General features: G+C 39.1%; 1 protein-coding gene, 1 long non-coding RNA gene and 1 pseudogene across 2 annotated transcripts; all 3 read right to left on the bottom strand.

Annotated features, from left to right (window-relative positions):
• Positions 1–26,552: 26,552 nt before the first annotated feature.
• On the bottom strand, positions 26,553–26,949 carry LOC118487556. Its single transcript, XR_004881891.1, has 3 exons — positions 26,872–26,949; positions 26,744–26,788; positions 26,553–26,658 (listed from the first exon to the last, which is right to left on the bottom strand). It is a non-coding gene; the product is annotated as an uncharacterized LOC118487556 (long non-coding RNA).
• A 22,649-nt stretch (positions 26,950–49,598) lies between these two features.
• On the bottom strand, positions 49,599–53,654 carry LOC110897897 (alpha-soluble NSF attachment protein). The gene is given in 8 exon segments (XM_022144633.2): positions 49,599–49,676; positions 49,757–49,791; positions 49,794–49,803; positions 49,889–50,038; positions 51,231–51,386; positions 52,885–52,964; positions 53,267–53,303; positions 53,649–53,654. Coding segments are annotated over 8 exon segments (552 nt in total).
• A 5,269-nt stretch (positions 53,655–58,923) lies between these two features.
• On the bottom strand, positions 58,924–103,047 carry LOC110897916 (annotated as a pseudogene).
• Positions 103,048–144,179: the final 41,132 nt, after the last annotated feature.

The raw sequence follows: 144,179 nt of genomic DNA, 5'->3' as shown, positions 1-144,179 counted from the left end.
CTTATGTTTCCTTTCACTTCTAATCAGTTCAGGCATTTCATCAAACACCTGGTGAGCAAACAATATGGTTCAGCTTCTCCTTCATAATTGGCATTCGCAACCAAACTAAGTTGGCGTAGGAGAATAAGATTTATGAACTCCAAACACCTAATCTACTGATTTTTCATTATGAGACACCTATTTATTATAATTTAGGGTATTCTACTGTAAAAAGCATGTATAAACAGCAATATATAAACATAATGATAAGCTCTAATTTACAAAATGAAACTGAATCAACTAAAAAAATGTGAAGTTACAATTTTTTATATAACCAAAAGCTCGTGATATCGCTCAAACAAGACGAGGCTTTAGTGTCATCAGAGTCAGCTTCGTATTGGTGGTGATTTAGGTGTTTGTATATTGCTGCTACACTCGATCTGTCATTAGAAATCTTAAATGACGCTGCTACACTCGATGTGTTGATGTGAAGTCGGAGATAAGCCCGGCGTTGTCTCAACGGCGGTCACGGTCCGTGACTAGAAACCCTACCGATGGTGATTTAGGTGTTTATAGTGGTGGTGGTGTGGCTGGTTCTGCTCAGAGGCGTGAGAGAGAATGGATGTTCAAGAAGAGAGATAGATGGAATTGAATTTTGAATGTGGAGCCAGAATAATGTAGGTTATATATGTATACGGTTTGAATTTTGAATCTAGAGCCAAAATTTTGAATATGGGCAGTGGATTGCAGAAGTTTGAATTTATAACATAGGTTGAATTTTGGATATAGGCAGTGGTTTGATGGCAGAGATTTGAATTTGAAATGTATTTTAAATTAACCTTTATGATGTAATAATGACATAAGAAAAGCCTAGTTGTTGGATAGCCTCTATGACTGCCAAGTAAGCTTTTCTTATGTCACTGCATTTTCTCATTTTATAGAAAGTATAGATTATTATTATTATTAACATGGGCCAGATCTGCTAAAGCCCATGCATTATGAAGTATCAGGTCATAGGTTAAAAGTTGTGTCTATTGACGAAGCGGTTGGAGATCCAAACATCACGCCGCTTGGTATATGTATATACATATTGTGTCGAACAAACTTGGAAGATCTGAATGATCATCATCATCATCAACCAGTTTGTGTTAATCTTGTTTGTCTTATTTCATCCACTTTCAAAATCTTCCGGTTTATACTTTCGATTGTTGGTTTGTTTGTTAACTTCAACACTGTTAGTCTATGCTTATGTAAGTTCGGGTAAAAAGTGACCGACTTAGAAAGCTAGGGTAAAAAGTGACCGGGTCACAAACTTAGGGTTTTTTTTTGAGTTAGTTTTTTAATCCTAATTTGAGTCAAAATAGGTTTCTTGTTTAGGTTATATATAACGGAATTTATGTAACCAGATGTAAACGATTATTAACAATAAGAACGAGTTTTTGATTCAATACCGAGCACAAGGGAGATCGATCAAGAAGGCAGTGATCAAGATCTACGATCACGACAGTCCGGCAAGGAAGATTCAGTTGACGAAGGATCGCCGATTGAGAGAAACTTGCTAGGGGATTTCTGGTGATCATGTAAAAGGCGACTATCGACTATCGAGACTTGACGCAAGATAAAAATTCACAGGTGATATCTTTTTTTTTTTAAGAAGCGATCTAAAAAAGGGGTGGGGAACAAAAGAACGTGTTACCTGCAAACAATTTTCTTTGAGAGTTGACTGTTATGTGATTAGAATTCAAAGGAATGTTGGTTTGTTGAAGCAATGAAAAGGAAAAAATACAAGGCTGTTCGTTTTTTTTTTTTTTTTTTTTTTTTTGTGTTAGTTGCCATTAAAAAAAAAACAACAGAAGCTATTTAGGAGAGTTTTTTTTTTTAAATTGCTTCAAGTCCTAGTACCCCTCTTACTTACAACAGGCGAAACCGAAGGATGGGTGATAACGTGAATCGGGTTCCTCCTGCTAAGGAGCATCTGCCTAGTCTTCCATGTCCAATGCTTTCGAGTACGAATTACGCTGTTTGGGCTATGAAGATGAAGTATATCTTCAAGGTTTATAAGGTTTGGGAGGTTATTGATCCAGGAACGACAGTAGATGAGAACAAGGAATCAATTGCAACTACCTTGCTATTCCAAGCATTACCCGAAGAGCTAACTTTGCAAATCGGTAACAGTGATTCAGCAAAAGAGATGTGGGAAACCATTAAGTCCCGCAATCAAGGAGGTGATCGAGTAAAAGAAGCGAGACTTCAAACCTTGATGTCTGAGTTTGAAGCCTTAAAAATGAAGGAACCTAGCACTGTTGCTGACTTCGCAGGAAAGATTTCAGGGATGGCTTCTAGATCTGCTTCTCTTGGAACAGTGATTGAAGAAGAGAAACTGGTTAAAAGGTTTCTACATGGCTTATCGAAAAGGTTTATTCATATGGTTGCTTCTCTCGAGCAATCTCTTAACCTTAAGACAGTTGGATTCGATGATGTCGTGGGTCGTCTTATAGCATACGAGGAACGGGTCAAACTTGAAGAAAATGATCAACCAACTAAAGGTGATCAATTACTTCTTACTTATGAAGAGTGGGTGGCAAAGAAGAAAAAGGAAAAGGGTTATGGGAGGGGTAAAACGGGAGTCGAAACTAGTCAAGGTGGTCGAGGTCGGGGGCGTGGTAAATCTGGGGGGCGGGGAAAGGGCAAGGAACCGGAACAAAAACAACAAAAGGACCGTTCTAAATTGAAGTGTTTTCGTTGTGGTGGTTTAGATCACTTCTCTTCAGATTGTCCCACACGTAAGAAAACCGAAGAAAGCAACCTCGCACAACAAGATGGTCCTGTACTCTACATGGCAAGTCACCAGAAGGAACTCATGTTATTGAATGAAGAACGGGTCGATCCGAGGAAGTTTGCATCTATTCCACATGAAGATGATACATGGTTCTTGGATAATGGGGCCAGTAATCATATGTCGGGTAACCTCGAGTGGTTTACTAACCTCGACCGTCACACGGTTGGCAAAGTAAAGTTTGGGGATGGATTGTGCGTTGAAATCAAAGGCCGAGGAATGATCATCTTGGAAGGAAAATATGGGGAACAAAGGGCGTTGCACAATGTTTATTATATTCCATCACTAAAAATAATATAATAAGCATCGGTTAACTTAATGAGATTGGGTACAAAATCACGATTCAACATGGCGTACTTTGATGTTCGAAGAGGATGGAACATTGTTGATGAAGGTACCTCGTTCACCGAATCGTATTTATAAAATTAACTTAAAAGTTGTGTCCCCAGTGTGTTTACAGGTTAAGCTAGACGACGAGGTTTGGATTTGGCAAGCTCGTCTTGGGCACCTTAACTTTGAAGCACTCAAATCTTTATCCAAGCATGCAATCGGGTTGCCTACAATATCACATCCCATGCAAATATGTGATTCTTGCATAATGGGTAAGCAAACACGAGCCGCCTTCCAAAAGAAGAGTTTTTCCGTGTGACCGACTCGTTGCAATTATTATACGCGGATGTTTGTGGTCCAATCACACCGAAGACGAATGCGGGAAATCAATACATACTCCTTGTAGTCGATGATTTTAGTCGCTACATGTGGGTAACATTGATAAAAACAAAGGATCACGTGCCGGGTGTTCTAATCGAGTTGATTACAAGGATTGAGAATGATTTTAGCAAGAAAGTTAAAGCACTACGAACTGACAGCGGGGGTGAGTTTACGTCACATGTCTTGGGTGATTTTTGCAAACATAAAGGAATTACGCGTTAGTTTAACGCTCCTTACACCCCGCAACAAAACGGGGTGGTCGAAAGGAGAAATCAGACGATTTTGGGCACCACACGAAGTATGTTGAAGGTGAAGGGGCTGCCACAAATTTTTTGGGGTGAGGCGGTACATCACTCGATTTATCATTTGAACCGATCACCGACGAAGGCTTTAGAAAACTCGATTACTTCATCTGAAAAGTTGAAGGGTAGAAAACCAGACCTCTCCTACTTAAAGGTGTCACAACCCCGAAATCCACCATGCGGGGTATCACCGCTTGGAGGCGTGACATGGCCAGGATCGAGCCACCAATCATATTGAACAACGTAACTAAGTAAATAAAACCAACCATAATACAATTGGTGACCAAAAGGACGTAACCAACTTTAAGTTAACAGCGGAAGCGTAAAACGTAAAATCAAAACATAAGTGCCATAGTTCATAAGTTTAAAGTCCAAAACATAGGTTTAATAAGTTCATAAGGATTAAATGTTTAGCCCGGGACATAACAATCCATATTCCACAACAACCTCCTCCTCGTGCAAGCTCCATAAGCATCTAACGACCTGTAAGGCATGTAACAACGAGTCAACAGCAAAGTTGAGTGAGTTCACGGTTGGTTGTTTAGTTTTAAGTTGTTTCTGAAAACATGGTTTGTCTTTCGTTGGCTTAATTTCCATGGGGGTTACCCCAAAGTTGAAAGTATGATTAACCAGTTCCTTCTTTATTACCCAAACCATATCCATAATCAGTGGGGGCTTCCCCATGTGAACCACTAGACCGTACCATATCGACTTCTAACGAAAATAAGTTGTGCCCTACATCAATGTCTATCATCACTGACAGTTTGCCATAGTCCATTAGTACACGCCCGTCCGACTGGCACAGTGTGAGGTTTGTTAAACCTAATAGCGCTATTAACTAATGACCCGCTCGCCATTGGCCTCGGCGATCAAGTCGATATAAAATGAGGGACTTAATGATAGAGTTTTGTCTAGTAAGTTTTTAAGGTTGTTGTCCTACCCAAGGAGGACGAACGTACGTATTCTACCCAAGGAGAATACGCATGATTAGTATTGGCATCCTACCCAAGGAGGATGGCGGTACATATCCTACCCAAGGAGGATATGTAGGTTCCGTTTTAATTCTTTAACCCATTCCCAAACCACCGGGAATGCCATGCCTTAGAAAGTGTGTGAACTCACCTCGGTTTGTTCGGTTAGATTAATTACTCTAATAATAAGGAAATCAAGCACGTCCTAATAAGGTACAGATAACAATCAGTTTCTCGTGCACGCATAACACGTATCCTACGTACGGTTTATTTACTCATTACTTCTATCAAATGCCACACAATTCAAATGTCAAGTTATATTGTTAAGTTACATTATTATACCCTAAAATAATATAGCTATCTCACAAAATAAACAAGTATCCACACAAGTGTCCTAATATAATATATATATATATATATATATATATATATATATATATATATATATATATATATATATATATATATATATATATATATATATTCTAAATATATATTTATCCATTTTAATTGTAAAAATCAACCTCCGATACTTTGTATTCTGTTACAAAAAAATATGGCGAAGTTTATATTTGAAACCCAAGTTATAAAATATACTTGTAACGCTTGTTTAGAAAAATATTTTCTAAGTGTTGGAGTTTTTAGAAAATTTCGCCAGAGTTTCCTTTGTAACCGGAGGTGTCCATGCTTATTAGCAATTTATTTTCTTTTGTAAAATCATCACCAATCATCAACAAATCATTCAACACTTACCATATGTCAAAAATATGAAATTTACACTATGTTATGAACTTGAAACTTTGTAAAAATTTGTAGTAACTTACTAGTGTACTTAGTAAGTTTAGCTACCCCTTTAAAGTGTGGTTATTTATTTAAAAATATCATTCTGGAAGGATTTATATCTTCACAACTTGTATGAAGATTTTCTAAAAATATTTCTTCTAGTATTTTTCTTGTTAACAATACGTTTCTAGATTTTATTTAACACTTAAAACATCTTTATTTCAAGTTCATGTTTAACATAAAGGATGATCATTACAAATTTCTCAAGATCTATCCTTACACTTGCTAGATCATGTGTTTAATAATCATCTAGCAAGCTTCAAATGGTGATCTACACCATAAACACAAGAAATCAACAAACAAACTCAATACATACACTAGAACAACTTGATCTTCATGTTTTAGAGCTTTATGTTCATGTTCATGTTTATGCTTACGTTTCTTTATGATGTTTAGTTTACCAAGTTACTTCATACTTTAACCACTAAAATTTTGAGTAAAAACAAGATCAATGGAACTTACTACTAGCACTATGGCTAGGGAAGAACAAGATGCAAGATGATGAAGAAAAGAAGTGTTATGATGTTTGGGGACCATAACTAGCTCAAAAATAATAAAACAATGCTTTTAGCAATATTTTGACGTTTCGGGTAATGTCCGGTTGTTCGGTTAGATACCGGTTCGTTAAAGCGCTTAGTTATTCCGGTTAGCGTCCTATATATATCTTTTTGTAACATTTTTAATTCCCAACACTTGGGAAAGCATACAGGATTATTTACTCAATTTTCTACATGAGACTAGTATGTTTACAAGCACATGTAAGTATGATGCAGTAATCAGAAAGCAGTTAAGTAATTCAGCACAGTCATCAAGCACTTTAATTAACATTAATTGATCGTACGGATACATGTAATTATGAGGGTTGTCACATTCTCCCCCTGTTAAGAGAATTTCGTCCCGAAATTTAGCACGTGGTTACTGAGGAAGCTAGTTGAGTTGCGTGGTTTCCTGGTTTTCCTGGGGTGTCACATCATTCCCCCGTTGGTTTGGAATTTCGTCCTGAAATTCTGCAGTAGCTTCAGTGTCAGTAGTGGTTGCACTTTTCTTAAATAGCTAGGGGTACTTGAGTTTCATTTGGTCTTCTCGTTCCCAGGTATACTCTGGGCCATGGCGGGAATTCCAACGAACTCGAACAAGAGGTATTCTGGTATGCTTGAGGACCTTAACATCTCGGTCAGTAATCTCTAGTAATCTTTACTGGTTCCTCGACGAATCGCAGCTGGTCGTCGATAGTGAGCTCCTTTAAGGGAACTATGAGGGTCTCATCTGACATACACTTTTTCAGATTTTACACGTGGAATACGTTGTGAACTCCGCTGAGTTCTGCCGGTAGATTCAGCCTGTAAGCGACTTTGCCAATTTTCTCAATGATTTCGAACGGTCCGACATAACGCGGATTGATTTTGGCTTGTTTCCCAAAACGAACTACACCTTTCCAAGGTGAGACTTTAAGTAGCACTCGATCTCCAACCTGGAACTCGAGTGGTTTCCTTCGCTTATCAGCATAGTTTTTCTGACGGTCACGAGCTGCCGCCATTCGTTGTCGTATCTGAGCAATCCTTTCAGTTGTATCCACTACAAGTTCTGGGCCTGTGATTTGGCTGTCACCAACTTCTGCCCAACAGAGAGGTGATCAGCACTTCCGTCCATACAATGCCTCGAACGGAGCGGCCTGGATACTGGTGTGGTAACTATTGTTATACGAAAACTCCACTAACGGGAGGTGTTTTTCCCAGCCATTACCAAAATCAATTACACATGCCCTAAGCATGTCTTTAAGAGTTTGGATAGTGCGTTCAGATTGCCCATCCGTCTGTGGATGATATGCCGTGCTCATGTCTAATCGAGAACCAAAGGACTTGTGCATGGCTTGCCACAATTCAGAGGTAAAACGTGAGTCACGATCAGAAATGATGGAGGTTGGCACTCCATGCCTTGACACTACTTCCTTTAGATAGATGTCTGCTAGGGTAGAAAACTTATCCGTTTCTTTGATAGCCAGGAAATGTGCAAACTTAGTCAGTTGATCCACGATCACCCAAATGGTATCATTTCCGCGTTGAGATCTAGGCAGGCCAGTAACGAAATCCATGGAAATTTGCTCCCATTTCCATTTTGGGATCTCTGGTTGTTGGAGTGGGCCTGATGGTTTCTGGTATTCGACCTTGACTCTAGCACAAGTCAAGCATTTACTGACGTAGGTTGCTATGTTGGCTTGCGTACCAGGCCACCAGTATGTAGTCTTCAGGTCGTGGTACATCTTATCCGAACCAGGATGTACTGAATAACGAGACTTATGTGCTTCATCCATCACAAGCTCGCGTAAGTCTCCATAAAGTGGAACCCAGATGTGTCCATTAACATAGTAGGCGTCGTCTTCCTTTTGTTCTAACCGTTTCCTTGATCCTCGCAGGGACTCAGCCCTGATGTTTTCTGCTTTCAATGCTTCAACCTGAGCATCACGAATTTGAGCGGGAAGGTTAGAGTGAATGGTAAGCTGTAACGCACGTACTCGCTTAGGTATAGTATCCTTTCGACTAAGGGCGTCGGCCACAACATTGGCTTTGCCCGGGTAATACTTGATAGCGCATTCATAATCGTTCAAGAGCTCGACCCATCGGCGTTGTCACATGTTTAACTCCTTTTGCTTGAAGATATGCTCGAGACTCCGGTGATCGGTGTAAATGCTGCACTTGGTACCGTACAGGTAATATCTCCATATCTTAAGTGCGAAAACAACTGTTCCCAATTCCATGTCGTGCGTAGTGTAGTTCCTTTCGTGAACTTTAAGTTGGCGCGATGCGTAGGCAATGACCTTGTCACGTTGCATCAACACGCAACCAAGTCCTTGGATGGAAGCGTCGCAATAAACCACAAAATCATTTGTGCCCTCCGGCAATGAGAGGATAGGCGCGCTACAAAGTCTGTCTTTTAAGTGCTAAAAAGCGGATTCTTGTGCATCACCCCAACGGTAGGTGACACCCTTCTGAGTCAGTGAAGTGAGAGGTTGCGCAATCTTTGAGAAATCCTTGATAAACCTTTTGTAATACCCTGCCAAACCTAAGAATTGGTGTACGGGGTGTAGGCCAGTTCTTGATTGAGTCAACCTTGGATGGATCAACATGAATCCAATCCTCGTTTACCACATGGCCTAGAAAGTGGACTTCGCGAAGCCAAAAGTCACATTTTGAAAACTTGGCATACAACTGCTCTTTATGAAGAAGTTCTAGGATAAGCCGCAGATGCTGCTCGTGTTCCTCCTGACTCTTAGAATATATCAGAATGTCGTCGATGAAAACAATAACGAACTTATCCAGGTAAGCTTTGCACACTCTGTTCATGAGATCCATGAAGACTGCAGGTGCATTCGTCAATCCTAAAGGCATAACCAGAAACTCGTAATGCCCATAACGAGTCCTGAATGCTGTTTTAGGGACGTCCTCATCTCGGACACTCAGTTGATGGTAACCTGACCTCAGGTCAATCTGGGAATAGAAACTCGACCCTTGCAATTGGTCGAATAAGTCATCAATGCGTGGAAGAGGATAACGATTCTTCATGGTTACCTTGTTGAGTTCGCGGTAGTCAATACACATTCTGAAGGTACCGTCTTTCTTCGTTACGAATAACACTGGAGCTCCCCAAGGCGAAGAGCTAGGACGTATGAAACCCTTTTCTAAGAGTTCTTGTAGTTGCGTGGACAGTTCTTCAAGTTCTGATGGAGCTAGACGATAAGGTGCTCGAGCTATGGGCGCTGCTCCAGGAGCTAGCTCGATTTGAAACTCAACTTGATGAGGCGGAAGACCAGGTAACTCCTCCGGAAATACCTCAGGAAAGTCGCGCACAATAGGTATGTCTTCTATCTTCCTTTCTTCTGAGGAGGTATCAGAAACGAGGGCTAGAATAGCAGTGTGGCCCTTTCGCAAACACTTCTGGGCCTTAAGGAAAGAGATGATGCCCACAACAGCACCACTCATGTCGCCAAGAATTACGAGAGGTTCTTTACCAGAACGAGGGATGCGAACAATCTTCTCCTTGCAAAGAATTTCCGCTTGCTGACGAGATAACCAATCCATCCCAATAACAACGTCGAAACTACCCAGAACAATAGGAATAAGACCGATAGAGAAGGTCTGACCAGCTAGGACGAGGTTACAGCCTGTAACTATGTGTGGCTTCAAGATTTTTACCATTTGCTAATTCTACCGTGTGTTTGGTGTTCAGAAGTGTTGGAGTGCGATTAAGCATTTGGCTAACTTTTAAGGACACATAACTAGTATCGGCACCTGAATCAAATAAAACAGTAACAAAGAAGTCATCTAGAAGAAACTTACCCATCACCACGTTGGGATCGTTCCTTGCATCTCCCTGACCAATCACAAAGGCACGACCTCGGGCGCCATTGCCATTATTATTACCCCCGTTGTTGCCTCCATTGTTGTTCCCGTTTCCTTGGTTGTTGCTGTTCTGATTCTGGTTCAGATGAGGACAGTTCTTTTTAAAGTGGCCTTCAGCACCACACTGAAAGCATCCTTTATTGCCCTGCTGCTGCTGGTGGTGGTTCTGTGGAGCTTGTTGTCACACCCCCAAATTACCACCTAGGGTATGTCCCTATTGGAAGTGTAACGATCCAACAAAGAGCCACCAATCATATCAAACACGACTTATAATGTATTGAAATACCCAATTGAAATAAATGTATCGTCTGAAAAGTTAAACCAAAACCAAAGTACTGAGCGGAAGCATAAATGTATAAATGTATGGAAACCAAATCAATGTAATTGTTTATCATGACCATAACTACTCCAGCAGCATCAGACGGCAAGTTCCCAAGTTCCTTCAATAATTACCTACAAGCATGTAAACAAGTGTGTCAGACTACGCTGGTGAGTTCAAGGTTTGTGTTTGTTTACCAAGTTGTGTTACCAGTCATGTGAGTAAAACAGTTTACAAGACGATATGTTGTTTGTCGTTATGATAGTTGATGTTTCGATGTTGTTATTACTCGATTACCGAATGGCCATATGATATGTGATTGCCAACCCCAATGCCTCTATCAAAGCATTGGTCATGTTTTAAGGTAATTAGTTCACGCCCGTTCTCCTCGAACGTCGTGAGGGTGCCAAACCTAATAGCGCTATCAACTAATAACCCCCGTTGCCCTACAAGCAACGACCCGGTAGATGTAGTGGTCTTACAGTGATAGAAAACTGAGTATGATAACCAACATCCCATTACACATGCATTCCCCCTCGGAACGTTACCCGTTATCCCTTCCCTGGGATCCATGCTTGAGAAAAAGCAATGAACTCACCTTGGGTTTGCTCGGTTAGATTAATTACACGTATAATAGAATTGATCAAACACGTCCTACCAAAGTTTACCAACACAATCAGTTCCATACTCACATTGCACCACATATGTTGTTATACATTACACACATCACGTTCATGAAATATTTACACCCCTCAAGCAAGTTATAACAGTTAACCACATTATACATCATCCATGTTAACATAGTTTATTGTAGCACATACAAGCTCACTTTGTATATCCAAGTACCACTGCAAATTCCTTAGTATATATGTGTGACCCAAGACTAATGAAATGGTCCAAGATAATAATCTAATGCACACAAGGATGTGGGCTCAGCGGGTGGCCCAGAGTCACGCAGCCCAGCTGCATTCGTGTTGGCTGAACAGCCCAACAAGCCCCTCGGTTCAACACTTGAGTGTTGCATCTTATGAGTTGTAACAGTTTGCATATCCTAATAAATTTCCTAGTTCCTCATGACTCTAATGCACTGCCTAACACAAATTGCACATAATATGAGTTTTTCATGCATTCAATTCATTATCAAAACCTTTGAAGATAACACTCAACTATGAAACTGATGATAAAAAGTTGCCACCTCCATTATCTTTACCAAATAGATAATGCATATATTGTTTATTAATTTCTAAAAATCAGTTTTGAATATCTCATTACCCATTGGACCGTTAAAATCAGTTTTGAAACTGAATAATATTGTTTATTATCATAATTAACATTAATGTTAGTTCCCACTTTAAGTCTTGACAGCCTACTAACTTCGGCCCACAACCGCCCACAATTTCCTTTCGGTCCAATGAGGTTTCAACCACAACCACCCACTATCACATTAGTGTTTTAACTATATTATTCCTCAAGTCAAGATTTCACATGGATTAATTATTACCTAATGATTCATGGCAATATAGCATCACGTTCATACATGTTTTCTTAATGCATACATGTTTCACAAATCATGTGATTGGACCGAACTCTAAGGCTTACATGCTTTCATGTTATTTGACCAATTTGTTTAATAGCCTGCAAGTATACTAATGTGATCACATGCAACTTAACACATCACATGCAAGAACTTACACTACCATAATGGCCGACCACTAGCAATTGTTTCTTGATTTTATTGGACCACCCTATATAAAGTCACACAAATCTTGATATATAATTCGGCCACTTTGTATAACATCACAGTTAATAAGAACGCATACATATCATCATCAAATATATTATCGAATATAAATATCAACCAGCAAGAATTACTAACCAAGATCTCGATCAACCAATGCTACTATCTCGATCAAAGGGGGGTTCTCCTATCGACGCAGTTCAGGTGAGGAAGAATAGGGAAGAATAGGGTTTTATAATGTGATAATAATACGTATTCATAAAGGATACTAGTTTGGGAGGCGGTGGTTCATTAAGCCGAACATGGGCTCAAGCCCAAGTAAAAATAATCAAATGTGCTAATGGGCTGTTATGATAAACAAGGATCACTTAAACATATCGATACATATAATACTACCTCGGCAATAAGGAACATTATACAAATAATCAATGAAAGCTAATCACAAACAGTTAGCTAACGTACCTAAAGATACAATAAGTGATGCTTCGAAAATAATAGGCTTTGACGAATGGCTACTGTCGTTGATAAATTAGAGGAGTTTAGGGTTCGTTTTAGTTCTTAACCGATCTATTTATAATGATGTGTATTATGTGTACTTGTTACCCATAGTATAAGGTGTGGCCCGATGCACTAATATACGGTTACCGAATCATACAAACGCAGAACGTGTAACGCTTAAAGAGGAGTAATGAGGAGTTGAGACCACAAGGTTAAACGATACTAACCTGAAATGTTCGGGTTGTCACATCATCCCCAACTTGAAAGAAATTTCGTCCCGAAATTTGACAGGCGTCAAGTGTGCGAGAAACGAAGTGAGAAATCAGGATTGTTGCGGGTTCTGCTCGGTTGTGACATCATCCCCAACTTGAAGAGGAATCTCGCCTCGAGATTCACCAGTTTTGCTCGACTCGAGTTTGTCTTTAGGAAAAAGGTGAGGATACTTGAGCTCCATTTGATCCTCGCGCTCCCACGTGAACTCCGGTCCACGTCTTGAGTTCCAACGAACTCTAACGATGGGAATACGACTGTGTTTACGCACTTTGACCTCACGGTCCATGATCTCGATGGGTTCTTCAACAAACTGCAACTTGTCGTCGACTTTTAACTCTTGAAAAGGTACCGCTAGTGGGTCATCAGCATAACACTTCTTTAACTGAGATACATGAAATACGTCGTGAACATTACCCAGCTCAGTAGGTAACTCCAACCTATAGGCCACCTTACCGATACGCTCAAGAACTTTAAACGGCCCAACATAACGTGGGTTCAGCTTGCCACGCTTCCCAAAGCGTACAACCCCTTTCCACGGCGAGACTTTCAGCATGACGCGGTCGTTCACTTCAAATACTACCTCTTTGGCACGCTTGTCTGCATAGGCCTTCTGGCGGTCACGAGCAGCTGCCATACGCTCTCTGATTTTTACGATCATATCTGAAGTTTCGAGTACCATCTCAGGACCTGTAATTTGACTATCACCCACCTCAGCCCAGCAGAGAGGTGAACGACACTTCCTCCCATACAATGCCTCAAATGGTGCCGCTTTGATACTGGTGTGGTAGCTGTTATTGTAGGAGAACTCTACCAACGGCAAGTGCTTCTCCCATCCTTTCCCAAAATCAATAACACATGCCCGCAGCATATCCTCTAGTGTCTGAATAGTGCGCTCACTCTGACCATCCGTTTGTGGATGATAGGCCGTGCTCATATCGAGACGTGAGCCAAATGACTTATGCATGGCCTGCCATAACTCTGAAGTAAAACGGGGATCTCGATCAGAAATAATAGAAGTCGGCACCCCGTGCCTAGAAACCACCTCTTTAAGGTACACTGCTGCGAGCTGCGAATACTTATCTGTCTCCTTGATTGCTAGGAAATGTGCTGACTTTGTGAGACGGTCGACAATCACCCATATAGTATCGTTCCCTGCCTGAGTTCTAGGTAACCCCGTAACAAAATCCATAGCGATCTGTTCCCATTTCCACATAGGTATCTCCGACTGCTGAAGTGGTCCCGAAGGCTTCTGGTACTCTGCCTTGACCCTAGCACAGGTCAAACACTTACTCACGTAGGTGGCAATAATAGCTTTCATGTTCGGCCACCAATACAAAACCTTGAGGTCCTGGTACATCTTATCAGACCCTGGATGAATAGAATATCGTGACTTGTGTGCTTCGTCCATCACAAGTTCTCGAAGATCACCAAATGAAGGAACCCATATCCGTTCCATGAAGTAGTAGATATTGTCGGACCGTTGCTCGAACTTCTTCTTGTGTAGCCCTCGTAATCCTTCGGCTTCGATATTTTCTTCCTTTAACGCTTCAATCTGAGCTGAACGAATCTGGGCAGGTAAATCAGAGTGAATAGTAAGCTATAGGGCACGAACACGCTTCTGCTTCGGTTCCTTGCGACTAAGAGCATCAGCTACAACATTAGCTTTACCCGGATGATACTTGATAGCACACTCATAATCATTGAAAAGCTCGACCCAACGACGTTGCCGCATATTCAATTCCTTCTGGTCGAAGATATGTTGAAGACTCCTGTGATCGGTATAGATGGTACACTTGGTACCATACAGGTAATGCCTCCAAATCTTCAACGCAAAGACTACGGCTCCTAACTCCAGGTCGTGTGTCGTATAGTTCTTCTCGTGTACCTTCAACTGTCGAGAAGCATAAGCTATCACCTTGTCTCGCTGCATCAACACACAGCCGAGACCCTGAATAGACGCATCGCAATAAACCACAAAATCTTCAGTACCCTCTGGTAGCGATAAAATCGGCGCGCTGCACAACTTCTGCTTTAAGAGCTGAAATGCTTCTTCCTGGTTCGATCCCCAAGAATAAACAACTTTCTTTTGAGTCAGGGCGGTGAGGGGTTGAGCAATCTTAGAAAAATCCCGGATAAACCGACGATAATATCCCGCAAGACCAAGAAATTGACGCACCTCCGAAGGATTCTTTGGTGCCGCCCAATTTCGAATAGCATCGATCTTAGCAGGATCCACATGAATACCCATTTCGTTAACGATGTGCCCGAGAAAGTGTACTTCCCGAATCCAGAAGTCACACTTAGAAAACTTTGCGTACAACTGCTCCTTCCTCAGGAGTTCCAAAATAAGGCGAAGATGGCGCTCGTGGTCTTCCTTGTTCTTGGAGTAGATCAATATGTCGTCAATGAAAACGATAACGAAGTCGTCAAGGTAAGGTTTGCACACGCGGTTCATGAGATCCATGAAGACCGCTGGTGCGTTGGTCATCCCAAATGGCATAACCAGAAATTCATAGTGGCCATACCGCGTTCGAAAAGCTGTTCGAGGCACATCCTCCTCTCTAACCCGTACCTGATGATATCCTGACCTCAAGTCAATCTTGGAATAGAAACTTGACCCTTGCAGCTGGTCAAACAAATCGTCAATGCGTGGCAGAGGATAACGATTCTTGATCGTCACCTTGTTGAGCTCGCGATAGTCGATACACATACGAAAAGACCCGTCCTTCTTCTTCACAAATAATACAGGGGCTCCCCAAGGAGAAGAGCTAGGACGAATGAAACCCCTGTCTAGTAACTCTTGAAGCTGGTTCGATAATTCTTGCAACTCTCCTGGTGCAAGACGGTATGGAGCACGAGCAATCGGTGCTGCTCCTGGCTGGAGTTCAATCTGAAATTCCACCTGACGATGTGGAGGTAAACCAGGGAGCTCTTCAGGAAAGACATCAGGAAACTCTCGAACAACCGGAAGGTCTTCGAGTTTCCTCTCGTCAGTCTGAGAGTCAGTAATAAGGGCCAAAAGGGAAGGATAGCCCTTACGTAGACAACTTAGAGCCTTCATGGCTGAGATAATACCTACTGTAGCACCGCTACGATGACCCTGAACAGATAAAGATTCACCACTAGCAAGGGGAATACGAACGACTTTTTCCTTGCAGAGAATTTCCGCCTGATATTTGGATAACCAATCCATTCCCACAACTACGTCGAAGCTTCCGAGAGTGACAGGGAGTAGGTCAATGTCAAATACTTGACCCAAGAGATCTAATTTGCACCCCATGAGGACATGAGACGCTTCAATAGTTTTACCATTTGCTATTTCCACTACATGCTTAACAACAAGAGGTGTAGGACTCAACCCTAGACGACTACCGAACCCCGTAGACACATAACTCCAATCGGCGCCCGAATCAAATAATATAGAAGCATAAACACCATTAACAGAGAACGTACCAGTAACTACATTGCCGTCGTTCCGAGCTTCACCAGCTCCAATAGTAAATCCATGCCCACGCGCCACGTTGCCCCCATTGTTCCCACCATTGCTCCCTGCGTTGTTACCACCTGTATTCTGTTTCAATTGTGGGCAATCCCGCTTCATATGCCCCTCAGCCCCACACTGATAACATCCTTTTCTAGACCCCTGACTCTGCTGAGATTGCTGCCCCTGCTGTCTCTGATTCGGCTGAGTCTGCTGCTGCTGCTGTTTTGGCTGAGGAGCCCTGCAATCCTTGGCCTCATGGCCTACCTTGTCGCACCTGCGACAAACTCGATCACACTGCCCATAATGATGGAACCCACATTTGCTACACTGAGGCTTCTTTCCCACATAAGATCTCTGATTTTGGTTCACTGAGGATGATTGGCTAAAGCTGCGAGTACTGCCAGTGTCTGTCTTCTTTTGGGGCTGAATCGAGTGGGACGCCTTGTCCATATCACCCCACTTGCGCTTACTATCAGTGACAGGAGTAGTGGCTGTGGTGGTGGCAGCAGTAGCTTTAGAAACACGCGGTGGTAGTGAGTTGCTTTCCACCTCCTGATCAATAATCTTGTGAGTCAACCAGACAATCTGGGTCAAGTTATTGAGGTTTGCAGCAGTAACCAAACCCTTCACTCGTGGAGGTAACCCCTTGATGAATAACTCGATCCTTCGTGACATAGGTCGAGACAAATTCGGACACAAGTCAGCCAACTCATACGACCGCTTCACGTACGCTTCAACCTCAGATCCCACCAGTTTCAGATCGTAATACTCGTTCTCTAGCTTCTGTATCTCATCACGAGGACAGTATTCCTCCCTCATTAATTCCTTGAAGTCGTCCCAAGTAGTAGCGTTTGCTGCATCAATACCCAGCAGCTGAACCTGGGCATTCCACCAGGTTAAGGCACCATCCTCAAGCGTGCCTGTCGCATACTTCACGCGGTCCCCCACGGGACAGTTGCACATAGCGAACACTGACTCAGCTTTCTCGAACCACCTCAATAGTCCCACAGCCCCTTCCGTCCCGCTGAAGGTCTGTGGCTTACAATCCATAAACATCTTGAACGTACAGGCAGGCTGGTTGTTCGGGTGCGCTGAGTGAAAGAAGATACAACACATGAGTAAGAGTTGTGTGCACGATACAGGATTAAAAGTATTTGGTACAGTTCATACCAGCTTGGTAGGCTGCCAGAGCCTCAGCCACACGTGTGTTTATCAGATTTGTTAACTCAGCCTGAGTCATGTTGATGCTACCACGCCCGTGTCCTCGTCCACTCATGTTTCTATATATGGAAATGAACTAATTTAGGAGTCGATAATGAGGAAGGTGTTCAGGTTTATCACGTTAAGAACGATTAATTACCATGTTAATACACAAACAGGGAAGAACCCCTCTTACACTCGTTAAGCCTCATTGGGATTTGCATGCACCACGCGTTATTATTATGTGTGCACCCATGATAATAAGGCGGTTTGCATGCTCCTCTCGATGCTTCTTAACTTATGTTTGAAGTTTCTCCCACCCCAATCAACACAAAACAAGCACTACCAACAAGATTAGGATTTACTAGATGTAAGTGTTATGTTACACTATCAATGTGTCATGATGCCTACCATGTCGTATCGTACATGCTATAAATATAGTTACGTTTACTAGGCATATAAAGCATAAGCTAACGAGGAACGAACCTTGCAGTCTGAAGCTGAGTGTCATGGTCATCGTTTGGATCAATTCGGTTATAGTCTGGTTTTATGAAAACGTTTTAAAACCGAGTTCTCTATAACCAGTGGCTCTGATACCAAACTGTCACACCCCCAAATTACCACCTAGGGTATGTCCCTATTGGAAGTGTAACGATCCAACAAAGAGCCACCAATCATATCAAACACGAGTTATAATGTATTGAAATACCCAATTGAAATAAATGTATCGTTTGAAAAGTTAAACCAAAACCAAAGTACTGAGCGGAAGCATAAATGTATAAATGTATCGAAACCAAATCAATGTAATTGTTTATCATGACCATAACTACTCCAGCAGCATCAGACGGCAAGTTCCCAAGTTCCTTCAATAATTACCTACAAGCATGTAAACAAGTGTGTCAGACTACGCTGGTGAGTTCAAGGTTTGTGTTTGTTTACCAAGTTGTGTTACCAGTCATGTGAGTAAAACAGTTTACAAGACGATATGTTGTTTGTCGTTATGATAGTTGATGTTTCGATGTTGTTATTACTCGATTACCGAATGGCCATATGATATGTGATTGCCAACCCCAATGCCTCTATCAAAGCATTGGTCATGTTTTAAGGTAACTAGTTCACACCCGTTCTCCTCGAACGTCGTGAGGGTGCCAAACCTAATAGCGCTATCAACTAATAACCCCCGTTGCCCTACAAGCAACGACCCGGTAGATGTAGTGGTCTTACAATGATAGAAAACTGAGTATGATAACCAACATCCCATTACACATGCATTCCCCCTCGGAACGTTACCCGTTATCCCTTCCCTGGGATCCATGCTTGAGAAAAAGCAATGAACTCACCTTGGGTTTGCTCGGTTAGATTAATTACTCGTATAATAGAATTGATCAAACACGTCCTACCAAAGTTTACCAACACAATCAGTTCCATACTCACATTGCACCACATATGTTGTTATACATTACACACATCACGTTCATGAAATATTTACACCCCTCAAGCAAGTTATAACAGTTAACCACATTATACATCATCCATGTTAACATAGTTTATTGTAGCACATACAAGCTCACTTTGTATATCCAAGTACCACTGCAAATTCCTTAGTATATATGTGTGACCCAAGACTAATGAAATGGTCCAAGATAATAATCTAATGCACACAAGGATGTGGGCTCAGCGGGTGGCCCAGAGTCACGCAGCCCAGCTGCATTCGTGTTGGCTGAACAGCCCAACAAGCCCCTCGGTTCAACACTTGAGTGTTGCATCTTATGAGTTGTAACAGTTTGCATATCCTAATAAATTTCCTAGTTCCCCATGACTCTAATGCACTGCCTAACACAAATTGCACATAATATGAGTTTTTCATGCATTCAATTCATTATCAAAACCTTTGAAGATAACACTCAACTATGAAACTGATGATAAAAAGTTGCCACCTCCATTATCTCTACCAAATAGATAATGCATATATTGTTTATTAATTTCTAAAAATCAGTTTTGAATATCTCATTACCCATTGGACCGTTAAAATCAGTTTTGAAACTGAATAATATTGTTTATTATCATAATTAACATTAATGTTAGTTCCCACTTTAAGTCTTGACAGCCTACTAACTTCGGCCCACAACCGCCCACAATTTCCTTTCGGTCCAATGTGGTTTCAACCACAACCACCCACTATCACATTAGTGTTTTAACTATATTATTCCTCAAGTCAAGATTTCACATGGATTAATTATTACCTAATGATTCATGGCAATATAGCATCACGTTCATACATGTTTTCTTAATGCATACATGTTTCACAAATCATGTGATTGGACCGAACTCTAAGGCTTACATGCTTTCATGTTATTTGACCAATTTGTTTAATAGCCTGCAAGTATACTCATGTGATCACATGCAACTTAACACATCACATGCAAGAACTTACACTACCATAATGGCCGACCACTAGCAATTGTTTCTTGATTTTATTGGACCACCCTATATAAAGTCACACAAATCTTGATATATAATTCGGCCACTTTGTATAACATCACAGTTAATAAGAACGCATACATATCATCATCAAATATATTATCGAATATAAATATCAACCAGCAAGAATTACTAACCAAGATCTCGATCAACCAATGCTACTATCTCGATCAAAGGGGGGTTCTCCTATCGACGCAGTTCAGGTGAGGAAGAATAGGGAAGAATAGGGTTTTATAATGTGATAATAATACGTATTCATAAAGGATACTAGTTTGGGAGGCGGCGGTGTCCATGCTTATTAGCATATCATTTTCTTTTGTAAAATCATCACCAATCATCAACAAATCATTCAACACTTACCATATGTCCAAAATATGAAATTTACACTATGTTATGAACTTGAAACTTTGTAGTAACTTACTAGTGTACTTAGTAAGTTTAGCTACCCCTTTAAAGTGTGGATATTTATATAAAAATATCATTCTGGAAGGATTTAGATCTTCACAACTTGTATGAAGATTTTCTAAAAAATATTTCTTCTTGTATTTTTCTTGTTAACAATACGTTTCTAGATTTTATTAAACACTTAAAACATCTTTATTTCAAGTTCATGTTTAACATAAAGGATGATCATTACAAATTTCTCAAGATCTATCTTTACACTTGCTAGATCATGTGTTTAATAATCATCTAGCAAGCTTCATATGGTGATCTACACCATAAACACAAGAAATCAACAAACGAACTCAATACATACACTTGAACAACTTGATCTTCATGTTTTAGAGCTTTATGTTCATGTTTATGCTTATGTTTCTTTATGATCTTTAGTTTACCAAGTTACTTTATACTTTAACCACTAAAATTGTGAGTAAAAATAAGATCAATGGAACTTACTACTAGCACTATGGCTAGGGAAGAACAAGATGCAAGTTGATGAAGAAAAGAAGTGTTATGATGTTTGGGGACCATAACTAGCTCAAAAATAATAAAACAATGCATTTAGCAATATTTTGATGTTTCGGGTAATGTCCGGTTGTTCGGTTAGATACCGGTTCGTTAAAGCGCTGAGTTATTCCGTTTAGCGTCCTATATATATCTTTTTGTAACATTTTTAATTCCCAACACTTGGGAAAGCATACAGGATTATTTAGTCAATTTTCTGCACGAGACTAGTATGTTTACAAGCACATGTAAGTATGATGCAGTAATCAGAAAGCAGTTAAGTAATTCAGCACAGTCATCAAGCACTTTAATTAACATTAATTGATCGTACTGATACATGTAATTATGAGGGTTGTCACATTCTCCCCCTGTTAAGAGAATTTCGTTCCGAAATTTAGCACGTGGTTACTGAGGAAGCTAGTTGAGTTGCGTGGTTTCCTGGTTTTCCTGGGGTGTCACATCATTCCCCCGTTGGTTTGGAATTTCGTCCTGAAATTCTGCAGTAGCTTCAGTGTCAGTAGTGGTTGCACTTTTCTTAAACAGCTAAGGGTACTTGAGTTTCATTTGGTCTTCTCGTTCCCAGGTATACTCTGGGCCACGGCGGGAATTCCAACGAACTTGAACAAGAGGTATTCTGGTATGCTTGAGGACCTTAACATCTCGGTCAGTAATCTCTACTGGTTCCTCGACGAATCGCAGCTGGTCGTCGATAGTGAGCTCCTTTAAGGGAACTATGAGGGTCTCATCTGACAGACACTTTTTCAGATTTGACAAGTGGAATACGTTGTGAACTCCGCTGAGTTCTGTCGGTAGATTCAGCCTGTAAGCGACTTTGCCAATTTTCTCAATGATTTCGAACGGTCTGACATAACGCGGATTGATTTTGCCTTGTTTGCCAAAACGAACTACACCTTTCCAAGGTGAGACTTTAAGTAGCACTCGATCTCCAACCTGGAACTCGAGTGGTTTCCTTCGCTTATCAGCATAGCTTTTCTGACGGTCACGAGCTGCCGCCATTCGTTGTCGTATCTGAGCAATCCTTTCAGTTGTATCCACTACAAGTTCTGGGCCTGTGATTTGGCTGTCACCAACTTCTGCCCAACAGAGAGATGATCGACACTTCCGTCCATACAATGCCTCGAACGGAGCGGCCTGGATACTGGTGTGGTAACTATTGTTATACGAAAACTCCACTAACGGGAGGTGTTTTTCCCAGCCATTACCAAAATCAATTACACATGCCCTAAGCATGTCTTTAAGAGTTTGGATAGTGCGTTCAGATTGCCCATCCGTCTGTGGATGATATGCCGTGCTCATGTCTAATCGAGAACCAAAGGACTTGTGCATGGCTTGCCACAATTCAGAGGTAAAACGTGAGTCACGATCAGAAATGATGGAGGTTGGCACTCCGTGCCTTGACACTACTTCCTTTAGATAGATGTCTGCTAGGGTAGAAAACTTATCCATTTCTTTGATAGCCAGGAAATGTGCAAACTTAGTCAGTCGATCCACGATCACCCAAATGGTATCATTTCCGCGTTGAGATCTAGGCAGGCCAGTAACGAAATCCATGGAAACTTGCGCGCATTTCCATTTTGGGATCTCTGGTTGTTGGAGTGGGCCTGATGGTTTCTTGTATTCGACCTTGACTCTAGCACAAGTCAAGCATTTACTGACATAGGTTGCTATTTTAGCTTTCATACCAGGCCACCAGTATGTAGTCTTTAGGTCGTGGTACATCTTATCCGAACCAGGATGTACTGAATGACGAGACTTATTTGCTTCATCCATCACAAGCTCGCGTAAGTCTCCATAAAGTGGAACCCATATGTGTCCGTTAACATAGTAGGCGCCGTCTTCCTTTTGTTCTAACTGTTTCCTTGATCCTCGCACGGACTCAGCCCTGATGTTTTCTGCTATCAATGCTTCAACCTGGGCATCACGAATTTGAGCGGAAAGGTTAGAGTGAATGGTAAGCTGTAACGCACGTACTCGCTTAGGTGTAGTATCCTTTCGACTAAGGGCGTCGGCCACAACATTGGCTTTTCCCGGGTGATACTTGATAGCGCATTCATAATCGTTCAAGAGCTCGACCCATCGGCTTGTCGCATGTTTAACTCCTTTTGCTTGAAGATATGCTCGAGACTCCTGTGATCGGTGTAAATGGTGCACTTGGTACCGTACAGGTAATGTCTCCACATCTTAAGTGCGAAAACAACTGCTCCCAATTCCAAGTCGTGCGTAGTGTAGTTCCTTTCGTGAACTTTAAGTTGGCGCGATGCGTAGGCAATGACCTTGTCACGTTGCATCAACACGCAACCAAGTCCTTGGATGGAAGCGTCGCAAAAAACCACAAATTCATCTGTGCCTTCCGGCAATGAGAGGATAGGCGCGCTACAAAGTTTGTCTTTTAAGTCCTATCAGAGAAGATGAATCGTTTCTCTTTCCTTTCAAACCTCCATACAATAACCTTAGCCATTTTTAAAGTTTTTGGTGTTTTGGACAATATGTGGTGTTTAGTCAATGTTTTTGGCGTGTTTGAGCTTGTGTTCTCATGGTCTTCTTTTATATTGACTTTTTTCCCGCGCATGACAGGTAATTATGTCGTTTTTAAAAAGATAAATAAAGTATTTTGCTTTCAATATAATAAATGTTAGTAATTATGTTTTCCGTCGTTTCATTTTACTGTTTTTTGCAGTTACCGTGTTTTGTTTTTCAGACTCAACTGTTTTTATGGTATAACACGTCTAATCTAGACGGCTGTAATTATGGCGTTTTGTTTTCCAATGGCGGTTAGATAATGATTGGACTTTTTTTTGTTTTATATTCTTTGCACATTGTTTCTCGCTTTTTTTTATAATGGCATCATGGCATTTTACAAGCATTTGCTCATTTTGGCATTTTATTATATATTTCATTATAGTATTAATGTACTTTTGTTGTTTATTAACTGAAATTACAAAACAAACAACAGATAAAGAAAATTAAATAAAAAAAACAAAGTAGAAGCAATTTATGATTTAAATATTCAGTTTCATCAGTCTCTTTTATCTTTTGAAACTACAAGAACTATGACAAATAAATGGCGTTTTGGGTTTGGCTTGGTTTATTTTCTTTATTCATGTGTTGAAGTGTCTTTGTGGATGTTGGAGATATAGATCAACCCTTTGTGGGTGGATGCTATCTGCCCGTCGTCTTCCTTATAATCATCGAGGCCAAAGTAGCATTTACACTAGTATAGGTCTCTTCTAATCATCCAAACCTTCTTCAAGAACAAAGATGACAGAATGACATACGGGTGTCATCAGTCCCTCTTTTTTGAATTTTGTCCATCTCATGCAGCAAAACCTTAGTACACTCATGTAACAAATCATTAAGCGAAACTTCATGCAGAACATTACTGAGTATCAAAGAAAAGATGTTTGCCATCGTTGTATATTTTGTCGTTTTAAATTGAGTTGTATTTTTTTAGGAACCACTATGTTTTTTGTGTGTTTTTTTGGTGTGATAAACGGAAGGTGGTGAGACGTTTCTATTTAAAGAATTTTTTTGGCGCGTAGTTTAGGCGGGATATTATTTTTATAACAAAAAATGTAATTATCATTTATCCGGACGTAAGGTTTGGCGTTATATATTATGGCGTTTAATATTTTGTGGCGTCTTTGTAGCAGAGAGCTTAAATAAAAACACAGGAAAAAGTACGCAGTGATAAAATTGACATTTTGTATTTATTTGGGGTTTTATTTTTCCATGGCGTTTTATGTGAGAAATGAGGTTTTACCTTTTTTACCCTTAATGAAGCGCGTTCATCTAAGGCGCTGGCCACGCTAGAACCTTTTCTTGGCCTACAAGCCACCAGCTCCACCTCAAAGATAAGAGTTGCACTGCACATTATGAAGTCCATCAATAACAATATAGTCAACTGTGCTAATAATCAAAACTAGCTACCTATGGTTAACATGGAATAACAACTACAAAATATTAGACACATAACCAATCTGAAAATTGAGCTTGAACTCGGCTTGGCTCAGTTTTTAAGTTAGAAGTTAACATAGCAGAAGTGATTCTTATTGGCAGCAGCTCAACAAACATAACTTGTACAAAAAAAAACGCAAGTTAGATAATGTTACATCATAACCCCAAGATGGGGATCCCTTCCTCTCTATCACATCACTTGCATCCTTCAGCTCCTTAAAGACAGGTAAAGGTGATGCGGGCCCAAGTGTGGAGGAGCGGGCTATTTTGTATTTGGAGGCCGAAGATCGTGTAACAAAAGGGGCTTCACTAAAATGGTTCTGACTTGGGCTACAGGGGTTCGTTTTGGGCGTGCGACCAGGCGAAATGAACGTGAGAACGAGCTCCATCTTGCTGCAAACGCCTACGTCGGTTTGGGTCATCGTCCGGGCCAAAAAAGGCTTATTTCCATGAGTTATTTTATGTTTTGTGTTTTTAGTGGGTTTTTTTGACTTTTATTTTGTTCTAGTTTTTTGCCCAAGTGTGTTTTAGGCCCATTTTCGAATTTCGGTCTCTATTTATATGTTGCTAAAGCTAATGAAAAGTTCAGACTTGAATTTTGACACAATCAGTTTTTTCACTTCAAATTCCGTGCCTTTTGGGTGGAATCTTGGGGGTTGGGGAAGAACACACGGGTATTCTCTGAATCAACGTGTTTGATCTTTGTTTCCGTATCACGCGCTACATCAAAAGGTCTCGGGCGGGCTCCATTTTCATCCCTGCAAAATTATGATCCAACGCATATGATTAGAATCCGTTTTACAATTTTCATATGCTAAAACTATAACAATCACGTGGGCAATTTGATCTAGTCATCTTTGCCATTCTAATTGCAATTACAAGTGATGAATTGATTCTGGGTTGACTAGTCATTTTAAGAGGAATTGTAGTGCGACACATGGCGCAAGTATGCTTCCCCTCACCAACCCATTTCTCAAAGCACTTCAAGCAGAAGTTGTGATCACAGGGCGTCTGCAAGGGATCCCAATATTTCTCTTCAGACTCACGCAAAAATTAATCATTGACCTCACTCGGAGGCCATCTGATATTGATTAATAGCATAGAAATAGTGTCTTCACAACAGATTTTGTGTGGTCAGTTTATGCATGTTTGCAATAAATTTGCTGTATACTTCTAGTATGAATTATACAATTTGATATGATTCATGATTACAGATTCACTAAAACAAGATTCCGAAGATCAATATATTAAAGATGAATATTAGACGAGGGTTCGATCAACTTGAGAAACTCTTTTTTGCCATATTTAACATTATTAGTTTATTTAATTAACTGATCAACACCTATTAAAACCATATTAAAGGTAGAGGTAAAAAAGTGCTTATTGGCAGAGCTTTTTCCTGAGGTGACAATGGACGAACAGTGCGATAAGTATGATTAGAGCGTTTTTCCCACCGCCAAAATCGCTGATATTGCATAGGTACTCCCAATTCCTTAGCAACTTCCTCCTGTAAAATTTTCAGATCTTCAGATTTATAAAATACCACATTACAAAATGCTACTTGAATTATGTATGATAATAACAAAAGATTGTACCTGGAATAGAGCAAAAGAGGGCTGATTTTGCATACGAACTTTATCAAGATCCACTAGATCAAAATATATATGTTTCCCAATCTGTTTATGAAGATCCCCATCACAAGCAACCTAGTTTCATCATATTTCAAGTTAATTAAAGATTTTGTGAATCTAAAATAGTAATCCAAAAGAGAGCAACGATGGGAACTAAAACCTTTATGTTTGTATACAGATGTGCCTCTTCTTTCTTCAATCTTATCTGGAAGATAAAATACTCAATGTGATTTTGAGTATGATTACAAAATTTAATATGAATACCAAATTATAAACTAAAATTCTTACTCTAAGGTGCTCTGCCATATCTGTCTCATCCACCTTACAGAGTATTTTAGCCTTCTCACTTTCACGTATACACAAGCATACATGCATTTGAATTCTTTGTATAATCACTGCCACGTCACCTGTGAGCCTCTACGAGCACGCCACACAGTCGCGCTGTTTTGGCTCACTTAGGTGCGCCGCGCACGTCACCTCAGTGCGCATGCACCATGCGCGCAACCGCGCTCCTTCGTGTACTCGCGCGCATGACTACCACGTCATGCGCCACTCCGCGCGGACCCACCAGGGTCATGCGCATGCATCCCACGTTACAACCACCTGGTCCTTGCAGCCCTTGCTTCACCACGCGCACGCAGTCAAAAATACAAAGGCGGCTCGCGGCGATGCGAAGTGCAAAGTACGCCATCAAAGCGCCACATTGCGCCTCATCGCCCACGCCACGCGCGCGCACGCGCGCGCGCGCGCGCGTGTGCGAGTGCGAGTTAGGGTGCTCCGCACCCTTCGCGAGTACACTAGTGAATGCTTCCATGAAACAATAAGGATGGAGAGTTCCCACTTAAATACCATTTTAAGTTTCATCTCTCATCCGATGTGGGACAAGGTGCCTCTTTCCCACATTTTCAGCATTCAAGTTTCAAACACCAAACTTTGAGCATTGATATCTCATTCATCTTATCTCCGTTTTGGATGTGGTTTAGTCCGTTGCGAAGCCCTTCCAACGTAGAACACAAACCCACAAATAAATATATAAAACCCTCTCATTTTATTATATTTATTTGTTGTCCAAAATAGGAAAAATCATTTTCCTATACAAAATTTCCAACTATCCCCCACATGAATAGAAATCGATCTATCAAGTTTCAATGATACACGTTCAACAGTTGAGCATTGCAAGATAGGTAGGTGTAACCTTTGAACCTACTTTTGTGAAGCATACTTAGCCTCCTAGGGTCTTGTAGACGCGGTGTCGTTGAACAATCCCCCATTTACGTAGGCGACAATATACATTCACACAATACTCTCCCTAATCGAGTCAAGACCTCATGGTTGTGTCCGTTCATGGTCATGGATCACGTTCCTGGTTCTGCGAGAGCTCTAGGATTTGCGCCTCCCCACAAATCCATTCGAAGCGACCCCACTACTCTCTGACATAGGTGATTCCTCTGAATCATTAAAAGCATCATGGTTAATTTGGATTTCCTCAAAATCCTTAACCTCAATCATGCTTAACCTTTCCTTCATGTCACTGATTGGAATGGACTAGGAAGTATACAACTCCCTTTATTGATTTTGGGGCACCCCCCACAGTGACTCCCTTTGGGTTTATGATTAAGTTATTGAACCTAGATCTGGGATCTCCAGTCAACTAGGTTAGGTTTCCCTCATATTCCCTTCATCTATGGGCTTTAGTCCCATTCCTCTTGACAACCTATACACCTTATCTATGCTTAAGCTTTTTGTTAACGGGTCCGCAATGTTCTCATTGGACCTCACATAGTCAACTGAGATAACACCCGTTGAGATAAGTTGTCGTACCGTGTTGTGTCTACGTCGAATGTTCCTTGATCTACCATTGTACATCATGCTTTGTGCTCTAGCAAGAGCAGACTGATTCTCACAATGTATGCAGATCGCCGTCAACGGCTTTGGCCATCTTGGAACATCTTCCAAAAATTGACATAGCCACTCCGCCTCTTCCCCGCTTTTATCTAAAGCGACGAATTCGGATTCCATCGTAGATCTAGCTATAACCGTTTGCTTGGAAGACTTCCAAGCTATAGCTACGCCATCAAGTGTAAACACATATCCACTTGTCGATCTATGATCTTTTATATCCGATATCCAGTTCGCGTCAGTGTATCCTTCGATCACTGCTGGATCACGGGTATAATGCAATCCATAGTCTCTCGTGTATCTTATGTGTCTGAGCACCCTTGTGATAGCTTTCTAATGATCCTCGCTCGGATTACTGGTGTATCTACATAGCCTGCTCACAGCATATGCTAAGTCGGGTCTAGTACATGTCATTAGATACATTAGACTACCAATGATCCTTGAGTACTATAACTGAGAAACACTCTCGCCTCTATTCTTCCTTAGGCGTTGGGTATTATCAATTAGACTTCGAGCTATACTCGTATCGTCCGAATTGAATTTCCCAAGGATCTTGTCCACGTAGTTAGATTGACTCAACACAAGACCATTTTGGGTTCTAGTGATTTTTACTCCAAGAATCACATCCGCGAGACCCATGTCTTTCATGTCAAACCTCGCTTTCAACATGTCTTTCGTTAAGTTGACCATGTTATCATTACTCCCAATGATAAGCATATCATCTACGTAAAGACATAAAATCACATAACCTCTTGGTGTGTCTTTAAAATAAACACACTTGTCGCACTCATTTATTTTGAAACCATTGTCAATCATGACATGATCAAACTTTTGGTGCCATTGTTTTGGAGCTTGCTTCAAGCCATACAAAGACTTGACCAATTTACATACTTTACCCTTGTTTCCAGGGGCGGAAAAACCCTCGGGTTGTTCCATATAAATTTCTTCTTCTAAATCGCCATTTAGAAATGCGGTCTTTACATCCATTTGGTGAACTTCCAAATTTCTTAGAGCCGCAATTGCAAGAACCAAACGAATCGAGGTTATTCGCGTTACAGGCGAGTAAGTATCAAAGTAGTCTAGACCCTCCTTTAGTCAAAATCCTTTGATCACTAACCTTGCCTTGCATTTATCAATACTTCTGTTGGCTTTCATCTTCCTTTTGAATATCCAACGATATCCAAGTGGTTTACAACCAGGTGGAAGATCTACTAACTCCCAAGTATGATTTTGCAATATAGAATCAATTTCATTCTTAATTGCTTTTGCCATTGAGGTCCTTCCGCGGAGGTAACCGCCTCGCGATAGGTATTGGGCTCACCCTCAACCATATAGCTCATGAAGTCTGGACCAAAAGATTTTTCCACCCTTTGTCGTTTACTTCGTCTAAGCTCACCCTCATCGACCTTAGGTGATTCATGAGTTTCATCTAACCTAGTAGATGAACTTGGTCCTGCTTCATCTAACCATGTAGACGAACTTGGACCGGCTTCATCAACCGCTCTTGATGAAGGCGCATGTGTTTGTCCTAACATAGGAAACACATTCTCAAAATATAATACGATATTAGGATTTGCCTCCATGATAGTGTGTTTGTGTACATCGGGATTCTTGGATTCATATACAAGAAAACGATGCGCACTACCTTTATGTGCATATCCAATGAAAATGCAATCAAGAGTTTTGGGTCCTATCCTAAGAGCCTTAGGAGGTGGTACAATCACCTTAGCTAGGCACCCCCACACTTTCAAGTATTTGTACGATGGCTTCCTTTTTCTCCATAACTCATATGGAGTTTCGTCCCTATTTTTCAAGGGTATCTTGTTCAAAAGATAGTTTGCTGAGAGAATGGCGTCCCCCCACATTTCTCGGTTCACTCCCGAGCTTATCAACATGGCGTTCATCATTTCTTTCAATGTGCGGTTCTTTCGTTCCGCAACACCATTTGATTGTGGAGAATAAGGAGGTGTACACTCATGTACAATGCCACCTTTTGCGCATAAATCCGCAAAAGGTGCAACATATTCACCTCCTCGATCGCTTCTCAAAGCTTTTATCTTCTTTTTAAGTTGATTCTCAACTTCATTTTTGTACAAGATAAACTTCTCTATTGCTTCGTCTTTACTCTTAAGTAAATACACGTAGCAATATTTCGTACAATCATCAATAAACGTGATGAAGTACTTATTTCCTCCACGCGTGGGAACCGCTTTTAAATCACACACATCGGTATGAATTAAATCATGGGGTTCGGTTATTCGTTCAACCGATTTAAACGATGATCTCGTAAGTTTGGATTCAACACATGTCTCACATTTTTTATTCGAATCGATATGGAATGTTGGTATCAAGTTTAATTTAATTAAACGTTGTAATGAATTAAAATTTACATGTCCTAGTCTACCATGCCAAACATTAGAAGACTCAACCATGTAACTAGAAGTAGAACTTTCATTCAAACTTTTGTTTTGGTTTACAACCATTACATTCATTTTAAACATTCCATTAAGGGCATAGCCCTTTCCAACAAACATTCCACGTCTAGACAAGAAAAAATTGTCCGATTCAAACACTAGACGAAATCCAAACTTGTTGAGCATCCATCCCGACACGAGATTCTTCCGTATCTCTCTGGGACATAAAGCATATTTGTCAAGGTAAGCTCCTTGCTCGAAGTCATCTTCAAGATGACCGTGCCTTCCCCCTTGATGCTAGCGGTAGCTTTATTTCCCATATCAAGCTTTTCTTCACCCGACGCTTCCTTGAATGTAGAGAAAAGAGCCTTGTCTCCACAAACATGGCGGGTTGCACCCGTGTCAACAAACCATCCTTTTGGGTTTTCACCCATTGCGTTGACTTCTTCAATCATAGCCACTACCTCGGTTATCATTGCTATTAGAGGCATACCATCCTCATCAACCATGTGCGCACGCTCACGCTTAGGTTTCTTGCATTGGTTAGCACGGTGCCCCGTCTCGTTACAATTGTAACAAGTACCTTGGAAAGGCGCAGACTTCTTTTTCACAGCCCCCTTTTTCGGTCCAAGGTTGTTAACCTTTGCTTTCCCTTTGTCCTTTTTACCCTTGCCCTTCTTGCCCTTTGAGGACTCCCCAACTTCCACCATGTTCGCTTTAGCCGCAGCTTGCAAAATGGTGCCTTTTTGGGCCACCCTGTTGTCCTCTTCTATACGAAGACGGACGACAAGTTCCTCAATCGTCATTTCCTTCCGCTTGTGTTTAAGATAATTCTTAAAATCCAACCAAGCAGGAGGTAATTTCTCAACCATGGCTGCCACTTGAAACGTCTTGCTAAGTACCATACCCTCAGCGTGGATGTCATGAATTATAATCTGTAACTCTTGGACTTGGTTCATAACAGTCTTGTTATCAACCATCTTGAAGTCCAAGAAACAGGCGACAACAAATTTCTTTGTTCCCGCATCCTCCGTTTTGTACTTTTTATCCAAGGACTCCCATAATTCTTTGCATATCTTGATATTATAGACACATTATACAATGCATCCGAGAGACCGTTGAGAACATAGCCTCGACATATAAAGTCCGAGTGCTTCCACGCCTCTACCGCGCTCAGAGCCTGAGCATCGGTCTCCCCTTCCGCAGGTTGGGGAACGGTCTCCATCAAGAACCTCGCAAGGTTCATGGTCGTTCAGCATGATTCGCCACTGTGGACGCTCCCACAGTGTTGGCAGGGGTACCGACAACAACGTTGACGTTAGTATTTTCAGTCGACATTCTGAAAAATTCCACAAAACCAAGTTAATAAAACTGTTAGAATAATAAATGTGCTGATTTATTATTTTACTAACAAAATCAATGAGTAACAAAATCAGCCTCGTAGCTTCTAAGTCCAACTTTGAAGACTACAAGAGAAGATCTTAGAACCGAAAGACGAAGAAGGAGTAGAAGAATAGAGTTCTGTTTTGACAAAGTCGCTACTTTGAATCAAAACAGAGAAAAAAATATGTTTGTAAAACACAACTGTATGAATTCAAAACTGGTTCGAATTCACAGTAGAATATGTTTGTGATTCTACACAAACGGTGTTTTAAAAATCTGTTTTAAGATTGTAGGAACCCGTTTGTGTAAAATAAATAAAATTCCTTTTTATTAACTTGAATTACAGAAATAACAGAATGAAAACTAAAACAATACAATTACAACTGAGAGAAAAAGAAAAACAAGAACAAAGATCTCCAACAGAAAAACTGTTCTTGGCTGAGGATCGTGTTAGACACGGGTCCCTTAAAACAAATTTCGTGTCTCCCAGGAGAACACGTTTGTTTCCAGGATACAACAGCCGCAAGCAGTTGCACTGCCGGTCTTGACTCCAACCCGAAGGTGTACCTCGAACTCTTGAAGAAGATGAAGATTTCTGTGAGAGAGGAAGACGATAGCTTTGTGTGTTTCGGTGTGTTTTCCTGCAAACGCATTAACTTTGTCAGTTTCGAATGCTGAAACGTAACTGCCAGTGTAACTGCACTGGCATTAACTGCTGCTGGATGCTTTTGCGCGCGCGCAAGACACACCGGTGCGCGCGCCGGTCTACACCCGCATGCGCGGTGCGTCCACTTGGCTCACTGCCATGCGCGCGTGCGCCATACTCACTCAGGTCCATGCGCGCATGCGCACGTGTGCCAAGTCACCTGTGAGCCTCTACGAGCACGCCACACAGTCGCGCCGTTTTGGCTCACTTAGGTGTGCCGCGCACGTCACCTCAGTGCGCATGCACCATGCGCGCAACCGCGCGCCTTCGTGTACTCGCGCGAATGACTGCCACGTCATGCGCCACTGCGCGCGGACCCACCAGGGTCATGCGCATGCATCCCACGTTACAACCACCTGGTCCTTGCAGCCCTTGCTTCACCACGCGCACGCAGTCAAAAATACAAAGGCGGCTCGTGGCGATGCGAAGTGCAAAGTGCGCCATCAAAGCGCCACATTGCGCCTCATCGCCCACGCCACGCGCGTGCGTGTGCGAGTTAGGGTGCTCCGCACCCTTCTCGAGTACACTAGTGAGTGCTTCCATGAAACAATAAGGATGGAGAGTTCCCACTTAAATACCCATTTAAGTTTCATCTCTCATCCGATGGGGGACAAGGTGCCACTTTCCAACATTTTCAGCATTCAAGTTTCAAACACCAAACTTTGAGCATCGATATCTCATTCATCTTAGCTCCGTTTTGGACGTGGTTTAGTTCGTTGCGAAGTCCTTCCAACGTAGAACACAAACCCACCAATAAATATATAAAACCCTCTCATTTTATTATATTTATTTTTAGTTCAAAATAGGAAAAAATCATTTTCCTATACAAAATTTCCAACAATGTGAAGCCACTAAAGCAACCAAAGGCTGAAAAGAAAGAATACAATGAGGTATTGTTCATAACCCTGATGGGTTACTTCTAATATATTTTTCATTTGTATTTATGTTCTCGATTGAAACCAGATCTGTGGCGCGATGGTGGAGCTTTTCAAGGGTGGGGGTGGAGATTCTGACGATCTAGGGCTTAAACAAGCTTTCTACAGAAATCCAGCAACGACGTGAGAACCAACACCCAAAGAATCGTTTTTTTTTATTCATGTATTCTTGAGTTCATCATTTTTATCTAGATTTTCCTATGATTTTGATGTTCATAATCATTTATCTATTACATATTTGTACAGGTATGATGTCAAGTTATGAATTAATCATCGATTAGGAAAAAGAAGTAGAACTTCTTATGCCAAACAAGGAATTATACGAGGAAAAAGAGCACTTATCACTGGTGGAACTTTCATTGTGTCCTTGTTAATAATATTTTTATGAATTGTATGTCATATTGTCATGAGTTTTAGTGTTTGACCGCTTACGCCTATGTACAGGGTACATAAAACTGTTACTCCTTTGGTGAACTGCTTATGCCTATAGGTTTTTTTATTAGTTATCTCTTATAGTACTATATTTGTGTAATCTATTTTATAATCATATATGAATTTTTTTTATCATCTTAACAGGCGTAGCTTTGTTTTCCGGTCGTTTCTTGCTTTGGATATTGCAAGCCATTGGTTGCCAATGTACATGTCTGTACACATCATTTTCATTTCTTTATGTCATCTGATTGTGAGCTGGGGCTCAAGTCTTCATCAGCTGTGCAAAATGTGTTCTTGAACAATTTCGACTTGTATATACATATACAAGTTTAGGCTCAAGTACATTTGAGCTAAGCAAGCGAGCTAATCTTAAGCACAATTGGTAAATGTTTGATAGTGGAATCTAGCATAACCTTAAGCCTGTTCCTGTTTGATGTTATTATTTTAGGTAGCAACTTTAATGGGAGTGTCCATGAATTGGGGATTCACAAGATTCAAAGGAGTCGGCTGGAAATGGGTTGGTGTTATTTCAAAGGATTCTACTTGGGCTCCAAGCGCGCGATAGATCAAACTTCTTCAACGAAAAGATCAGCGAAAAGATGCAGTAAGGTTGCAAGTTACTTTAACTAATAATAACTTTTCACATTTAAGATCATGTTTCTTTAAGTAGATAACATATAACAAACACACAGATCTGTTTCTATATAGGCTGTGTGAGGTACTTTACATTCAAGAAGGTTAATCATCACACGATGAAGAGATGCCTTTCACACTTAAGAAGGTAAATTATCATACCTAATCTGTCGAGCCAACAGAGCTTTAGCTGGCTGATACAGAGCCACCGCACCTCGTTTAAGATGGTGAACCCGGCCCTGAACATAAAGTGTCATGTCGCCAAATTTCACCGTTTTTGCCTCATAATTACTGTGATAGTAGTCTTCCAACCACTGTTTTTGTTTACACGGTATGCAAATCTGAACTTTATCAAAATTCTATGGTCATATGAATGGATTTTTATGGTTTTGTTTTGTTTTTGTTAGTTGGTGAATACGGGGAAAGGAAAGGGCACAAGTCAGTCTTCTTTTCACATGGACGGTGTGTCCGATTCTGCTATAAGATTAAAGCAAGTAGCGGATTTGATAAAACTTTCATGTATTCAGGTGATATATTATGTACATTTTATGCAGAATTCGATTTCGATTGATGGAACGTCACACTTTTCAGGAGATCATGTCAATGAGCCTTTCATGTGAGTTGATTAAGTTGTTTAATTTTTTTTTATTTGCATTACTCTCTATTTTCTGATTTTATTAACATTTAAAATCACATTTGGGATTTCGTCCTTTAGGAAATGTCATGGTTGGCTAATGATTTTGCTCAAGTTTGTTTTTGCTGATACAAATGAAAGTCAAGTAGTCAACCCTTTTATGTATAGTTCTTCCGTACTGGATAATGAAGATCAAGATAATCAAGTCCATCCGATTCGGCTTCGGGCCGGTAGCTTTTATTATTTGTTTTAGTTTGTTAATGGGTCGAACAAGTTTATTTGTTTATGTTTGTGTCTAGAATTTGGGCCGGAGGCCACATGTTATGTATTGGGTCAAAGACTAGAAGTCCATTAGGTTTAACGAATTGGGTTTGGGCTGTGCAAGTGATGAAACGGTGCGTGTATACCTGTAACCGCATGTACAGTTATTTTGGCAAGCGACGTATCTCTTCAGCGAAGAGTCACAACCGTTGAAGACGCACCTGTTCGTTTCATATATATGCACGGTTCCATTCCAGATTTCATGTACTGCAAGTTTCGTTATAAAAGTTCAGTTTGTGTATTGTTCTACATTGCAAGTTTTCGATTATTCAAAGTTCAAGATTGTTCAGTTTGATTACGGTTAGTTTACTATCATTCTGCAAATTATCGGTTAGTTTAATTCATCATGAAGTATTGTGATTATTGTGGTTTGTTTGAGAATGATTGTGTATGTGGTCACAACTCGATCCGTTCCGACTGGTCCTGGGTTTCCGATGACGATGATACCAACATTGTGATCATGATGGGAACCGGGTATGTGGAGACAAGGGAAAATCGGTTGAAACCGATTACGGTGAAGATGTTGTTCGTAGTGGAAAGTGCGGCCGGGCGGCGGAAGAGATGGATGAGTACGCGCAGGGGAAGCCAACCATACGAACCGGGAAGTCACCGGTAAAGAAGTTTCCAAAGAAAATGGTTCCAAAGGGGTTCGTGAAGAAGTCCGGTAAGAAGGCAAATGCACCGGTGGGAAGGCCAAGGAATCGGGGAATCCGTTGCTTCCAGTGCAAGCAATTTGGTCATATCGCCTCGATTTGCCCAAGTAAGTATATTAATTTATCGCCATTACCGATTGAAAGCGATTATGTGGTTAAGGATACGTGTGGCGGTAAATGGGATTCGATATGGGTTGTTGATCCTACATTCAAAACACACATGACGGGAAACCGGAATGTGTTCAAATGTTTCAACAGGCACTTTAGGGTAGTGACAAACGAGAGTAGGAAGGATTTCTCGTTTGTGCATGGTATTGGAGAAGTTAGAGTCCCGATGGATGGCAAAGACAAAACGATCCCATGTGTAAGTTACACAACTGTTGAGGACGCACCTGTTCGTTTCATATATATGCACGGTTCCATTCCAGATTTCATGTACTGCAAGTTTCGTTATAAAAGTTCAGTTTGTGTATTGTTCTACATTGCAAGTTTTCGATTATTCAAAGTTCAAGATTGTTCAGTTTGATTACGGTTAGTTTACTATCATTCTGCAAATTATCGGTTAGTTTAATTCATCATGAAGTATTGTGATTATTGTGGTTTGTTTGAGAATGATTGTGTATGCGGTCATAACTCGATCCGTTCCGACTGGTCCTGGGTTTCCGATGACCATGATACCAACATATGAAACATATTATTATACAGGAGCGCTGTGACAACTCGAGTTTTCGACCTTCACTTTCACATTAAATGCACGTTGACTTTGACTGTTTAGTTGCTTAATTGTTGACTTGTAATGTACACATTGTGACATGATGAAACGTATTTGCATGATTATGTGTTTGGTTGCATAACATGAAACTTGTTGAAAAACTTAAACTATTGAAGCCCATTATCAACTCGACGAATCAGAAGTTTGATCCGTCAACTTAATCTCGACGAAACAGGAAATCTGTTTCGTCAACATCATCTCGACGAAACAAGTGTTTCGCCGGCCCATCCATTTCGCCAAGCCCATTAAGGGCCCATTACGTCAATACGTGTATAATAACGTGAACCGTCTTATATTTTACACCTTTGGCAAATCAGAAAAACCCTAGAACTCCTTTGTGTGTGTGTGACGGCAACTCGGTATCCCCAAGCTCACTCTAGCGATCTAAACCATCCTCTTCGATATCTCGGTTAGTGTGTGTGTTTGTTTAATCGGCTTCTTGATTTGTTGATTTCTTTATACATATTATGCATACTTGATTCTTGATAGGATGTGAATTCATATGTAGGACAATGTTAATTTGTTATGCATGATTAATCGATTACGTAACATGGTGCGAATTATGATGTTCATTTAGAATACTACCAAACGAGTTGAATTGATATGAATATGTTTTGATGGAACTGGATTTAGGGATGTGCATATCGAGTTAATGTTCATGAACCTATCTACGTTTAGATAGCTAGCGAATTATGTGTTGGTTAGATGATGATTGAACGTTTCTGTTTGATGATGATATGTAACGGTTGTGGTTGTATGATTAGGGTTTCTGTGAAACGTAACTGATGTTCGACGTAACTGACATGTGGATGAAACAGAAATCTCGGCGAAACAGAGTGTGTTTCGCCAAGGGAAGTCGACGAGACAAAGTCTAGTTTCGTCAAAGGGTAGTTGACGAAACAGAGTATGTTTCGTCAACCTGTGTTTCGCCAACTTGTATACTCTACACAGTAACCTGACCTAACTCTGTTAGAAGCTAACTGAAGTATTTAACTGCTGTAAAGTATAAACCAGTACTCGTATGATTACGAATACGTGCTATGTGATACTTGGTGAATTCTGATGCGATGTCTATTATGAACATACTTACGTGCCAACTTCATGAACATGAACTGATTATGTATACGTGCTAACCTTAGGACTTGACTGATTAAGTGTGAACAAGTAAATAATCTTACCGAGCAAACCAAGGTGAGTTCACTACATTTCTCAAGCATGCGTCCCGGTGGTTTGGGACAACTAGTAAACGTTTGGAAAAGGGAATCTTCGGTAAACAATGAAACTGGGTCTTGGTTATTGTACATGGGATCGATAATTACCAATGCTTGGTTAGGGGCATTGGGGGCTGGAGACACTCCAGGTTATTGAGGAACACACTTCCCAGATACATATGGGCACACTCCCTAGGGTATCTCAACAAGTTATAAACAGCATCAAATCACAACGTTGAATTGACCTAACGTATATCTGGTAACAAAACACGTTAACTAAACTTTGAACTCACCAGCGTCGTTTGACACACACTTGTCTGCATGCTTGCAAGTCGTTAGAATACGAGACATGGACTTGCTATCTGGGAGTGCTGGAGTGGTCATGGATCAAGGCTCTTGGATTAACTTACATTTGATACGTTGGTTTTGAGTATTATTAAGAAACGATTGTTAAACGATTTATTACATGCTTCCGCTATACAACTCTTTGGGAACTAATATTATGTTTGACATTTTATATTGATAATTAATGACATGTCTTATTTAAATATTTATCATTGGTTCAATGTGATTGGTGGCTCAGACTCTGATGTGTAACACGCCTCGCGGAGTTTCCGCGGGTGGTATTTTGGGGGTGTTACCGTTTGGTATCAGAGCCACTGGTTATAGTGAACTAGGTTTTAAAATGTTTTATAAAACCTGACTATAACCAAATACCTTCGAAGAATCGATCATGACACTCAGCTCCAGATCGCAAGGTTCGTCTTCTGTTTAGTTTATGCATTACATCCTTAGTAGTCACACACTCATAGCTTGTATGACACGATATACTTGGTACTAGGGTGACTTGATAGTGTGACACTACTCTTCGACTCGTGTGAATAGTAAACCTATGACACCATTCGTTGTGTAATGTGAACGGGGGAAACTTCGAGCGTAAGCTAAGAAGCACTGAGATAAGCATGCAAATTGCCTTATTATAATGGGCGCACACTTAATAATAACGTGGGGTGCATGCAAGTCCCAGTGAGGCTTATCGAGCGTGAGGAGGGTTCTGCCTTATTATGTGTCAACCTGGTAGTACGTAGATACCAACATGATACTTGATTTCCATCTCGTTTCGATTTCCTGAATCGGTTCATCTCTATATATATAGAATCATGAGTGGACGAGGACACGGACGTGGCAACATTAACATGACTCAGGCTGAGTTGACAGACTTAATCAACACCCGTGTGGCTGAGGCTTTAGCAGCCTATCAAGCTGGTACGGAATGTACCAAGTACTTTTCCTCTTATATCGCGTACACGTCTTTTCACACCTATAATGTGTTTCCTTTCGTCGTTTAGGTCAGCAAGTGCAACCTCAACCCAACCAGCCTGCGTGTACGTTCAAAATGTTTATGGACTGTAAACCACAGACCTTCACCGGGACTGAAGGGGCTGTGGGACTTCTGAGATGGTTTGAGAAAGCAGAGTCCGTGTTCGCTATCTGTAACTGTCCCGCTGGGGACAGGGTGAAATATGTTGCGGGTACCTTGGCGGATGGTACCCTAACGTGGTGGAATGCCCAAGTGCAGTTGTTGGGCATCGAGGCAGCGAATGCCACAACTTGGGATGATTTTAAAGAACTTATCAGAGAGAAGTATTGTCCTCGGGATGAGGTCCAGAAGTTGGAAAACGAGTACTATGACCTGAAGATGGTTGCATCTGAGGTCGAAGCGTATGTGAAGCGATCGTATGAATTGGCCGACATGTGCCTGAACTTGTCCCGGCCTATGTCTCGAAGGATTGATTTATTCATCAAGGGGTTGCCTCCGCGTGTGAAGAGTTTGGTCACTGTAGCCCATCTCAATGATTTGACACAGATTGTTCGATGGACCCACAAGATTGTGGATCAAGAGGTAGAGAGTGGCTCGTTACCGCCGCGTGTTTCAACAACAACTGCTGCTGCACCCACTGCCACTGCGTCCGCTAACGATAACAAAAGGAAGTGGAGTGACTATGATAAAGCATCTAGTGCAGGCCAGACTCAGAAAAGGCCAGACAACAATAACAATCGCAGCATCAGCCAGTCGTCTTCTGTCAATCAAGGCCAGGAAGGTGGCCAAAGTCAGGGTTCGTATGCAGGGAGGAAGCCACGATGTAACAAATGTGGCTATCATCATTTCGGGCAGTGTGGACGGACATGTAACAGGTGTGGTAAGGCGGGCCACGAGGCCGAAGATTGTAGGGCCCCACAGCCCAAACATCAGCAGCAACAGAACCAGCAGAACCAGAGACAGCAGGGACAACCACGCCAGCAGAATCAGGGCTTCAGAAAGGGGTGCTATCAATGTGGGGATGAGGGTCACTTTAAGCGGGATTGCCCTCAACTAAACCAGAACGCTAACGACAACAACCGCCCGAATAACAACAATGCTGGGAACAACAACAACAATGGCAACAATGGGTAGTAAAACAATGTCTTTTTTCATTCAAACATTTTTGTCACACCCCCAAAATACCACATGCGGAAACCCCCGCGAGGCGTGTGACGTACCAGGATACAAGCCACCAATCACATTAAACTCATAAATATATTTAAATGGAACTTTCATTCATTAACAAAATGGGTTACAAACGTTACATATCATTCATTGTGTACAGCGGAAGCAAAACTCATTTGTTAAGTGTTTAGTAAACCATGTGTACATAAATCATTTAGCTTGGGTTGGGATTTCATGTATCACGACCCATGACCATTCCAGCATCCCAGATAGCAAGTCCCAATAATATAAACCTACAAACCTGCAAGCATGCAAACAAGTGTGTCAGACGACGCTGGTGAGTTCAAAGTTTTGTTAACGCGTTTAGTTACCAGATGTGTGTTTAAAACCGTTCGACGTTTTGTTTTGATGTTGTTATTAACTCGATTACCGTAAGTGGCTACAAGATGTATTTGCCCAACTCCAATGTCTCTATCAAAACATTGGTCATGCTTTAAGGAAATTAGTTCACGCCCGACCACCCTGGTACGGTGTGAGGGTGCCAAACCTAATAGCGCTATCAACTAATAACTTCGTTGCCTCCTCGGCAACTATCGGTAGATGTAAGGGGTCTTATGTGATAGAAACTGACTAATAATAACAAACATCCCAATGAACTAGCATTCCTCCCTGGAACGTTACCCAATATCCCTCCCCGGGATGCATGCTTGGAAAAGAGCAGTGAACTCACCTTCGGTTTGCTCGGTATGATTAGTTACTTGTTTATCAATTGAGTACACACGTCCTATCATGGTTACCGACACAATCAGTTTCAGGTGCACATAAGCCACACGTTTCATGTACGAATAATTCATGTATCCCTTACTCACATAAATACACCATGTAGCACACACATGTGTATTCATGCCATGACAGTTAATCAGTATCACTATGTAATCATTTAGCATATAATCAGTTCACAAGTAGATTCGTATCATAATTTCATGCTTACAGGACATATAATCCTCCATTCCCATGAACCAATTATCTATTTGAACTACATACGAACACATAGACCAAACAATATACATAAAAAGGTTACAGCCCAATAAAGTGCATCAAAAACAGCGGCCCATTCAAAATTAAGTCCAATATTGAATTGTTTACATTGTTCGATGTAGTGCGGCCAAATCAAATGTGTTTGAGTGATGCATTAATTATATCTTCTCCAATAGCCAGATTTGCATGTGAATGTGAAGTGAATTGGAAAAGTTGTCAGCCATTCCTATTCTTGGTTCAATAAAAAAAATCAATTGTTGTCATCACATGTGATATGACTGATATCCCATGTGTATCATCTAAACATATAGAAGAGGTCCAATTAAAATCAAGTATTCATCAGTTAATTAAAAGGGTGCGGCCCTAGTGTTAAATAAAGGTATATGTTTTCTAAAATGGTGGCCCAATCACAAGAGGTTAATCCGATTTATACACAGTGGCCCTAGTTGATTTAATTATGACTGCATGTGTTAAAGTGAGGTCCAATTAAAAATTGTTGACACATTAACTTTTAAATCTTTCTTCGGCGAACTAACCCCCCCGGACCGAAACTCCTCGGCGTAGTTTTCGTCGGAGTTGCAGGTGACGAAACTTCACCAATTTTCATCGTGTTGGGTTTTCGTCGGAACCAAACGCTGCTAAACAGACAGTTCCCAAGGTTTCCTCCTATGACTACCCATTACTCATATATTCATTAGTTACAAATCAAGGACAGGTTTCATTACTTACACATATACACAATCAACGCAACATTGACAGCAATCATAATCCATTTATGTGAAATCAATTATCTAAACATGAACCCTAATAATCAGTTACGTACATACCATAACACACATACAATAACAGTTCATCCAACAACAATCATTCAATCAATCCGATTTACATTTGATTATCATTTAAAATATGCGTTTCCCTGTAGTCCGATCCAAGCTTACACATAAACAACCAATCAACTATGATCAACCAAAATCATAACAAGTATTATCACACTTACCAGAAAATTGTAGAGGACGAATTAAGACGAGAAGGGGAGTGCTTCGAAGAGAGGGGCCGATCGGAAATCGATAGGCTACTGTCGCCGATTACGTGAGATTAAAAAGAACTTTAGGGTTTGCCAAGGAGGTTTGTGAGGTATACGTGCATATATCTACTCGCCTGCAATGGGTAAGAGGTTGGGCTCGGTTTTGGGCTCAAAGATTTAGCCAACACACAACCATTTATTCATAATATTTAAGTGTAATTAAACAAGTTTAATAGGTTCACGGAACGTAGACCTAATGACGACATATAGTAGAACATGGATGATAGCGATACCAGTAAAATGTCATGAGATTAAACGAAGCTAACCTTGAAAGTTCAGGTTGTCACATCATCCCCAACTTGAAAGAAATTTCGTCCCGAAATTTGGCAAGCAATCCACCCCAGCACGGAGTTAGATCAGGGTGACTGTGGATTTTTCCCCAGATGCCACATCATCCCCAACTTGAAAGGGAATTTCGTCTCGAAATTCACCAATGATGCCAATGATGTGAGGAGTTGATACTACCGCCTGAATAATTGAGGGTACTAGAGCATTGTTAGATCCTTGCGTTCTCACGTGAACTCCGGTTCATGTCTTGAGTTCCAACGAACTCCGCGATTGAAAATCAGTTATGCTAACGAATCTTGATGTCCTAGTCCATGATTTCAGTAAATTCCTCAACAACTGCAACTTGTCATTAACCTCAGACTCTACTAAGGGTATCACAAATGTTTCATCGCACAACACTGCCCTAGATTCGAGAAATAAATGATATCATGCACGTTACTCAATTCGTCGGGTAACTCAAGGTTGTGAGTCGTGTCACTGTTCCAGAAATCTGTATTGTCAGTTAGGCCTGCTACGTTTTCCATAGCGCACCTCACCCTCCTAGGGTGAGATTTTCGACTATGATACGTTCGCCTACAGCGAACTCCCAGTGTTTCCTAAGCTTATCAAGGTTCCTGGCGATCACGTGTTGTCGCCATACAATTTCCAACACCGAGTGCAAGTCCAGGACCCGTGATTAGATTGTCATCCACCTCAGTCCAACAAAACGGTTGGCATTATCATCCACGCAATGCCTCAAACGGAGCTGCATGCATACTAAAACGGTAACGGCTGCTGTAGAGCTCACTCAAAGACAAGTGTCCTTCATAAATGTTTACGTCCATCACGCACATGCTCGCCGCATGTCTTCGTGTGTCAGGATGGTTCATTACTCTGTCCGGTTGACCTACGGTGATAAGTAATGCTCATGTCTAGATGTGAGCCAAGGGTGTTGTGTATTGCCTATCATAAATCAGGTATAGCTCAAAATCAAAGGTAACAGAAGTTGGCACCTCGTGCCTAAAACCGCCTCTCTCAGAGGAATTTTCACAAGCTGTGAAGACTCGTCAGTTTCCCTGATTGCAAGATAGTATGCTGGTTACGTGAGACCATCAACGATCACCCAGGTGATACTGTTTCCGTTCTGAGTTTTAGGTCGACCAGTGACAAAATCCGTGGCAGTCTGTTCCAATTCCCCAAATGGGTGTTTCCGATTACTGACACAAACCAGAAGGTTTCGGATGTTCCACCTTGGCCTTCGCACAAGCCAAAACGTCGTTCGCATGCTTTGTTGTGTAGGCCTTTAAGTTCAGTTGCCAGTATAAGATCCTTCGATCCTAGTATATCCCATCAAAATTCAGATAACTAGAATATCGAGACTGATGTTCTTTGCTCAACACCAGTTCCCTATGATTGCCATATAGTGGGACCCATATTCGTTCCATGAAGTAGTGGATGTCTCCAACTTGCCAAAAGTTGCTCTTCCATGCCCCGCATGGATCCAGCTTGAAAATTTCTTCCTTCAGTACTTTGGGTTGAACAGGGCAAATCTGATCGTGTAAGCTAGAGTCGATGGTGAGCTACAAACTCATACACGTTTAGGTTCCGTAGTCATAGTCATTCAAAGGTTCCATCCAACGATGCCATCACCTGTTTAGCTCTCTTCAAAACCTGGGTACACGGGAGGCTCTTGTGATCGATCTAGGTAGTGCATCTGGTATCGTCCAAGGAATGCCTCCAACTTAAATCTAAAGACCATGGTTTCCACCGCAAGTTGTGTGTCGTGCAATTCCTCTTTGTAACTCCATTACGTAAGTTATCACCCCCCTCGTGTTGCATCGGTGTGTAACTGGGACTCTGATTCGGAGCATCATGGTATACCGCTAGATCACCCGTACCCTTAGGTAACGACGATGCTCGGTGCATTGTTGAGTTGGGTTTCCTAAGAGTTGAAAAGATGCACGCCTGTTCTGTCACTCACAAGTACACGACACCCTGTTGTGCTAAAGAGGTTAAAACTGCGCAATCTTCAAAAATCCTGCGATAAATATGCGGTAGTATCCAGCGAAACCAAGGAATTGCTGTATCCCCACAGGGATTTTTTATGTCGATCAGTTCCTACCAAAACAGCCTTAGCGAGATCTACGCGCATTCCCACTTCGTTGATTATATGAGCAAAAATGTACCGCTCGAATCTAGAAGCTACATTTATCAAGACTTCGCGCGGTGTGGCTCCTCCTTTAGGGGCTCTCAAATAAGATACAAAGCTGCACATGATGTTCCTTTCCCCTGGAAATGATTCAACATGCAAACAATAAGCATGGTTGATTCATGTGATCCATATGACTGCTGGTGTGTTGACTAACTCCATGATCATGGTGCGCCAAGTCGCAATGGCCGCATTGCATTCGATATGTCATTCTAAGAACATTCTCCCCTTGGACTTCCCCCTGATAATAGCTTGCTCGTTAATCAATCCTAGAATGGAAACGTGTCCCACGCACCCGGTCAATAGGTTGTCAATACATAGTCGAGTCAAACGGTTCTTAACTATCACCTTGTTAAGTTCTCGATAATCAGTACACACACGAAAAGGCTTGTCTTCATAGATATAACTGGGGCTCCCCAAGGCGAAATGTTATGCAGTGTGAGTAATTAGGGTTGTCCCTAGCGCGAGATCAAATTGAGATTCTACCTAACAGTTATGGAAGTAAGCCTGAAAGTTCCTCGGGTAGCACATCGCGAGGAATCGCGAACAATTGGTGGATCCTTGATCCCCACCTCCTTAGCCTTAATGTCAGTAACGGTTGTTAACGTAGCGGAGTAATCCCTCCGTAGACACTTCCGGGTCTTCATATCTGAAACGTTGCTAACCCATGCACCACTTTGTCGCTTTAGAATAGATAACGATTTTTCCACTAGGGTGAAAGATACGCGAAATTCTCTACTCACAGGGCATATTTACGCGGTCTCTGGTTAGCCATTCCATACTAACTATTGCCTCAAAACCATCAAGAATAGTAGAAGGAAGGTCGATGTCGAATACTTATCCCACAAGGTCGAGTTTTCGTCCCAACGAACATATGAGGGTTCATTTGTCTTGCCATCAACCGATCCCACCACAGTTTCGGTTTCAAGAAGCATCAGAGTTAGTCATAACAGAGACGAAGCGATTAGCTCTCACACTAGCTACCATGTTGCTATACTCCTGGCGTTGCTGACGCCAATCCTATATGTCCTTCCATAGGCATCGTTTCTAGTGTTGTTTTCGTTCCCAGGATTTCCAGTACTGTCGTCGTTCCCTTGGTTGTTGACATTTTGACTTAATGACAGCCCATCCTTGCCGAAGTTACCTTTGTTTCCATACTGTAAGCTACGATTACGAGTTCCTTGATGTTGTCGTGACTGTTGCCTCTACTGCCGTTGCGTAAAATAGAGCCCTACGATATTTCACCATCAGGGTCCATCTCTTCACATTTCCTTGCCACGTCCTAAGGTGTTGTCCATTGTGCTGGTAGTCACACATTCCACACTATAATATGTTGTCATCGTTTATGTCCCGATTGATTTGTAAGGGTCGACTCCCATGTGTCGCCGTCTAGGGTTAAAGATTCAATTGGAGCCAAATTGCTGATGTTTGTTGCTGGTAATCCGGGTTGTCCTACTACTGAGGTTGGTGCGACACTACGCTCCTCCACTTGTCCGTCGATGTTGCAAGTTGTTTGAGTGATACGCGGTATGTTACGAGAGTGTTGCAGAAGTGATCGCACTCCGAGATCTATGGCGTCAATACGTTGAGTTCCAGCAAACGAAGATAAGTGAGAAGAGTATATACCAATCATTCAACGATGCGGCATCCAACTCAGGGATGTTCGTGCAAGCACCTAACGTTCTACACAGTTCGCTAGGCGTTCAGATGGGTGTTCAGGTAATACTCGATGGCATCGAGATTCGTAATGATTCAGAGAGAAGTGAAAAGGTTAATTCGAGTAGGAGACAATAACTACTATGACTCCTATAGACTTGTTACGTTTCACACTGATCAAATAACAGAGCGGAACCCCTTTTTCACTTGTTAAGCCTCACTGGGACTCGCATGCACCCCACATTATTATTATCTGTGCACCCACAATAATATTGTGATTTACATGCTCGTCACAGTTCCTCCCAACTCATGTCAAATGGTCCTTCAAACTCAGGTATCAAACAGGGACTGTCAAAACATCAAGGTTACAAGAATCCCAGGGCTACAATCATAATGTAAACAAGCAGTTCATGTAATTATGCTATAGTGACGAGTGTGTGTCCGTACGCTACATCATAAACCGGTGTACACTAGTCATGTAATGTATGCATCAAGTGACACTACAAAAAAAATGCCATCTAGTGGCATGCAAAAAGTGTCACAGAAAAACAAGAAAGTGCCACTAAAGAACCTTGTGAAAATGTGCGGCACATAAAAAAAGTGCCACAAGAAGCGCTGACGCTAAAGCCTTTTAGTGGCACTATTTCAATGTGTCGCACAAAGTTTTTAGGCTTTTAGTGGCACTTTTTTATCTGCCAGTACAAACTTTTGAGCTTTTAGTGGCACATATTTTTTGCCACAAAAATCACATCAAATTAAATGCCATTGACGTTTATCATATTAATTTTAATTAATTACAATTATCATTTATTTACATTAAAAAATAAAAACAAAATTGTAAAATGTAGAAATCATAAAATAATCACTTCAATTAACAGTTCAATCAATCTTCCAAATATTCGAAATGTCTAATAAGTGTCGATCTAAGTCTAATAATCAAACATATAACCCAAATAAACTAACAAGTGTATGAATAAAAACTCAAAACTTCATTGTGTTCATGAATCTCTTTCACAATCTTCATGCGAGTTACATAATCATCGTGTTAACGTTTTGTTAGTAGTCATACTTCCACTTCATAGTTCCCAGCACTTACTACTTATTGTCATTACATCATCAGCCGACTGACTATACTCAACCTGAAATTTCACAATTCATGTTAAATTGATTAGATCTGATAACCATAGCTATCAAAGATGTAAGAGCAGTTAATAAAAGGAAAACTTACTTCTTTTGACATCACTTTAAGCTCTTCGTTGTCGGAATTGCCATCACCTAACAACAAGAGAGTTCATGATCAGAATGTTTACCCTTCAGTTTATAATGAGTCGAGTTGAGTTATCTTCTGTCTTAGACAGGTCAATTGATGAACTAAAACATTGCTAAAAATATGGAGAAAGAAGCATACTTACAAATTATTTTTCTGGTCAGTGGTTTCTGGAGGAATCTCTCCGGTCAGAGAGTTGTTCTTTATATATCTGCATGAAGAATGATTAAAATGAACACAGAATTCATAAATCAGAATATCATCGAAACATATTAAAATTTAAGATTTGAAAAATCACCACATACAGTTCTTATAAGTTTGGCAAACTACCAAAGTAAGATGGTAAAGAACCAGTCAGCATATTGCCCCCTAGATGTCTGCAATTTGACCAACACATATAGTCAACAAACACTATTATCTTTTTAGGATGCAAATAGAAGTAAAATTGCAACTTACATAATTGTCAATTTTTCAAGGTTACTCATATCGGGGATCGACCCGTTTAAGGAGTTCCCATTTAACCACCTGATAAAATCAAAGTATCAAACCACTAGTTCAGGGTTAAAAACTTAAAATGGTAAAAAGAATGTAATCTCGAATTCTTGTTCGTTGAGACTTGCAACTCGGTCAACTCTTCCAAGTCTTTGATCGCTGACGGAATTTCACCTTCTAAATTCGATCCCGATAATACGCTGTTTAATCATATTAGTGTATATGATATATCTATAACTTAACATATACAATAACAAATGAACTCACAGTTTGGTGATTATTGGAGGATTACTTCCGCTGAAAGTCACCCATTCCCACTGAACCGGAACACATGGATCACCTTCTTCAATCAAATCCCCATTCGCAAGCATTGACCGAAACATTCCAAGAACATTCACTAACGAAATCAAATGAACTTCCCGCCAAACGGTTCACGAATTGTTCGCTGAACGTTCGATTCATTTGCAGCATTAGTATCTATCTTGTGTGATATATGACCACAATAAAGTTATTATTACCAGTTAAGTCATGCTGTCAAACTCCTTGACAGCATCAGTGAACTTTGCAACATCTTCTTCGTCCATAGCAGCAGCCATATCCTGTCATAAGACGGAAAAAAAAAACCTTAAACCTGTTACATGTTTGTCCCAGAACAACAAACAAGTTTTCAGTAACATACCGCGAGCAATTTCTATTCGCGTGTTCCTGAAAACGGGGGTCCAATTCCTGCATTAACAATTGACATTTTCAGTCAACAGATCAAAATTTTGTAATGAACAATTAAGACATTTGGAAAAAAGTCAAAGTTGACCTGGTAACGCTCCAATGCATTTGTGATTGCAACATCGCCTTTACAGAGTTGGCAAATGCCAGCATTCAGTAGATGCCCTCTAACACCGTATTTTAGCAAGTTATTATTGAGCGACTGTCGTGCTATCTCATCGTAAATCTCTATAGCTTTCTGATACATGGAGACAAATTGTGAGGTTATATTATATATACTATTAACTATAAATATGCTATTTTGTCAACATCAAAAACTTTAGCCCCTCTACTTTAATAATAAAAAAATTTAGTCCCTCAACAGGTCCGTCCCTGAGAGCTTGGGTACCCTGTTCGAGCTTGAAAAAAATGTGCCCTTAGGCGTTAACGAAATTGGGTATTGGGCTCACTAAAGGTCTAGACCTAATGCCAAAGGGGTTAATAACTAATCTAAACTATAAGAATAGTTTTGTAAGGGGGCCTATGTTCGTGTTTGTATGGGTGTACCTATGCAGTTAATACGGAAAAATATCGGTTATCGGTCAAACCGATATATGAGATATCGTTTATCGCGGTGAGATATCGGTGAGATATCGGTAAATTCTAATATCATGCATAAATATATATATTTATATTTATATTTATATTCATATCTAGAGCCTATATATATACTAGAAGTCTAATATCATGCATAAATATATATATTTATATATATACAAGAGGTGGTAGAAAGTCTAGGTGTGGGAATGAAAGTCTCAAAAGGTGGTAAATACTTTGTCCCACATTGGTTTGGGAACAAAGTGAGTGGGTATTTAGAAGGTAAAGCATTTACTACTCCGTTGTAGCTTTATGACATGTTTTACCACAAGCCCTACCCGCGCGCAGGGGGGGGGGGATGCAAAAAATGGGTTTCTGAGCTGGAATTTGGTTGAACTGTTGCGTGCCCGCACATCCTGCGGACACGAATGCAGCTCCGAAACCCTGTCCGCGTGATATCGGCGATACAACTGTATATGGCCGATATCGGAAACCGATATTTATTTTGGGGAGGGGCCGATAACCGAGTGTATCGGCATAGGGGTGTACTCTATTAAAAAAATATTTTACATATACATATCGGTCGGGTTTTTTCATAAAAAACGTGCCCCTCGAAATATCGGGCCCTGGCCGGTGGTCCTCCCCGCCCACCCCCAGGGTCGGCCATGCCCCTCAACTATAGTGATGACATGTTTAACCCCTTAACTAAAACAACTTTAGCTCCTCAACTTAAATAATAAACAACTTTAGCCCCTTAACTAAAACATCAAACTTCAACCCTTGCGATTTGTTTATTTTTATCTAAGTAATTCAATTAAAAATATAAGAGGATCCATACAGATAAAAGGTATGACTTGCTGTTCCAGTTGAGCTGAAAATTGTGCGATTTTCTGTTTGCACTGGTTTGCAGAAGTTGTCACTTCTTCACCTTGGAAAAGATCGGCTGCTTTATCATAGAAAGCTATGGCTTGCTCCAAATTTTGCTCCTGTTCGTATAATTCAGCAATTTCCTGCAAAGAGTGATGACAATTTACTAGTTACCTTTACTTTCAGATTTTTAAACTTCTTGATATTTAGATACAACACTAGCATTAAGCCACCGTGTTGCGGCGAGGTGTAAAACCGTGAAAAAAGTAATGTTGAAACATTTTATCGAATCCGTGTGTTGAAGGGGGTATCGGACCACGCTTTGCGGCGAGATTATTAAACAGAACGAAAAGCAGACATAAAAAAAAAACTATGCATGCCTGTTGCGGCGTGTTAACACGCAAAAATTAGACCGAAACGTAAAACATGAAAAATAATATCTAAGTCGACTTAGAACCCGCGTGTTGTGACGGGACCTTTAAACTGGGAAAATAGACATAAAAAGGTTGAGCCACGTAAAAACATGGAACCAGCGTGTTAACTCGTAAAATTTAGACCAAAACGTTAAACGGAAAATTTGTAATAGATGAAAAGCATAAGGGTTAAAAAGAAAAAAATGGAAAAATTAAAAACGAATAAACTAAGCACATTATACAAGCTCTAATACATAAGAAAGTTGATATTTAATATATATAATGTATAAACCATAGTAACCTAATTCGCGGTTCGCTCCGGTTCGGGTACGCGGTTCGGGTTCGCGATTCGCTAGATAGGATGAATTCGGTACGGAGAGGGGTAGGTTCATTTCGGTACGATCCGGTACGATGAACCATTGAGTCTGGTTCAGAATACACAAATTAAAACACAAACTACAAATCCAAAGAACCAAAATCCAATATTCATATTACTAAATAGAAAACAAAAACATATAGTTCTAAAAACACACATTAGCTGTCAAACAATATTAGCTGTTTCAATTTTTTTATTTGATTTATTGAAAACCCGTTATTAGTGGTCAAACAATATAACCCTAACCTTATCATTATTTCCACGAATAAGAAAAAACAAAACTAAAAACCCTAGAAATGCTTTTAACAGCCGCACACACATACTATCTCTTTTTATTCACTAAACAACACAAAAAACCCTAACATTTCTACCAGCCGCTTCTTTTTCACATTACCAGCCCACTACACCTCTTCTTCTTCTTTGTTTCAATCAGACACAAACAACAATCAAATTTGAATTGCAGACCATGATCAACGAGCAAATTGAACCATATACGTACCAAATTGAACCTGGTACGCCAAGAATTATAATCAAATTCGCCGTTCCTGATCAAATTGGAGCACTGTACCTGATCGATTTGGACCGCCGTACCTGATCGAATTGGATCGCCGTACCATGGCGTTTTGGATCGCTAGCGACTGGCGATTGGGTACACCACGATCCAATACGTGGATCGTGGCTACCCTAGCGATTTAGGTAACTATGGTATAAACTATGCTGGCTAAACCTAAAGAAAAGGAATAATCAATAAATCATATGAACTGACTTATATTTTGAAATTGAGAGGGTTTAAATCATGAGAAAAGTTGATTTATAGTAACATGATAGCGCGCCTGCATATATATGATGTACCTTGCAATATCTGGTGGACATGCTGAGTCTTCCAACTTCCATGAACTAATTCAATGCTTGCTCTAGGTGAGCTATGCACTCTACACAAATTCAACAAGAAAAAAATGTATAAGTTTGTGAGAGCAAGAGTGTCAAAATATTATTAAGTCAAGAACAAAACATTGACCAAAACAAATATGGCAGAAAGACGATAATAGCCTTTGAATTACCTGAGCTGCGTAAAGTAGAGCAAGAGTGTCTTCTGGACTGTTAGAATAGTGTTTCGGGTAGTTCACGAGAAGGCAAACTTGCAACTCCATTAAAATGTAAACACGAAAACAAAATAAAGTTTGTGAGTTTTGAGATCAGTAGTTAATGTAACCTTAGAAAGAAAAAGAGTTACGTGTTGATGTGCTTTTTTTGTAGTGATTTATGAAACCCTGTTAATCTCTTAACATCACACACTTAGTTAGATAGTTAGAATACATTATTACATAGCGGTTATGAACTTCAAGGACCAAAGTTGTCAAAGATACAAGATGGTAACCACCACCCTTACCGAAAGGGTGTGTCCCTTCTCTCACAACTATTCCGATCGGTACAAGGCAAAAGAAAGGTAAGAGGCACCGGTTGGATTGAACGGACAGGAAACAACATACCTCTTCAAGGATTAATCACAACCACACATTCAAGAGACGTGTCTATTCACAAAGAGACACAACTCTTCACTCATACCCGTTGAAAACTATAAATAGGATCGTATGTTTTCATTTGTAATCACTTACTCTCATTCGATTATATACACACTCAAGTTATTATTTATGCAAGTTTGTTTAAACACGCTCGTTCTATAGATCAAGATCCATTTCGGGCCAACAAATTGGTATCAGAGCATCAGGCTCTAGGCGTGGGAATCGCAAGGCATCGCAGGGAATTCGCGATCAGGTTTCAATTTCGTTTTTCAATTCGCAAGTTCAATTCAGAATTTTTGATTTCGGTTCTAGGGTAATCGGTTGAACCGAAGGGTTGGTTAGGAATCTAGGGTTTGTTTGATTCCGGGGTTTAGTGCGAATTAGATTGTTTAGTTGTTTGATTGTTACACGATTCGGGTAATCGTGGGTTTGAGATCTATTGAAACCAAGAAAGTAAGAACATAGTAAAAGTGAAGATTGTTCAACAAGAAGACATGTCAGGAACATCCAGACAAAATCCAATAATAATACAGAAAGAAGGAAATTCTCTTTCCCAGTTTCAGTGTCCAGTGTCCAATTCTGAAACCAACAAACTATACGGTTTGGGCTATTCGTATCAAGACGATCCTTGAAGCGAATGGTTTGTGGGAAACGATCGAACCGGCAGAAAATGCAACGGTAGACACTAAGAAAGACAAGTCTGCAATTGCATATCTGTTTCAAGCAATACCAGAAGATGTCGTATTGCAAGTTGCAAGTTGTAAAACTGCAAAGGAAATTTGGGATAATCTAAAGGTTAGACACATTGGTGTTGATCGGGTACAAAAGGCGCGTATGCACACGCTATTATCAGAATTTGAATTATTGCAAATGAAGGATGACGACACTATTGATTCATTTACCGCAAAGATTAATAGTATCGTCACCCGAGCAACTGATGTAGGAATGACATTGAGTCAACCGACTCTAGTACGCAAACTCCTAAATGGCGTACCGGATAAGTTTACTCAAATCGTTGCCTCCATGGAACAATACTCCGATCTAGAAACTATGACGCTAGAAGAAGCGGTCGGAAGGTTAAAGACGTATGAAGAACGACTCAGGTTAAAGAAAGGAAATCAAGGAGAAAGCCAAGATAGGCTTATGTTCACACATCATGATAACACCAGAGGAAGACAATCTGGAAACCGCGGTCGTGGTAGATTTAACCAAACGCGTGGAAATTGGCGAAACAACAGAAATAGGCAAAGTCCCAGAAACGAAGGATCTACATCTAGATCTAGAAATGGAAATTCTAGAAATTGGAGGAAGTTTGCAAGAACCGACCTAAGTAAGATCCAATGTTTTAAGTGTCAGAAGTTCGGACACTTCAAGAAAGACTGTCCTGAGAAAGATGTTGTACAAGAACATTCAAATCTCGTCGAGGAAGACGAAGCACCCGTATTGCTAATGGCAATACAAGAAGAAAACGTTGTTCAAGAAAGGGTTCTACTAAACGAAGAACGTATAGAACCAACAAGTTACGCCTCAGAAGATGAAAGTCTATGGTACTTAGATAACGGGGCCAGCAACCACATGATAGGAATGCGAAACCACTTCAGAGAATTAGATGAAACGGTGACAGGGCAAGTACGGTTCGGCGACGGGTTGCACGTAGAAATTGAAGGCAAAGGTTCAATACTACTGGAATGTCTAAACCAAGAACAAAAGATTGTTTCACAAGTATACTACATTCCAAGTCTGAAAAGCAACATATTGAGCCTCAGACAACTTACAGAAACCGGTTGCAAAGTGGTTATGGACAGAGATCGACTGACTATCCGAGATCGAAATAGAAAGCTACTAATGCGAGTCAAGAAAATGAAGAACAGGCTGTACAAAGTCAAGCTGAAGACTGGAAAACCAATCTGCCTACTCTCAAAGACCGAAGACATAGCATGGTTATGGCACGCAAGGTTAGGCCATTTACACTTCGATGCTATTAAGGAAATGACTCGTAAGAACTTGGTACATGGAGTTCCCCAAATAAGTCATGCTAGTCAAATCTGTCACGCATGCTTATTAGGAAAGCATAGTAGGGCACCATTTCCAAATCAGGCGAAGTTCAGATCTTTAAAACCTCTGGACTTAGTCTATGGAGACTTGTGTGGTCCTATATCCCCACCAACACATGCTGGGAAGAAGTATATATTCTTACTTGTAGACGACTGTACTCACTACATGTGGGCATATTTACTAACTTCCAAGGATCAAGCATTCGAAACTTTTAAGGAGTTCAAAGAAAAGGTGGAAAAGGAAGCACAGACCAAGTTAAAAATGCTAAGGACGGATAGAGGAGGTGAATTCACATCGGCTGAATTCAATAAGTATTGCAAAACCAATGGCATAGCAAGACAGCTCACATCACCGTATTCCCCACAGCAAAATGGAGTAGTAGAAAGGCGAAACAGGACGATGTTATCCACTACTCGCAGTATGCTGAAGGCAATGAACATGCCACAGAACTTTTGGGGTGAAGCAATACGACACACGATATATGTACTAAACAAAGTTCAAACTAAAGCCCTGGTGAACAAGACACCATATGAAGCATTGAAAGGAAGAAAGCCAAATCTGGAACACTTGAAGGTCTTTGGCTGTACTGCTTACGCTAAGGTACTACCACTTCAACAAAAGAAGTTAGATGACAGAAGTGCACCTATGGTTTACCTTGGAATAGAAGAAGGATCAAAGGCATACAGATTATATGATCCTGCAAAGAACAAGATATGTGTCAGTAGAGATGTAAAGTTCATGGAAGGTCAACCATGGAACTGGAATAGTTATATGGAAACGATAGATTCAGGGAATCCCGAATGGACAAACTTTGTCATTCAAGAAGATGACAACCCACCAGAGTTAGAGGAAAATGAACCAAGTAGTCCTGGCAGTAGCGGGCCACATCATGATGCTTCAGGAGTAGATCAGACAGAAGAACAAGACTCCTATATAACCCCGCCAGCACATTCGTACAATCAGAACTCAGCAGGAAGTTCAAGCAGTTTATCAAGTGGAGGTCCATCTACCTCTGAAAGTACAACAGAGAGTATTAGTGACACTCCAGTAAGACTGAGAAGTCTCGAAGACCTGTATGAAGAGACAGAAGAAATTCAAGTAGATCCACAGGAATTACTACTTGCTGAAGAAGAACCAAGGAATTACAAGGAAGCATCTAGTGACAGAAACTGGATTGAAGCAATGAAGGCCGAGTTAGACTCGATAAACAAGAATAACACTTGGAAATTGACAGAGTTGCCAAGAGATCACAAGGCAATAGGTTTAAAGTGGGTATTCAAGACTAAGAAAGATGCAAACGGAAAAGTGGTCAGACACAAGGCAAGGCTGGTTGCAAAAGGATATGTTCAGCAACACGGAATAGACTTTGACGAAGTCTTTGCACCAGTAGCACGTATGGAGACAGTTCGACTAATGTTAGCTTTAGCAGCATATCAAGATTGGGAGGTACATCATTTAGATGTGAAATCTGCATTCTTACACGGAGACCTCAAAGAGGAAGTCTATGTATCACAACCAGAAGGATTTGTAAAGCCAGGAAATGAAGGAAAGGTTTACAGACTATCTAAAGCTCTGTATGGATTGAGACAAGCATCAAGAGCTTGGAATACGAAGTTAGATCAGACCCTAAAGTCACTCAACTTCAAGAAATGCACTTTAGACAACACAATCAATACAAGGACAAGTGAAACTTCTACCCTAATAGTTGGAGTCTATGTCGATGATTTGATAGTAACTGGAACATCAAAAAAGGAAATAGATGTCTTCAAATCTCAGATGAAGAACAAATTTGATATGAGCGATCTAGGATTGCTAGCATACTATCTGGGAATAGAAGTAATTCAAGCAGGAGGTGAGATAGGCATCAAGCAAACAGGATATATCAACAAGATACTCAAAGATGCCGATATTTTACCCTGCAATGACACAAAGACTCCTATGACTCCAGGAACTCAATTAACAAAAACTGAAGAAGGAGATCTAGTAGATGCAACACATTACAGAAGCCCCTGATAGGTTCTCTGAGGTACTTATTACATACAAGGCCAGATCTCTGTTACCCAGTCAGTCTACTTAGTAGATTCATGCAAGAACCAAAGGAACAACACTTGAAAGCAGTAAAGCAAATACTACGTTACATCAAAGGAACTAAAAAGCATGGAATCATCTACAAGAAGCAAGGAGGATGTAAGATCATAGGTTATAGTGATAGTAGTTTTGGAGTTAATACAGACAAAGGAAAAGGAACAACTGGTTTGGTATTCTACTTTGGAGAATCACCTATAACCTGGTGTACACAGAAGCAACAGACAGTGGCACTATCATCATGTGAATCAGAATTCAAGGCAGCCACTGCAGCAGCATGCCAAGCACTATGGCTTAAAAGATTGTTAAGTGAAATTACAGGCTGGAAGGAAGAAAAGATAACACTCATAGTAGATAATGTTTCAGCAATAGCACTCATGAGAAATCCAGTCTTTCATGGAAGAAGCAAGCACATTGACACACGCTATCACTTCATAAGAGAATGTGTTGAAAACGAAGATATCACTGTGGAACACATAAGTGGAGAACTACAATGAGCAGATATACTAACAAAGGCACTAGCAAGGATCAAGTTTTGCTACAATGAGGGAACTGCTCGGGATTCAAGATTTGAAGCAACTTACGGATGTTCGAGATTAGGGGGGTGAATGAAACCCGGTTAATCTCTTAACATCACACACTTAGTTAGATAGTTAGAATACATTATTACATAGCGGTTATGAACTTCAAGGACCAAAGTTGTCAAAGATACAAGATGGTAACCACCACCCTTACCGAACGGGTGTGTCCCTTCTCTCACAACTATTCCGATCGGTACAAGGCAAAAGAAAGGTAAGAGGCACCGGTTGGATTGAACGGACAGGAAACAACATACCTCTTCAAGGATTAATCACAACCACACATTCAAGAGACGTGTCTATTCACAAAGAGACACAACTCTTCACTCATACCCGTTGAAAACTATAAATAGGATCGTATGTTTACATTTGTAATCACTTACTCTCATTCAATTATATACACACTCAAGTTATTATTTATGCAAGTTTGTTTAAACACGCTCGTTCTAGAGATCAAGATCCATTCCGGGCCAACAATTTATATGTTAAACTAACAGTAAAGTATCATAATCATTCATACCTATTAATTACGTTACAATCTTCACTGCAGACATCCTAAATGGAAAGTAATCCATGGGACTTAGGGAGAACACAATTCCCTTTTTTTTAACACAAATTTTATATTCTGTCTCTGTTATGGAAATATGGAATCATATAGTAATAGTTTCAATGGCAATATTTAATGAAAATATAAGATGAACCTGTAGTCGGGTCTTTATAGTGTAAAGTGGAGTTGTAATTAAGGATGCTGCAGCCGCAGCAGATATTCCCCCAGCACCTTGAACCATAACTATTGTCCCCTGGCTAGGAATAGATCCATTGCCGTCATTTCCATGACCTAACATACTACATAAAACATGTGCGTTTATATAATGCTAGAAATTACAAACTGAAAAAAAAAAAGAACAAAAGCTATTCACCTCCATATAACGCGTTGACTGGAACCATAGCTGGCTCACCAAAGAGCACTAGAAGGGGAATACGTCATAACAGACACACCAAATCCCTCTGTAAAGCCCTCTGATACCATCTTGTTTCAGAACTTTACGGGCAACATCCAGGCCACCATTATAGCTAGCATGGCCCGAATATCCTTGAACCATCAACCGTTGACTAATCTGTTGACTTTCAGTATTTAAAACATCCAAACATACATATAAATCTTACATAATATTGGAACAAACAACAGAACAAAGAAGCCATACCACATCGATCGGAACAAAGACACCTTGAGAGCAAAGCGAGGCAGCCATTCCAGCAATCCCATTAGCAATAGCAGCTTTTGTAGGCTCCGAAAGCTTAAACGGCTCAACAATATTAAAAGCCGCCACTTTCGAAGTCTCCAACGCCGTCATAAATATAACTCGTGCTGGAATCGCTCCTGTGATGACCGTCCCAAACCCTCGGTACAACCCAGGGATACTTATGCTTTCAATAACCCTCTAATAACCGCATACGCACTCTTCTCCACAGAATCTTTCGTTGTAACCTGCATACGAGCCTTACGACCGATATAGGGTACAATCCAACCATAAGCCCGGTGAATATCCCGGCTCCAGTGACATAAAACTTAGTTTTATCTAGCCTGCATAACAAAGAATTATGTAATTATGTTGAGCTTGTATAAGCAGTTAATCACAAGAATGGCAACAAGAGATCATAATATTACAAAAAAGAAAAATAACAATTAAGATATTAATTCAATAAAGGTTATTATTAGACCTAAAAAGGAATTCTAATGAACCCGGTATAACTTGATATGTAAAAACTGAAACGGAACCAAAAATCAATCTGAACCATGTGAAATATGTTCTCATTTTGTACATCCTTGAGCTATTTGGAAGACCCTATTCCCATGGAAAAGTCAGGTCGGTTTTTTAGGAGTAAACCAAGAAACCCAAATTAGACTAGAACTGATACCTCTACTCTAAGTAAGGTACAAGAATCAAGTTTGGTTTTTATATAACATTGGATATCGGGTCCGGTCTGTTACTTTAAGGCTCCACACTTGAAATCATATCTCCAACTTGTGCTTCTTCCTAACCTAAAGGTCCAGAACATGTATTGCCAACTTTATTTTGAACTAGTTTTCAATCAGCACACCAGTACTGCAAAAACATAGTGCTTCAAATAGAAAAGAAACCCACAACCTTTTACAACCCTAAAGAACAAAAATCAGCGCCTAGAGTTCTAGATAGACAAATCGAAAGCATTGAAAAGGAACCTTAACACAGTTACAGTTAGGAATAAACGAAACTATCTGATAAAGAAAACATACAAATTTTGAGTAGCAATTTGCAAATCAGAATAAAAATTCATGGACCATCAGTGCTTTAGGGTTAGAAACGAACAAATCACGTCCCTAGTGGTAAGCAAATCATCGAACACTTGGTGGGCAAGTTGTTAGTAACCAAGATATTTCTGTACATCATCTACAAAGTCCTCTAAGTTAGATTATATTGATCAAAATGAAAACAAGGAACAATTAATACAATAATAACCACTTACGAAGTAGCAAAAGTGAAGCAGAGATGTCTTTTTCTGCTCTAGAATCCCCTTCATCAATGCTGCCAAGAACCACCGCAAGTCATTGGGTGACGTCGTCCGATTAGGTCAGGGAGAATGAGAGGGAAGTTAATCTCTGGTGTGGGAACTGGGAAATCCAAATATTGGGAGGGAGGGAACAAGTGAGCGGGAACAAATTTGGGAGAGGGGGATGTGAATTATTTTTAAATTAATTATATAAACTAATTAATAATTCTTTTACGAATCAACTAAACGGGGAAATATATATTTTTTTAAAACTGAAATTACGTCATTTAAATTCAGTGAGGCTCATTGATGGTCCTTTAGGCACATTGCTGGTCGATAACGAATAATGATGTTTGAGTAGGTCATTGATTGTGAGCTACGATTAATGATAATATAGGGCTATAGAAATTCAGTACGCTCAAATCACTATAAAATCTCGACCACGCAACGCGGGGAAAATCAATTATAGTTTTATTAAAGTGTTTTAAGGAGGGAAAAGATAAGATTTTAGAATTTTAAAGCACTTATAAAATAGTGGCATATGTAAAGTACCACTAAAAGTTATCAAAAAATTTAGTGGTGTATGGAAAGTGCCACTAAAACTCTAAATTAGTGGCATAAGAACTAAATGCTACTAAAAATGTGTGTTAAGCAAATGTGGCATACGTAAAGTGCCACTAAAACCTAAATTAGTGGCACAAAAGCTAAATGCCATTAGAAGTGTGTGCCACTAAAAGGATTTTTTTTTGTAGTGTGAGAAAGACGAACCTTGCAATCTGGAGCTGAGTGTCATGGTCGCATTCCCGTTTTCAGAACTGTTCGGTTATAGTCTGGTTTTATAAAAACATTTTTAAAACCAAGTTCACTATAACCAGTGATACCAAACTGTCACACCCCCAAAATACCACATGCGGAAACCCCCGCGAGGCGTGTGACGTACCAGGATCCAAGCCACCAATCACATTAAACTCATAAATATATTTAAATAGAACTTTCATTCATTAACAAAAAGGGTTACAAACGTTACATATCATTCATTGTGTACCGCGGAAGCAAAACTCATTTGTTAAGTGTTTAGTAAACCATGTGTACATAAATCATTTAGCTTGTGTTGGGATTTCATGTATCACGACCCATGACCATTCCAGCATCCCAGATAGTAAGTCCCAATAATATAAACCTACAAACCTGCAAGCATGCAAACAAGTGTGTCAGACGACGCTGATGAGTTTAAAGTTTTGTTAACGCGTTTAGTTACCAGATGTGTGTTTAAAACCGTTTGACGTTTTGTTTTGATGTTGTTATTAACTCGATTACCGTAAGTGGCTACAAGATGTATTTGCCCAACCCCAATGTCTCTATCAAAACATTGGTCATGCTTTAAGGAAATTAGTTCACGCCCGACCACCCTGGTACGGTGTGAGGGTGCCAAACCTAATAGCACTATCAACTAATAACCTCGTTGCCTCCTCGGCAACTATCGGTAGATGTAAGGGGTCTTATGTGATAGAAACTTAGTAATAATAACAAACATCCCAATGAACTAGCATTCCTCCCTGGAACGTTACCCAATATCCCTCCCCGGGATGCATGCTTGGAAAAGAGCAGTGAACTCACCTTCGGTTTGCTCGGTATGATTACTTACTTGTTTATCAATTGAGTACACACGTCCTATCATGGTTACCGACACAATCAGTTTCAGGTGCACATAATCCACACGTTTCATGTACGAATAATTCATGTATCCCTTACTCACATAAATACACCATGTAGCACACACATGTGTATTCATGCCATGACAGTTAATCAGTATCACTATGTAATCATTCAGCATATAATCAGTTCACAAGTAGATTCGTATCATAATTTCATGCTTACAGGACATATAATCCTCCATTCCCATGAACCAATTATCTATTTGAACTACATACGAACACATAGACCAAACAATATACATAAAAAGGTTACGGCCCAATAAAGTGCATCAAAAACAGCGGCCCATTTAAAATTAAGTCCAATATTGAATTGTTTACATTGTTCGATGTAGTGCGGCCAAATCAAATGTGTTTGAGTGATGCATTAATTATATCTTCTCCAATAGCGAGATTTGCATGTGAATGTGAAGTGAATTGGAAAAGTTGTCAGCCATTCCTATTCTTGGTTCAATAAAAAAAAATCAATTGTTGTCATCACATGTGATATGACTGATATCCCATGTGTATCATCTGAACATATAGAAGAGGTCCAATTAAAATCAAGTATTCATCAGTTAATTAAAAGGGTGCGGCCCTAGTGTTAAATAAAGGTATATTTTTTTCTAAAATGGTGGCCCAATCACAAGAGGTTAATCCGATTTATACACAGTGGCCCTAGTTGATTTAATTATGACTGCATGTGTTAAAGTGAGGTCCAATTAAAAATTGTTGACACATTAACTTTTAAATCTTTCTTCGAAGAACTAACCCCCCCCCCGACCGAAACTCCTCGGCCTAGTTTTCGTCGGAGTTGCAGGTGACGAAACTTCACCAATTTTCATGGTCTTGGGTTTTCGTCGGAACCATACGCTGCTAAACAGACAGTTCCCAAGGTTTCCTCCTATGACTACCCATTACTCATATATTCATTAGTTACAAATCAAGGACAGGTTTCATTACTTACACATATACACAATCAACGCAACATTGACAGCAATCATAATCCATTTATGTGAAATCAATTATCTAAACATGAACCCTAATAATCAGTTACGTACATACCATAACACACATACAATAACAGTTCATCCAGCAACAATCATTCAATCAATCCGATTTACATTTGATTATCATTTAAAATATGCGTTTCCCTGTAGTCCAATCCAAGCTTACACATAAACAACCAATCAACTATGATCAACCAAAATCATAACAAGTATTATCACACTTACCAGAAAATTGTAGAGGACGAATTAAGACGAGAAGGGGAGTGCTTCGAAGAGAGGGGCCGATTGGAAATCGAGAGGCTACTGTCGCCGATTACGTGAGATTAAAAAGAACTTTAGGGTTTGCCAAGGAGGTTTGTGAGGTATACGTGCATATATCTACTCGCCTACAATGGGTAAGAGGTTGGGCTCGGTTTTGGGCTTAAAGATTTAGGCCGAGATAAGGCATGAGGAACAAGGGGTTGCGATCATTTAATATGTAACATACAATCCTAAATATCTAATCATAGCATGCGACTGAATATACACACATGTAATTCAAACATTTTTCATTTAATAGGTAGCCAACACACAACCATTTATTCATAATATTTAAGTGTAATTAAACAAGTTTAATAGGTTCACGGAACGTAGACCTAATGACGACATATAGTAGAACATGGATGATAGCGATACCAGTAAAATGTCATGGGATTGATTAAATGAAGCTAACCTTGAAAGTTCAGGTTGTCACAATTTTGATTTTAGTTTAAGGGTTTTTTGGTCATTTGGCAGTTTCTTTCTGAAACAATTTTGGTACTGCGTTTTTTGGGGTTCAAATTGAGAATTGGTGCCCAGACCTAATATGACCCAAAAAAGTGTTTGGATTGTAGAGCTGGTGATTTTTGTTTGAATGAAGTTAATTGGAAAAAAAAAAAGAATATAATGTTTTGAGAATAACACTATTTTATGGAAATCAATGGAACAAAGAACCAATGTCATTTGAGTGCACAAACATGCTTGTGGGGGTGTGAGGATTGCAAAAATCAATGGGGGTAGGGTAGGGTGTGTTATATGTCGTTGAATGCATATGATAAGGCCAGGGGGTGTGGCTTAACGCCACCCGCCACCTCAGCCACCATAGCGCCCTGGGGTGTCATCGACCACACCGCCACGAGTAAGGGGGGGCACCATTGTCCTTCCGCCAGCACGTTAACGAGTAAATTTGGCATTTTCGAAGTTGATGGTCTTTAAAGGGGGGCGCTATAGTGTAAAGGGGGGCTTTAAACCATACCCTGCAAGTTAAAGGAAGGGGCTTTAAAGCCCCCTGTGTGGCGTGGTGGTGAGGTGACGCTGAGGTGGCGTGATAAACCCCTAGGGGCTTTATACCACACACTCTAGCCTAAAGAGGTGGAACACTAATCTAGAATAATAGTATAATGGAAAGAAGCCCATGTTACAAGTGGAAATCAACAAATAGGGATGTACTATAATGGGCTGAATTAGGGTGCATGGTGCTTTACATGTTTGTGTTCAGAGTATCAGACACATAGTGATTATTTTTTTAATAACTAATGGGGTTTAGATATTAGAAATTTCATGTGTTTATTGGACTAAAAGTTGAATATATACAAGCTTATTATTTCTGGAGATTGTGTTTTGTTTTCTGCATACTAATGTAATCCAACCTTTTTTCTTTTCATGACAAATTCAAAAACAATATTATTAATACAAAAATTTAACTACCAAGTACAATATGTCAAGTCCTAAGACCGTGTGTAGTCGATCTTGTTTGGGCGTTTGTTTGGTAGAAAACGTCGGAAAACGCCGGTGTTAACCTCCCCTGTGGGCGTGTTTTTGGCAAAATCCAGTTGAAGCGTGCTTTATTCCATGCCCAAGCCCCATTTTGATGGTCCAATCACACTTCATCTTCATTGTCTTTGTCCAATAAGATTTTTTGATGGTTTTCGTTTTATTTAATTAAATAATTGTGTAATGATTGACGGGGTATTATTGGGCGTTATTACCACTACGCTCCTTTGTGAATAACGCTCCTTTGCTGACTAGGACGACACGTGGTGGACAACGTCCAAGGGTGGGGGCATTATTCACCCCATCGACTACGTATGGTCTAATCGTATCCAGAGATGATAGATGTGGTTATGCCGAATAATACGGGTTGCCGGTTCCACAAAGTGGAACCAAAAGCTGTGTGATTCTGGTTAATGCTATGTGCACATGTTAAGTCGTTTATAAAAGAATGTTTAGTAAATAATTTGTATAACTTTCTTTGTACAAATGAATAACTTCGATTAGTGCGTTAAGGCTTGCTAAATGAAATTCTAAAAGAAGCCAAAGTTTATAGTTTATTTGATTGTTTCAAACTGGTACATTTTCAAATAGAAAAATCTGTAGTGGATCTATGTTATATAAAAAAAAGAAATTTTTAATAATGAGAGTATGATAGAAATTCTATAAAAAAAAAAATAACAAAAATTTTAGAGTGTGTTAATGTCAAGTATCAAACTTATTCTAATCGATGAAAACTAGGACATTTTTGAAACTAAAAATTGTGAAAATCCACAAAAATCTTATATCTAGAAAATAAGCAATTATTTATTCATGTCTGGTTTAAATGTACACTTCTCTAAGAGATGTAGCAGAATGTGATAAACAACTTGATCAACTTTATATCTTACTATCAAATATACTACGAGGGATTGATAAACTACTAAACGAGTTCTTTGTTATAAACTTTCGCCGTCCGTCGTATCGCGCGAGTCTCCTACTATTGAAGATAATGTATATATTCTTCATATTATATAATCTTTAGAGCAATATTGTTCACTAAAAATGAGAGTGTTGACTAGATTAATTATCAAATGATTGACATTTTTCAAGCGGAGGAAAAAGTTTATTACAATTTTGACGAATTTGAAGACGATTGGCACAACTTCTATCTGGTTGAGTTCATAAACTCGCTAAATGTTAGTGGTTTCCCGCCACATAAGCTTCGTTTAAAAATTGGATGCTTGTTGGACCGTGTGCGACCCTAAATAGTCAGTAAAGGCAGTTCATCTTGGAATACATAGGCGGAATCAAAGTAAACAAAGTCACAACAGCTTTATCCTTTTAATTTCCTTTCTATTAATGCTTTCTGAGTAAATTTTGACAGCAATTCAACACCTACAGTATGTCTAGTATGTCTGATTCCGCTTGAAATGGTTCAAGCGGAACCCCATGATGATCAATCTCGAGCGGAATCACCATGTTCAATTGAAGCGGAATCACTAACTAGACATCTTGGAGCGGAATCACCTAAAACCTATCTCGAGCGGAATTACACAATATCCTGATTTCGCTTGAAATGACATAAATGTCATTTCGAGCGGAATTACAATCTAAAACCATTTTCCATGTTTTCCAACTCTGAACAACCTATCTAGACCTAAGACTCGATTAAGACGCAGTAAACAGACATTCAGTGCACCAACAGACTCCCCCTTAGATGTTGACGAAGTCTTCGATGTCGAATCTTCAGTCTTTGGTCTCTTTCCAAACTTGTCTACTTCACAGGTTTAGGAACTCAACCTAGCTTCATCTTCAATCTCCCCTTTGACTGTTGATCCAGACTCCCCCTTTCAAAGATTCCCCCTCTCAACATGCTGGGATCTAGGATCTTGATCTGGTTCAATCTTTGACTTTTTGCTGCCGTGGGGACGATGAAGTCTACAACCTGTTACTCAACCAAATAACATTACAAACTGTTGGTGCACTTGTGTCTGTACTTTGTCTGTATTCGGTCTGATATAAACGATGTCCTGATTTGTGTTGTAAGTTGACCAAGTCAACCATCCTCCGGATTGACTTGGCCAACAGTTAACATATATTTGATATATGTGTCTGAATCGAAGGATAGCCTCGAAGGATACAACTGATCCTTCGAGGTGCTCGAAAGATATGGTTCGACCATGGTTCGACCATTAGACCTCGAAGGATGATCCTTCGAGGACCATGCTGATCATTCGAGCTTGTTGTCATCGAAAGATGATCCTTCGGACCATCTATCGATCCTTCGACCAAGACCTGCTGTGTATGGGTATAAATACCCATGCAGTGTGTTAGTGTTAGATAGATGCACACTTGGAGAGTTAGAGAAACTCTGCTGGAAAACACACACACACACACACTTTAGAGAGTTTGCAAACAGATTGTAAACCTTGTGCTTGTAACCATAAACCTTCATACGTATTAATACAGTGGTGTTAATCGGTGAACTTTGTGTGTTCTTGTGTTTGTTCTTGCTTCATCCCGGTTTGCCTACTAGCTTGGATTCCGCACTCGCTAGTGGGTTAGTATAACAAGGTTTAGGTTGTTCTCGATCCTCCGAGAAAAGGGACCTACAAGTGGTATCAGAGCCTCGCTCTTTACCTTGTTTAAAACCGGTTTGTTCAAGTTCTTGGTGTGTTTGAACACTTGGTTTAGCACCCGTTTTTGGTGGTTTTCTTGCTTGTTTAAACTGAAAAACGGATACTAAACCTATCGGGAGTGTTCGGGGTCGGTTTGGGTAACATAAAAATCACTGTTGTGAAACCTTGATTTTCCGGCCATATTTCCGGTGGTATCTCCGGTGACTGTGTGGATAAGGTGTTTGCCATTTTGAGTAAACTTTTTGAAAGTCAAAAAGTTGGTGAAAAAGTTGTTGACAGAACCATCCTTTCTGCCGAAAGTTGGCTCACCAACCACATCAACTTTTCACCAACCGTCGTACTTTTTGTCAGTGTGTCAGAGATTTCGAAAGATATCCTTCGACATCGAAAGATATCCTTCGACATCTTTCGATCAAAGGCAGCTCGAAAGATAAGCATCCTTCGAGTAGTCTTTCGAAGTCTAAGGGTTATCCTTCGTAGTTGGAATCTTTTCGAAAGTTGGTTGTCCGAAAGATAAGGATTCATCTCGAAAGATAAGGATCTTTCATTGTGAATCTTTCGAGATCAGTATTCGAAAGATATAGATCTATCGAACTGTGAATCTTTCGTGATAATCAGTCGAAAGATAAGGATCTTTCTTTGAGAATCTTTCGAAGGCTTTGCTCGAAACTCAACAGTAATCTTTCGATCACTGTTGATCCTTCGAACAAGTCTTGATCTTTCGATCAGATTATATCTTTCAATTGTTGTCTGTTTGTTGTTAACAGTTTGTGGTGTGTAGGTGTGGTATATATATTATTGATCAAAATGAGCTGTACTAGCCCTTGGGATTGGAGTACGGATCCACAACCAGATCTGAAACAGATGTCGATGGCTGAATATATGACGAGTGCCATTCCAAAACAACAACAATCAATAAGTTCGTGTCAATGGGCTTTGGTATCCAATCAAAGTCAAAGTCTTCAGAATCTTCTGATTAGTGAAAGTGAAACAGGCAGTAACAATCGTCCACCAAAGCTGAACCACATGAACGATTTTCCGTCATGGAAAGGCCGCTTTCACACATATGTTCAAGGACAAAGCACCGACCTTTGGATGTGTTTTGTCAATGCATTCAATGAAAGTCTTGAAAGTAGAGCATCCACTTCAGAAGGCTACGCCAACATGCTTGAAAATGACAAGAAGGCTTATGAATTGGAGAAAAAGGCCTATGCCATACTTACTCAAGCACTCAACAAAGACATCTACCATCAGTTTTCATATTGCAAGACCACGAAAGCATTGTGGGATGCCTTAGTTGCTAGAGGAGAAGGCAATGCAGCTGCTCGAAAGTCTAGGCATGATTTGTTGAAGAAAGAATTTGAATCTTTTCAGTTTTTGGAAAACGAGACGCTGAATGATATGACCACACGTTTCTATCATTTGATTAGTGAAATGTGTGCTTATGGGGTGGCAGCTACTCAACAAGATATGGTGAATAGGTTTGCTGACGCCCTACCCCCAAAATGGAGTTCGTTTATTGAGTTGTTGAAGCATACTAAAGCTCTAGATGAGATTAACATCTATGAGTTCATTCAGAAGCTGGAACATAAAAATGATGAAGAAATTAGGAAAGCAAGGCGTGCTCCAGCTCCTCAGAATACAGAAATGTATTTGCCTGGTTTTGGTCCTTCAGCTAGTTCTGTTCAGCAACCGAAGCTTCAAACTGCTTTTGTGTCCAATACGAGTTCCTTTCCATTTCCTCAATCGACAGCTGCTCCACCACAACCTCAATTCGATCCGAGGTCTTACATTCCTGTTCCAACACAGCCACAACCACAACCTCAACAACAACAACAGCAAGCTCACTATACAAGCAATCCTCAACCTCAGCCTCAAAGTCATCACACAATCCGAGTCGACAACTCAAATCTTTCACACCTTAGTATTGAAGTTGCTAAGGAACATATGGAAATTATCAACACCATGGTCAGTGCTTACTGTGGTTTGGTAGCTGGTCAGCTTGGAAACATCAACATGACCAATGAAGATTATGATCAGATCGACAAGGAAGAAATGGAGTTGATGGATATTAAATGGGCTTTTGCTAGTGCGGTTAGAAGGGCAAAAGATTTCATGGCACGAACTGGAAGAACTTCGTTGGAAGGAAAGAAAAACACGAAGTATGGGTTTGATATTAATGCCGTCACGTGCTTTAACTGTGGCGAGAAAGGGCACTTTAAACGTGAGTGCACTCGACCAACAAAACACGGCAATCACAACCCGTTCAGAAACCAGACCAATGTGAATGCCCAACAAGAAAACCGTGAACGGAGGATGGTGGCAGTGAATAACAATCAGGGACAGCCTGGAGCTACCAATCACAATCGGGCTTTGGCTGTTCAAGCTGATGAAGGATGTGACTGGTCAGTTCAGTTTGGTGAAGGTGATCAAGGAAGTGGAACTGCATTGTATGCTAAGGTCATCGAGCAGGTTCAAAAAGAAGAATCTTCTGGGAGCGATGACAGTTCTGGTTATTCGGGCAGTTCGGATGAAGAAGGCTCAGTTTCTGGGGATAATCACTCAGAGCCTGATGTGAATGAAGAAGGAGATGATGATGTACAGGAGCTACTGAATGAAGCTGATGAGCTTAAGTGTCAGAAATCAATTCTGATTAGGAAGGCTGCTGCTACATCAATGGAATGGAAAAGCTATTTTCTGAAGATGGAGCTTTTTCTTTTCAAACTGCCTTTATGGCAAATGGTTCAGCCTCTACTAGTCAGGTAACTTCTGAACCTCCTGTTCTAGTATTTGTAAATCATGTGCAGATGTGAAGCTTGAATCAGAAAAGCTTCATAGTCATAATCAGAATTTGGTTATTGAACTGTCAAAATGCCAAGAGGCAAACATGGCTTTAACCCGGAATGAAAAAGAATTCAAATCTGTAATAGAAACATTAAAGAAAAATGTGTCCGAGGTTAACAAAGTAGTTTACCACAAACAAGTAAGTATAAATGAATACATTAACCTTGTGGAAGAAACTAAGAAGCAATTAGCCATTGCCCAATGCAAGCATGATGCGATCAAACAAAATTGGATAGTTATTCTAACTCCCGATTTGTGCTTGATCACATCATAGACGTTCAACAACTGAAAGGTAACGTGAAAGGTGTAGGGTATAAGGCGTGTCCACCCCCTTTGATGGACAACTATACCAAGATGCCCGATGAAGAGGAAATGCCTCGGTATGAGCCCAGTGTGCCTTTGAACTTTGAGGAATTTTCTACTGGCCTAGGGTTCAAATCGGACAGTTCTTCAAACACAGCCCCTAAGGAACCAGAAACTTCACCATCCATGAAACAAAGTCCTCCAATTATCGAGGACTATGAGACATCGGATGATGAATCAGATGTGGCTGTAAGTGATCAGGATAAATCACTTAGCAAGATGAAAGGAGTAGATATTCCACGAGAGAATCACATCCTTTGTGATCCTGATACTCCTGAGGTTCCATCTGTTGAGAAGCAAGTGATTGATCCTGTCAAGGTTGATAAGACAGGTGTGTCTACTGTTAAAAGCAGTAATGTGCTGTACACCTTGGTTGGAGATAATAAAATCTATTCAGATCATGTTTTTCCAATTAAAAATGTAAATAAATCTTTGATTGACAAAGTCTTTGAAGATAATACAAACAAATTTTTGGGTAAAACACTGCCGGGAATTGTGGTAACACAATGTGATCCAATTCCTAAGGCTGAGATTAGGAAACAGTTTGGCAATCAAAAATCTCCAACCACTCAACAACCGACTGCTTCTAAGGGTAAACAACCACAACGAGCTCCAAAGCCAAAGGCTAAAGTTGAATCAAAAGGAGCTCGTTACATGAAGAAAGGAAAAGATGTTAAGTTTGTAGCATCAAAAGGTACAGATAAAATTGAGACTTTTGAAAACAAATCAAACACTGATTTTGTACAACAAGTCAAGATTTTGAAACGAAACAGTGATAACAATTACACCCAACATACAAACGGGTGTGATGAAAGAGCAAGTACCTCAGGTTCTACAAGCTCAACATCTGGTAGTCGATCAAGTTCTCCTGAGTCTATTGAAAGGAGAACTTGTTTCAAATGTGGAGAAATTGGGCACATTATCAGAAATTGCCCAAATGCTCCAAAGAAGAAACTTGTTGAGAAAACTCCACCTGAAACAGTTCACCCTCAACGTCGGTCAGTTTCACCTAAACAAGATAAACGAACTGTAAAAGAACAAGAAACTAAACAACGACGTAAGAACATAAAAACTGTTGAAAAAGCTTTAAAATCTGAAGTTAAAACAGTTCAGAAGGAACCAAGAGTGTCACAACCTGTAAAACCAGAATCTTCAAAAACTGGTGGGCACAGACAAACTTGGTTACCTAAGTCGGGTGACAATTCAGGGGGAGCAGTTGTTCTTGAAAACCATCAAGAGATAGAGCTTACGTATCGTGATGCCAAGGGACGACCCAAGACCACTAAGGCTTGGGTCCCCATTCTCAACTGATGTGTTTATTTGACATGTGCAGGATGTTCTAGGAGGAACTATTAATAGTCATTGGATTGTTGATAGTGGAGCATCCAGGCACATGACTGGCGACTTACGGCTCCTGTATGACGTGAGAAATATCAGAGGAGGGTATGTTGCCTTTGCGGGTGATAAAGGAGGGTACATCACTGGAGAAGGAAGTATCTCCAATGGTATCGTGTGCTTTGATAAGATCAATTATGTGAAGCAAATTGACCACAATCTTCTCAGTGTGTCGCAAATCTGTGATAAAAAGTTCTCAGTGATTTTTGATGATGCTGGCTGCTATGTGCTGAAACCTGGATTCAAAATTCCACAAGAATGGGTTCTCTTATCGGCTCCGAGAGTTAATGATCTTTATATTCTCGATATGAGCCAAGCAATTACTACATCTGCACAAGTTACTTGTTTTGTCTCAAAAGCCACAGAAAAGGAGTCTATATCTTGGCACAGAAGAATGGGACACATTCACTTGAGAAAAATGAACCATTTGGTGAAAAATAATCTTGTGAATGGTGTGCCTGTAAGAAGTTTTCATCTACAAGATATCTGTGTCTCGTGCCAAAAGGGGAAGCAAACAAAGAAGTCTCACCCTTTGAAGAAAATCAACACTGTCAGCATGCCTCTCGAACGTCTTCATATGGACCTTTTTGGACCTATGAAGCACAAGACAACGTTTGGTGATGCTTATTGTTTAGTAGTTACTGATGACTATTCTAGATTTTCTTGGGTATCTTTTATGGCACACAAAAGTGAAACTCCTGGCATCCTCAAGGATCTTCTTACAATGTTGGAGAATCTCTATACGTTGAAAGTGAAAAGGATCCGAAGCGACAATGGAACTGAATTCAAGAATCAAGTTATGGATGAGTTTTGTACTTCTAAAGGCATTCTTCATGAGTACAGTTCTCGTTATACTCCACAACAAAATGGTGTCGCTGAGAGGAAGAATCGAACTATTATTGAAACTGCAAGAACAATGTTAGTAGAGTCGGAACTCCCTATTCAATTCTGGGGAGAGGCTGTATCGGCTGCTTGCTACACGTTGAACAGAGTTCTTACAGTTAAGAGACATGGCAAGACTTGCTTCGAACTCCTTCAGAGAAGGAAACCGGATCTTTCTTACCTTGAACCGTTTGGTGCTCCTTGTACTATGATTGAACCGGATGGAAAGTTTGGTGCAAGAGCTATCGAGGGTTTCTTCCTTGGATATGCAACTCCGAATTTTCGTGTTTGGAATCTAGCTACCAAAAAGATTGAGCTATGGAGCGAAGTTAGGGTTCAAAGGTACACGAGTCCTGTTAGGGCTCCGGGTGATCCGTGGATGTTCGATTATGATGGGCTATTTGACTCCTTTAATCTGCCAACCTTTGACGAAGAATCAGCAGCGGCTCGAATGTTGTTGGAAAGTGACAACGCTGCTGTTTCGCCATTGGTTAGACCTATTGTTGTTGACCCTCAAGCTTCTTCGTCAGTCAACAATATGGTTCAAAATGAGGTTTATGAAGATGCTGCTGATTATAATGACTCTTCTGAAGATGATGAATATCATGATGCAGCCGAAGGATCTTCAGCTCCAGCTGCTCCTGTTCAAGGTGCCTCTGGTGATACACCTCATACGCAGAATGTCGATACTGCTGAAGGAAATGCATCCACCTCTAACCACATTCCTGGTGTGGAGTTGGTTGTTGATCTTAATCTGAATAATTTGGGTATCAATGCTCGTGTGCCAGATAATCCTGAAATGAGGATTCACGATACCCATCCACAGCAGAATATCATAGGAGATGTCCATCGCGGTGTGCAGACGCGTAATCAGCTGAGAAACAACCGGAATGCTGGTTTGTATTCAGCTATAAGAGAATCTGGTCAACAGAATGACTGGTCCTTCGCGTGTTACGTGTCACAAGAAGAACCAAAGTCGTGGAAAGAAGCATTGAAAGACAGTGCTTGGGTTGAAGCCATGCAGGAAGAATTACAACAATTTCACAAGCTAGGTGTTTGGAAGCTTGTTGAAAAGCCGGAGAACTATAAGAAGATTGGCACTCGATGGGTCTTCAAATGCAAGAAAGACGACCGTGGAGTGGTAATTCGAAACAAAGCTCGTTTAGTCGTTCAAGGTTTTCGTCAGATAGAGGGTATCGACTACAACGAAGTCTATGCACCAGTTGCACGTCTGGAAGCTATTCGGATCTTTCTGGCTTATGCCTCATTCAAAGGATTCAAGGTTTACCAGATGGACGTCAAAAGTGCATTTTTACATGGTGTGGTTGAAGAAGAGGTATATGTCGAACAGCCTCCAGGTTTTGAAGATCCTGTCCATCCCGATCGGGTTTGGTTGCTCAACAAAGCTCTCTATGGTCTTCATCAAGCGCCACGAGCTTGGTATGCAACCTTATCTACATATCTGCTGGAGAACGGTTTTCGAAGAGGTCTTATCGATTGTACTCTCTTCATCAAAGAACAAGATGGAGATCTTCTTCTGGTTCAGGTATATGTTGATGATATTATTTTTGGTTCTACTAATGATGTTTTGTGTAGGAATTTCGAGCGCATCATGCAGGATAAGTTCGAGATGAGTGCTATGGGGGAAATGAATTTCTTTTTGGGCCTACAAGTGCAACAAACGGAGTCTGGGATATTCATCCATCAGACTAAATATGTTGGAGACATCTTGAGCCGGTTCCAGATGTCCGATGCAACGCCCATTGGTACCCCATTGCCAACTAATCATGGAATTACTCCTGACTTGAAGGGTGAACCTGTTAGCCCTTCATACTATCGCGCGATGATCGGATCCCTTATGTACCTCACAGCATCAAGGCCAGATATAATGTACCCAACGTGTCTACTTGCCAGATATCAAGTCAACCCGAAGGCCTCACATCTTGCAGCTGTCAAAAGGATTTTTCGTTATTTGAAGGCTTATCCAGACACCGGTCTGTGGTATCCTAGGGATAATAACTTTGACTTGATCGCATTCAGTGATTCTGATTTTGGCGGATGTAAAATCGACGGCAAATCCACAACGGCTGGATGTCAGTTTTTAGGAAATCGCCTAGTCACCTGGCAGTGCAAGAAGCAGACGTGTGTCGCTACATCAACATGCGAAGCTGAATACATTGCTGCCTCAAGTTGTTGTTCACAAGTTCTTTGGATCCAACAACAATTGCGGGACTACGGTTTTGAATTCCTAACTACTCCTATATACGTTGATAATTCTGCTGCTTTAGATATCACTAGAAATCCTGTGCAGCATTCAAAGACCAAACACATCGAAATCAAATATCACTTCATACGTGATTGCTTTGAGAAAAGGCTAATCGATGTTGTTAAGGTCCACACCGATGACCAACGTGCCGACTTATTTACCAAAGCTTTTGACAAATCTAGATTTGACTTCTTATTATTGGTAAATGGCATTAAGGTCAAGCAAGAGTAAACCAACATCGGAAAATCATTTTTGTAAATATCTTTGTGTGTTTTTAAATTTATCTTAGTTTGTTGATTTTAGGGGGAGTAAATCCAAAAATCGGAAAATACAAAAACATCGAAAAATTTCAAAAACACAAAAACAATAGAAAATCAAAAATGAGTTTCCTTGAGAGCAAAAGAGAAAATGATAGTACATCAGTGGTCTATCCAAACATCTTTAAACCTTAAATGAAAAACGATAAGCAGCTCTATATAAGATGTATCGGTAGGCTCACAATCATTTTAAAGTGTGCAGGGTGATATAAATCTTAATCGACTGAAGACCAGGTGGGAACCATTCATTGGCATATGGTCTTAGTACCGAAATTTCGTTTGATAGATTGCCGAGGTTCTGAGATATTCGGTCTTTATGCTGCTTATCATCTGGGTATCATGGTTGTATCTTTTACCGAAAAATAACGGGGACGCAAGTCTAGATCTTCCATGATACTATACATACGTGTACATATTACATACTGCATTCGACCTCAATAAGTGATAAACAATCACATGTCCAAATCAAATAAGTGATAAAATATCACATTTATCCGGGTGTCAAGTTCGTCTCTCTGCTGTACGGAAGTACTGACCTGTTCACGGACTTGCACCTGTGCCCTCATGCATACGAAAATCAAGTTCCTCATCAATAAGTGATTATATCACATAGGACTTGTTTTCAAATCAAAATAAGTGAGTATCTCACAATTTATACGGTCAAACAGATGATAATCGGTATACTCACCGGTAAGATGAACTCTCGTGCATACCTTGATACGGGAATGTGTCGTGATGTGGATGAACACCGGTCGGTAAGTATAAATCATACCTTAACGTATCCTCTCGCCATGATTACATCTGATAAGTTGAGCTTAAGTGGACAACAATACCGATAATTGTTATAGGATGCTTATCTTAATGTTAACTAACTGAACAACAAGAGTGTTTTGGCATGACCGTACACTGATATGATTCTCTTACCCTCGAAACTCGCAAAAAGAATGTTTGTATATATTTATTTATTTATTTACTGCTTAACTTTTATTGTTTTCTTTTTAAACAGTTTCGTCGTTTGGTGCATATCAGCACGACATTAGCGGTGATGTCGTTTGATAACACTCAAAGGATTTTAAATTGTTGTCTTTTACGTTCAAAAATAACAAAAAGATTTTAGGCGTGTTTTAATATAAAATTTATAAAAGCCAAAAAGATTTTATTTCTGCTTTATTTTCGATCGTACGATGTTGGAGCTCGAGTCTTCGTTACCTGAAACCTGAACGAAAACCGAATTGACTAAATCTTCATAAACGGTCGAAATTTGCATGTTTTGAAAGTTAAAGGCTAAAATTGAAAAATTTATTAAACTTTCAAACTGTCGGACGGTGTTTGATTGTGACATGGTCATTCGTGTGTCATTTGTTTATACTATGTTCCAAGCAGTTGTTCTCATTACGCGTTTAGATTTCTTGCATGTGCAGATTCTAAAGGCTAGGAGAACATGGTCGATGACAAGCCTTGGAATGAAGACACGACGAGAAGGCACTCAAAAGATGAAGATGATCGAGTTGCCGCTGGCCACCATCAACACCACAAGGATCTCACTTCATAAAGTTAAAGTATTTCACGAGCATAACTCAAGGGGGAGCTTATGTTAAGGGGGAGTTTGTCAACACACTTCCTACATGATACGGGTAGTTTGTTGATACACTCTCTGCTTTCAAGACGTGAAGACTTTGAAGATCCTCCGACATTGAAGACTTGAAAGGACATCAGAGTTTTGGTAACTCGAAGACCAAAGACCGTCGAAGTTCAAGACGTGTCTACAACCATAGAAGATAAAGACAAAGCTACAGCCAAGGGGGAGTTTGTTGGTGCACTTGTGTCTGTACTTTGTCTGTATTCGGTCTGATATAAACGATGTCCTGATTTGTGTTGTAAGTTGACCAAGTCAACCATCCTCCGGATTGACTTGGCCAACAGTTAACATATATTTGATATATGTGTCTGAATCGAAGGATAGCCTCGAAGGATACAACTGATCCTTCGAGGTGCTCGAAAGATATGGTTCGACCATGGTTCGACCATTAGACCTCGAAGGATGATCCTTCGAGGACCATGCTGATCATTCGAGCTTGTTGTCATCGAAAGATGATCCTTCGGACCATCTATCGATCCTTCGACCAAGACCTGCTGTGTATGGGTATAAATACCCATGCAGTGTGTTAGTGTTAGATAGATGCACACTTGGAGAGTTAGAGAAACTCTGCTGGAAAACACACACACACACATACTTTAGAGAGTTTGCAAACAAGATTGTAAACCTTGTGCTTGTAACCATAAACCTTCATACGTATTAATACAGTGGTGTTAATCGGTGAACTTTGTGTGTTCTTGTGTTCGTTCTTGCTTCATCCCGGTTTGCCTACTAGCTTGGATTCCGCACTCGCTAGTGGGTTAGTATAACAAGGTTTAGGTTTGTTCTCGATCCTCCGAGAAAAGGGACCTACACAAACTATTGTTTCTTAATAATAAATCCCAATATCTATCAGTTTAGAAATCCACTCAAGTATTCAGGTCCAAATTAATGACCCTGATTACTTAATTAATCTACCAAGTTCAACTTAATGACCTTGGTTGATCTTTTAACAAACAAACTGATTTTTGTTAAACATCTTCAAACATTTTCTGAAAATAACAAGCATCAAATTAATGAACTTGTTTTGACTTTTTCAACAACCCAATCTACATCAAGATAAGCTCTCCTCATTTTCCAGTCCAGAGTTTTTCCTGCATCTGCTTCAATCTTTAAAGAATCCAACGATCAACTCTCCACTTTGGTTTGTCAGAAAATAAAGCAGAAATGAAAAATCTTTTTGGATTTTAATAAAGTTTCTAAACTAGGAAATGAAATACAGAAACTTAAATTGCAGAATGTAAAGAAACTTAAATTTTCACACAAATTTCAATTTATTCAGGATACAGATTAGATGTCTTAATGAACTTAAACTCATTCATGTGTTCCACCTCTTGAATATACTCCTGTATCCAGAATCCCAATATTCAGTCTTACAGGTGAGTATACCACAGATGATATCTGTAAGGGGTTATATGCGAGGGCCGTGAGAGCTCAGGTCGATACTTCCGTATACGCAGAGAGATGACGGCTTCGACTTTTCGGTGTGTCCCCTTTAGAGGATCTTTTGTTACAACAGCACATGATTAGCATTTTTCAATGTTTCATCATTTTTATGCTGAGCGTGGTGCTATATTTCAAGCAATGCGGAAAGTATTATTCGGGGACTTGGTCAGAACTTCCATTCAGCAAAAGTCCCGGAATAATACCCCAGATATCACTGAGTATAAAGACCTAGTATTTCAGAAAGAGGGACCTTTCAAACCAGATTTCAGGGGTTACCTATATATCCAAGTAGTGTTCCCCACGAAATACGCAAGTTTGAATTTTTATGTTTATATCTCGAACAAATCTACTAAATGTGTAAAAACCTATCGACACATCACCAGTGAGACTTTTTAACGCATTTAATTCTTTACAAATCTTTAGCGTACAGTAACTGTCAAACCGATGTACTATCATTTTCCCTTTTTACACAAGCTCATTTTTCAGTTTTCTATTGTTTTTGGATTTTGAGATTTTATCATGTTTTTGTATTTTTGATTTTTTTACTGTTTTTGTATTTTCTAAAAAAAATATCTACTCCCCCTAAATACCAAAACAAGTAAAAAATTGACAAACCATTGCAGATTGTTTCTCATCTTCATCCACAACAGTACCTTCATCAACGCCAATAATGCCATCCGACACCGAAATAAGCTTCATACCATTCAGTTTTAAAAGATATTTTAAACGCGTTTTATCAAAAGCTTTGGTATGTAAATCAGCTTTCTGATTGTCAGTGTGGATTTTCTCAATTCGAATCAACTTCTTCTCGAAGCAATCTCGGATGAAGTGATGACATTTCAAATTTTTGCTTCATCATTGATTCAAAATATTTGCATAGATTCTCATTCGTTGACCCAAATATTATGTCATCGACGTAAATTTGAACTATCAGAAGATGTCCGTTGACCTCTTTAGTGAAGAGAGTGGCATCCGCTTTTCCACGAATGAATCTGTTGGCTAGTAGGTGTTGAGACAAAGTCTCGTACCAAGCTCTCAGGGCCTGGTGTAAACTATACAGCGCTTTGTCCAGCAAATAATCCTTGTTTTTGTGGATTGGATCGGTAAAGCCCGGCGGTTGTCCGACATAAACCTCCTCTTTAACCTTCCCATAAAGAAACGCCGATTTTACATCTAGCTGATATACTTTGAAGTTCTTCCAAGATGCAAATGCCAGGAAAATTCTGATTGCTTCTAGTCGTGCCACAGGAGCGTACACTTCAGTAAAATCAATCCCCTCCGTCGTGCCACAGGAGCGTACACTGTTGACTAAAGCCCTGAACAACGAGTCGAGCTTTGTTCCATACAACAACTCCTCTGTCGTCTCTCTTACATTTAAATACCCATTTCGTATTGATTTTTCTGTGACCATCCGGCAAATCCACTAGCTTCCACACTCCTAACTTTTCAAACTGACTCAACTCTTCTTGCATCGCATTGACCCAAGAATCTTCAGTAAGCGCCTCTTTGTAAGTTCGCGGTTCGATCTGCGAAATAAAACAACTCAATGAAAATTCAGTTTGTAAAGGTGCTACTAAAGAATAAAAACATGTAAGGCCTTGGTCAATTTGACGTGTCGTGCAAACGCCTGATTGTAGGTCTCCTATGATCAGCTCCTCTGGATGGTATGAAAGAGTTCATGGCATACTTCGCTTGGAACATCTACATCGCCTTCCAGATTAGTAACATTCTGATTTGCACCTTGTTCACTAATTGTGTTTGTTTGACTTGAATCATGAATCTGCTCCCCCTCAGACTCTGAATCACCATGATCAAATATCGGCATATTCTTAGATTCTTGATTATCATTCTGATCCGATTGATTATCTTGAGCAACTTCATTCTGTTGGACATCATCATGTTCACCCGCATTGTTTGGACCTGCTGCATCGCACTACGTGAAAAAGGGGCTACGTCCACACTTTTGGCAAAACCGCCCTGCCACACATTTAAAAAATGTGTGGCTAAAGGTCATTCATAACATTTTTAAACACATTTAGCCACACATTTTATTATTAATGTGACCATTTATACCGGTTCAGAACCATTAGCCACACTTTTAGAAAATAATGTGACATTTATTAGCCACCACTCAAAATATGTGACTGTATGTTATCTATAGCCATATTTTTGTTTCCCGTGATAAAAAATTGACACCTTTAGCCACACTTTAAGAAAATATCTATGACATATATTAGCCACAGTAACAACGTGTGGCCAAATATTATCTATGATCATACTATTTGTTTTCATGTGACCAATAACATATTTATTCAAAACCTCCAGCCACATTTTAAGGAAAAAAATTGTGACATTTATTAGTCACACTAAAAAGGTGTGGCCAAATGTGATCTATGGCCCCAATATTTGTTTCATGTGACTAAAAACATATAAATTCAAAACCTTTAACCACATGTTAAGAAAAAACAACCACACTAGAAAAGTGTGGCCAAAGGTGATCTACGACCACATTATATGCTTAATAATGTGGCTAAAATCTAAGATATTCGGCCACAGATATTATTTTGTGTAACCAAAGTATATATGATAGCCACACTTAAAATTACAAAATTTCATATGGCTTTACATAAACATTCGTCACACTATCGTCACTTTATTTATTTTGTGTGACGACGAAATGTTATTAAATGTTATGGAAAAAATGTGTGACCAAATGTACATCTTTAAAATCCGCCCCTCCCTCCACCCAAATATTTTATCATAACATTTAAACTTTCCCCCAAAATATTTCATCATAAAATTTTCCCCCCAAAATATTTCATCCAAAAACTTAAACTTCCCGTCAAATTATTTCACTATAAAATTTCCCCCCCAAAATATTCCATCCAAAAACTTAAACTTCCTCCAAAACTTCTCTCTCAAATAATATTCTCATTAAAAAACTATATTGTTTAATATTAATAAACAAAAAAAAAATCTTACTACATAATTGAAAATTCAAACTATTATTCGATATTATATATTCTATACCGTATGTGTAGATATAATAAATATACACTGTCATTTAAAATAGGTAACTAGCTCTTAGAAACATATGTGTAGATATAGTAAATATATACTATTATTAAAAGTGCTATACTCTTGTGTAGAATATCTAATAAGATGAGACGTAAGTGATTCGAGACAGATTTTTAGTACCGTACCGAACATTTTTGACACCGGTACCTGTATCCATATTTGACGATTTTTAGTATCAGTGTCTTTCGGCACTGGTACCGAGCTCATCCCTAATCATATATGTGTTATTAGAGCACATTGGGCCTTAATGGGTCATAAAAGCCAATAGTGGGCCTTAATGGATCACAATCAACAACTGTAGATCAAACATATCTTAGTGGACCATATTGGGCCTCAATGGATCACAATGGCCAATAGTGGGCTTTAATGGATCACAATGAACAATGGTAGATCAAACATGTCTTAATAGACCATATTGGGCCTTAATGGATCACAATTGCCAATAATGGATCATACATGTCTTAATAGACTATATTGGGCCTTAATGGAGATCGATGGACCATAGTGGATCATATATGTCTTAATGGATCATAATGGACAGTAGTAGACTATGCATGTCTTAATGGGTCATAATGGACATTAGTAGACCGTGTGACAACTCGAACTTTAGACTTGCTTTGATGTAACGTTGGTGCACGATATGTGATTTTATAAACCCGAATGATTAATTGATTTCATGATATATGTTATGTTATATGCATTATGTGTGTATGTATGTCGTATGTTTGTGAACCGGCCACACAAAGCCCGTTGGGCCACTCCTTGTTCTCGGGTCCATTAGACAACCGAGTGGGCTCGGCCCACTCCCCACTCGCAACCACTATACCAAAACTAAGGGTCTTGTTTTCCTCTCATTTGTTACAACACAAGAACACACACACAAACCCTAGAAGCTTTGCTCTCTCTCTCGGCTTGCTTGGAACCCGACGGCACACACACACACTTTGAAGCTTGTGAAACGAATCGATCCTCTACCTTCAATCCAACCGGTTAGTGCTTGATAATTAGGTTGCTTGTTAAATGGTTATCGTATGGTTTTGTATGTTGGTGTTTGCTTAACCGAGAATTCTTGTTAATGTATTGATTGGAATGTAAATTGATAAATGTTTTGTAAATCGGCTCTTATATGTGTTCATGCAAATCGGATGTATGAAGATATTCAAATAGCGAGATGTTTGATAAATTGGTTAACATGATATATGTTTGGATTGTGTGTATGATAATATTAGATTAAACGATTGAGGATCGGCTAACATAGATTGTTCCTGAAAGGTTGGTATGATGATTTGTTTTGGGTTTTCATGACCTAGGTTGCATGTTAGTTTATGGAATTATGTATCACATGATCCGATTTCATGTTCTGTACAAGATTGGTTAATTGTTCTTGAATTGAGGTTGATTATGAACATGCTTGATTATAGATTAATTGTTGATTTGATCTGTTTCCGAAACTGACCAAACTGTTAGCTGAAATCACGGAGTTTAATTGATAGAATTAAGGAAGGCTGTTACACACACCACGGTTGCGACTCGGTATCACCAGTTGCGAGTCGGTACCCACTCGAGACCAAACCGCACGAACCGCAACCACGGTTGCGAGTCAGATTGCGACTCGTAACCAGACCAGGATGAACCGAGACCATTTGTTGCGACTCATATCCAGCCGTTACGACTCGAGATCCCCGTTGCGACTCGTAACCCCGTTGCGAGTCGAGACCATCATTCACACGCACACAGTTGGGCCTTCACTGTTACGGGCCCAATCTATTGAGCCCAATGATTTGATTTGTGGGCTGTTTATTAATGGACTTGTATGTGTTTACTAATTGGGCCGATTGAGAATCTGGACTGTTTTGCTATTGGGCTGCTTATGTCCTTGGGCCGGTTATTGTTGGACTTAGACAATTGGATCACGCATGCTATGTCTTATCTGCTTACGTGCGTACATGTTTGCCATGACTATATGTGATTACTATATACGTGCTATATACGAACCTGACTCGTATAATAACCATGATAGGACGTGAGTGACCATTTACTTGCTACTTATATTCCTTGTGTATCTGCCGAGCAAACCAAGGTGAGTTCACACAGCCAAGGCATGGGATTCCCGGGTTGGGAATTGGGTTAGATATGATGAATGTGGAATGATTACTCGTACTTACGCTTATACCAGACTATAGACCATCGTCCTCAGGTTAGTCAGGACACGTTACGTAAAGCCTACGTAACCCAGTATATTTTCCATATGTCTCCCGGGTCGGGAGGACACGTTACGTAAAGCCTACGTGACCCAATACCATCTACTGGCTTCCAGGTCGGAAGGCCACGCTGCGTAAAGCCTACGTAGCCCCCACGCGTACCACTGTCCTCGGGGAAGGGCACGTCACGTAAAGCCTACGTGACCCTGTACGTTTTCCTGTTCTCGGTAAAGAAGAACACATGGTCGGAAGTTAGTCTAGTAAGTACCGTTAATGAGAAGCCCTCATTAGCCAGGATAAGCATGGGAAGCCCCCACCTTTAGTACACACTAGTATGGGAAGCCCCCACTAGCTATACTTATGCATGTTATGAACTTACTTTCTGCGAACTCGCTCAACTAGTTTGTTGAATTATTTGCTGCATGCCTTGCAGGACCTTAGGTACATTACGGAGCTTGCACAAGGAGGAGCAGGTCGTTGTGGCAGATGGATCATGAACATTATTGAACTTATAACTTTATTTGGGTTTACTTTACATTGCTTCCGCTACTTAAAACAGTATTTGGTTTCGAAACATCAATCATGTCATGGTGACTTACGTTAATTACTTTTATATTAAATGCTATGTTTGATATGATTGATGGCTTGATCCTGGTCAGTCACGCTCCCAAGCGGTAGTACTCCGCGGGTGGATTTTGGGGGTGTGACAGATTGGTATCAGAGCCATTGGTTATAGAGAACTTGGTTTTAATATGGGAAAACGTTTTTATTAAAACCGGACTATAACCAGAACAGTGCTCTCAACGATCCACAACGACGCTTCGCTCCACGTGCAAGACTCGACATCCTAGGTAATAAGGTTTATGTTTATTGCCTGTTTGCTAGAACTGTTTAGAACTTTGCTCGCATTACGCTTAGATACACATGCTTTGATTTCATGAGAACACCTATATGCCTACGCTTTTCTGTCATCGCCCTACTCGCGAACCATTCTTACGTATGCTACTTGTTACTATGAAGATCATGTCTGGACGAATCAACATGACGCAAGCCCAGCTAGAGGCTCTTGTTCAAGCTCAAGTTGCTGCGGCAGTTGCAGCAGCTCAAGCAGGTAGTATATCCTGCAGTATAGGCACACACTAGGATCTTTAGATCCTACATTAACTCTCGTATTTAACTTCGTCCTATTCGTACACAATAGGTCAACACGCGCAGCAGCCAGTCTGCACTTTCAAGAACTTCATGGACTGTCGTCCAAACTCTTTCAGCGGCACAGAGGGGGCAGTGGGACTCCTCCATTGGTTTGAAAAGTTAGAATCAGTATTCGAAATGTGCGAGTGCCCTGAGGCTCGCAAGGTCAAGTTTGCCACCGGTACTTTGGAAGGGATAGCACTGACTTGGTGGAACGCCCAAGTCCAGATCTTAGGGTTGGCAGCTGCTAACGCCACCCCATGGAACGACTTTAAGGAACTCATCAAGCGTGAGTATTGCACGCGGGAAGACATACACAAGCTGGAAGACGAGCTTTATAACCTGAAAATGGTTGGATCAGAAATCGAAGCATATACCAAACGGTCGAACGAGCTGGCCGTTCTGTGTCCTACTATGGTGGACCCTCCGTACAAGCGCATTGAGTTGTATCTCAAGGGATTGGCGCCAGAAATTCAGAGCCACGTGACGTCGGCTAATCTCGAAAACATCCAGGAAATCCAGCGTCTCGCTCATCGCATCACCGATCAGGCAGTGGATCAGAATAAACTGCCCAAGCGTGTTAATGCTACTGCTAATGTCACCACCTCAATTACTCCTGCTACGTCTGGTGACAGTAAAAGAAAATGGGATGGAGATTCTAGTAAAGGTTCAGCATCTGTTCAGTCACAAGCTCAGCAGCAGAAGATTGACCACTATCAGAGTCCCAGTCAGCAATCCTCTGGTGGTCACAGACAGAGGAGATATCAGGGTAGTCAACCTAGGTGCCACAACTGCAACAGGCATCACCATGGCCCATGTAACAAGGGTCGTTGTCAAAGGTGCCTCAAGATGGGTCACGAGGCCAAAGACTGTAGGAGCCCTCGTCCTGCGAATCAGAATCAGCAGCAGCAACAACCCGCTCCACAGAACCAGCAGCAGCAGCAGCAGCCACAGCGTGGAAACCGGGGATGTTTCCAGTGTGGGGCTGAAGGTCACTTCAAACGCGATTGCCCTCAATTGAACCAGAATCGCAACAACAACAATCAGGGCAACGACAACAACAACGGTGGAAACAACAACAACAACGGCAATGAAGCTCGTGGACGCGCTTTCGTACTAGGTCGAGGCGACGCAGTGAACGATCCCAACGTTGTTATGGGTAAGTTTCTCCTCGACAATATTTACGTTACTATTTTATTTGATTCGGGTGCGGATACAAGCTATATGTCTGTGAAAATGTGTCAACTGCTAAAACGTGCACCAACACTTTTACCCACCAAACATGTAGTCGAGTTAGCAAACGGTAAAAGTCTAGAAGCCACGCACGTAGTTCAGGGTTGTAATCTTATCCTAGCTGGTCAAGCTTTCTCTATCGACCTCATTCCCATAGTTTTGGGTAGTTTCGACGTCGTGATTGGGATGGATTGGTTATCCCAACACCAGGCAGAAATCTTATGCAGCAAAAAGGTTATTCGCATTCCTCGTTTGGGTCAGGAACCTCTAGAAGTTCAAGGCGACAAGAGTGGTGCAGTGGTGGGCATCATCTCTTTCTTGAAGGCTCAGAAATGCTTACGTAAGGGTCACACAGCCATTCTGGCTCTTGTTACAGACGCTTCAACAAAGGAAAAGAAATTGGAAGACATTCCAGTTGTACGTGATTACCCTCAGGTGTTTCCTGAAGACTTACCTGGCTTACCGCCTCATCGTCAGGTCGAATTTCAGATCGAGCTCGCTCCAGGAGCAGCCCCCATAGCTCGCGCACCATATCGTCTAGCTCCATCGGAATTGGAGGAATTGTCAAAGCAGCTGCAAGAACTCTTGGAAAAGGGTTTCATACGACCAAGCTCTTCGCCTTGGGGAGCTCCAGTACTCTTTGTGAAAAAGAAAGACGGTACGTTCAGGATGTGCATCGACTACCGTGAACTCAACAAGGTGACGGTGAAGAACCGTTATCCTCTTCCGCGCATCGACGATTTATTCGACCAGTTGCAAGGGTCGTGCTACTATTCGAAGATAGATTTGAGGTCGGGGTATCATCAGCTGAGAGTCCGGGATGAGGACATCTCCAAGACAGCCTTCAGAACTCGTTACGGTCACTACGAGTTTCTTGTCATGCCGTTTGGGTTAACAAACGCGCCTGCTGTATTTATGGATCTTATGAACAGGGTGTGCAAACCCTATCTTGACAAGTTCGTCATAGTTTTCATCGACGACATTCTGATCTACTCCAAGAGTCAGGAGGAACACGAGCAGCATCTTCGCCTTATATTGGAACTCCTTCGAAAGGAACAGTTGTACGCCAAACTTTCTAAATGCGACTTCTGGCTTCGTGAAGTCCACTTCTTAGGCCATGTGGTGAACAAGGATGGGATCCATGTCGATCCATCCAAGGTAGATTCGATCAGAAACTGGCCTGCACCGCGTACACCGACAGAAATACGCCAATTCTTGGGTCTGGCAGGTTACTACAGACGGTTTATTAGAGACTTTTCGAAGATTGCTCAGCCGCTTACGCTACTGACACAGAAGGGTGTTACCTATCGCTGGGGAGAGCCCCAGGAGACTGCTTTTCAGCACCTAAAGGATAGACTTTGCAGTGCACCTATCCTCTCATTGCCAGAGGGCACAGAAGACTTCGTAGTATATTGTGATGCATCCATTCGGGGACTGGGATGTGTGTTAATGCAGCGCGACAAGGTTATCGCTTACGCCTCTCGTCAACTCAAGGTTCATGAACGCAACTACACAACGCACGATCTAGAGCTGGGAGCTGTTGTTTTCGCGCTTAAGATATGGCGACACTATCTGTACGGTACCAGGTGCACGATTTACACCGATCACAGGAGTCTCGAGCATATCCTTAAGCAGAAGGATCTGAATATGCGTCAACGACGATGGGTCGAGTTACTTAATGACTACGAATGCGCTATCAAGTATCATCCAGGCAAAGCCAATGTTGTGGCTGATGCCCTCAGTCGGAAAGACACTTTACCACGGCGCGTGCGAGCGCTACAGCTTACGATTCAGTCTGGCCTTCCTACACAGATACGAAATGCTCAGGTAGAAGCATTGAAGCCCGAAAACGTCAAGGCTGAAGCCTTACGCGGCTCACGACAACAGATGGAACAGAAGGCAGACGGCGCCTACTATGTAACGGGCCGGATTTGGGTCCCACTTTATGGCGGTCTACGCGAACTTGTGATGGACGAAGCACACAAGTCTCGCTACTCGGTACATCCAGGGTCGGATAAAATGTACCACGACATCAGCACTACTTATTGGTGGCCTAGCATGAAGGCCCACATTGCTACGTACGTTGGAAAATGCTTGACCTGTGCAAGAGTCAAGGTTGAATATCAGAAGCCAGCTGGTCTACTTCAGCAGCCTAAGATACCGCAATGGAAATGGGAAGAAATTTCCATGGATTTCGTCACAGGCTTACCTAGATCCCAGCGAGGGAATGATACCATATGGGTGATCGTGGATCGACTCACCAAGTCTGCACACTTCCTACCTATAAAGGAAACGGACAAGTTCTCCACTCTTGCAGACGTCTATCTTAAAGAGGTTGTTTCGAGGCACGGGGTGCCCACATCCATCATTTCGGATCGCGATGCATGATTCACGTCAGAACTTTGGCAAGCGATGCACAAATCTTTCGGCTCACGGCTAGACATGAGCACAGCATACCACCCTCAGACGGATGGGCAGTCTGAGCGTACGATTCAAACACTTGAAGACATGCTTCGGGCATGCGTCATCGATTTCGGCAACGGCTGGGAAAAACACCTCCCTTTGGTGGAGTTCTCGTATAATAATAGTTATCACACCAGCATTCAAGCCGCTCCATTCGAGGCATTGTACGGGCGTAAATGTCGGTCACCCCTCTGCTGGGCAGAGGTGGGGGATAGTCAGGTCACGGGTCCAGAGATTGTAGTGGACGCCACAGAAAAGATAGCACAGATACGACAACGCATGGCGGCAGCACGCGACCGTCAGAAAGCCTACGCGGACAAGCGTAGAAAGCCATTGGCATTCGAGGTCGGGGACCGGGTTTTATTGAAAGTTTCACCCTGGAAGGGTGTGGTTCGTTTTGGCAAACGGGGTAAACTGAATCCGCGGTACGTCGGACCATTCGAAATCATAGAAAAGATTGGCAAGGTAGCCTACAAGTTGAACCTACCAGCTGAACTCGGGGCAGTTCACAATGTCTTTCATGTATCGAACTTAAAGAAGTGCCTATCAGACGAAAACCTCATCATTCCTTTTAAGGAACTCACTATCGACGAGCGGTTGCAGTTCGTCGAGGAACCAGTAGAAATCACAGACCGGGATGTGAAGGTCCTCAAACACAAGAGAATCCCTCTTGTTCGAGTTCGTTGGAACTCCAAACGTGGCCCAGAGTACACCTGGGAACGCGAAGACAGGATGACAGAAAAGTACCCCCAGTTATTCGGGAACAAGGCAACCACTACTGAGGCTGAAGCTACTACTTCGGAATTTCGGGACGAAATTCCAGATCAACGGGGGGAGGATGTGACACCCCAGGAAAATCAGTGAACAGTACAGTTTACCTAGCTTCCTCAGTGAGTGCATACCAAATTTCGGGACGAAATTTCCAATTAGTTGGGGATAATGTGACAACTCGAACTTTAGACTTGCTTTGATGTAACGTTGGTGCACGATATGTGATTTTATAAACCCGAATGATTAATTGATTTCATGATATATGTTATGTTATATGCATTATGTGTGTATGTATGTCGTATGTTTGTGAACCGGCCACACAAAGCCCGTTGGGCCACTCCTTGTTCTCGGGTCCATTAGACAACCGAGTGGGCTCGGCCCACTCCCCACTCGCAACCACTATACCAAAACTAAGGGTCTTGTTTTCCTCTCATTTGTTACAACACAAGAACACACACACAAACCCTAGAAGCTTTGCTCTCTCTCTCGGCTTGCTTGGAACCCGACGGCACACACACACACTTTGAAGCTTGTGAAACGAATCGATCCTCTACCTTCAATCCAACCGGTTAGTGCTTGATAATTAGGTTGCTTGTTAAATGGTTATCGTATGGTTTTGTATGTTGGTGTTTGCTTAACCGAGAATTCTTGTTAATGTATTGATTGGAATGTAAATTGATAAATGTTTTGTAAATCGGCTCTTATATGTGTTCATGCAAATCGGATGTATGAAGATATTCAAATAGCGAGATGTTTGATAAATTGGTTAACATGATATATGTTTGGATTGTGTGTATGATAATATTAGATTAAACGATTGAGGATCGGCTAACATAGATTGTTCCTGAAAGGTTGGTATGATGATTTGTTTTGGGTTTTCATGACCTAGGTTGCATGTTAGTTTATGGAATTATGTATCACATGATCCGATTTCATGTTCTGTACAAGATTGGTTAATTGTTCTTGAATTGAGGTTGATTATGAACATGCTTGATTATAGATTAATTGTTGATTTGATCTGTTTCCGAAACTGACCAAACTGTTAGCTGAAATCACGGAGTTTAATTGATAGAATTAAGGAAGGCTGTTACACACACCACGGTTGCGACTCGGTATCACCAGTTGCGAGTCGGTACCCACTCGAGACCAAACCGCACGAACCGCAACCACGGTTGCGAGTCAGATTGCGACTCGTAACCAGACCAGGATGAACCGAGACCATTTGTTGCGACTCATATCCAGCCGTTACGACTCGAGATCCCCGTTGCGACTCGTAACCCCGTTGCGAGTCGAGACCATCATTCACACGCACACAGTTGGGCCTTCACTGTTACGGGCCCAATCTATTGAGCCCAATGATTTGATTTGTGGGCTGTTTATTAATGGACTTGTATGTGTTTACTAATTGGGCCGATTGAGAATCTGGACTGTTTTGCTATTGGGCTGCTTATGTCCTTGGGCCGGTTATTGTTGGACTTAGACAATTGGATCACGCATGCTATGTCTTATCTGCTTACGTGCGTACATGTTTGCCATGACTATATGTGATTACTATATACGTGCTATATACGAACCTGACTCGTATAATAACCATGATAGGACGTGAGTGACCATTTACTTGCTACTTATATTCCTTGTGTATCTGCCGAGCAAACCAAGGTGAGTTCACACAGCCAAGGCATGGGATTCCCGGGTTGGGAATTGGGTTAGATATGATGAATGTGGAATGATTACTCGTACTTACGCTTATACCAGACTATAGACCATCGTCCTCAGGTTAGTCAGGACACGTTACGTAAAGCCTACGTAACCCAGTATATTTTCCATATGTCTCCCGGGTCGGGAGGACACGTTACGTAAAGCCTACGTGACCCAATACCATCTACTGGCTTCCAGGTCGGAAGGCCACGCTGCGTAAAGCCTACGTAGCCCCCACGCGTACCACTGTCCTCGGGAAGGGCACGTCACGTAAAGCCTACGTGACCCTGTACGTTTTCCTGTTCTCGGTAAAGAAGAACACATGGTCGGAAGTTAGTCTAGTAAGTACCGTTAATGAGAAGCCCTCATTAGCCAGGATAAGCATGGGAAGCCCCCACCTTTAGTACACACTAGTATGGGAAGCCCCCACTAGCTATACTTATGCATGTTATGAACTTACTTTCTGCGAACTCGCTCAACTAGTTTGTTGAATTATTTGCTGCATGCCTTGCAGGACCTTAGGTACATTACGGAGCTTGCACAAGGAGGAGCAGGTCGTTGTGGCAGATGGATCATGAACATTATTGAACTTATAACTTTATTTGGGTTTACTTTACATTGCTTCCGCTACTTAAAACAGTATTTGGTTTCGAAACATCAATCATGTCATGGTGACTTACGTTAATTACTTTTATATTAAATGCTATGTTTGATATGATTGATGGCTTGATCCTGGTCAGTCACGCTCCCAAGCGGTAGTACTCCGCGGGTGGATTTTGGGGGTGTGACAGACCGTGCATGTCTTAATGGGTCATATACATGTCCTAGTGGACCATATTGGGCCTAAATGAATCGCAATAGGTAATAGTAGATCATATATGTTTTAATGGACTATATTGGGCCTTAGTGGATTGCAATGGACAATAGTAGATCGACCATGTCATAATGGACCATATTGGGCCTTAGTGGATCACAATGGACAATAGTAAATCGTGCATGTCTTAATAGATCATATTGGGCCTTAATGGATCACAATCGACAATAGTAAAGCATACATGTCTGAATTAATCATTTGGGCCTTAATGGATCACGATGGTCAATAGTAGATCATACATGTCTTAATGAACCATCGGGCTTAGTAGATCATGATAGCCAACAATATATTACACATGTCTTAATGGACCATAATGTGCCTTAATGGGTCACAATAGAGAATGGTGGATAATACATGTCTTAAGGGACCATATTGGATTTAGTGAATCACGATAGACAATGGTAGATCAAACACGTCTTAATGGACCATATTGGGCCTTAATGGATCACAATGGAAAATAGAAAATAATAAATCGTACATGTTTTACTGGACTGTATTGGGCTTTAATGGATCACAATGGATAATAGAAGATTATATACATAACATGTAATTTAGATATTTAATACATAAAAATATATAATTTCAATTTACTTTTTATAAATTCATATGTATTGATTTATATAAATATGTTTGTTTGTGCGGCAAAAAATAGTTTACTGGCCACTAACTTATATGTATTAATCAAGGTTGTAAGAATCGCTAGGCGCTAGTCGGCCGATGAGGTACTCACTTACGATTTATCGGGCTAATCGGATTTGGATTTTATATGTAATTTTTATTTTTATATGTATATACATATACTTTTTATGTATTTTTTTAAGTAGACATGCTTTAACACCTTATTCAACCCCTATTTTCAAGTAGATATGATTAATTGCTGGAATTTACAAGTTTTGGTCAAGAATATAGCCTAAATTTGGCTGGAATCGCTAGATTACCACCGAATTTTAGACAATTAGGATTTGATTTGACCACCATTGATAATTGATCGATTTGATAAAAATTACTCGATGAAAATTGGGACTAGCGATTAATCGACTACTAATCAGAGGCTAGCAAAGATTTTTTCAACCATGGAATTAATTGCGCTACATTAACATAAATGTTATATTTTAGTTATACCAAAATTTTGGAGGTTATGAAATTCACGTAGAGTTTTGAATGTTTTAGAGCTTTTAAAAATTTTGGAGGTTTTGAAATTCACGTAGAGTTTGAATTTTTTAGAGCTTTTAAAATTTACTTGTGCTTTTATTATTTCCCACCTCACTAACCCTAATGTGAAAAGCCGCCGCTCACTTCCTCTCTCACACCACACAAACACAAACTTCTGCAAATAATATATACGATAAAGTTGATGATGATGAACCGATGCAAATCGCCGATGAGGAGCAACAACCAATGGATGAGAATCGCAGATTGATACAATTGAAGAACGATTGGCAGATATCTCGATTCAGAACAACAACAACAACAAACGATCGTTATCATAGGCGTGCGATAAATTATTTTTCAACAGCTTGTTCTCGTTTCCCAACCTAGAGCGATGGTTATGGCGCGGTGGTCTGACGGTAGCATTCAAGGGTGTTTGATGGTTAGATGGCGGTAGTGGATTTGGATTGAAAGGCGATGGGTGCTCGTTCTCTTCGCGTGATCAAAGACTCTACGTATGCATTTTCGCTTGGCAGTAGGTACCTTTGTGTTTGATTCTAGTAGTGTTGGTGATTATGCGTTGTGACTGATGATTGTTGGTTTGTATTTGCCAGTTAATCGATTTTTTTTTCTTCTGATTCGAACGCTCGAGCTTGTTTCACATGCTATAGATAAGGTAGATTCATTGTGAAATTATACCAAGTGAAGTAATTGAAAGCAACCAAATACTTGTTCCTGGATGGAGTGACAAATTGGTAAGTTTTTAGTCGTTTTTTGTGCTCGTTTTGATCTGAAGATTCATGTACTTGTTCTTGTTTATGTATTTAGTAATTATGAACTTTTTTGATATTTTGAAGGGCTTAAATTGTGAGGCTTGAGACCAGTAAAGCTAAAGTAAAAGAGAGAATCGAAGCAGAGGTGGTCAACTTATTATTGATTATCTAATATTGTTTTTAATTTTCACAGATTGATGAATGTTTATATGCAGGCCAGGCAAAATACCATAAGAAGAGAGCTCTCAAGATAAGTCGTGTATCTCTTTTGGAAAAGGCATTACTGTTCAACATCAACATTAGCAGCAGTTTCAAGATCAACATCAGCAGCAGTTTTACCATCAACTACCGTAGTAATTTCATCCACCTCATTACCACTGCAACAGAAGAACCAAATGATGGATGACTTCTTTTAAAAACCATGTTGTATTAAAAAATAGCTTAGAATTAGTTTGTAGTTTATGTGTATTGTCATTTCCCGTTGCAACTTTTGTAGATAATCTTTGATAAGAAGTTTATGCTTTTAGTGTTTTTAATTGAAAATTTATGTATGGGTTTTGATTTATTATTGCTAATACTATTTTATTTTTTGGGTTTTCTAATGTTTCCAGCTATTTTTAAAAAATCTGAAAACAAAAAGGCCAGATCCACACATAGATCCACAATATATATGTGTGACCAAAGATTAGAGAATAGTCACAATTAAAATTACAAAATTTTGTGTGACTATAAATAATAATTAGCCACACTAGTCACTTTATTTTTTTGTTTGTGTGACAAAATGATATCGAACGTCATAGTAAAAATAAAGATGTGTGATCAAATTAGGTAAGACAATAGTCACACTTAAAATCAAATAAATGTTTTGTGTGTCTAGTAAAGGTTTTTAGCCACACTTACACCAAATCGATGTGACTATATAATAGAACCGACCACACTAAAAGTAAATTCATGTGGCCGTAAATACCCTTTAACCACACTTAATGAAATTTCATGTGACCGTTGCTACCCCTTAGCAACACTTAATGGACAAAATTTTTTGTTATAACAACCTTTTTTGTCACACTTTTTTTTAATGGATGTGGCTAAAACAAACTTTTTAGCAAATATATGTGACTATATAATAGAAACGGCCACATGAATTTACTTTTAATGTGGTCGTTGCTACCTTTTAGCCACATTTTTCCTTGGTTTCAAACAGAAATTTTAGTACCTTTTAGCCACAGATTTAAGTTGCAACGGCCACTAAAAAGTGAATGTGTCCATATGGGACCTACGATAACTAGACCTTTGGTCACACTTGAGCTGAAAAAATTTGTGTGGCGGAAGACATATGGTGACACTTTTTTTGTGTGGCTATAGCCCTTTTTTTACGTAGTATTCATCATTCGAAGTATGTCGAGGTCTCATTGAATACTCGGCTGGGAACCTTTGCTGCAACTCGTACTCTCGCAAAATATCCAACTCGTCAAAGAAATCTTCTTCTTCCTCTTGTTCTTCCAACATGTCAAACGAATCCCACAACTTGTCATAATGATAACGCCATGAATCTCCAGGATTCTGCGGCGGCATTGTATGACCTTGACATTCAACATTTGGGGCTTCAATAATCCGCTTCTCACTTGGAACGAAGACACGTCGCATAGGACTTGCATAAACAACAAATATACCCTCAATGCACTTCGGACCAAACTTTACATAAGGTTCTAGAACAGTACAGGGTGACCCGAACGGTTCAAGATACTTCAAATTAGGCTTGCGGTTATTGATCAACTCAAAGCATGTTTTGTTGAACTTCTTGACAGTGAGAACTCTGTTGAGCGTATAGCATGCGGCGGAAACAGCTTCAGCCCAAAAATTTATCGGTAACTTTGAATCTGCGAGTATTGTTCTAGCCGTCTTGATTAGTGTCCGATTTTTGCGTTCTGCAACTTCATTCTGCTGCGGAGTGTACGGAGCACTAAACTCATGCAATATACCTCTTTCATCACAATATTCTTCCATCTTGCTGTTCTTGAATTCAGTACCATTATCACTTCTGATTCTTTTGATACGCATTTGGTACAAATTCTCAATCTTCTTGAACAACGCCATCAAACTGTCATAAGTTTCATCTTTTGACTTCAAAAACGATACCCATGAAAATCTAGAATAATCATCAGTAACGACCAAACAGTAATGATCTCCTGTAATACTCTTGACATTCACTGGACCAAACAAATCCATGTGATGTCTTTCCAGAGGTCTTGAAACTGAATTGACTTGCTTTGAAGGATGTGACTTTTTCTTCTGCTTGCCTTTAACACAGCTAATGCACTCCCCTTCCAGATGAAAACCTTACACATGAACACCCAACACTAAATCGTTATGAACCAGGTGATTCATCTTCCGTAGGTGAATGTGACCCATTTTCCTATGCCACAATCTCGATTCTTTTTCAGTCGCCCTAGACACAAAACAATGAGCCTGACCCGTGGTTGTAGTAGCTACGCTCATGTTCAACACGTACAGATCATTGACTCTTGGTGCCCTCATGATAATCCATTCTTCAGGGATAACAAATCCTGGCTTCAAGATCAAACATTCTTTGTCAGTGAAGTCAGTAGTGTACATTTTGTCACAAATCTGCGAGATACTCAGCAGATTATTCTCCAGCTCAGCAATGTAATTAACTCTCTCAAACGTCACAATCCCATTGGATAACGTTCCTTCACCAATAATCCTACCACCTTGATTACCCGCGAATCCTACGTAACCTCCATTTATATTCTTCACATCATACAGCAACGCAGTCTTTCCTGTCATATGCCTAGAAGCTCCACTGTCCATGATCCATCTTGAAATAGATCTTGGAAGCTCCTGCACAAAAAACAAATTGATTTAACTACAATACACTTAACCATTCTCAAAAACATTTCAATAAAGATGCCGATTCATGCTTCGCAATACCAACTAGGAAGCTCCGGCAAAGACCACAAACACCTATTTAGATTTTGAAACTACCCAAGCCTCTTTTGACTTAGGCAACTCAATTTTAATGTGAGATTTTTTAGTGTAAAGTGGCGGAAAATTTTTATCATTCATTTTCAAGTTTTCTTAAGACCCAACCTCGACTTTTTTGTATAAGAAAAACTCATCTTATCTTTCTGAGGTTGACCAGATGGTTGATCTTTCTTTTGAATTTCTTTCTTTTCAGAAACCATGGATTTTTCAAGATTTTCATAATAATCCAAAGGTACATCCATCTTCACTGGTGTGGTAGAAGATGATTGTTTTTCAGTCTCAGGAACCTTTGGTTTAGAAACGCTTTCTTTCTTTTGTTCAACAACTTTCGGCTTCCATGTTTGTTGAGATGATGCAACCCGTTTATAAAACTTGTCATTTTTAGTTACCACATTCTTAACAGGTTCAGTTTTGACTTTGGTGTTGTCATTTTTCAAATTCTTTTTCTCAACAACCAATGGAGCTTTTCCCTTTGCATCAACTTTCTTTTTCTGAATCTTCAGAGCTTCAGTCTTAGGCTTCAAGTTGGTACACTTTCATGCAATATGTCCAACTTGATTACATCTGAAGCATGTTCGAGTGTCAACAACTCGTCTGGTGCCTTCAGACTGAGACTGTGAAGCTCTCTTCTCTAAGAACTCTTCATTTGATTTTGAAAAAATCTTTTTCTCTTCATCAGAAAGTGAACTTGAAATGTTCACAAACACTTTCTTCTCAGTGAACTTCTTGTTTTGACCATTTCTCTTTCGATAACTCTTACCACCTTGATAACCACCCGACCAATTGTTTCGATTGTTATTATAAAAATGCGGTGGAACAACAGGCTTCTTGTAGTAAGCTTTATCTTTTTCAAAATTCATTTGCCTTTTGGTTTGTTTTAAACTTTTCACTTCTGAAAAATCAATTTCAACCATTTTAAAAACATTCGTGTCACGTCCCCCGACCCCATCCTGGCAGGAATCGGGTGCCGCGAGCAGTCCAGTGGTACCGGTGATTATTTTGAAAAACATTGCAGCGGAAATTTCATCAGGACCGTGAGTTAGGGAAAATATCAGGGTTTAGAAACACCGGATTTTATTTAAATAGATGGAATAAATTCCATGTTTTACAAAGGTAGCTTTTAATAAAAACAATATTTCTTAATTAGATTTAATTAATAAAATAAGCCACTTCTTGAAGTCCTTCAGTGCCGGATCCAATTCTTACTCCAATCTACTGTAATTACCTGAAACGTGTTTTAAAAAGGTTTTGTCAGCGGAAAATACTGAGTGAATCATTCTATTTATTAAAATGACTCATTTGTTATAATTTATAGTATTAAGAGTTTTTACATATGTTTCAGATATCTACCAACTACCCACAGTATTTGTCACTCGACCGGATCTGTGACTGTGGTCATATCACCATTGGCTGCCCCAATGAGTGACGTATATCACTTAAATTTAGGTTCACCTAATGTGATAAAAACAGTAGTAATGTGCACAATACCCCACATACTGGCTGTAATTTGGTGATTACATAAACTTAATCACTGTAATTATAATTCTGAAAATAATTTGGAGTATTGTAAAACAATTGATAAAAAGAGAATAACTCACATTATAATCATGCAGATTCATACGGCCAAAGTTTAGTCTACAGATAAGCTTTGATATATTGCAGATTTATACAGGCAGAGCTTAGCCTATTGATTTAGCCTTGTAACCTAGTGCACACGAACTAGGTAGGTAACTTAATACAACAATTACGATAACTCACAAGATCAAATTCTCACAATGAACGACAAAGTGCGATACTTAAACATCCATCGATTTAGCGACGAACGACAAAGTATAACCCTAATGTGGGTGGCACTTAAACATCCATTGGATATATTGATCGGTCGGAAAATGAATCGTAATAGCGATCGAGTTAATACCCTGTATCGTAGCAGCACCCTACTATACTAATTAGTGATTCACGTGTGTGTTTTTAGAGTATTTGGACGATAACTCGGTGTATAATCGGAATTTAATCGTCGAATGAACAGCAGACTGCAAGTGTCGATGCCTGCTATTTATTCCAGAAATTTGACAGGCTTACGGACCGTAAGACTTATCCCAAACAGTCCGTAATGGACACGTAATGACCATAGGTTTGCCGCGTGTGGGAGTAGGCTGGCTGAGTCGACGGAACGAATAATTTCAATTTAGACAGCAAGTTATAAGGATAATCGTCAAGTGGGGAATACCCCCCCCCCTGTGTTTTAGGGGCCCTGATCCTGATTTTGTTTGTTCTGGAAATTTTAGGAGTTGTGTAGAATTACTTGGGTGTCTCAACTAGGGTTTCCTATTGGGTAAATAAAATAATAGATATGACTTTTGACGAGATTTGTTTACAAAATAAATAATAGTTTTGGTAAATCACAAAAAGGAAATAAAACGGTGAGAAAAGAGAATGGACCCCTTGTGTAACTTTAGGGTTCAACTAGAAAGACTCCTGGTATAAATTTTGGGTATACTTTTGGGCTATTAAAAATATATAATGCACTCGTGTTAAGTATAGTACCCCTAGATCAACCTTGTCCCGATGTCCCGAGACAGAACCCAAACGAACTTAGTCGGGCAGAGCCCTGACATGCGTTATGGGGCTCAGATCAATCGGAAAGGGTAGCGGTGATCGGGAGTCACAATACTTAAAACGAAGCATGGCTTTATTTTATTAAAGAAGGGAAAGAAAGAAAAGAACATATATATGAACGAAAAGGGTGTAGGCAGAAAAGAAAAGTTTTAGCAATTGAAAGTTGAGAACATGGCTTCTATTTATACTCTTGTTCAAATATTGGGGATTGGCCACGTATACATCAACTTTGTTAGTCATGTATTTGTTGTAGGCATGTTATCTTTCCACGTTAACATTCATATTGAATGTTCTATTTTGATGTTAGTATTATTATTATATTATTATATATAATTTGTTTTGTTTCTTTCAATTGTCTCGAAATATACATAATTCAACCAAAATCTTAAGTGTAAAATTGTAATATTATTTTATTATAATTAATTTAACGGCTTTACTTATTGGGTGTTTATAACTTATAAAATATAACGTTTTATAAAATAATAAATATGTCATTAGAACCAGAATATTTGTGTCTATATTTTGAACCAGGTTTTATTAAAAATAGAGTAGGTTCAAATATAATGTTATTTTTATAATTTAGTTATTTCGACGGTTACTGGGTCCGACTAGGTACTTCATATTTCTAATTGTCAACTTACCCGTAGACTACACGTCTAATGATATAAGTTTTTGTATACTTTTATTTTATTAGAAAGGTCAACCATATACAGGCCAAATAATATTTCAACCAACTATATATAAAATAGTGTTTAAAACTATTTGGGTTGAATATTTATATTAAAAATAAACTAGTTATTAGTTACTAGTGGTTAATAAATTTAGCCAGACTCATAATTCTTATATAAAAATTAGGAATGTTACATTCTCCCCACCTTGTTTTAAATCTAGTCCTCGAGATTTGGGTTATGATATTTCTTTTAGACGTATGTTATATTTTAGTCAATAAAAACAATATTTAAGGTAGATGACACATAAGTAAAATATCAAATTTTGCGAATACGAGTTGTATCATAAGTAGGATTCAATGGTTCAACTGAATTAGTTCAAGAAATTGATGACAAATGAATGAGATGCAATGATATAATTTTCAAAGTGACTAGGTTTAAGCAAAAAGAAATATGATCAATAGATTTTTAAAATGAATGTGAAAAATTCTTTTGCTAAAAGAAAGCTTATTTGGATTGGCAACCGAGGAAGACTTAGAATTGACGGATTCCAAATGAAATAAAAGTATGAAAAATGATTTGTCAAATATTGAATTTATGATATGAGAAATTAATATGTTGAGATGAGTGAATACAAAGGATATACCAAAGGACAATAGAGATAGTGTATCATTGTTTAGAGTTCCAAGTTGTTTTAAATTGTGAAATAATATGATAGTATATTATTAGTGACTATATTTTTCATACTATATCATAGAGATGGAAATATAATAAGAACAAGTTGTTTTGGCATGACCAACTATTATATTATATTACTAAAGCAATTGTAATTTGTTTCATATTTTTATTATATGTAAATGGTTACCATTTTTAAATAAATATTATAGTATTTTACTATACTGGGTAAAATAACTTATATTTATTATGTAATACACATTACAAAACACTGTAATGAAGTTATTACATTTCAAAATATTTTAGTATTATTATTTTGTAAAAGAATTCTCTTTTATTTTAAATGAAAGTGGTAAATAAAGGTGTAAAAATATTTATTGTACAAAAGTATTTGTGAAATATTTTGTAAACATATATAATACTTAATTGGTCGATTCAATGTAATTACTTATTATTTTTTATTTTGAAATCATATAACGTTGTGAATGTATTTACAAATGTTGTAAATAAGTGAAAACGGAGACTATTCTTTATATATTACAATGTTCTTCTAACCCAATGTAGTCGCTGACTACTATATTATCCTTATATGGTTATTTTCTTGCTAGAGTGTTATAGTACATAGTTACCACAAAATATGTGATCATAATAATTTTATTCGTTCCTCTAATTCTTGTATTGTTTTATGAAAATATGTCTTCTCTTTTTAGTACAAAGTAAAATATTTATATATATAATTAAGATTTACTACATAAGTATGATGACTTAATTAACTAGTAATTATGATGGCGGATATTAGTTAGTGCTGCCTTGTTTAAGCATAGGTGGTCAGTCCATGCCTAACTAAGGCTAGGCTATTTAATACCTGCCCCTGACAATAACCCTAGTACTTAAAAATAATATTAACACTTCTGTTATTAATTTATTACTAATAATAAAATTATTAATAATAAATAAGTTATAAACTTAAATGAGAGTATATCTCAATATAATTTTTAAAATATAAATTCTTTACCTCAGTGGTTTAACAAAATTTATTGACTCGATATCAAAGAGTTATTGTTTTGCAATAATGCGGTTCACAGTACAAAAAGCGGAATGATATTTGAGTTTGGATAAAATAACAAATTGGAATGAAGTCCTCTAGTGGTCTTCATAAATCAAATGAATCACATGCATAATGATTAGTGCATGTGCGGATTTACCAAGAAATGAAATAGATCGATATTTGCTACTATGAAAGAAATCCTCATGGTATGATGACTATTAGGGGAAATAGAAATGCGAAAGTCAACTTATTATATGTAGAAGTCAGAATTTCAACGAAAAGAAATATAAAAACTTTATCTGGAATTTTAAGTGACATTACCAGGGAATGTTGAATAAAATAAAATAGGGAATTTGCTAAGGTATATGACTCCTTTTGCAGTGATGATAATTATGACTCTGATTAGACTTGTACACCGATAATTGTGAAATCTTATTACAACGTACCTCAGCGAGATTTATGTCGGTTGTAGGATCATATGGCAAAGTGCTTCTTTTTATTAGTAGTTTTTCTACTGACGGAATTAGCATTGGTGTCATCGTGCCTAATTTATATTTTTCAAAGGTCTTTCCTTGGAAAATCGTGTGGGATATACTTCAACGTCTATGGATGTTAAATTTTCATGTGTTTTCTTTGTGTACTAACATGACTTTACATGCTTCTTACTTGCGTTAATAATGTATGGTAACGCATTTGGAAATTTTTATATTTTTGATGGTGTTCCAATTTATAGAGTTTCCATTGTTTATTTTGTCACACGAACTATGAGACAAATGATCAAACGAAATAATGTTTGATATCGGAAAAGAGGTTCCTAATAAAGAAATCTAGACACATATGCTTATGTTTAATTCCTAATCGACTTTTGAAATTCCTTATAGATATACATATCTATATAATTATATATTTCACATGCTGTAATATACATACCTTCTATAAGATCAATGTATTTAGCAGATTCATATTTCCAAAAACAAGTCAAATATCTAGTCATGATTTTATTTAGGGAAATCTTGTCACTGATTTGACATATTATTTACCTCGTCTTATCCGGTTCGCGCCGGAGAGGTAACTTCAGTATATCCAGACAAGCTGGAGAGTCTGCTACTCTATATCCAGTTTCGCCGGAGAAAATTTTCTATTTCCCATAAATAGTATCTTTTCAAGATTTTTTTTTAAAAGTGCCTCTTTTATTAGAGCTTTTATCCAAAATCAAGGAAACTTGTATTTCCCGTAACATATCTTATTCTGACCCAAGTAATATTAATAAGCAAGAATTAAAGCAATTAAGTGCTATTGCCTGCTAATCATCATTCTTATGGAATACCAATATCTATTACCTTATACAAGTAATTTTATCTTGAAGCTTATATTAAGGCAAAATTCTTAAGTTCAAGTCTAAATATTTATCCGGAGTAATATTAAGTTACTAACTCTCCGTTTAAACTTTAGGTATTATTATAACACCTAATTGCTTAAACAAGTGGCTTAGCTTATACTAAAGCATCTTTTCTTATATTCAAGTCTAAATGCTATCAGATGTGCTACCCGTTAATAGCAATCTCCTAACTCTTTTATTTAAGCATAAGTATTATTATCAAAACACTTACAAGCTTAAAGCAGTGGCTTAGCTCTGATACCACCTTTACTGTCACGTCCCCCGACCCCATCCTGGCAGGAATCGGGTGCCGCGAGCAGTCCAGTGGTACCGGTGATTATTTTGAAAAACATTGCAGCGGAAATTTCATCAGGACCGTGAGTTAGGGAAAATATCAGAGTTTAGAAACACCGGATTTTATTTAAATAGATGGAATAAATTCCATGTTTTACAAAGTTAGCTTTTAATAAAAACAATATTTCTTAATTTGATTTAATTAATAAAATAAGCCACTTCTTGAAGTCCTTCAGTGCCGGATCCAATTCTTACTCCAATCTACTGTAATTACCTGAAACGTGTTTTAAAAAGGTTTTGTCAGCGGGAAATACTGAGTGAATCATTCTATTTATTAAAATGACTCATTTGTTATAATTTACAGTATTAAGAGTTTTTACATATGTTTCAGATATCTACCAACTACCCACAGTATTTGTCACTCGACCGGATCTGTGACTGTGGTCATATCACCATTGGCTGCCCCAATGAATGACGTATATCACTTAAATTTAGGTTCGCCCACCTAATGTGATAAAAACAGTAGTAATGTGCACAATACCCCACATACTGGCTGTAATTTGGTGATTACATAAACTTAATCACTGTAATTATAATTCTGAAAATAATTTGGAGTATTGTAAAACATTTGATAAAAAGAGAATAACTCACATTATAATCATGCAGATTCATACGGCCAAAGTTTAGTCTACAGATAAGCTTTGATATATTGCAGATTTATACAGGCAGAGCTTAGCCTTTTGATTTAGCCTTGTAACCTAGTGCACATGAACTAGGTAGGTAACTTAATACAACAATTACGATAACTCACAAGATCAAATTCTCACAACGAACGACAAAGTGCGATACTTCAACATCCATCGATTTAACGACGAACGACAAAGTATAACCCTAATGTGGGTGGCACTTAAACATCCATTGGATATATTGATCGGTCGGAAAATGAATCGTAATAGCGATCGAGTTAATACCCTGTATCGTAGCAGCACCCTGCTATACAAATTAGTGATTCGTGTGTGTGTTTTTAGAGTATTTGGACGATAACTTGGTGTATAATCGGAATTTAATCGTCGAATGAACAACAGACTGCAAGTGCCGATGCCTGCTATTTATACACGAAATTTGACAGGCTTACGGACCGTAAGACTTATCCCTTACGGTCCGTAAGGGACACGTAATGACCATAGGTTTGCCGCGTGTGGGAGTAGGCTGGCTGAGTCGACGGAACGAATAATTTCAATTTAGACAGCAAGTTATAAGGATAATCGTCAAGTGGGGAATACCCCCCCTGAGTTTTAGGGGCCCTGATCCTGATTTCCTTTTGTTCTGGAAATTTTAGGAGTTGTGTAGAATTACTTGGGTGTCTCAACTAGGGTTTCCTATTGGGTAAATAAAATAATAGATATGACTTTTGACGAGATTTGTTTACAAAATAAATAATAGTATTGGGTAAATCACAAAAAGGAAATAAAACGGTGAGAAAAGAGAATGGACCCCTTGTGTAACTTTAGGGTTCAACTAGAAAGACTCCTGGTAAATTTTGGGTATACTTTTGGGCTATTAAAAATATATAATGCACTCGTGTTAAGTATAGTACCCCTAGATCAACCTTGTCTCGATGTCCCGAGACAGAACCCAAACGAACTTAGTCGGGCAGAGCCCTGACATGCGTTATGGGGCTCAGATCAATCGGAAAGGGTAGCGGTGATCGGGAGTCACAATACTTAAAACGAAGCATGGCTTTATTTTATTAAAGAAGGGAAAGAAAGAAAAGAACATATATATGAACGAAAAGGGTGTAGGCAGAAAAGAAAAGTTTTAGCAATTGAAAGTTGAGAACATGGCTTCTATTTATACTCTTGTTCAAATATTGGGGATTGGCCACGTATACATCAACTTTGTTAGTCATGTATTTGTTGTAGGCATGTTATCTTTCCACGTTAACATTCATATTGAATGTTCTATTTTGATGTTAGTATTATTATTATATTATTATATATAATTTGTTTTGTTTCTTTCAATTGTCTCGAAATATACATAATTCAACCAAAATCTTAAGTGTAAAATTGTAATATTATTTTATTATAATTAATTTAACGACTTTACTTATTGGGTGTTTATAACTTATAAAATATAACGTTTTATAAAATAATAAATATGTCATTAGAACCAGAATATTTGTGTCTATATTTTGAACCAAGTTTTATTAAAAATAGAGTAGGTTCAAATATAATGTTATTTTTATAATTTAGCTATTTCGACGGTTACTGGGTCCGACTAGGTACTTCATATTTCTAATTGTCAACTTACCCGTAGACTACACGTCTAATGATATAAGTTTTTGTATACTTTTATTTTATTAGAAAGGTCAACCATATACAGGCCAAATAATATTTCAACCAACTATATATAAAATAGTGTTTAAAACTATTTGGGTTGAATATTTATATTAAAAATAAACTAGTTATTAGTTACTAGTGGTTAATAAGTTTAGCCAGACTCATAATTCTTATATAAAAATTAGGAATGTTACATTCTCCCCACCTTGTTTTAAATCTCGTCCTCGAGATTTGGGTTACGATATTTCTTTTAGACGTATGTCATATTTTAGTCAATAAAAACAATATTTAAGGTAGATGACACATCAGTAAAATATCAAATTTTGCGAATACGAGTTGTATCATAAGTAGGATTCAATGGTTCAACTGAATTAGTTCAAGAAATTGATGACAAATGAATGAGATGGAATTATATAATTTTCAAAATGACCAGGTTTAAGCAAAAAGAAATATGATCAATAGATTTTTAAAATAATTGTGAAAAATTCTTTTGCTAAAAGAAAGCTTATTTGGATTGGCAACCGAGGAAGACTTAGAATTGACGGATTCCAAATGAAATAAAAGTATGAAAAATGATTTGTCAAATATTGAATTTATGATATGAGAAATTAATATGTTGAGATGAGTGAATTGCAAGGATATACCAAAGGACAATAGAGTTAGTGTATCATTGTTTAGAGTTCCAAGTTGTTTTAAATTGTGAAATAATATGATAGTATATTATTAGTGACTATATTTTTCATACTATATCATAGAGATGGAAATATAATAAGAACAAGTTGTTTTGGCATGACCAACTATTATATTATATTACTAAAGCAATTGTAATTTGTTTCATATTTTTATTATATGTAAATGGTTATCATTTTTAAATAAATATTATAGTATTTTACTATACTGTTTAAAATAACTTATATTTATTATGTAATACACATTACAAAACACTGCAATGAAGTTATTACATTACAAAATATTTTAGTATTATTATTTTGTAAAAGAATTCTCTTTTGTTTTAAATGAAAGTGGTAAATAAAGGTGTAAAAATATTTAATGTACAAAAGTATTTGTGAAATATTTTTTAAACATATATAATACTTAATGGGTCTATTCAATGTAATTACTTATTTTTTTTTATTTTGAAATCATATAACGTTGTGAATGTATTTACAAATGTTGTAAATAAGTGAAAACGGGGACTATTCTTTATATATTACAATGTTCTTCTAACCCAATGTAGTCGCTGACTACTATATTATTCTTATATGGTTATTTTCTTGCTAGAGTGTTATAGTACATAGTTACCACAAAATATGTGATACATAATAATTTTATTCGTTCCTCTAATTCTTGTATTGTTTTATGAAAATATGTCTTCTCTTTTTAGTACAAAGTAAAATATTTATATATATAATTAAGATTTACTACATAAGTAGGATGACTTAATTAACTAGTCATTATCATGGCGGATATTAGTTAGTGCTGCCTTGTTTAAGCATAGGTGGCCAGTCCATGCCTAACTAAGGCTAGGCTATTTAATACCTTCCCCTGACAATAACCCTAGTACATATAAATAATATTAACACTTCTGTTATTAATTTATTACTAATAATAAAATTATTAATAATAAATAACTTATAAACTTAAATGAGAGTATATCTCAATATAATTTTTAAAATATAAATTCTTTACCTCAATGGTTTAACAAAATTTATTGACTCGATATCAAAGAGTTATTGTTTTGCAATAATGCGGTTCACAGTACAAAAAGCGGAATGATATTTGAGTTGGGATAAAATAACAAATTGGAATGAAGTCCTCTAGTGGTCTTCATAAATCAAATGAATCACATGCATAATGATTAGTGCATGTGCGGATTTACCAAGAAATGAAATAGATCGATATTTGCTACTATGAAAGAAATCCTCATGGTACGATGACTATTAGGGGAAATAGAAATGTGAAAGTCAACTTATTAAATGTAGAAGTCAGAACAACAAAAAGAAATATAAAAACTTTATCTGGAATTTTAAGTGACATTACCAGGGAATGTTGAATAAAATAAAATAGGGAATTTGCAAAGGTATATGACTCCTTTTGCAGTGATGATAATTATTATGACTCTGATTAGACTTATACACCGATAATTGTGAAATCTTATTACAACGTACCTCAGCAAGATTTATGTCGGTTGTAGGATCATATGGCAAAGTGCTTCTTTTTATTAGTAGTTTTTCTACTGACGGAATTAGCATTGGTGTCATCGTGCCTAATTTATATTTTTCAAAGGTCTTTCCTTGGAAAATCGTGTGGGATATACTTCAACGTCTATGGATGTTAAATTTTCATGTGTTTTCTTTGTGTACTAACATGACTTTACATGCTTCTTACTTGCGTTAATAATGTATGGTAACGCATTTGGAAATTTTTATATTTTTGATGGTGTTCCAATTTATAGAGTTTCCATTGTTTATTTTGTCACACGAACTATGAGACAAATGATCAAACGAAATAATGTTTGATATCGGAAAAGAGATTCCTAATAAAGTAATCTAGACACATATGCTTATGTTTTATTCCTAATCGACTTTTGAAATTCCTTATAGATATACATATCTATATAATTATATATTTCACATGCTGTAATATACATACCTTCTATAAGATCAATGTATTTAGCAGATTCATATTTCCAAAAACAAGTCAAATATCTAGTCATGATTTTATTTAGGGAAATCTTGTCACTGATTTGACATATTATTTACCTCGTCTTATCCGGTTCGCGCCAGAGAGGTAACTTCAGTATATCCAGACAAGCTGGAGAGTCTGCTACTCTATATCCAGTTTTACCGGAGAAAATTTTCTATTTCCCATAAATAATATCTTTTCAAGATTTTTTTTTTAAAAGTGCCTCTTTTATTAGGGCTTTTATCCAAAATCAAGGAAACTTGTATTTCCCGTAACATATCTTATTCTGACCCAAGTAATATCAATAAGCAAGAATTAATAGCAATTAAGTGCTATTTCCTGCTAATCATCATTCTTATGGAATGCCAATATCTATTACCTTATACAAGTAATTTTATCTTGAAGCTTATATTAAGGCAAAATTCTTAAGTTCAAGTCTAAATATTTATCCGGAGTGTTATCAGATAATATTAAGTTACTAACTCTCCGTTTAAACTTTAGGTATTATTATAACACCTAATTGCTTAAACAAGTGGCTTAGCTTATACTAAAGCATCTTTTCTTATATTCAAGTCTAAATGCTATCAGATGTGCTACCCGTTAATAGCAATCTCCTAACTCTTTTATTTAAGCATAAGTATTATTATCAAAACACTTACAAGCTTAAAGCAGTGGCTTAGCTCTGATACCACCTTTACTGTCACGTCCCCCGACCCCATCCTGGCAGGAATCGGGTGCCGCGAGCAGTCCAGTGGTACCGGTGATTATTTTGAAAAACATTGCAGCGGAAATTTCATCAGGACCGTGAGTTAGGGAAAATATCAGAGTTTAGAAACACCGGATTTTATTTAAATAGATGGAATAAATTCCATGTTTTACAAAGTTAGCTTTTAATAAAAACAATATTTCTTAATTTGATTTAATTAATAAAATAAGCCACTTCTTGAAGTCCTTCAGTGCCGGATCCAATTCTTACTCCAATCTACTGTAATTACCTGAAACGTGTTTTAAAAAGGTTTTGTCAGCGGGAAATACTGAGTGAATCATTCTATTTATTAAAATGACTCATTTGTTATAATTTACAGTATTAAGAGTTTTTACATATGTTTCAGATATCTACCAACTACCCACAGTATTTGTCACTCGACCGGATCTGTGACTGTGGTCATATCACCATTGGCTGCCCCAATGAATGACGTATATCACTTAAATTTAGGTTCGCCCACCTAATGTGATAAAAACAGTAGTAATGTGCACAATACCCCACATACTGGCTGTAATTTGGTGATTACATAAACTTAATCACTGTAATTATAATTCTGAAAATAATTTGGAGTATTGTAAAACATTTGATAAAAAGAGAATAACTCACATTATAATCATGCAGATTCATACGGCCAAAGTTTAGTCTACAGATAAGCTTTGATATATTGCAGATTTATACAGGCAGAGCTTAGCCTATTGATTTAGCCTTGTAACCTAGTGCACACGAACTAAGTAGTTAACTTAATACAACAATTACGATAACTCACAAGATCAAATTCTCACAACGAACGACAAAGTGCGATACTTAAACATCCATCGATTTAACGACGAACGACAAAGTATAACCCTAATGTGGGTGGCACTTAAACATCCATTGGATATATTGATCGGTCGGAAAATGAATCGTAATAGTGATCGAGTTAATACCCTGTATCGTAGCAGCACCCTGCTATACTAATTAGTGATTCGCGTGTGTGTTTTTACAGTATTTGGACGATAACTCGGTGTATAATCGGAATTTAATCGTCGAATGAACAGCAGACTGCAAGTGCCGATGCCTGCTATTTATACACGAAATTTGACAGGCTTACGGACCGTAAGACTTATCCCTTACGGTCCGTAAGGGACACGTAATGACCATAGGTTTGCCGCGTGTGGGAGTAGGCTGGCTGAGTCGACGGAACGAATAATTTCAATTTAGACAGCAAGTTATAAGGATAATCGTCAAGTGGGGAATCCCCCCCCCCTGAGTTTTAGGGGCCCTGATCCTGATTCTGTTTGTTCTGGAAATTTTAGGAGTTGTGTAGAATTACTTGGGTGTCTCAACTAGGGTTTCCTATTGGGTAAATAAAATAATAGATATGACTTTTGACGAGATTTGTTTACAAAATAAATAATAGTTTTGGGTAAATCACAAAAAGGAAATAAAACGGTGAGAAAAGAGAATGGACCCCTTGTGTAACTTTAGGGTTCAACTAGAAAGACTCCTGGTATAAATTTTGGGTATACTTTTGGGCTATTAAAAATATATAATGCACTCGTGTTAAGTATAGTACCCCTAAATCAACCTTGTCCCGATGTCCCGTGACAGAACCCAAACGAACTTAGTCGGGCAGAGCCCTGACATGCGTTATGGGGCTCAAATCAATCGGAAAGGGTAGCGGTGATCGGGAGTCACAATACTTAAAACGAAGCATGGCTTTATTTTATTAAAGAAGGGAAAGAAAGAAAAGAACATATATATGAACGAAAAGGGTATAGGCAGAAAAGAAAAGTTTTAGCAATTGAAAGTTGAGAACATGGCTTCTATTTATACTCTTGTTCAAATATTGGGGATTGGCCACGTATACATCAACTTTGTTAGTCATGTATTTGTTGTAGGCATGTTATCTTTCCACGTTAGCATTCATATTGAATGTTCTATTTTGATGTTAGTATTATTATTATATTATTATATATAATTTGTTTTGTTTCTTTCGATTGTCTCGAAATATACATAATTCAACCAAAATCTTAAGTGTAAAATTGTAATATTATTTTATTATAATTAATTTAGCGGCTTTACTTATTGGGTGTTTATAACTTATAAAATATAACGTTTTATTAAATAATAAATATGTCATTAGAACCAGAATATTTGTGTCTATATTTTGAACCAAGTTTTATTAAAAATAGAGTAGGTTCAAATATAATGTTATTTTTATAATTTAGTTATTTCGACGGTTACTGGGTCCGACTAGGTACTTCATATTTCTAATTGTCAACTTACCCGTAGACTACCCGTCTAATAATATAAGTTTTTATATACTTTTATTTTATTAGAAAGGTCAACCATATACAGGCCAAATAATATTTCAACCAACTATATATAAAATAGTGTTTAAAACTATTTGGGTTGAATATTTATATTAAAAATAAACTAGTTATTATTTACTAGTGGTTAATAAATTTAGCCAGACTCATAATTCTTATATAAAAACTAGGAATGTTACAATTCGTCAGCTTGGCAACATTTACATTCTCTAGTGGAAACTCAGAATCCGAATACAACTTATCAGATCCCGACATCTTGTACATGACAAGAGTAGGTTCATCATTTAAGTTGTTTTTGGACTTTTGTTTCGGAATGTATTTGTCAAAGAAACATTCATCATATTCAGCTGAAACACTTTCAGCTGTGCTTTTAACAATCTCTGTCATCTGATGATTAAGGAGAAAGGGTAACATCAATTTAATCAGGAAGTTTCACTTCATTTTCTTCTTCAATTTCAACCAACCCAGATTGCTTTTTCGAATAATTGTCAAGAACTGGTGGTGGAACTTGATGAAAACCCACCCCGGTTCCATCAAAGTACACATCTTCGCCTGCTTTGTTTTTCCCGATGGGGTTGGGAACAATGTGTTGCAAAACAAAGCTTGCGGAGTTGTAACTCTTAAGCTTCAACTGGATTCGCTCATTTTCAATTTCAGCTTCTTGAAATTTAAGCTTTAATTTTGCGATTTCATCTAGTTGTTGATTGATTAATTCTTCTTTTATCCTAAGCACTGTCGTTAGATGAACATTTTCTTTATAAGTTTTACCATTTCTGTCATCATTATCTTTCATTGTGCGTTTAAGCTTCTCAAAATTTTCAGTGATCTGACGATTTTCAAGAACTAACCTTTCATTTTCTTTCCTAACCTTTTCTTGGTCAATTTTATCATTTTCAATTTTATTAGTTAATTCTCTTAATCTGTCAGTTGAAGCTTTCACCCTTTTATCACGATCAAGAATTTGATCCTCAACACTTCTGACTCTGTTGATGCACAATGTCTAAAGCCTGCGTCTTTGTAATGCTAGATTAATGTATAGGGTCCAGATAGGTCTTTTTGTGTAATTACAGGGGGTTAAAGTGTAATTTTATGAAGTTTAGTTTGTAGGTCCGCTTTTGTGTCAAGTGTCCACAAAAGCGAACCAGCCAAGTTGTCAGGATCGCTCTTGTGGACATGTCACATGAGCGGACCGGCTAGTCTATAAATACCCCCTGTTGTCATTTCACTTGTAACGTTGTCTGAGATCCCACGTCGAACTGCTGTCCGTACGGCAAGCGTTATCAAGTGAAGAAAAAGTATTTTAAGTGTGAATTCTCTGTTTCTACTTCATTCTTTTACGGTTTTCTTTGTATCATGCTGAAAATGTGTTTCCGCCACATTTTCAGTAAGCACTAGCTCTAATTGACTCACTCGAGAGGTCAAAACTGATCCTACAATTGGTATCAGAGCCAGTTGCGAGTTAGTTTGCTAGATACGAAGCTTTTTACACGGACTTTTGTAGATTTGGACTGTTTGAACGGTGGAAATGGACAGAAAATTGGACAACAGGTGTAAAATACACTAATAACAAACCCTCGAAAGATTCAGATCAAAATACGACCTAAAAGTGACATAAAAACCCTCGTGAAGTAGGTCCGCGTATTTGTCAGTCTTTTGGTTCGCTTTTCTGGTCCGCTCCAACGTACAAGTTGTGCTGGTTCGCTCCTGATTTTTGTTCTGGTTCGCTCGAAATGTATGTTTTGGTTGCGGGTTCGCTCGTCTGGTCCGCTTGAACGACAATTTTTCTGGTCCGCTCAAAGTACAAATTCTGGTCCGCTCCAGAATTCATTTGTGGTTCGCTCGAAAGTCAGTTGCCTGGTCCGCTCCAAGTGCAACATTCTGGTCCGCTCCAGAGTTCAGTGGTGGGTTCACTTATTCAAACAACTTTTGATCCGCTTATTTGACATTATTGTGGTCCGCTCCAAGGTCACTGTGGTTCGCTTATTCAGCCAGTGTGCTTCGCTTATTCAGCCACTGTGGTTCGCTTATTCAGACTGTTTGAAAATTTCTTCGTTACGACTGAAAATGGAAAGCCAAGATTTTTACAACATGTTTGCGGGTAGTGGTATAGTTACTCAGAGTCCTGCTAGCATCATGCAGAATGTAAATCTGGAAAACGAGCTTGGAACGATGCAGAAGCCTCCGAAATTGATGAGTTTGGATGAATATGCAGGATGGTCCGGGAGGTTCAAAAATTGGGTGTAGGCAAACCATCTAGAGTGCTGGATAAAAATCGAACGGAAGTATGTTCCTCCGGTAGACGGGTTGAATATGTTGAAGACCATTGCCAGTCTTACAGATGCGGAACAGGTCGAGTTCAAAGCAGAAAAGAAGATGGTTAGCATCCTGCAGCAAGCGATAAAAGAGGATATTCTAGTTCCGCTACAGCACCATGATAGTGCATAGTCGATATGGCAAGCTTTGGAACAGAAATTCAAAGGCAGTGCGTCGATGATCAAGAGTAAGAAAGCACTGATAAAGAAAGAATTTGATATATTCACAGGAATTAAAGGTGAATCGACAAAGCAGCTTATCGAGAGGTATTGTCATCTGGTGGTAGAGATGAGAAGGTTGAATATCGAAAAGACGAATGAGGAGTGGATAGACAAGTTATGTGATGCACTTCCCTATGAGGAATGGGGAACGTATTTGATGATGTTGAAAAACAGTTCAGATTTTGTGAATTACAGTTTGAGCGTGTTTATAGAGAAAATTGAAGCTCATGAGTTGGAGTTGGTAAAGATCAAGAAAATGAATTCAGCAAATATGTCGCAGGATGTGTCTTTGTATTACAAGAATAGTCCGGCAGCATCAAATGTACAGAGTCCGAAGATTCAAACCGGGTTTAGTGTCACACCCCGACCACGTAGAACATACAAAACGTGGCGGAAACGTCGGGGAGTGTTGTAACAGAATCAATTGTTTCAAATCCATGGTAAATGAAGTTTCGTTTTATAAATCAAACATGAAAGTTTACATTGTCTGAACAAGAATCAAAGTGTACATAACATAAATTAACTAGTTCTTGTCTCATTTTAAGTCACTAAGGCACAGGTCCGCCTAAGTATGTCTTGATAAGTCCTATGCATCATCTCCTGAAAACACATGTGAAAATAGGTACGTCAGCATAAAAATGCCTGTGAGATACATTGGTTTTATGAAAACGGAATTCATGACTTGAGTTGGAGAAAATGTTTAGTCATGAACCTCGTATTTTGCTTTGTCTTGTAAATCATTTGAAAAACGGTAAGATCAAATGATATGTATAAATAAGAGAACAATGCCTGTTTAACTGAATGACCATGTAAAAAGAGTTTGTATAAGATTTGTTGTTTGTAAATCAATGTCTTGTGAAAAGCGTGTTATTTGTATAAAATGTTCTATGTCTCAAATTGAAATGATTCAAATAACGCTACGATATGTAATACCATACAAACACTTATATATAGGAAGTACCAGCGGCGTATCCACCATGCTTGTATCATATTACACATGCCTCGTTACTTAAATCACTTACCCAAACCAAACCATCAAGATGAAATGTTTAACAACGGTAGAAATGTTCATGTATAGTCAAATGTCTATTGTCAAATGTAATTCATGTCAACGGATATAACTGGTTTACACGGTTCAATGGTTACAGACGGTTCATGAAATCAAAAGGGGTAAGACGGTTCACATAGTCAAATGGTTACAACGGTTCAAAATGTAGGGTAATGTGTTCATATGCTGGATGAGCATATGCAACAGAAATGTAATGTGAAACAATGTACTACGTATGCACACAATGGGCGTACGTAGCATGAAATGTATTGTAGAGTACAACGGTTCAAAATGTAGAATAATGTGTTCATATGCTGGATGAGCATATGCAACAGATATGCAATGTGAAATAATGTACTAAGTACGCACACAATGGGCATACATAGCATAAACACAATGAAATCATGTACTATATATGTACTATCGAACATAGTAGTATATGATGTGAAAACCGGAAAGCATAAAAGTAGCAAGTAGGCACATGTGTTTCACCCCAAAAGAGTTTGGAAAACGGTAAAAGAGGGGTTCAATGTACTCACATTGACTCCTCGAAAACATGTAAAAGATGGGGTTCAATGTACTCACCTGAGATTGCTTTGAGTTCCTTGTATAATAACCAGATAATGCTAAAGATCACGGAATATCAACGGCACCTAATAGGTAGCTTATGTTAATATACCGGACCAAATCGGAAGGATCGGACAGTACGCGGGTTCGAAAACCAAACGAGTATGGAGACTCGTGTAGTATGGTTTAACAAAGCCTACATACTAAAATGAAACTTAACCTAAGTGCTTACGGTCCGTCACGACCCGTTGAGGTAGCTTATGCCACCCTAACGCGTCATTCGCGTAGAACGCGTATGGAACGCCTAACATTGCGACCACAAGGTATAACCTCGGAAGGTTATAGCTATGGTCACCTAATATGTTTGGTCGGATCCTAAAGATCGACCAAATGGGTCGGGTTCGAAAGTATAAGCGATGGTTTAGATCGCTTACCTTACGACCCTATATAAGCACTATACTAAACGTGACGAGCTAAGCATGTTAGAACATGCTTAACTAAGTTTAGAAAACAGGTTGGGCATCAAAACAAACGGCTTTGATGCTCACGAGTAGTTTGGTTACAAAATATGCAAGAATGCACATTTTGGCCGAAACTACGACCCGTCACTGAGCCTAGTTAACGTGGTGATCAGTAGGTATAGTCACTACGGACTATAACCATCGTGATCATGCTCACGTTATGAAGTTCCATGAACTTCGCATCGACCATAAGCTGGTCAATGCAGAAAGTCAACAAAACGTTGACTTTCGGACTCGAAAAGCGATAAAAGAGCGAAAGAAGACTTACGGAAGGTTCCCGAGTGCTAATCTAGATCAAATAGCTCAGGTATGGAACAATGGTTCCAACTTAGAGCCTTAAGATCAGATTTTGTGGGTTTTTGGAACAAAGGGGGGGGGGTATTTATAGGAAAAGTGGAACCGTTAGGATCGTTTATCGAATATCGTGCCGCGATCTCGAGCGTACACTTGTCAAATTCTTGTGGTAAGTCAGAAATTGCCCCTTGGCTCTTGATTGGGTGAAAGGGCATTGCCTCTTGATCGACCGAAAGGCCAACTGCATTAAATAGATACATTGAATCTGTCTGACAGTCTCACGCGCCCCGCGTAAGGATTTGGTAAATCTTTACGCGCCCCGCCTAAGGTTCCCAGATCAGAATTTACAATTTTGGTCCCTGCACTTCAGAAACACGTATTTTGGCCCATTTTTGGCACGTTTAAGCCCCGTTAACCTCATTTCAAGGCTATAAGATGAAGTTAAAGTGTAGGGGACATGAAATATGCTCAAAAATATTACGGATGTCGGTTCGTTTGGCCGTACGATTGCGATGTTCGCTTAATTACGACGGAATGCGCATAAGCGCGAAAGACGATCCAAATGACGCGACGAATGGATTTTTCTCATGCCCAACACTAAGGCATAATATACGGATGCTTACATAAATTTTTGGATGTCCGGATGTATTCAGAACGTAAGTTATGCGCGAAAGTGCAAACTTGTGCACTTTTTGACACTTTTAGTCCCTGAATGATCCAAAAGTTTGTTTTAGCATACCAAACACCTCAAAGCCTATTTCTAAGCTATGTAGAGGATATTTAGGGTATGTTTAACTTATGAACATGTTCCGGAATGTTCGTTACAGTTCAAATTGGCATACTTTCGCAGTTTGTCAAGTTTAGTCCCTGTAAGCGAATTAACTTGTTTTTGCTATACCCAAGCCTTCAAAACTTATTTCTAAGTTATGTAAAGGTTATTTAAGGTATGTTGAGTATATGTTGATGTTCCGGAGTATTTGTCGCATTAAACTGAGTACGTTTACGCACCAGTTTGCGTATAATGCTCTAGAAAGCAATGTAGAGTTTGAAATTGAACAATAATTGATATGTGCAAAACATACACATATTTATACAAGATCCCAAGTATGAAATACAATATTTCATCGTCTTGGTATTTGTTTGATGGTCGCGGTGACACAGGTGTCACAGTCTCCCCTACTTTAGGAAATTTCGTCCCGAAATTTATTCGTAGGAGTCTATTTGTGACTTTGCCAAATAACCACCAGCGATATGTAAGGCAATATCCTGTCATTTCCTTAACGGTCATTCCTCAGAAACGAATATGAACAGACGGAGTCATTTTCCTCAATGAGTATTCTTCAGAAATGGAAATGACGGAATAAGCAAACAGATGTTCATTTCCTCAATGGACAAATCGTCAGAAACGAAAATGAACTAACGGAGTCATCTTCAACGGTTGCTTCCTCAGAGTTGGAAATGAAGGATTTCACAACGGATATTCATTTCCTCAACGGATAACTCTTCAGAAACGAAAAATGAACAGACGGAGTCATTTTCAACGGTTGCTTCATCGGAGTTGGAAATGAAGGATTACACAACGGATACTCATCTCCTCAACGGATAAATCTTCAGAAACGAAAATGAACTAAACGGAATCATTTTCAACGGTTGCTTCATCAGAGTTGGAAATGAAGGATTTCATAACGGATATTCATTTCCCCAACGGATAAATCGTCAGAAACAAAAATGAACTAACGGAGTCATTTTCAACGGTTGCTTCATCAGAGTTGGAAATGAAGGATTACACAACGGATATTCATCTCCTCAACGGATAAATCTTCAGAAACGAAAATGAACTAAACGGAATCATTTTCAACGGTTGCTTCATCAGAGTTGGAAATGAAGGATTTCACAACGGATATTCATTTCCCCAACGGATAAATCGTCAGAAACGAAAATGAAGTAACGGAGTCATTTTCAACGGTTGCTTCATCAGAGTTGGAAATGAAGGATTACACAACGGATATTCATTCCCTCAACGGATAAATCTTCAGAAACGAAAATGAACTAAACGGAATCATTTTCAACGGTTGCTTCATCAGAGTTGGAAATGAAGGATTACACAACGGATATTCATTCCCTCAACGGATAAATCTTCAGAAACGAAAATGAACTAAACGGAATCATTTTCAACGGTTGTTTCATCGGAGTTGGAAATGAATAGGGTTAACTCTAGACACATGATAGAACTTGCTGTGATTTCTGGGCACTAAATTCCATAATTATGTATGCATCCATAATTACGTAATCCCTTGCACAGTCCGCACAGTTTGTTTCGTAATGTTTTGGGGAAGGATATCAAACTTGTGATGAGGGTGACTAGACTTCCATCGGTTCCTTTTAATTAGATCGACAGGGGATCTTCTTAGTTAGGCCACCAAGGAGTCCTTTCAGCTATATCATCACATGATATCCTTATCCAGATTTTTGGATGAATCTGTTTAAGTAGACCACTCAAGGGTCTAATTATGAAGTAGTACTTTATAATCCGAGGGACTTAACTATAACATAGAAGTCCATTGAGGATTTTAAGTAATACCCCTGGGTATCCTACGATGAATCTCTTGTACAAGGATATGTAAGATTCTACGAGGATTTGGATAGCATAATTTGGATCACATAACAACACATAAGGGAACACATAAGCACAAAGTCACATACTTGTTTAACTTGATCATAATTTGTTTTTAACTTGTTATTGATTGAATACGGATATGGAAACCAATAGACGGGTCTCAATGTTCACTGGAATCTATCTGAGAAGATAGGAAGATCTCCCAAAATTTGATTTTTGATTACAAGGAATCACCACATTCGAATGAAGGTATACAACAATTAAAGACATACGGGAAATCCTTAGGCACCCTATTAAGGATTTATAGTGGTACTTTGGGTATTCGTCTTGTATTGTAACCCGCGCCTTGTACTTCGTTTCCTTAGAATAAACGGGTACTTAGGAATTTCGTGGAAGACGCAAGAGATCATAAGATGGGAGAATTTTGGGGGTAGTTTGTTCTTTAAGGAATACGGTTCCTTGATTGTCGGTATTGTAAGGGGGTACGTCGTTTATATATGTAACCATACAAATACATTGCAATGTAAATAAAAAATTTATTTATAAACAACGATAACAACGGTTTCTTGGACCTTGACAACAAAAGAAAATAATACATAAGACGTGATTATTTCTAAACGATGTTGTCTTCTTGTCAGTCAGATGCTTATCCCTGTGCTGGATTTGTATTAGCAAGCTTTGGGCAATTTCTTTGGAAATGACCCATCTCGCCACAGTTGAAACAAGAGCCTAGTAGAAAACGACCTTGAGCAGGATTGTTGCCAGCTTGGTTTGGCGCAGCTGCAGCTGGGCAGACTCTTGCTGTGTGGCCTATGAGTCCACAAGTTTGGCATTTGCGGCACTGTACATTTGCGTGATGATGGAGGCTACATTGGTTGCACAAAGGTGCAGTTCCATTGTATGGTTTTCTAGCATGGGGTTGAGCTGGTTGGTTGGGGACGGCTTGACCATTGTGAGCGACCACGGCGAAGTTCTGAGAAGCCTTTCGCTTCTTTGACTTCTTAGGAGATTCAGTCTGTTCATCCATGGTCTTTGATTCCTCGATTGGCTTCTTGTCACCCTTTCGAAAAAGTTAATGCTTTCTGATCTGCGATTCAGTCAAGGTTGCAGATAGCTCAATGGCCTGACGGAGTGTGGTAGGGTTGCTACCAGTGACAATGTCTTGTACCGAGTCAGGCGGGCCGTCGATGTACCTTTCGATAGCCTTGTCGAGTGGGGCAACCATAGTCGGGCAAAGTAGACTCAACTCCTCAAACCTATCAGTATATGCCCTGTGTTCGCCACTATCTTGTTTCAAATCATCAATCTCCTTCTCCAACGCTCGTTGTTCATGACGAGGACAAAACTCTCTCATCATAAGGGCTCTCAGTTCAGCCCATGTTTGTGCTAGAGCAACATCTGCACCACGGTCTCTCATTACCCCGTTCCACCATGTAAGAGCCCTCTTCTGAAACACACTCGAAGAAAACTTGACCTTGCGATTTTCCGGACACTGCACGTGGCGAAAGGTATTCTCGATGCTCTCGAACCATTGGAGAAGCCCAGTTGCTCCCTCGGAACCACTAAACTTGAGTGGTTTAGCCGAGTTAAAGTTCTTGAAATTGCATGTACCATTGTTGTTGTTGTTGGCTTGGTTCCATTGAGCAAAGAGATTTGGGAATTGAGCAGCCATCTGCTGCGCAATAATTTCTGCCAGCTCGGCAGTTGCTATCTGGTGTTCGCGTCGAGGAGGCATTCTAAAAGAGGAAAACATGAAAGGAAACAAATAAAATGGTATTGGGTAAGAATAGGATGTTACAATCACCGACCATAATCACGGTTGATGGTTATTTGTTCGAATCATGAAGCAAACAAACAACACCAAGGCTGAATCAAAGCAAATAGATCCTCATAGTGTATCGCGAAGACATGCTCACCTATAAGTGGACACTCACCCCAAGAGTTCCCAGGTAAGAGTGACTGGTCCGATTATGTGGATTTGTAAGAACACTCTAACCTTAGACAGAAAACCCAGGGTACAGGCATTCACTCTTCCAGTTCGCACGTGTTCACACTATTTAGGACCCAAAACTTTTGACGAGAGTTTTGAAAATTCAAAGGGGTTCAAAACCTTATAACAAAGGGTTCAAAACCTTATAACAAAGGGTTCAAAACCTTACAAATAGAGGGTTCAAAACCTAGTAATCAATCATCCTAGAACAGATGATTAGTTTTCAAGGCGGTTTTGAAATTTATGTTCTTGTTGTGGTCGTCGCCTAAGGATAGGTGACGGTATTGTTTTATGACTAAACGCAAGTGAACTCGCGTTAGGGTCCTAGGAAGGTTATAGACTAGGTCAAAGCATTACTAATAACCTAATTCCCTATAACCATTGGCTCTGATACCATCTTTTCTGTCACACCCCGACCACGTAGAACATACAAAACGTGGCGGAAACGTCGGGGAGTGTTGTAACAGAATCAATTGTTTCAAATCCATGGTAAATGAAGTTTCGTTTTATAAATCAAACATGAAAGTTTACATTGTCTGAACAAGAATCAAAGTGTACATAACATAAATTAACTAGTTCTTGTCTCATTTTAAGTCACTAAGGCACAGGTCCGCCTAAGTATGTCTTGATAAGTCCTATGCGTCATCTCCTGAAAACACATGTGAAAATAGGTACGTCAGCATAAAAATGCCTGTGAGATACATTGGTTTTGTGAAAACGGAATTCATGACTTGAGTTGGAGAAAATGTTTAGTCATGAACCTCGTATTTTGCTTTGTCTTGTAAATCATTTGAAAAACGGTAAGATCAAATGATATGTATAAATAAGAGAACAATGCCTGTTTAACTGAATGACCATGTAAAAAGAGTTTGTATAAGATTTGTTGTTTGTAAATCAATGTCTTGTGAAAAGCGTGTTATTTGTATAAAATGTTCTATGTCTCAAATTGAAATGATTCAAATAACGCTACGATATGTAATACCATACAAACACTTATATATAGGAAGTACCAGCGGCGTATCCACCATGCTTGTATCATATTACACATGCCTCGTTACTTAAATCACTTACCCAAACCAAACCATCAAGATGAAATGTTTAACAACGGTAGAAATGTTCATGTATAGTCAAATGTCTATTGTCAAATGTAATTCATGTCAACGGATATAACTGGTTTACACGGTTCAATGGTTACAGACGGTTCATGAAATCAAAAGGGGTAAGACGGTTCACATAGTCAAATGGTTACAACGGTTCAAAATGTAGGGTAATGTGTTCATATGCTGGATGAGCATATGCAACAGAAATGTAATGTGAAACAATGTACTACGTATGCACACAATGGGCGTACGTAGCATGAAATGTATTGTAGAGTACAACGGTTCAAAATGTAGAATAATGTGTTCATATGCTGGATGAGCATATGCAACAGATATGCAATGTGAAATAATGTACTAAGTACGCACACAATGGGCATACATAGCATAAACACAATGAAATCATGTACTATATATGTACTATCGAACATAGTAGTATATGATGTGAAAACCGGAAAGCATAAAAGTAGCAAGTAGGCACATGTGTTTCACCCCAAAAGAGTTTGGAAAACGGTAAAAGAGGGGTTCAATGTACTCACATTGACTCCTCGAAAACATGTAAAAGATGGGGTTCAATGTACTCACCTGAGATTGCTTTGAGTTCCTTGTATAATAACCAGATAATGCTAAAGATCACGGAATATCAACGGCACCTAATAGGTAGCTTATGTTAATATACCGGACCAAATCGGAAGGATCGGACAGTACGCGGGTTCGAAAACCAAACGAGTATGGAGACTCGTGTAATATGGTTTAACAAAGCCTACATACTAAAATGAAACTTAACCTAAGTGCTTACGGTCCGTCACGACCCGTTGAGGTAGCTTATGCCACCCTAACGCGTCATTCGCGTAGAACGCGTATGGAACGCCTAACATTGCGACCACAAGGTATAACCTCGGAAGGTTATAGCTATGGTCACCTAATATGTTTGGTCGGATCCTAAAGATCGACCAAATGGGTCGGGTTCGAAAGTATAAGCGATGGTTTAGATCGCTTACCTTACGACCCTATATAAGCACTATACTAAACGTGACGAGCTAAGCATGTTAGAACATGCTTAACTAAGTTTAGAAAACAGGTTGGGCATCAAAACAAACGGCTTTGATGCTCACGAGTAGTTTGGTTACAAAATATGCAAGAATGCACATTTTGGCCGAAACTACGACCCGTCACTGAGCCTAGTTAACGTGGTGATCCGTAGGTATAGTCACTACGGACTATAACCATCGTGATCATGCTCACGTTATGAAGTTCCATGAACTTCGCATCGACCATAAGCTGGTCAATGCAGAAAGTCAACAAAACATTGACTTTCGGACTCGAAAAGCGATAAAAGAGCGAAAGAAGACTTACGGAAGGTCCCCGAGTGCTAATCTAGATCAAATAGCTCAGGTATGGAACAATGGTTCCAACTTAGAGCCTTAAGATCAGATTTTGTGGGTTTTTGGAACAAAGGGGGGGGGGTATTTATAGGAAAAGTGGAACCGTTAGGATCGTTTATCGAATATCGTGCCGCGATCTCGAGCGTACACTTGTCAAATTCTTGTGGTAAGTCAGAAATTGCCCCTTGGCTCTTGATTGGGTGAAAGGGCATTGCCTCTTGATCGACCGAAAGGCCAACTGCATTAAATAGATACATTGAATCTGTCTGACAGTCTCACGCGCCCCGCGTAAGGATTTGGTAAATCCTTACGCGCCCCGCCTAAGGTTCCCAGATCAGAATTTACAATTTTGGTCCCTGCACTTCAGAAACACGTATTTTGGCCCATTTTTGGCACGTTTAAGCCCCGTTAACCTCATTTCAAGGCTCTAAGATGAAGTTAAAGTGTAGGGGACATGAAATATGCTCAAAAATATTCCGGATGTCGGTTCGTTTGGCCGTACGATTGCGATGTTCGCTTAATTACGACGGAATGCGCATAAGCGCGAAAGACGATCCAAATGACGCGACGAATGGATTTTTCTCATGCCCAACACTAAGGCATAATATACGGATGCTTACATAAATTTTTGGATGTCCGGATGTATTCAGAACGTAAGTTATGCGCGAAAGTGCAAACTTGTGCACTTTTTAACACTTTTAGTCCCTGAATGATCCAAAAGTTTGTTTTAGCATACCAAACACCTCAAAGCCTATTTCTTAGATATGTAGAGGATATTTAGGGTATGTTTAACTTATGAACATGTTCCGGAATGTTCGTTACAGTTCAAATTGGCATACTTTCGCAGTTTGTCAAGTTTAGTCCCTGTAAGCGAATTAACTTGTTTTTGCTATACCCAAGCCTTCAAAACTTATTTCTAAGTTATGTAAAGGTTATTTAAGGTATGTTGAGTATATGTTGATGTTCCGGAGTATTTGTCGCATTAAACTGAGTACGTTTACGCACCAGTTTGCGTATAATGCTCTAGAAAGCAATGTAGAGTTTGAAATTGAACAATAATTGATATGTGCAAAACATACACATATTTATACAAGATCCCAAGTATGAAATACAATATTTCATCGGCTTGGTATTTGTTTGATGGTCGCGGTGACACAGGTGTCACATTTAGTGCTGACAACACTTCATCTGCTGCTCCAAATGCCTATCAGTCGAGTCAGTGGACTCCATTTGCTAACTACGAGCCGAATGTCAAAGTCTCAGAGCAGAATTCTCCTCAAAGTTCTATAGGGTCAAATCAACAGACGTTTGTGTCTGGTGTGCAATGTAACATTGTGGTTAACATCAAGAATGGGAATGAAATCACCGAGAATGCAGCCAAGCAGCACATTGCATTACTGGCATCAGTTCTGGAAGCTTATGAAGATTTGGTCGCTGGTAGGATCGGTAATCCCGATATGACTAAAGAGGATTACGATCAGATCGATCCGGAAGAACTGGAACTGATAGATATAAAGTGGTGTATGGCGAGTCTGGTTAGAAGAGCTCAACGCTTTATGGAGATCACGGGTAGAAGCAGTCTGTCAGGTCCTGATCAGAAATTAGGGTTCGATAAGACAAAAGTTACCTGTTTTAAGTGCAAAGAACGAGGTCATTTCAAGCGCGAGTGTCCGAATCGTGAAGTGCAGAATCATCAGAACCCGTTCACCAATGATTATTACAGACAGGCTATATATCACCGCCCAAACCAACAGCCTACAATTCAGAGACCTCAGATTGAGAACAAACCTGAGAAGGCACTTATCGTAAACCAAGATGATGAAAAAGTTGCTTCTGGGTTTAGTTGGGATAAGTATATTCCAGGAAAGGATGATCATGTAACGCCCTGCGTTTTCAAACTTCCTACATTTAGAAACCTTACGTGAAATTCTAACTTTGGAAATCTTGTGTTCTTATAACCATTCTTTCATTGTAATCGTTGTAAAATACGGAACTTGCTACGTAAATAAAACTTGTACATTACACTTTTTACCTAGTTAAATCATGTTTTATTTCATATTTCACCTTGTTACAAGTTAGGGGAAGCATTGTTGCACATTATTACACAACTTAATTAACAAAATTACTCATTATAATGTTTTAAAAAATAAAAAAAATAAAGAAATATGGCAGCCCAATTCAGCAAAATTCAGCCCCATATAGTTGGGTTTTGTGGGCTAGTTTCAAGGTGTAACCCCTTCTAAACACTTCCAAAGCCCAACCCATTGAAACCCTAATCCTTCCCCCTATAAATACCACTTATAACCAGCCTCCCTACCACTTTTGCAACCCTAAAAACTCACAAAACATCCACCAAACCGTAGCTGAAAGCAAGGGTTCGAGTAGATTGACACCCCTTCACGAAAATGAGCATAACTCACTCAATTCTTATCCGATTCACTCGATTCTTTTTCCTACTTGCTTGTATAATCATGGGGTTCGATTCCTAGACTTCTCCTTGGAGAAATCAGACCTGGAAATGCCCCGAAATAGTCCATAAACTTTCTGTTTGTTTTTGTGTTCATCAAAAACTTGTTTAAACCTATGCAACTTGTGTCTAACACATCTCATACCTATGTCCTAATGCTTACAACTTATCCCATGGTTGGTTAAGCTTAAAAACAAGGTTGAGACATTTAAAATCAGAGGATTAAACCTCATAAACTTGGTGTTTTGTTTAGGGTTTTTAACCCACAAGTCATGTCAAACTTTGTCTTTGATACATGAGTGATTATGGAACAACTTGGGTTGTCCAAACATACAATCCTCACATGATTTGATGATTTCTCTTAGTTAGTGTGTATATTTCTTATTCTTTATTGTATGTTCATGACCCTCCTTGGTTGTTTTTTTTTTTACATCAAGTGTAGTGGTGAACACATAGAGGTGCCTAAATGGAAGACTTGATCTTCCTACCTCCTACATGACTTCTATGACATTTAGAGGTACCAAAATGAAGATTTTAATCTTCTACCTCATGCTTGAACTATTGGACATATATTATATAACCTAAATATATTATTCGAATAATCGAATCTTTGATGATGAACTAGTGTTCATATGTCGGGGTACTAGATTACATCATCCTAGACTATGATAACTTGTCACGATTCTAATGGAACCTTGTTCCATGAAAACATCTAAACTCCTTCGAGTTTCCTAGTGTCAAGAACAAGCATCATATGTACTAAATGATTATTTTCCATGTTATTCTCATATCTTATTTTTATGTTGTTTTAAACACCGAATCTCGACTCTAAACATACTTGAACTTTAACCCTTATACATTCGGACTCTAAATCTCTACTCGTCAACAATTGGATAATCGGAAAAAATATGCAAACTTTGTGAGTATACTCGTATTCCCCCTTTTTACTTTTATCACTTTTGGGGTGTAACATGTTTACCTATTGAAACTTACACATGAACTTTTGTCTAAACACATGAACATTCCTATAACATGCTTGTATATGTGATGGCTTGATACTTTAAATTTGGGTGATTCTTATGTGTAGAACTTATCATGAACTTCGTACTAGCCAAACCTTGACATATGTAGCGCTATAGGATTAACGACCCGCCTCTACTGAAACTTTGGTTATGTCATGAGCAAGTTGCGTTTTCTTGGTTTGATATGTTAGACACATGCCATATTTAATGTTTATCTTGAATCGCATGCTTGCTATGAGGGATTGTTCACACTTTTATCTTATGCTATGTATGTACCAAACTTGTATACTCGCCTTTGCTTTTGCATTGAATTATTTTAAACATGTTACAGGTTGATGACGATGATGCTAAGAAAAGAAGTAGCGTTGATGCCTAGATACACATATAGTCGTTAGGGTTTAATATGTTGTATCAAATTTTGTTATGTTATCATGTTGTTTTTTTGTTAAACTTGTTGTATTTGAATTCCTTGTAATGTTGACTATTTGAAGTTATGAAATGAAATTTGGATTTTTCTAAATATTGTCACAAATAGCGTTATGATGTCTCGAGCAATCTTCACACTTCGTCTCATCCCGATGTTTCCGCCATTGGTTGGGGTGTGACAGATTGGTATCAGAGCCATAACTATAGGGAATTAGGAAAAGTAGGAATGGTTTAGCCTAGTGTATAGTTTTAGAACCTTATTCGTATGCTTTGCTTGGACTACTACATGATACTTTATTTGTTACTTATTTATGCTCTTTTAAACATGTATGTTACTCATGTGTAATATTCGACATGTTATTCTTACGCATTAATGCTTGTTTTATTATGTGTTAACACTTCTTTCGTTGTTCGATTCTTTATGTGTTATTCTTGACATATTTCTCTATGTGTTAATACTTGTTTTATTTCATTATTTAAGTATCATCCTTGATATGCTTTCTTATGTGTTTATACTTGTTTGTGTATCTCCTTCGACATACACTTCCCTCATGCATTTTACTCGATTATTCTAAATCCGACAACACTCATATTGTACAAATGAGACGAATTCACCAAAATAGGCGTGAAACCCACAATTTAGTGAACGACTCTCAATCTATCTATTCTTCTTTTTACACGAGATATCGCCATTGAGCTAGGAGTGAAATCCACATCTAAATGGCAAATCTCAAATTTCAAATTCTAGTGGACCCTCGTCAACATGTCGAAATTTAAATTTTGACCCGACGAGTACCAACCACACTTAGGATACGAAATCGTCAAGATAGGGGTGAAACCCGCACCTTGTCGACTAGTTCCACTCCTTGATTTTTTCATAAATCCCGCCAAGTCTCGAAATTTCGATTGATTTGGGACATGTAGTAACCGGAAGGGTAAATACCGTTAACCGACTTGTCGGCGAGAGTATTTTACCTATTAGGCCAAAGCATGCTCCTCAAATTCAAAAGACTTTTCGACCACTTTGGTTAGTCAAAGTTCTGTTTGGAACACTCCAAACTTTGGTCAAACATGTGTTTCTATTGTTCATTTTATACGATGCAATCTTTTAACCTCGAGTTTACCTTTGATTTCTCTTTTCACACGCACAACATATCGAACCTTTTCGATACATTTATATATGCATGATTTTCATATAATTTAAATTCATATTCCTTGTAACAACTAGTGGAGAGGTATCATCGAGATTGGAGTGACTTCCTTACCTTGACGATTGACTCCACCCCTCTTCCCTTAAAACGACCTCACCAACGAGTTAGGGGTGATTCCCTTACTTAGGTGACCGTTACCCAAAACTTCTCTTTCAAAATATTTTATTATGCAAACCCGATCATGTTTTATACCTAAATCATTTATCATTATTCAAAATACCTACTTATACCGATTTCAAAATACATTGTTTATCAAACGTACTTCTTATTCTACCATCCATTTTCACTCAAATCATATACACGAGATTCTTAATCATGTCTTTACCGTTTTACTACATGAATTTCCAAACCTTACGAAATGCTACCTATCAATTTAATCGGTCTAATGAATCTCTTGCCCATGAACTTCACATCTGATTTATTAACTGAAACACGTTCACATTATATCATCATACTAGAGACTTCCACTCTTAATCGAAATCAAACTAACCTTTCTCAATTACTTATAAGACCTCATAGATGTTATATGATCGTTTTACCAAATACTCTTTCCAACATCAATAAATCCTTTGTTAAAATTATTTTTTAAACAATCACTAAGTTCTTTTACTAAATTTCTTTTCTAAGGGTTGATGTTTTCACAAGAAATTTCAAAGTTCAAAATTTCATGTTTTGATGCAAATGAAACAAACCCGTTATTTAAAAAAAAATAAAAAAAAAAAACCTTCTCTACAACGCTTAACTCGTCATCCAAATTTCAAAACACGTGGGCTAGAGACTTCATGGGGACCGACAATTTTCAACATACGTGAACTCCTTTTTTTTTTAACAAAAGTAGCATTTCAATCATTACAAAATACGTTAAGCATAACCAATGAGTACTTTATGTTCCTTTACATATACAAACTATATTCTACCATTCAAACCAAGCTCAATCTAATTTTGCTTCGACAAACTCAACGTTTTGTTTAAACAACTATACATGCACATCATCATACACATTTTAGACGATATCTCGCGATAACATCATTTATATCGTTCGTATCTACATACTTAACCTTTTTTTTTCTCCGCAATGTCTCAACGTACACCATATACGCAATATTTATTTTTCATACCTACACCTATGTTCATACGTTTTATGCTTGTACTCATACACATACTACTTATACGTTTTACGCTTCTACTTGTACACATACTACTTACACGTTTTATGTTTATGCTCATACATTCATGCGTATTCATACTTAAACTTATGCTCATACTTTCATCCTTACTCATGATTCGTACATTCGTACCTATACGCGAGCGTAATCCGAGGGATTCGCTTACGTAGGTCCCATACATGCTTAAACATAAACATGCTTACATACGACATTCTTCTACGTACACATTCTTATTTTCAAATTCATGTATACCTTGATTCATACATAACTAGTACAAGCTATGTGGATCATGCGACGATCAGTATAATCGCGGGTGCACACGGGATTATAGTGATAGGCGTATGAGAACCATAGAGTGTACTACTGTGTATGGTAAGACACGGAACGTAACATGACCCCGAGTAACGAAACGGACGTAATGTGGTTAAAACATGGTGGATACGCCGCTGGTACTTCCTATATATAAGTGTTTTCACCATGTTACCAAACTTTCGTAAAACGTGCCATGAGAAATTCAGTGTGTTGCAGACCTTTTGGACCTAATACAACTTCACGCAACTCACAAACGCATTATATCCGATTATTCATGACGAGACTTCATCCTTAACACACTACGTTCATCTATCCAACACTTATGCTATTCACATACTTGTACTCTTTAAGAGTCATTCGTTCATTCTATACTCGTATTATTTTATACAAAACTCGTTCGCAATCCAGCTTGTTTAAACATTTGAGTCCTAACTTACCTCGTTACCTATAAAATAGTCTCCCTATTCTTGATTCTTGTGAAACTATACTTAGTATACCTCTATTGCTTTATTTAAAGTAACAAACCTTTTCGTTCCTCTCAATAAACAGGTTTTACGAAAGTATGATTTTTTTTATACTATCCTTAAGAACTTCCCCTTGCAAATCTACCTTGACGTTCTCCAAAATTTGGTACTTTTCAAAACTTTCAAACTTCCCAAGTTTCAATTCTTAATGATCACCTTTATGCCAAAAACTCTTTCAAGCCTTCCTCTTGAATAAATTTCGGGACGAAATTTCCTAAAGGAGGGGAGACTGTAACGCCCTGCGTTTTCAAACTTCCTACATTTAGAAACCTTACATGAAATTCTAACTTTGGAAATCTTGTGTTCTTATAACCATTCTTTCATTGTAATCGTTGTAAAATACGGAACTTGCTACGTAAATAAAACTTATACATTACAATTTTTACCTAGTTAAATCATGTTTTATTTCATATTTCACCTTGTTACAAGTTAGGGGAAGCATTGTTGCACATTATTACACAACTTAATTAACAAAATTACTCATTATAATGTTTTAAAAAATAAAAAAAAATAAAGAAATATGGCAGCCCAATTCAGCAAAATTCAGCCCCGTATAGTTGGGTTTTGTGGGCTAGTTTCAAGGTGTAACCCCTTCTAAACACTTCCAAAGCCCAACCCATTGAAACCCTAATCCTTCCCCCTATAAATACCACTTATAACCAGCCTCCCTACCACTTTTGCAACCCTAAAAACTCACAAAACATCCACCAAACCGTAGCTGAAAGCAAGGGTTCGAGTAGATTGACACCCCTTCACGAAAATGAGCATAACTCACTCAATTCTTATCCGATTCACTCGATTCTTTTTCCTACTTGCTTGTATAATCATGGGGTTCGATTCCTAGACTTCTCCTTGGAGAAATCAGACCTGGAAATGCCCCGAAATAGTCCATAAACTTTCTGTTTGTTTTTGTGTTCATCAAAAACTTGTTTAAACCTATGCAACTTGTGTCTAACACATCTCATACCTATGTCCTAATGCTTACAACTTATCCCATGGTTGGTTAAGCTTAAAAACAAGGTTGAGACATTTAAAATCAGAGGATTAAACCTCATAAACTTGGTGTTTTGTTTAGGGTTTTTAACCCACAAGTCATGTCAAACTTTGTCTTTGATACATGAGTGATTATGGAACAACTTGGGTTGTCCAAACATACAATCCTCACATGATTTGATGATTTCTCTTAGTTAGTGTGTATATTTCTTATTCTTTATTGTATGTTCATGACCCTCCTTGGTTGTTTTTTTTTTACATCAAGTGTAGTGGTGAACACATAGAGGTGCCTAAATGGAAGACTTGATCTTCCTACCTCCTACATGACTTCTATGACATTTAGAGGTACCAAAATGAAGATTTTAATCTTCTACCTCATGCTTGAACTATTGGACATATATTATATAACCTAAATATATTATTCGAATAATCGAATCTTTGATGATGAACTAGTGTTCATATGTCGGGGTACTAGATTACATCATCCTAGACTATGATAACTTGTCACGATTCTAATGGAACCTTGTTCCATGAAAACATCTAAACTCCTTCGAGTTTCCTAGTGTCAAGAACAAGCATCATATGTACTAAATGATTATTTTCCATGTTATTCTCATATCTTATTTTTATGTTGTTTTAAACACCGAATCTCGACTCTAAACATACTTGAACTTTAACCCTTATACATTCGGACTCTAAATCTCTACTCGTCAACAATTGGATAATCGGAAAACATATGCAAACTTTGTGAGTATACTCGTATTCCCCCTTTTTACTTTTATCACTTTTGGGGTGTAACATGTTTACCTATTGAAACTTACACATGAACTTTTGTCTAAACACATGAACATTCCTATAACATGCTTGTATATGTGATGGCTTGATACTTTAAATTTGGGTGATTCTTATGTGTAGAACTTATCATTAACTTCGTACTAGCCAAACCTTGACATATGTAGCGCTATAGGATTAACGACCCGCCTCTACTGAAACTTTGGTTATGTCATGAGCAAGTTGCGTTTTCTTGGTTTGATATGTTAGACACATGCCATATTTAATGTTTATCTTGAATCGCATGCTTGCTATGAGGGATTGTTCACACTTTTATCTTATGCTATGTATGTACCAAACTTGTATACTCGCCTTTGCTTTTGCATTGAATTATTTTAAACATGTTACAGGTTGATGAGGATGATGCTAAGAAAAGAAGTAGCGTTGATGCCTAGATACACATATAGTCGTTAGGGTTTAATATGTTGTATCAAATTTTGTTATGTTATCATGTTGTTTTTTTGTTAAACTTGTTGTATTTGAATTCCTTGTAATGTTGACTATTTGAAGTTACGAAATGAAATTTGGATTTTTCTAAATATTGTCACAAATAGCGTTATGATGTCTCGAGCAATCTTCACACTTCGTCTCATCCCGATGTTTCCGCCATTGGTTGGGGTGTGACAGATCAAGCAATGATGGCTGAGGTAGTTGAAATTACCGAGACAGTTGCAGAGTCGAAGGTTATCGATGAGGTGGTTACTGAGAATATCGGTGAAGTAGCTTCTGAGAGTGTTATTGAGTCTGGTTCTGAAGTGGTTGAGGAAGTAGTTACTGAGATGGTAGATGAAGTTTCTGAGGTGGTGGTTGAAGAAGTTGTTGAGGTTATTGATCAAGTGATTCCGGAGGTTGTTGAAAAGATTTCTACAGATAGTTCTGCAAAAGCTGAGGAATCTGTGACAGAAGTTCTCAACTTTCAATCACGGCAGGAGGAATTTGTTTATACAATGAAATCTATTCTGCCTCCTAATGTTCTTAATTCTTTTGCAGATTATTTTGAAGAACCAAGAACTGGAACGTGTCCGAGATTTGAAGCAGAGAAAGAAGCAGTCGAGGAGGTGATCGATGTTTCCAAAGAAATGACTGAAGAAGCTCTAAAGGAGATTGCAGATAAAGCGCTGATGAGTAAGTTAAAAGAGGTAGATTCAGACATCCAGGAGTCACTTGATAAAGTGTCAGGTCTAGGAGAGGAAACTGGAGTCTTAGAGGTCAACGTGGTCAAGTCGTCTGAGTCGGAGTCAAATCTTGTTGGTAAAGTTGTTTGTGAGGATGAGATTATAGTTGAAAAAGTTTCAATCCCCGATACACTATGTTTAAGTTGTTCACAACCATGCACGGGGTGTCTTGAAAAAGACACCAAGTATCAGGAATTGAAACAACATGCAGAGTTGGTGAAGTTTGACTTAGAGCAAGTAAAAGAGGCATACGACACATTGTCTAGGTCAATAAAAATGATCCAAAAAGAGAGTCTTGAAAACGATAAAGCAACCAAGCTGGCACAATCAACTTTATTTGATAAACACAGAGAAGTCAACTTTCATTTAGATACGATCGCATCTTTGAGAAAAGAGCTTGAGTTGACTAAAATTGAAAATGATAGAATTGATCAGAAATTGATGAGTTATGTGGCGTCATCGTATGTGTTAGAGCAAATAGTGCCACAACAGCCACATGCTTCACCTGCCTTCAACAGTGTTCCACCCCCAATGTGGAATCATTATACACAGAAATATCCAGATGGGGTGGAAGCTGCATTAAACATCAAACTGAAAACACTTGAGAATGATTTACCTGATAACATTGATATCACTTTCACTGCGTCTGACACTGATAACGAATCCCAGGTTACAAAAAATTTTATTGATCAGGTGTTGGACAATGAGAGTGAGAAATCCGAGAAGGCAAATTCAGTGGAGTTTGGTAGTGATTCAGAGGAGGACGGAAACTTTTTAGATCGTTATTTGTCAAAAACGGATAAAAGTGCGGATGATGATTCGGTTATGGTGGCTTACACTATGGTTGGGTCTGACAAACTTTACTCCAACACCGAGTTTCCGCTTCAGAATGTTAAATTTGAGAATGTTCAGAAAGTGTTTAAGCTGGTTGAGCTGAGCGTAAATGAGATAAAGAAAAATGATTTCTTTTCAAAACTGAATAAGTCAGTTGGTTCGTCACGTCCTACTAGTCCAGAAAAGGTAGAGGGGGTGGGTAAAGGCCAAAACAGGAAAAATCAATTAAAGAAAAAAGGTATTGGTTTCGAGAAAAGAATGGCTAAGCAGGTGGTAAAGCCAAAGGATAGAATTGATGATGTATTTGTTTGTGGTCCTAGTGTTGATACTGAAAAAGATTATATCTTTAGTCAAAAGACTGTGGACGACTTCAATGCAGCGCAAAAGCTAAAAGTGGAAACTGTCACAACCACTTTTGTAGAATATGATAAGCGTGTGTGTTATCGCTGCAATGAAGTCGGCCACATGGCGAAGCAGTGTAAGAAAGTGATTGAAAAACCGGTTGTGGTAAAAGCTGTTAATAAACAAATGGTTGAGAAACCGAAGGTTGAAAAACCTAAGGTTGAAAACAAAAATGTTTCAAAACAAATCATTCAAAAACCTCGACTAAAATCACCGGTCGTTGCAAAAGATAAACAAGTGGTCGTTTCGCCGATCCGAATTCTTAAACGAGGTGAAAAGTTGAAGTCGGAGGATAAGCCAAAATCGACTTTCGAGATTGGCGAGTCTTCTAAGTCTCCCAAGACTTCGAAATTTTACCCTAAAGTAAAAACTTTTGAAAATCAGTCATGGGTCGTGAAATCTAAACCATCTGGTGAGATCAAAAAGATGGAAAGTGTGTTGAAAAATGAGTCACAGTTTGTGAAAGATGATGTTGCTGTGTTTGAGTCTGAACTCGATCAGTTTTTGTCGGAATTTCCCAAACTCCATAACGAAGTGAAACAAGATAAAAAGGAAATTGAGTCAAATGTCACATTTAACTTTCCGAAAACAACTGAGAAATGCAATGTAGTTTTTGGTTCAGTGTCAGAAGTTAAAAAGTCGTGGGCATCATTGTTTAACTGATGAGTTTGTGTGCTGATTGCAGGAGCTGCCCAAGTCTGTGCTATCAAGGTGGATAATGGACAGCGGAGCGTCGCGACATATGACGGGATCCTTAGCCCTATTATATGATGTCAAAGCAATTAATGGAAGCTACGTTGGATTTGCTGGTAACCAAGGTGGCAGGATTGTTGGTCAGGGAAAGCTCACAAACGGCATCATATCTTTTGACAAAGTGAATTATATTGTTGAATTGACGAACAACTTGTTAAGTATATCACAAATATGTGATAAGGATTTTAGCGTACATTTTACAAAAACAGAATGTTTGGTTTTAAAGCCAGGGTTTAAAGTCCCTGATGAGTTGGTGCTGTTGCGCGCACCTAGGGTTAATGATCTTTACATTTTAGATATGAGCGCTGCGACACCAACAACTCCTCAAAAACAATGTTTTGTTACAAAATCAAAAGCTACTGAAAAAGAAACTGTGATGTGGCACCGGAAAATGGGTCATATTCATGTACGAAAGATGAATTTTCTGGTGCACAATGATTTAGTTGAGGGTGTAAATGTTAAGAATTTTCATTTGTCTGATGATTGCATTTTGTAAAAAAAGGTAAACAGGTTCGAAAGTCACATCCGCAGAAGATGCTCAACACTATCGGGTTACCTCTCGAGAGATTGCACATGGATCTCTTCGGGCCTGTTAATGTCAAAAGCATTAGCGAGGATTCTTATTGTCTGGTGGTAACAGATGATTATTCGAGGTTTTCGTGGGTCGCATGTTTGGAAAGAAAGGATGAAACTTTCGAGACGTTGATGATTTTGTTTAAGAAAATGGAAACGGTGTACAAGCTGCCGATCAGAAGAATTCGGAGCGATAACGGAACGGAGTTCAAAAATAACAAAATGTACGAGTTCTGCAACGAGAAGGGGATACTACATGAATTCAGTGTGCCGTACACACCGCAGCAAAACGGTGTGGCTGAAAGAAAGAACAGGACCCTGATCGAGACTGCACGTACAATGTTGGCCGATTCCAAGCTTCCGATTTACTTCTGGAGTGAAGCAGTGTCAGCGGCATGCTATACTTTGAACCGAGTTCTCACTGTGAAGAAATACAAAAAGACGTGTTTTGAGCTGCTACATCGATACAAGCCAAATCTTGAGTTCCTAGAACCTTTTGGCTCTCCGTGTACTTTTATAGATATTGATGGTAAATTCGGTGCAAAAGCTAATGAAGGGTTCTTTGTAGGTTACGCCAGCCTGTTAAAGAGGGTGTTTGTACCGTGTCTGGGGAAGGTGATTCAGGTCCATCATGTGGATTGTCAGCAGCACACACCGTCGCAAGAACTTCCCGGACAAAGATTCCTATTCGACTACGAAAAACTCTGGGAATCGTTTCATCTACCGTCCGTGCCGAGTGAGGAGGAACTTGCTCTTATGTACCTGTATCAGCAAAGTCAGTCACAAGAGCCAGTATCTAGACCGCTAGATGTTCCTACACCCACCGTGGGTAGTCACAATGATGAAGCAGGACCGAGTGGAACCGTTCATATACCGCCAGAGGAACCAGAGGAACCAGCTCCGTCATTTGACGTTTCTGACGACTCAGAGGAGGAACCCGCTCCTACCTTTGACGAGGAACCAAATGAGACATCAGAGGAGGCTGTTGATCAAATTGTTGATCTCGATATTTCAAATCTGGAATCAGAAGTTGTGGTGCCTGATACTGTGATGCCACGGACACTATCTTACCACCCTGCAGAACAAATTATCGGCGATCTACAGAGTGGTGTCAAGACGAGACATCAGATAGACCAAGCTTTTACATGTTTTTATTCATCTATTGCTGATATGCAGAAAGAAGTCTCACTTAAATGTTTTATTTCACAGATAGAGCCCAGGACTTACAAAGAAGCATTGACTGAGGATAGTTGGGTGAATGCTATGCAGGAGGAACTGCAACAGTTTGAGAAATTGGGCGTCTGGAGACTTGTTGATCTGCCAAAGAACCAGAAGTTGATAAAAACGAAATGGGTGTTTAAGTGTAAGCGTGATGATCGAGGCGTCGTGGTAAGGAACAAGGCACGTCTAGTGGTCCAAGGCTTCAGCCAGCAGGAGGGAATAGATTATGATGAGGTCTACGCGCCGGTTGCAAGGCTTGAAGCAATTCGCATATTTCTAGCCTTTGCATCATGGAAAGATTTCAATGTCTATCAACTCGACGTTAAATCCGCATTCCTGTATGGCAAGATTCGAGAAGAAGTTTACGTGGGGCAACCACCGGGGTTTGCAGATCCACTGAACCGAGACAAGGTATACCTACTGGATAAAGCATTATATGGTCTACACTAGGCCCCGAGAGCCTGGTACGAGACACTTTCGACCTACTTGCTGGACAACGGGTTCACAAGAGGAACAGTAGATAGTACCTTGTTCACGAAAGAAGAAGCTGGCCATTTGCTGATAGTGCAGATCTACGTTGATGATATAATTTTTGGTTCCACCAACGATGAGTTGTGCAAAGAGTTTGAGGTTGTAATGAAGAAGAAGTTTGAAATGAGTTCAATGGGGGAGATGAAGTTCTTCCTAGGATTGCAGGTAGAACAAATGCCCGACGGAATCTTCATTCACCAGTCAAAGTATGTAAAGGAAGTGCTCGATAAGTTTGATATGACAGATTGCAGTCCTGCATCAACCCGCCTCGCACAGAACCATGGTATTTGTCCTGACGAACAAGGCGTGAAGATGGATGAAACGTTATACCGATCAATCATTGGCTCGTTGATGTATCTTACAGCCTCCCGTCCCGACATCATGTATCCGACATGTCTGTGTGCACGATATCAGTCGAATCCGAAGCAATCGCACCTGATGATTGTCAAACGCATCTTACGGTATTTGAAGGGTTGCCCAAGCATCGGCTTGTGGTACCCTCGCTCGGGTGATTTTACCTTATCCGGTTTCGCTGATTCAGACTTTGGTAGCTGTAAGCAGAACGCAAAGTCCACCACTGCTGGGTGCCAGTTCTTCGGAACTCGGCTCGTTACCTGGCAATGCAAGAAGAAAACTGCAGTTGCGCTCTCCACGTGTGAGGCTGAGTACGTCTCAGCCTCTAGCTGTTGCTCGTAGATCCTCTGGATCCAACAGCAGATGCGCGACTTCGGTCTGCAATTCTTGGATACACCGATATTTGTGGACAATGAAGCGGCCATAAATGTTACTAAAAATCCGGTTCATCATTCGAAAACAAAACACATTGAAATCCGTCACCATTTTATTCGAGATTGTCACGAAAAGAGATTAATACGGATTGAACATGTGGGCACCGATGATCAGAAAGCTGATTTTTACACAAAACCGTTTGATAAAAAGAGATTTTATTATCTTTTAAGGTTAAATGGGATGAAAAATCTGCAATCTGGGAGAGTTATCGAGTGTGAAGCCGAATTGGGCGGTGATCTGACTTGAACCGTATCGGGTTGTCAACTTTCGTTTGTACAGTCGTATTTTTTTTTTTACTTTTCGTTAAAAACAAAAACACAAAAATATGTTTTAGTTTTAGGGGGAGATATTTGCAGAAAAATACAAAAACATGATAAAACCATAAAAAATCCAAAAACATTAAAAAATGCAAAAAAGAGCTGTGTAGTATAGGGGAAATGATAGTACATCAGCTAGACGGGCACAGTACGCTAAAGATATGTAATGAATAAATGCAATTAAGCAGTCTCGCTAAAGATGTGCCGGTAGGTTCTTACAGAATTAGTAGATCAGTTTGGGATATAAACTAAATTTAACTTGCGTTTTCGTGGGGAACACCTCCAGTATATATAGGTAACCCCTGAAATCCTGTTTGAAAGGTCCCGTATTCTGAGATACTAGGTCTTTATGCTCGGTGATATCTGGGGTATTATCCCGGGACTTCTGCTGTATGGAAATACTGACATAGTCCCCGGATAATACTTTACGCAAAAAGCTTTGAAACATAAGCTTCACCCTCAGCATGCTAATGAAACAATAAAATTGATAGTCGCTGCTGTTGAAACATAAAAGATCCTCTAAAGGGGACCCACCTTAAAGTCGAACCGTCATCTCTCTGCTGAACGGAAGTTCTGACCTGAGCTCTCACGGTTTCGCATCTACCCCTAACAGATATCAGCTGTAGTATATTCACCTGTAAGACTGAATACTGGGATCCGGATACGGGAGTATATACTGAGGTGGGAACACATGTTAACGTTTAAGTCTTTAAAACACTAATCACGTATCCCGAACAGATTGAAAGTTTTGCGAGAATTTAAAATGGATCAATATACCGACAATCAACGCGAATTGCATAATGCTTAAAATGAAATAAGCTTAACGGTGCTTGTGTTCTGTCGGCAGCTGATATGATCCCCTAACACGCTCGTAAAAATATTATGTGTATATATTTCAGTTTGTACAGCTTAAAACCCAAAAAGATTTTCTTTTCTTATTTTATTTTCGACAACTGATACTGGGGATTGGAAGATCAAAGCCCGTGTGCAGATCATGTCAGTGTTTGATGAGGGTTGGGTAAGCTGTGATTGCAAACAATGATCTGGTATGATGTTTGAAAGATAAAATGTGTAAATGTTTGAAACGTTGAAAAGTTCAATAATTTGAACTGTTTTTGAAACAAAACGACATAGTACTTCATAAAACTGATCATACAGGGCCATTAACTTGGACTTGGTAGGTCGAACAGTTGTCCAGGGTCATTAATTTGGACTTGGTCAACTGGGTGTGTGAAATCGAAAAAGTTGGAAAAATGAATAAAAAATAAATTTCTTAAAAATTAATGTTTGGTTCGCTTTTATGACAACATTGAGGTCCGCTTTTCTGTCAAAGTAACAAAGACGGTCCGCTCATATAGTTGGTGTCAAATAAGCGGACCAGACCCCCATATAAATAGAACAGGGGTCCGCTTTTCTTGACATAACCCGGTTCGCTTATCTGTCATTTTCTCTGTGCGATTACGAGCGATTCTACCTGTTCATCAAGATTTCTCGCTGTTTGAGCCCGTTTTTCTTTGATTCTTGATAGATTGTTGTTCATTACATCATGGGCAAGGTAAGTCCGCTCACAATTGTAGTTCTTTCGTGTTAAAAACATGTCTGTCGGTATGTTTGTATGAACGGGTCGCGTTTTAAGCCTTTTAACTGTCATATTTGTTTGAATAGAATAGTGTAATCATGACGTCTAATGATTCTGAGTATAGTGTTATGTGCTAATTGCTCTAATTTGTGTGTTTGAGATGTTTGCCGGTAATGAGTAGACTCAGTTTCAGATCTAGGGCAATTTAGGCAAGTTTGACAAAATCAAAAGACACCTCTAGTCTCGGAATGTTGTGTAGATTGTAATTTTGGAATCAATTTCAGGGTTTAAGGAGTTTTTGCATGAGTTAGTGTTAGGACCGCTTTTACGAACAGATAACTTAGATCCGCTCATATGTCATCTGTAGGACCGCTCATAGTTACCATTTTAGGTCCGCTTTTAGGGTCACATATCAGGTCCTCTCATATGTACCATAGCAGGTTCGCCTTTAAGGCAGTAAAAGGGTTGATTCGCTTATATGTCTAGGGACGGTTCGCTTTTTGTGTAATTTTCTAAGTAGGTCCGCTTTTTAGTCATCTTATTGGTCCGCTTATAGGGTTGCATTGTTCATGGTTCGCTTTTAAGTCAAAAATCATATCTGGTTCGCTTTTATGGTAGTACAGTGTATGGTTCGCTTTTAATGTATATTGTTGGTTCGCTTTCTAGTCAGTGTTCAAAATGTCAAAAATTTTTCTAAGTCTTTGATTGTCTTGTTGTTATGCAGGCATCACCATATGTGTTATTCGATCCAGTACACAACAGCTGCATTGATTTAGATGTGGAGAAGTGTCCGTTATTGTCAGAATTTAGCAGTATTTTGGATTACATGAATCGTATTCAAGTAAAGAAAGCAATGACTGACCAGAGGCCGTTGTACAGATCACATATTAGTCGATTTTGGATGAATGCAACGTATGATGAGGCAAGCAAGGTGATTTCATCAGTGGTGGAAGTAGATGGAAAGACGGAGACTATTCTGGTGACTGAAGCATTAATTCGAGAAGTTATGAACTTTCCTGATGAGGCCAACTACCCCACAAGATTTCCGGAACGTATGGTGAAGGGCTGTATGCTGAGATTGGGATACAGAGGTGCTCTGAACACCGGGAACTACTTGAAGTCGAAGTTTCAAAAATCTTTTAAGTTCTTAATTCATTGTATTCTGATTACATTGAGCCACACAAAGGGCAGTTTCGACCAGATGAGGGATTACCAAATGAACATGTTGACAGCGTTAGTGTTGAATAAGAAATACAACTTTTCGCACATAGTTTTTCATTATATGGCGGAGAATATCACGTCAGATGTTAGAACCTGGAGGTATCCGCGTTTTGTACAAATGATGATTGATCGTGCATACCCTGGGATTAATAGAGACATTCAGGGTGCTCTTCTTGTTCAAGCTCACATGTCTAATAACACTTTGAAGAATCTGGTCAAATATCATCCTAATCATCCAGAGCCTGATCTAGTGATTGAAAACTTCGGATTACTTAGAGATGCGAGTTATGTGGATCCTGATCCTGAAAATCACCAAAATTGGAGAAATCAGGAAGAAATGAAAGAAGCGTTGTATGTTGTTGAGTTGAAAATACTTCAGAGTTTCAAATCAACCAAGAACGAGTGGTATGTTAAGGAGTCAGGACGCAGACGTAGATTTGCAACTCCTGTAGCTGAAGGTGAAGGTTCTTCTTCAAAGCCGAAGAAGAAATAAAAGAAGAAAGCACAAACAATGTTAGTTGATGAGTCTGATGAAGATGTTCCTGAGATGAATGTTGAAAAGGAACAAGAGATGACTGGTGCTGAAAACATTGTAATTGAGACAGATTTGTTTACAACAGAAGCATATTTTGTTGATAATGTTGTGGAAACGGTTACTTCTGATGTTCAAAAAGAAAAAGAAAAGGTGTTAGTTGATGTTGAAGGTGACGACGTTGATAAAGACACTACTAGTTCTTCTAGTTCGTCTGAATATGAAGTGATTGATGCAAAAGAACGTGAAAGACGAATGAGAGAAGAGGTAGAACAGGAGAAGTTGATTAGGAAGAGGAAGAGGGAAGAGAAAGAAGATGCACCTTATGTACCTTCTCCGGAGCATGTTTCAGCGTTACAATCTACTCCGAGAGATAAAAAGAAAGCTGCTGGTCGAAAGAGAACTACACCAAAGATTAAAGTGTCGAAGCGCCCTCCACGTCAACCAACACCTCCACATTCACCGATACATCAATCTCCTCCCAGACAACCAACACCACAACAATCACCAAGACAACCTACTCCTCCATCACACTCAACACCACCCAGACAACCTACACCGCAACGACAGCCATCTCCTATTATTCAATCAACACCACCACCACAACAATCATTTCTTACTTCACAAGATCTCTTTGGCACACCTCCACTCACCCAAGTACAACCTGGTTCTTCGAGTAAAGGTCTTCCAATACCGCAAGATAATCTACTAGACGTTGATTTCGACTTTGCAAACAATTCACAAGTGTTGAAATTGGAAAAGAGAATTGAGGATGTGATAGCAGAGAATAAAAAGTTGGTGGCTGAAAGCAAAAAGATTGCTGATAGAGAAAAGATTCTTGCTGGTAGGGTGCAGAAGTTGGAAGGTGAAAACAAAGTGTTGACACAGAAAGTTGAAGCTGATCAGACGGAAATCGACATTCTGAAAGTTCGAGTGTCTGAATTAGAAGAAGAGAAGAATCGTCG

The sequence above is a fragment of the Helianthus annuus genome, chromosome 2 (genome assembly GCF_002127325.2).
Source record: "Helianthus annuus cultivar XRQ/B chromosome 2, HanXRQr2.0-SUNRISE, whole genome shotgun sequence".
In the NCBI taxonomy this organism is placed as follows: Eukaryota; Viridiplantae; Streptophyta; class Magnoliopsida; order Asterales; family Asteraceae; genus Helianthus; species Helianthus annuus.
This window is presented reverse-complemented; position numbering and strand designations above follow the sequence as displayed.